The 144,179-nt window shown below is 41.1% G+C and overlaps 1 protein-coding gene across 8 annotated transcripts; it reads left to right on the forward strand.

Moving 5' to 3' along the window:
• Positions 1-2,187: 2,187 nt before the first annotated feature.
• Positions 2,188-99,484, forward strand: TAPT1 (transmembrane anterior posterior transformation 1). Of its 8 annotated transcripts, none has more exons than XM_073342448.1 (16): positions 2,188-2,476; positions 20,844-20,946; positions 22,223-22,353; positions 36,155-36,273; positions 42,929-42,952; positions 48,725-48,887; positions 54,547-54,682; positions 56,387-56,484; positions 56,777-56,846; positions 67,211-67,291; positions 68,261-68,370; positions 77,364-77,423; positions 79,546-79,614; positions 82,465-82,541; positions 89,341-89,501; positions 94,386-99,484. In XM_073342448.1, the coding sequence occupies exons 1-16, from the start codon at positions 2,252-2,254 to the stop codon at positions 94,613-94,615; spliced, it is 1,857 nt and encodes a 618-aa protein (XP_073198549.1). In that variant the 5' UTR covers positions 2,188-2,251; the 3' UTR covers positions 94,616-99,484. The 8 variants fall into 8 exon arrangements, with proteins under 8 accessions (XP_073198549.1, XP_073198550.1, XP_073198551.1 ...); XM_073342453.1 differs by lacking the exons at positions 20,844-20,946; positions 42,929-42,952 and adding exons at positions 19,241-19,291; positions 42,011-42,078 and having other exon boundaries at positions 2,390-2,476; XM_073342455.1 differs by lacking the exons at positions 20,844-20,946; positions 42,929-42,952 and adding exons at positions 19,246-19,291; positions 42,011-42,078 and having other exon boundaries at positions 2,462-2,476.
• The last annotated feature ends 44,695 nt before the right edge of the window (positions 99,485-144,179 follow it).

A 144,179-nucleotide genomic window follows, 5' to 3' on the forward strand; every position in this document is an offset into this window, starting at 1 on the left:
TACAAAAGGTTATGTACCTTTTAATGGGGGGGGGGGGGGAAGAGTACTATGCACTGAATGCAGCGGCCATTTTACTTTGTATAGTCAAATCCAAATGAAACATATCAACCCAAACCAATCAGCATGGACTAACATAGTCAATTAATAAAACATACAAAAGGAGACATCTAAAATAGAGATCAGGATACACAACCGGCTTCCCATTCATTTACTGAACATTTGTCAATCACTACTATCTCTGAACCACAAGAGCTTAGTGATTCCTTGGCTACTTCTTACTCCTATTCGTCATTGCCCTGTCATCCCTTTATAGCAGCTATGTTGCTTATCACACAAAGTAATTGTTTTGCTGTTACATTGTGCTGTCTCCAACTGTTTGTTGCAGTTACTTGTTGTTTCTTGTCTTATACTTAAATTATAAGCACATTGGGGCAGGGACCATTTCTTCATTATGTGTGTGTACAGTGCTTCACACAACTGGGTGCTGATCCCTGATGGGGGACCCTCAGATGCTCCTTTGATACAAATAAATAACAGTATTGCCAACCCCAACATTTTAAGAATTATGAGATTTTAAATAAAATTGAATCATATTCTTTGGTCTGACTTGTGATTTGATTTTCCCATGCCCCAGTATATTTACATGCAACAATGACAGTGTTACCAACTTTCACAAATGTATACCAGATAGGTAGGGCCCTACCATATTAATGGTCCATTTTGGTCAATTTTACAGTCATAGGATTTTAAAAATAGTAAATTTCATGATTTTAGCTATTTAAATCTGAAATTTCATGGTGTTGTAATTGTAGGGGTCCTGACCCCAAAGGAATTGGGGGCGGGGGAGGGATCCGCAAGATTATTGTGGGGGGAGGAGGTTGTGGTACTGCTACTCTTCTGCATTTCTGCTGGTGGTGGCACTGCCTTCAGAGCTGGGCAGCTGGTGACTGGTGGCTGCTGGCCGGGAGGCCAGCTCTGAAGGCAGAGCCACCGTCAGCAGCAGTAAAGAAGGAAGGATGGTAGCACCACCCTTAACTTCTGCGCTGCTGCCTTCAGAGCTGGCAGAGCCTCAGTCAGCAGCCGCCACTCTCCGGTTGCCCATCTCTGAAGGCAGCAGCGCAGAAGTAAGGGTGGTGTGGTATGGGATTGCCACTCTTAGTTCTGCACTGCTGCAGGCAGGGTGCTGCCTTCAGAGCTGAGCGCCCAGTCAACAGCCCCCGCTCTCAGGCCGCCGAGCTCTGAAGGCAGTGCAGAAGTAAGGGTGGCAATAACACAACCCCCTAAAATAACCTTGTGACCCCCTGTAACTCCCTTTTAGGTCAGGACCCCCAATTTGAGAAATGCTAGTCTTCCCCATGAAATCTGTATAGTATAGGGTAAAAGCACAAAAAAGACCAGATTTGATGGGGGGAGACCAGATTTCATGGTCTGTGACACGTTTTTCATGGCCGTGAATTTGGTGGGGCCCTACAGATAGGGAAAATTTAGGTCTCACTGCAGAAGGTCTTGCTACAGGACTCAGCTGAGATTGGCTCCCCATTGTATTAGGCACTGACACAGGACCTGTCCTGAAGAGTTTACAAGCTAGTCCAAAACACACTGCATTTTAGTAGAAACACTGTTGGCTTTATAGTTAATAGTTTACCCTGCCCTTTCTGTCTTATATTTGAACCATTTGTTTCATTGTATTTGTTTGAACCTGTTGTTGTTTAATCATTCAAATTATTTTAAATTGGCTTTATTATTTTACATTGATTTTATATTATGGTACAGCAACCTGAATGCCTTTGTAGTGAGGAGCAGAGTGGTACTTAATGACATTATTTCTTTTATTATAATTAAGGTCGGATGATGATGATTATGCGGGGGCAGAGGATACCAGGCTAGAATGGCCTATTAGGTCTGTTCTGTATTAAATCCTCTCCCCAGACTTAACAGCATCTAAACAGCTGGATCTAGAGTAGACTGAGCCCCAGATCCCCTCACGTCTGGCTGTGCCCCTGGACAGATTTGTGTGAGGCCTGAGAGAGCAGAAACTTTAGCTCTAGTTCAGTAGGAGGCTCGTGGAAAGTAAATGGTTAACAATATCTTTGCCTATAGCAAGATGGCGACCGGAGTTCTCTCCTCCCTCCCTGGGACGTGAGGGGCGGCCGGGATCGTGCGTGTGCGGCGCATGGCGATGACGCACATTGGGGGCGCGGAGTAGTGGAGTTTGTTGCGCTGCTGGAGGCGAACATGGCGGGCGTCGCTGATGCCGCCGCTCCCGGCAGCAGCGGGGACGGGAGGCGAGGCGGCGCCCCGGAGCAGCTGCAGCAGCAGCAGGACGCGGGAAGGGGGGAGCGGAAAAGCAGCTGTTCGAGCGGCGAGTCCCGGCCGCCTGTCGGCGGCTCGGGGCAGCCGCCACCGCCGCAGCGAACCGAAACCCTGGGCTTCTACGAGAGCGACCGGGAGCGGAAGAAGAAGAAAAGCGTCTCAGGTGAGGGGCAGGGGCCCGGCTGGGGCTCGGCGCCGGGAAGGGAGGAGTTGGGGCTGGGGCTGAAGGGCGGAGAGAGAGGCCGGTGGGGTTGAAGTTAGCGAGGGGAGAGGCTGGGGGTGAGGAGCGTGTTGAGTAGGGGGGTCCCCAGGGAGGCCGCGAGTGCATCTGTCCCTTCCAACTGGCTGGACTGGGGGAGCCTTCCCGGCAGCCCGGGACCCCGAGAGCAGCAGGCTCTGACGCGGAGCCTTCAGAGAGGGAGTTTGGTTCCGAGCTGTCAGAACGGTGGTCATGTGAGTGCTGAGCTAGTAAGTGTCTCACTGGTGCACTCAGCAAACACTCTGTGTAAAGTCTGCGGCCAAAAGTGTTCAAACGTGGGTGCCTAAAGTCAGCCTCTTACGTTTGGTTTTAGGCTACTAAATGAACGTGGTCTGGTCAATCCTCAGCTTCTAAATTCTGCATATGGCTTTAAGAGCATTTTAGGCACCCATGGTTGAAAATTTTGGCCAGAGACTTTAAAAACTGTGCAACATAGTTCAAATATGGGTGGTATGTAGCATCTGTGGTAGCTTAAGTGATGTAAGATGACTTTGTGGACTAGTAAACAATGTCGTCTTAGTCATTACATCTGCTTATTTTTTCCTTATACTTTGGTTTGGTAAGTGACGTACCTTTAAAAAAAGACCTAAGTGGTTTAAGTCTTTCATTCAAATTTATAGTAGTGTTCAATAAAGGAGAGTGGAATAGTGGCATTTCTATATAGTTTATTGTAATGGGTACAATGATAAAAAGATCAACTGCAATTGATAAGTATTATAAATCAATGTTAGGAGAAGTCAGGGGATAATTTATTGCTATAACTTCAGCTAAGAAAACTATTCCACAAAATAGTGTACTGTTTTCCAAACTAATCTAACAGAGATTCAGATCTGGACAGGTACTGTGTTTTGTCTATTCTACTGTTCAGGTGTGTTTGTCCAGTGTTCTCTGTCACTTACTGAATAAACAGTTTTTGATAAATGAATTTGCTTAATACAGAATATTGTAAATAGAGAAATCACAGTATTTAGTCTGTAGAACAAAATATAAGTATTGTATATTGTGTAAGCCTCCAAAAATATAATTATGCTTTATTAATACTTGTCTTCTTCAGTTTAGCTACATTTAATGTAAGGAAAATGTAACAATTTTTGCCATTAAGCTACAACTGTATGAAGACTTACTCTGGAATTGCTGATGTTTCCAAGTCCTGTATTGTGTCATGTTTAGAAGAAACAGATAAAGCTTTTATCATAAAAATTTAAAAAATTAATTTAGTGTAGTTTGTGTTGGTGGTTCAGATTTAATTCTTAAGATTCCAAATATTGATATATATATGAACTGTTAACTTAATACCTTGCTAAAAATGGCTTTTGAAAACAGGCTTGAAGAAGAAATCAAACTTTGAGTCTGTTCATCTCCTGCTTTATGGATTTAAGCATAACTTTACATAACAATAAACATTAGAATAATTAAAATCATTACTCTGTTTTCTAAACTGTTTAGTAAAAGCTGAATTATTTCCATTAAGCTTGACTAGTGTTATATCAGCCTCAAATTCTACTGCATTCCTGACAACTGTATTATGTCATAAGATTTATAGCATCATTGTGCCTTTGTGGTATTGATGAAATTGCATTAACATTAAATCACTACAACTCTACTGATTTAGCTTGATTACAATATTACAAACTCTTTTATAGTGAAATGGAAATGGAATGTTATATTTAGGATTTATACTAATGTACCCAAAAGGTTGTTGAGTAAATAGTATGTTTAGGTATCTTTATAAAACATTTTCCTATGCAGAAAAAATACAAAACATATATTTTTAACGTTAGTTTTGATTAACATTTAAATTCAAGTATATAAGAGCCAATAGTTCATAATGGATTTTAAGAATAAAAACACCTTTATTTAGAAAAAATACAATAAACTGTCTTTGCTTAATGTTTACTTATCTTGATATAATAACTAAGAGAACTTCACTTATACCTGTCTCTAGCAGTATGCTCAATATTGTACAAGTTCCCAAAATTAAAAATAGTTCCTTCCGTTATAAGCAAGATAGCTAGACAGGATGTTCTGGGGAGGCCACAAGAGGAAATAACTGATTTTTCTGAAGCTTGTATTGTCATATTGATTCACTTCTGTGGGCATTGTGAAATAAGTGTATGTTTAAGATGGATTCAAGTTAAGAGAAGGTAGCAGCTTGACATTTTGGAAATGACAAAACAATTTATATGTAATGGGAGTGTAGAGTGAGCCATAGATAAGGTAATGTTTACATTTTTATAAATGGGTTTCTCCTTTTATACTTAGTGGTTTATATTATATTTATCATGTGAGTATCTACATGTTGCAGTTTACTTTAGGTAAATCAGTATCTTTGTCCTTTAAAGAAAGTCAGTTTTAACTTCTTACATTTGGAGGGAGCTAATGCTTTGAATATCAAATTCTTCAGTCTAGATTTGTCCATTGAGTCCTTGTTTTCCCTTCTGCTGCTGCCGGTTCTCAGTTCTCGCCTCAGGTTGGGAAATGGCAGTAGGGACGTAACATGTATTTTGGGCAGTCAGGATGAGGATAGAACTGGCATACGGTTGGTAGTTACCATTCGGATCATGAGAAAAGCACATGTGGTCCTGACAACACTGATGAAAGTTCTTTTTGAACCTCCTCTCCATTCCTATGACTTTTGTTTTTTTATACAGAAGGTTATTTTCTGGATGGCAATGCCTCTGGCTCTCAAAATACGTTAGCTTTGGCTCCCAGTCTCTTATCCACAGTATACCGGATTTAACAAAGATAAAGTGGTGGTGTAGACTAGTTTGATTCCTTTCCAAGGTGATGTCAGATTTCCACCTTAAGCCTATTATCCTGCCAACTCCCTGCATCCACATGCCTGTCCATCTTGATGAGGCCCTTCTCGAAATGCTCAATGTTAAAGATCCTTGGAGTCCTATTTGGAGCAGAATAGAGCCCTCATAAAGTCCACCCAAGTACTTTTTTTCAGTTCACACTAGTTCATTGAGGAATACTGTTACAAAGAGAAAAGGAGTACTTGTGGCACCTTAGAGACTAACCAATTTATTTGAGCATAAGCTTTCGTGAGCTACAGCTCACTTTTTGCAAATACAGACTAACACGGCTGTTACTCTGAAACCTGTTACAAAGAGGACCACGTCTACATGACTATCTGATTGCATTTCATGTTGCTTTGACCTATATGGTCTGAACTAGACAGCTATGTCACTCTGCCTGAGCCCAAGGTTATCGCACCAGCCTGCCTTAGTGATGTTTCCATTATCATGGACATCTGAAAAGCAGTTAGAAGTTTTTCTGCCCGTTTACCAAAAGATGTTTTGTTTTGCTTTAGGATGTCCGTTATTTTCAGTTGACTAAATTTTTACATGCCCTCCCCACTCATTCTACAGTCTTGTATGCTGTTCTTGATACTGAGTTTTGAGAAGACTTAGTCCTCCTTGTGATGTATATTTTAAAATATATAAACCTACCTGTTAACTGTGAACCTTGCGCTCATTGCTTATTGTTCTCATTTTCTCTTCCGCTATCCCTGAGGCTTCTTTCTTTCTGGGAGGGAGAATTCTGCATAGATACCTTTTGGAGAAGGAAAATTGCTTGCTTGTATTTTTTGCTTCTCTCAAACTAACCCTTGCAGGATTCCCACTCACCTGCCCATCTTCCCTCAGTTTGGAGGGTATTTGTTGAAGTGGGGTTTTTTGCCTTGCAAAATGCTTTGCAGTTATTTTTGAGGCACATTTCTATCTTATATTTACATTGTTTTGGGAGATTTGCCTCCTGCAAAGAGTGTTATGAGGAGACTCATACTTTGCAGGAGTGATGCACGATAGCTAAGGCTAAGATTTTTGTCATGGAAGTTACGGAATCTGTGGGTATGTCTACACTACGGAATAAGGTCGAATTTATAGAAGTCGGTTTTTTAGAAATCGGTTTTATATATTCGAGTGTGTGTGTCCCCACAGAAAATGCTCTAAGTGCATTAACTCGGCGGAGTGCTTCCACAGTACCGAGGCTAGAGTCGACTTCCGGAGCGTTGCACTGTGGATAGCTATCCCACAGTTCCCGCAGTCTCCGCTGCCCATTGGAATTCTGGGTTGAGATCCCAATGCCTGAAGGGGCTAAAACATTGTCGCGGGTGGTTCTGGGTACATATCATCAGGCCCCCGTTCCCTCCCTCTCTCCGTGAAAGCAAGGGCAGACAATCGTTTTGCGCCTTTTTTCCTGAGTTACCTGTGCAGACGCCATACCACGACAAGCATGGAGCCCGCTCAGGTAACCGTCACCCTATGTCTCCTGGGTGCTGGCAGACGCGGTACGGCTTTCCTACACAGTAGCAGCAACCCCTTGTCTTGTGGCAGCAGACGGTACAGTACGACTGGTAGCCGTCATCGTCATGTCTGAGGTGCTCCTGGCACGTCGGCTGGGAGCGCCTGGACAGACATGGGCGCAGGGACTTAATTTAGAGTGACTTGACCAGGTCATTCTCTTTAGTCCTGCAGTCAGTCCTATTGAACCGTCTTATGGTGAGCAGGCAGGTGATACGGATTGCTAGCAGTCGTATTGTACCATCTTCTGCCAGGCAGGCAAGAGATGAGGATGGCTAGCAGTCGTACTGTACCATCTTCTGCCGAGCAGCCATGAGATGTGGATGGCATGCAGTCCTTCTGCACCGTCTGCTGCCAGCCAAAGATGTAAAAGATAGATGGAGTGGATCAAAACGAGTGCAAAACAAATCTGGTCTATTTCTTATTTGCTTCCCCCCCTCCCCTGTCTAGGGGACTCATTCCTCTAGGTCACACTGCAGTCACTCACAGAGAAGGTGCAGCGAGGTAAATCTAGCCATGTATCAGTCAGAGGCCAGGCTAACCTCCTTGTTCCAATAAGAACAATAACTTAGGTGCACCATTTCTTATTGGAACCCTCCGTGAAGTCCTGCCTGAAATACTCCTTGAAGTAAAGACACCCCCTTTGTTGATTTTAGCTCCCTGAAGCCAACCCTGTAAGCCGTGTCGTCAGTCGCCCCTCCCTCCATCAGAGCAACGGCAGACAATCGTTCCGCGCCTTTTTTCTGTGCGGATGCCATACCAAGGCAAGCATGGAGGCCGCTCAGCTCACTTTGGCAATTAGGAGCACATTCAACACCACACGCATTATCCAGCAGTATATGCAGCACCGGAACCTGGCAAAGCGATAACGGGCGAGGAGGCGACATCAGCGCGGTCACGTGAGTGATCAGGACATGGACACAGATTTCTCTGAAAGCATGGGTCCTGCCAATGCATGCATCATGGTGCTAATGGGGCAGGTTCATGCCGTGGAACGCCGATTCTGGGCTCGGGAAACAAGCACAGACTGGTGGGACCGCATAGTGTTGCAGGTCTTGGACGATTCCCAGTGGCTGCGAAACTTTCGCATGCGTAAGGGCACTTTCATGGAACTTTGTGACTTGCTTTCCCCTGCCCTGAGGCGCATGAATACCAAGATGAGAGCAGCCCTCACAGTTGAGAAGCGAGTGGCGATAGCCCTGTGGAAGCTTGCAACGCCAGACAGCTACCGGTCAGTCGGGAATCAATTTGGAGTGGGCAAATCTACTGTGGGGGCTGCTGTGATGCAAGTAACCCACGCAATCAAAGATCTGCTGATATCAAGGGTAGTGACCCTGGGAAATGTGCAGGTCATAGTGGATGGCTTTGCTGCAATGGGATTCCCTAACTGTGGTGGGGCCATAGACGGAACCCATATCCCTATCTTGGCACCGGAGCACCAAGCCGGCGAGTACATAAACTGCAAGGGGTACTTTTCAATAGTGCTGCAAGCTCTGGTGGATCACAAGGGACGTTTCACCAACATCAACGTGGGATGGCCAGGAAAGGTGCATGACGCTCGCATCTTCAGGAACTCTGGTCTGTTTCAAAAGCTGCAGGAAGGGACTTTATTCCCAGACCAGAAAATAACTGTTGGGGATGTTGAAATGCCTATATGTATCCTTGGGGACCCAGCCTACCCCTTAATGCCATGGCTCATGAAGCCGTACACAGGCAGCCTGGACAGTAGTCAGGAGCTGTTCAACTACAGGCTGAGCAAGAGCAGAATGGTGGTAGAATGTGCATTTGGACGTTTAAAGGCACGCTGGCGCAGTTTACTGACTCGCTTAGACCTCAGCGAAACCAATATTCGCAATGTTATTACTGCTTGCTGTGTGCTCCACAATATCTGTGAGAGTAAGGGGGAGACGTTTATGGCGGGGTGGGAGGTTGAGGCAAATCGCCTGGCTGCTGGTTACGCGCAGCCAGACACCAGGGCGGTTAGAAGAGCACAGGAGGGCGCGGTACACATCATAGAAGCTTTGAAAACCAGTTTCATGACTGGCCAGGCTATGGTGTGAAAGTTCTGTTTGTTTCTCCTTGATGAAACCCCCCGCCCCTTGGTTCACTCTACTTCCCTGTAAGCTAACCACCCGCCCCTCCTCCCTTCAATCACCGCTTGCAGAGGCAATAAAGTCATTGTTGCTTCACATTCATGCATTCTTTATTCATTCATCACACAAATAGGGGGATGACTACCAAGGTAGCCCAGGAGGGGTGGTGGAGGAGGGAAGGAAAATGCCACACAGCACTTTAAGCACAGCACTTTAAAAGTTTACAACTTTAAAATTTATTGAATGACAGCCTTCTTTTTTTTGGGCAATCCTCTGTGGTGGAGTGGCTGGTTGGCCGGAGGCCCCCCCACCGCAGACGCGTTCTTGGGCGTCTGGGTGTGGAGGCTATGGAACTTGGGGAGGAGGGCGGTTGGTTACACAGGGGCTGCAGTGGCAGTCTGTGCTCCAGCTGCCTTTGCTGCAGCTCAACCATACACTGGAGCATACTGGTTTGGTCCTCCAGCAGCCTCAGCATTGAATCCTGCCTCCTCTCATCATGCTGCCGCCACATGTGAGCTTCAGCCCTCTCTTCAGCCCGCCACCTCTCCTCCTGGTCATTTTGTGCTTTCCTGCACTCTGACGTTATTTCCCTCCACGCATTCGTCTGTGCTCTGTCAGTGTGGGAGGACAGCATGAGCTCGGAGAACATTTCATCGCGAGTGCAGTTTTTTTTTCTTTCTAAGCTTCACTAGCCTCTGGGAAGGAGAAGATCCTGTGATCATTGAAACACATGCAGCTGGTGGAGGAAAAAAAAAGGGACAGCGGTATTTAAAAAGACACATTTTATAAAACAGTGGCTACACTCTTTCAGGGTAATCCTTGCTGTTAACATTACATACATAGCACATGTGCTTTTGTTACAAGGTCGCATTTTGCCTCCCCCCACCGCGTGGCTACCCCCTCAACCTTCCCCCCTCCCTGTGGCTAGCAGCGGGGAACATTTCTGTTTAGCCACAGGCAAACAGCCCAGCAGGAATGGGCTCCTCTGAGTGTCCTCTGAAGAAAAGCACTCTATTTCAACCAGGTGACCATGAATTATATCTCACTCTCCTGAGGATAACACAGAGAGATAAAGAACGGATGTTGTTTGAATGCCAGCAAACATACACTGCAATGCTGTGTTCTACAATGATTCCCGAGTACGTGTTACTGGCCTGGAGTGTTAAAGTGTCCTACCATGAAGGACGCAATAAGGCTGCCCTCCCCAGAAACCTTTTGCAAAGGCTTTAGGAGTACATCTAGGAGAACCGCGAATGCCAGGGCAAAGTAATCCTTTCACATGCTTGCTTTTAAACCATGTATAGTATTTTAAAAGGTACACTCACCAGAGGTCCCTTCTCCGCCTGCTGGGTCCAGGAGGCAGCCTTGGGTGGGTTCGGGGGGTACTGGCTCCAGGTCCAGGGTGAGAAACAGTTCCTGGCTGTCGGGAAAACCGGTTTCTGTGCTTGCTTGCTGTGAGCTATCTACAACCTCCTCCTCCTCATCATCTTCTTCGTCCCCAAAACCTGCTTCCGTATTGCCTCCATCTCCATTGAAGAAGTCAAACAACATGGCTGGGGTAGTGGTGGCTGAACCCCCTAAAATGGCATGCAGCTCATCATAGAAGCGGCATGTTTGGGGCTCTGACCCGGAGCGGCCGTTCGCCTCTCTGGTTTTCTGGTAGGCTTGCCTCAGCTCCTTAAGTTTCACGCGGCACTGCTTCGGGTCCCTGTTATGGCCTCTGTCCTTCGTGCCCTGGAAGATTTTGACAAAGGTTTTGGCATTTCAAAAACTGGAACGGAGTTCTGATAGCACGGATTCCTCTCCCCAAACAGTGATCAGATCCCGTACCTCCCGTTCGGTCCATGCTGGAGCTCTTTTGCGATTCTGGGACTCCATCATGGTCACCTGTGCTGATGAGCTCTGCATGATCACCTGCAGCTTGCCACGCTGGCCAAACAGGAAATGAGATTCAAAAGTTCGCGGTTCTTTTCCTGTCTACCTGGCCAGTGCATCTGAGTTGAGAGTGCTGTCCAGAGCGGTCACAATGGAGCACTCTGGGATAGCTCCTGGAGGCCAATACCATCGAATTGTGTCCACAGTACCCCAAATTCGAGCCGGCAAGGTCGATTTAAGCTCTAATCCACTTGTCAGGGGTGGAGTAAGGAAATCGATTTTAAGAGCCCTTTAAGTTGAAATAAAGGGCTTCATTGTGTGGACGGGTGCAGGTTTACATCGATTTAACGCTGCTAAATTCGACCTAAAGTCCTAGTGTAGACCAGGGCTGTGACTTTCAAAGATCTCAGTGACTTCAGCAGCCGGGAGCTGTAGGGTCCTGCTGCTATCTGTGGTGGCTGAGAGCTGTGGGGCACCCCCACCACTTCTGGCAGTGGGCCCCCCAGGCCCTGAGTCGCTGGTACAGGGGGTACCCCACAGCTCCTGGCTGCCACTGGGAGTACCCTCTAGTTCCCAGCTGCCTTGGGTGGAGGGGTACCCCAGCTCTGAGCTGGCTGAGGGGGCCCCAGGACCTCCGAACCCAATACCTGGTGGGGGGTCCTTGGAACTCCCAGCCAGCCCCCACAGCTGCCCAGCGGCTCCTCATTTTGTCAGTGATGTTTTTAGTAAAAAGAAAGATATTTTTCAGGTCACAGGCTTCCGTGAATTTTTCTTTATTGCCCGTGACCTGTCCATGTTGTTTTCTAAAAATATCTGTGACAAAATCTTTGTCTTAATGATAACCAGTAGTTCATGTAACTCATCGTTTACTGCACCCCTCCATGGGTTAAAAAATACAAAAGCTGAGTGTAATAGCCTTTTCATCTTAAAAAGGCTAAGACCCAGGAATGAGAATCCTATTGATGGTATTTTAAGCGAAACAAAATGAAAGGGCAAGTAACGTTCCTTTTTTGCAGTAGGAAGTTTTCAGTTATTTGAGTCCCTATGCAATGATTCCAGTATTATTGGAATTTCAGTTAGACCATAATAGTTATATATTGTTGTTTTTATTCTGAATCTTAATGTTCTCAATTTCATTTTTACCAATCATGGTGAGATTACATTACGGGAGTTCAGGAAGGAATAGCATAGTCTGATGTTTCTGTGGATCAAACTATATATCTTGTTAGGGTGTCTAAAGCATCTGTACGATATTTACCTGACAAAGAAAGGGAAGTCCTCTATGGCCTGTGTTATGCAGAAGGTCAGACTAGATTATTACAGAGTTCTCTTCTAGCCTTAGTATCTGTTGACAGTAACTGGTATAGAATAGGATAAATCAATTCTTGATGGCCTATCAAAGTGCCTCAACCTTGACAGGGTTGTCTCTCTTCTTCTCTTGGGCTGGCTGAGTTTACACATAACATATTCCTGCAGATGGGAGGAGAAGCTCCTAGTCTGAAGAATCCCTGACTTCATCTTTTAGAGACTGAGGAAGTCAACTCTGCAGCTTTTCCAATGTCGTCTTTGCCAAGGTTCAAGCATTCCAACCCAGGTCAACAACTGGTAGCATCAAATATTTTTTACTAGTGACCTTGCTTATTAGCTTCTCTGGATGGTAGCACAGAAAACATAGGCTGTCACATTTAAAAACAGGTCTTTAAATTTGCTTATTTGCCAGGATTGCACATTTTTAATGATGCCTCCATAAATGTTCTTTTCAGTTATGAGATTCCCACTGTGCAATTGGATTTACTGAGCTGGGACTTCATCTCTGACTGTCCTCAGTACTTTGACCGATCAGTGGCTATATAAAGCCCTGAGTGAGAGCACCATTTCTCAAGTTATTCCCTGATCTCGAATCATCAGTTACTGACCTTATTGATAGATGAACTCTTCGGGGATGGAGCTAAATCCCCAGTTTAGTAGGCCAAACTCTGAAGATACTGCTGTCCAATCCAGACTGCAATTGATGCAGATGTGTGGGGCAGAACTGGGGTGGCCATGAAGTGGAACATTCTTAGGCTGGAAGTTACAAAGTGTCTAACCATCAGGGGCTCTGGAATAGCCTTCCAACAGGAGTAGTGGGAACAAACAGTCTAACTAGTTTTAAGATGGAGCTTGATAAATTTATCAGTGTGATTATATGATGGGGGTTGCTGGCAATATAGGACTTGACTCCAGTCCTATATTCTTATTAGGCTCCATAATGGAGCACTAAAGGAAGGTGTGGTCTTATAAAAGCCCATCTTCCTTCAGTGTTCTGCTCAGAAACTTTGTATATGAGGTTGGGATGAGAGCACCAGAAGATGTGGATCCCCCTCTCAGTTCCCAAAAGAATCACAGGTTTGGGGACCCAAAAGCAGATTTTTAGGGATGGTGAGAGTTGTGGAGAGAGAAAATTAAAAGCAAATTGCTGAAAGGGAGAATGTCCGCTTGAAAGTTAGTCAAGTTGAGGAAAAAATGTGATTAATTTCATGTGCTACACTTTCCCCTTAATCTCCCTGATAAATCTTTTTCTCTAATCTTTCAACTTCAGGAATTTAAGGAGTTGCTTGTAGCAATAGTAGGTACAATATTTCCAGAGACAAATGAGATTTTAAAAAAAAATTTTTTTGAGTCTAATGTTCCACTGATCAGTTAACTCACCAAACAAACAACCCAAAAGAACAGGAAACCTTAAATATTTGAATCCCTGCATTGAAAGAATGGGGGCAGATTTTCTTTTTTCTCCATCCTGTAATAAAGATGAAATTGAAGCCACTGAAAAAGTGTTCATTTGGAACAATGGCTTTTGCTGTTCTTTGTTTTTAGATGGTGTTCCATTCCATTACAGGTTTAAGCTAAAGGGAACATTCCATCCTGAGAGTAGTTGTCACATTGATGTTACCACTGCCATGATTTGTAGGTACAAATAGCAAGATAGTGGTTATCACCGTTGAAATATAGAGAATTGGTATTAGTAATATAGAAAATGATCTGATTAGCCTAAGATTTAATTTTGTGGGTTGAATTGTATTGTTTTAATTCCTATCAAACACTTGTTTAAAAACTCTTTCCCAAACTGTGGAAACAAGTACAGTTTGATGTTCGTAGCGGTGTGGCCTAGTTGTCAGAGCACAGAACCTGGAGTTCTTAAACACCCTGCCCTTGACTTGTTTTTGTGATCTTGGACAAGTGATTTAACCTCTGTTTCGCTGTTTAAGTGGTGGTCTTAATTTTCTACCTCCGACATGAGGATTGATTCATGCAATGTTTCCCAACTTGTGGGGCATGTCTCAGGCCATGTATATGCTATAATGACTATAGCAGTATAGCTATGGTGCCATAGCGCTACTGGCATAGTCCCATAATGTAGACACAGCCTACAGCAATGGAAGGGGTTTTTCTGTCGGTGTAGGAATGCCATCTCTTGAAGCGAGAGTAGCTGGGTCAATGGAAATATCCTTCCATTGACCTAGCTGCGTCTACACCAGGGAATAGTTCGGCATAACTACAGCTCTCAGGAGTGTGGATTTTTCACACTCTAGCTGGGTCAGCCTAAATTTTAAGCATATACCAGGCCTCACTTGGCCAGTGTGAAGGACAAGCCATTGGAGGGCATAGACAGACCTCTCTATTCTTCACCAAAGTGTCAGCTTTTGTTTAAAAAAAAGTGTAGCTGTTATTGTTGCAAAGAAAACCTTCAGAGTATGAAGTTTATAACCAGTACCCGAGGCCACGTTTACACTATAAACTTACATCTCTAAAACTATTTCAGAGTAACAGCCGTGTTAGTCTGTATTCGCAAAAAGAAAAGGAGTACTTGTGGCACCTTAGAGACTAACCAATTTATTTGAGCATGAGCGCTCACGAAAGCTCATGCTCAGATAAATTGGTTAGTCTCTAAGGTGCCACAAGTACTCCTTTTCTCTATAACTATGTCACTCGGGTGTAAAAATCCACATCCCTGAGCGACACAGTTATACTGACCTAACCCCCCTGTTATAGATAGATGGAAGGGCTTCTCCCATCAACATAGCTACTGCCTCTATCTGAGATAGGAGAGTTTCTTCTGTCGGTGTAGTTAATCTATCAGATAGTAGAATTTTCACTGAAGCGCTACAGTGGCGCAGCTGCAGTGGTGTAGCGTTTTAAGTGTAGACCTGCCCTGAGTTTGTAGAGAGCCAGAAACAATAGCTCTTTCGTGTGAATTGCCCCTTTTATTTCAGTGGGTGCTAACTCAGGTGCCAGTGGTGATACCTTAAATGTCAGCATTGTTAACTCTTTCACCTCTCTTCAGACCAAATAAGAAAGGAGAAGTATCATTATCTACGCTTTTATTTAGTAAAGTAGAGCAATGAGGTGGACGGTGTACAAATTAAGATGTGTAGGCTGTATGCACACATGGCAGGGTTGCAGGGGCAGGGATGGGGCTTCAATTGGTTTCATTTTCCTGATGCTCAGTGTGAAAAATTTGGGAAATACTGGAATAATGCTTGTAAAGGAAGTGCTCCATTTAATGCTGGGCCTGTATCTACACTACAAATTTTGGTCAATGCAAATTACTGTGGTGCACAGCCAGTGAAGTTTGTATATTGCACAATTGCATGCATACTTGGCTGCATGGGCCAGCACTGTGCATGCTCCCCAGGAGTGCTTGTGTTATGCAAAGTGTGGTACACCACAGGAAGGTATCCCAGTGTGCTACGTGCCACCATCTGGTTAGGCTTAAAATTTGGGAATTTTTTACAATGTTATGAAATAGAAATGACTTACCCAGGTATTTCTGGGAGCCACAAGTCAAGTTCCCAGCATGCGACTGTCTCCATCCATGTCCCATAATTTTCTCACCTTTTTGATGTCTGCTATCTCTGACAGATGTATAAAGCCTGCAAGGCTATGCACTATTCTCATAAATGTTGCAAATGCAGGACACAATTTTCCTGTATTTGCAGATCCTCTGGAAATACTGCAGCAATAGGGGACACGATGATTTCTTAGACAACAATTTTCTAAGGGACATATGAAAAAGAATTCAGGGTTGTTGGTGTTTACAGAGCAATTGCAGATGATGGAGCCTGAGAAATGAGCATTGACTGGTGGGATTGCATCATAATGCAAGTTTGGGATGATGAGCGGTGGCTGCAGAACTTTGGAACATGAAAGCCACATTCCTGGCTCTGTGTGCCAAGCTCAACTTAGTTCTCTAGTGCAGGGACACCAGAATGAGAACTGCACTGATAGTGGAGAAGCGACTGGTGATCACACTCTGGAAGCTTGCAGTGCTGGATTGCTATGCATCAGTTGGAAATCATTTTGGAGTAGAAAAATCCACATTGGGGGGCTGTTGTCATGCAAGCGTATAGCACCATTAATCATCTCCTGCTATGCAGGACTAACTCTGGTGGAGGATTTTTAGCAGTGGGGTTCCCAAAGTGCAGTAGGGAATGCATATCCGTATTTTGGCCCCAACCCACCTTGCCACCAAGTACATCAACAGAAAGGGCTACTTTTCTATGGTTATGCAAGCATTGCTGGATCACCGGGAACACTTCACTGATATCCGTGTGGGTTAGTCAGGGAAGGTGCCTGGCTCTTGCATCTTTAAGAGCATAGGATTCTTCAGAAAGCTGCAAGCAGGGATGTTCTTTCCTGACCAACAGATTACCAGTGATGATATTGAAATGCCAATAGCTATTCTGGGGGCACCTAGTCTACCCCTTGCTGCTGGCTTATGAAGCTGTGCATTTACCTCAAGAACAGACTCAGGGATTCCAGAGTAGCCCTTCTGTTGGTTACTTTCAGGGTCCCCAGATGCTGACTTATTAATCTGTTCCTGCAAGGTGAAAGAAGGGGGCTGCCCTAGTGAAATTGCCAAGATTTACCAAGGATCTCCCTATATCCTTCAGGAAACTCCTCAGAACAGACTAGATCTGTTTACCTGTGGGAGGACACTGATATAGCCCTCCACTCAAAGAATTGACATCCAGGCTGTACACTTTCCAAAACAAAGTATTTTCTTTATTTAACACATTTTCCCTGATCCAATTAATCTAAACATAAATCAAAACAAAAATCCATTAGCACAATCCTTGGGTACAGGTTAAAAGTACCTGAACCATAACATATAGTTAAAGCAATACTAAGTGACTGTATTATGCATGTGGTGATCAGTCGCTGACAGCAATCTTATATTTAAGGCAAGTCTACACTACTGCATTACATCAGCTGTGCCACTGTAGTGCCTGGTGTAGATGCGCTGTGCCGATGGGAGAGCGCTCTCTCGTCAGCATAATTACTCCACCTCATTGAGAGACAGAAGCTGTGTCGACAGGAATGCATCTGGACAGCTCTTTAAGTCGATGTAACTTATGTCTCACATGGGAGTGGGTTTTTCACACCCCTGAGCAACGTAAGTTACATCAACTTAAGCAGTAGTGTAGACAAGCCCTTAAACTTTATACATATAGAACAGTGTAACATTCATAACACAAACACACATCTTTATTAACCGAAACATACACGCATATACTTATTAATACTATTTTTATTCTACATTTACACTATAGCTAGCATGCTTATTCTCTGTAGGTGTCTCTTCCTCTGCTCTGTCAAGGTCCTTCTGCTCTGTCCCAGGTGCTGCTACTCGCTGCTCCTGACCTTTCGACTGACTGAGAACCACACGCTTTGGCTGCTGACTGTCTGCCTTATATACATATTTTGGCCTGTTCTGATTGGTTATTTTTTCACCCCTTCCTTATCTTCCAATCAAATTTAGACCCTTTCTGATTGGTCTGTACTTATAGTCCAATCACAGCTACTAAATCTAACCTTCAATCAAAGCTGTTACGTAACAAGTCTTAGTATTATAGTCTGTTTACTTTTATGGTCTGGTGACCCTCACCTAGTTTTGGGGCAGTATGCCTGACTGACCTCACCCTGCAGTGTTGGAGTGACATTTACTTGGCCCAAGTCTCATTTGTCTGCCTCGGGAAGCCGGGGAACTCGCCGGATAACTCGGAGGCAGAAGTGTATTGCCATGTGTATGGATCAGTACATGAAGGCCTGGAACACAGTCTCACGAGCATACAACTTCCGGCTGCAGAGGGAGAGAGCCAACATGTAACCGGCTTCCAGCAGCCCTGACAACGTGCTTCAGTACTGCCCCCTGCTCGGGAAGAGTGACTTGACTCCTGGGCTAGCCAGAGTGGCCCAGTGAGAATGAAAGGAAAAGTGGTGGGAGTGAAATCCCTGTGATTTGGTAAATTTGGCATTTTCATCATGGTAGAGCAATAAAGCCACGTCTGGAACCTCTCCCCGTTTAAAAAAACAAAACAAAACAACAACAACAATACTAACCATAGGCAAACCCAAAAACTGCTATTTCACTCTTCTTGGCTGTGTGCCAACGTTTTACACACACCAGTTTACCAAAACTATTAAACTATAAACAATTACCTCATCCCTTTTAATCTGTATCCAACTGTTAATTTATGCATCCTAATGCTAAGGTCTGCTCTTGTCACTCTATTTCTTAACAACCTAGTTAATTTTATTTTAGTTCTTCTCTTATTTTTCAATTAATGGTGGCAAGTCAGTGGTTTCAGTGCTGTGCTTAGGAAACAGAATAGAGCAGCTCAAAATCTTTCTTATCTATGTACTTGCCACCTCGATGGCACCAAGGAAAGATTCAACTATCAGCTCAGCAGGTTCAGAACAACTTATTGAACATGCTTTTTGTAGGTTGAAAGGATGCTTGTGGTATTTATTCACTGGATTGGATCTCAGTGAGAAAAATAACTCCATGGTTATAGCTATATGTTGTGCCCTCATAATATTTATGAGGCAAAGGGAGAAAAGCTGTTGCCAAGTTGAGGGCAGAGGTAGAGCGGCTGTCTGTTTAATTTGAACAGCCAGACACAAGAGCCATTACAAGATCTCAGTGTGGAGCTATCCAGGTGAGGGAGACTTTGAAAGAGCATTCTAACGGTCATCCACAGTAGTGTTTTCTGGTCCTGGAGGTTCCAGTGCTGCTAAAAATCGTGTAGTGCTTGCTTTACATTTATAACTGACTGGGTGTTTTCCTGAACCAAGAATTATGTGGTGCTTGTTGTGCGTTTACAAATGCTCTTTGCTTTGGTTACTGTTATGCATTCTGAAATACTAGTTGTGAACTAATAAAGATAACTTCATTCTCCAAAAACAGAACTTTATTGAGTTGGAAAAACTGTGCAAAAAAAAAAAGGCAATATAATACCATTTATTGTAAATATAATTTTATTTTATTTAAATTAACAGAGTGAATCTTTAAAATTAGGATTTAGTCTTTGGCTACAAGTACACAAACTGTTTTTTTTTTTTTTCCATGTCAGGGTAGGTGAAGCTGTGGTTTTCCTTGCTGTCCCCTGGCGTGGAGTGGTAGGGTAAGGATGCGACCTGTGATACAATGTAGTATGTTGTAGGGTATAGGGAGCAGTAAGCATGGAGATCTCAAAGATTTGCAATGGGTGGGAAGTCTGGGATTTTTGGACCTGTAGGTCAACCAGGATCTACAGTTTGTTGCTTGAGAAGACACATTATTTCCTGTTGCATTTCCTTCTGGAATGCTGAGCCTTTCACCAGTCTTCTCGGTCTTTCTCCATGCTGTTGGTCATATTGGGCCTCCAGGCCCTTTGTTTGTGGCACTAGCTTGCAGGATCCCACAGACCGTATCCTCTTTAATCCTCTTCTCTCTCCACATCAGGGTCAGGTGTTCTGCAGGCATGGAGGGGCACCCTTAAGGCTGCCACACCAGAAGCTGCTGATAAAGAAGACGTACCATTGGATTTAGAGTCAGAAAAAAAAGAGAGAGATTAGTTTCAAAACTCCCTTTCCATATTCCTATAAATACTTCAGCTAGCAAATGCTTATTGATGTTTCAGCTTTGGACCACCTCAGTACATTACCACTCTCCAGTCCCAGCCATGGTGGGTATGGCCCACCATCGGAGAATTTTCTGTTGCATGAAACTATAAAATTTCAGTCCCTATTCCATGCATATGAGCGTAGGGTAATGGTACTGAATATTAGCACTGTTTTCTGTAGGTAGTGGTGATTTTAGCTGATATCTCACTCCTGAGGGTCACAGTGGCACAGAGAACACAGCTGCTACTGGTGTCCTGAAACCGCTTGGGCCCATATGCCACTAGCCCATTTACTGCAATGGTGATAGCCTAACTTATCACAGAGCAGCATGGGAAAGTGTCCTACCATGATAGAGGAAATAAAGCAACTGTCCCTGGAAAATTTCAGGAGAGGATTGCAGAGTACCTCCATAAAACTTTCCCCAAGATCTCTCAGGAGGCTAAAAAGGACATACCTGGACACTTAATCGGAATCCTGCACAGGCTTCCTTCTCATCTCCAGCCCGCACTCCCTACAATCCAACAGGGGAATGAAAAACAGATGCCCACTCTACCTCTGCTTGTTGAATCTCTGCCTCTTCTTTTATGAATAAAACAATGAAAAGTCTGTACCTTTCTCTTGATAACTGGCAACATCTTTAAATTTAAACTTTGTAAGGAAAATGCATGCTCATCCATGCTCACCTGATGGGACTGGGTATACTGTGGCAGAGTCTCAAACAGGTCCTGGCTCATGGCATGGCTGGAGTCCTCTGCTGCATCTTCCTCCTCCTCATTGTTCATGGAAGTGGTCTCAGTCTCAAGCTCTTCCGAGGTATCCATAATGGTCTTTGGGGTGCTGGTAGGGTCTCTGCCAAATATGACATACAGTTCCTTGTAGAAGCTGCAGGTCTGCGGTGTAGCACCAGATCTATCCTTGCGCTCCCTGGCAAAGTCCCTTCACTTTCATATGGCAGTGCTGCTGATCCCTGTCATACCCTTTTGCCTGCATCCCTCATACAATATGATCTTAGATGTCTATGCTTGTACGGCTGGTCCTTAGCTGTTGTTGCACAGTCTCTTGTCCCCACAGGCCCAGGAGATCCAATACTTCCTGTCTAGTCCAGGCAGGAGAACTTCTAGCGCGTGGAGCTGGCATGGTTGTTTGGGCAGTTGCACACAACAATGGCAAGCTGGTAGGTATGCTTGCCAATGTGGGCAATTAGGAAAAGTCACTTCAAAAACATGCAGGGAATTTTAAAGGGGGTGGTGGCTTCTGGTCTCTGTAACCCCTGGCAGTGGAGTATAAATTGTGACTAGAGTGGTCACTGCTGCAGGGAATGGGGTATTGTGGGACGACTGCTGGAGGACTGTTAGGATTGACACAGGTCATGCAGTGTATACGCTCGCACTGTGTCAATTTCAATTGTCTGTATGCCATTCAGGGAAGTGATTGTAGTGTGTCACTGCAATAGAGCACTTATGTTGGCCAAAGACAAATTGGAGTGTAGACATGCACAAATAGGTTGATGCAAGGCATCTTAGTTCAGCCTAACTTTGTAATGTAGACCAGTCTAAGTCTTTAGGGAAGTTTTATGCCCTGTGTTATTCAGGAAGTCTGGGTTGATGATCATCATGGTCCCATCTGGACTTGGAATCTATGAATTCACATCATCAGAAGAGGAAACACTTCCAAAAAGTGTTGAGTACTACTCCATGCCATCAAAATGGAAGTTACTGTGAATGTTTGTAACACATTTAAAAAAAAAAAACTCTTATCATTGCCATATCAGATCTATGTGCCATTGAGAGGTCTAGGTTTCTTCAAATGGTCACAAGTGTGTCTGATTTGTGATGATGATTTTTGTGCATTGAATTAGTTGGTCATGTATTTATGAACATTTTAATATGGGTATCAGCCAAGATTTTAATAAAGTATGAAGAACACACTGTCAGTGTCTCTGAGAAGGAAAATATTAAATATTTGAAAGCTTTCAATAACACTAAATTTATTTTAGAAATTTCTTAAAGACTAAGGCCAGGTCTACACTACAAGTGTTTGCAAGCATAGCTGTGCCTGTCAAGGGTGTGATGAGGTGTGATCTCTCACTGACCTAGCTGTGCTGGTAAAAGTACGTAGTGTAGATGCAGTTATACCAACAAAACTGCACTTTTGCAAGTATAGCTTATTTTACTCGGGGGGCTGGAATAAGCCATACAGCTAAAAACAGAGTTGCCTGAATAAACTGTATCCACACTAGGAGTGCTTTGCTGGAGTATACTGACAGAGAGCTCCCCGTGTAGACCTACCCTGAGTTAAAGGTTGTAGGAGGCTTTACAGGTCAAGAAATATTTGCGGGGGGCTTGAAAAAAGGACGCATAATTGGGCTTGTCATTTTTAGAGTTAAGTTAATGTATGATATGTCCTCTGTACAGGTTTTACTTGGTTTTTATCTGTTTTCCTCTGTGCAGACCTTTCATTGCTGAGGTTCATCAGTGCTGAACTAACAAGAGGTTACTTCCTTGAACATAATGAAGCAAAATACACAGAACGGCGAGAGAGAGTATACACATGTATGCGAATACCAAGAGAATTGGAAAAGGTGAAGTATTCTTAAGATGTTTATTTTGGTTTACCTATTCAAACCATAGCTGTCATGTTAAGGTATTTAGAATCATTTAATTCTTCAAAACATATTTTTAAATTAAGAGCTTTGTTTACAAACACCAATTGTGATGGTAGTTAATTTATTATTTTGAGATCAAACTTGCTGCTGCTCCTCCTCACTCTGATTCCAACTTGCAGTGTGTGGGTGGTGGTCACATGCCGATATCATTAGCAGAAGATAGAAGGCAGTTGAACTAATCTAATTGCAAGTCCTGAGCATCAACAAATAAAACAAAATTCACCTGCTACTTGCAGTCAGAAAGTAAAAGCAGGGATTGGAGAAAATGCATTTGATCTCAAAATTCACTTCTGCTTTTACAGTAAAACACCAGTGTTTTTTTTTTTTTTTTTAAAGCCCTTCCTAATCTAAAAGCATATTGGGGTGAAATGATACCAGCTCTTTAAAAGTGTGTCACTATGGCTGTTACTCCATTAATAACAATGCAGTTGAATTTTCATGAGGTGTCGTCCCCCCGTCCCTCCCCATTCCTTTCCCAGAATCTAAATAGAAAAGAATATGATCTTCACAATTGATAGTCTGGGGCCTAGGAAAAAAAATTTTGGGCCAAATTTAAAATAAATTAGGGGAAAGGATTCCTGATCTGACATAATGGTGTGTTCAGAAAGTCTTCAAATTGTTTTGTCACTCTGTAACCACCCCCCTCATCCCCCCCCTCCCCCCAAGGGTAAGGTAAAAAATTTAATTCACTGAAGTCATCTAGTTAGCATCTGCTGCATAGGATCAAATTTTAGTTTATAAGACCCACATTTTAAAAAAATAGTTTTTTAAATAGCAAGATCAGAACCTGCTGAGGTAACAATGGCTTGCATGCAGCCCCAGACACCAAGTTGGGAAGCAGGTGACAACTAAGGGAAGAGGTTGTTTACTCTCCAAATCTCCTGCCCAGAGTGTAGGAAAAAGGAGGGTATGTCTCCCTGCTTTGCTGGGTTCCTGCTTTCTCCACTTCCTTATGACCGTTCGCTCCTGAGCACCTTTCACAGGTAGAAAGGAGAAGCAGAAGAGATTGAGGGACATTCTTTTTCTTCTTGTGCGTCTCCCAAGATCTGCTAGAGTGGAATAATGACATCACAAGAATGAAAATTGAGCAGTTGAAGGGAAATACTTTTTTTGTCCAACTGTTCAAAATTCTGTTTTCATATTTCTGTTGACCCCTATTTACTACCAGTGGCTGACAAATATTTAAGTAGATGAACTTTTGTTAAAGATTCAGCAGTCAAATCTCTTCATCTAACTTGTTGGAGTTTACAATAAATATTCCTGAGATCACCTGGATATCCTCTAGAAAAAACAGGGCATAGCAGACTTGACATAATTTTTAAAAATCTTTTATATATCATAAAAAAAGGGCAGAATTCCAGTTTTTCGAAAGTTCTTTGCAGATCACCTAGAAGATGAAACTAAAATTCAGATTACATATCAGTAACTTAAGTTACATATCAGTAACTTAAAAGTCCTTAGAATATTGGTTAGCAACAACCTTAAAAAGCCAAGAAATACAGTGCTAAGGTTAAACTTAAAAGAAACCCAAACATGCAAAAGTATGACCATAAGTGTGTAAACTGCCTAACTGTTTAACCATACTAGTCTCCCTTATTCCCTTACTGTTTCCTTTTTTAGCTACTTAATAAAGTGATGTTTTTGAACTAATGGCTTCAGCACCTTTTAATGCTGATCTCCCCATTTCCCACTGTATTTCTGTGATCATTTGCCTTAAGCAAAGCTATATCATATATGGAGAGGAAAGCTATCTATTTCTCTCCAAGTCTACGTTAAACTGTGATGTCTCTTAGCAGCTGGCTTTTCTCTCCTGGGATTCCTGTGATGCTGGAACAGTGTGTAGTTCCATTTCACTTTTGACTTAGGTCATAAGCTTGAATTGTACATGAACATAATTACATTTAGAGACATTGCCAGATATTATTCATACAGTCAACAGTGAAGACATAAACAACTCACATCAGGAAAGTGACTGGGGGAGAGAATACTGTTCCCTTCCAACAGCCAGAGGGGGGTGAGGAGGGATTAAAGTTTGATCAGGAAAAAAGAGAAAGCACTGCATATATCTACACTGTCTGTGACAACAGACTTGCTTTTGACAGGGCTTGTGCTAGCCCTCTAAAAATAGCTTTGTAGGTGGCGTTTTGAAGTTGTAGCTTTAGCTTTGAAGCCTAAGGAGAGGTTTGCTTGCTGGTGGTCAGCTCCCCAACTCCACGGACAACACAAGCACTCAATGCTAGGCCTGCACAGGCCCTGCTGCCAATCTACTTGTTAGCAGTAGGCCAGTAGGAGGAACATTTGTGGGGGTGTGGCAGGGCCTGGGTCAGCCTCCATAGAGTCTGTGGAGGGAGCACCACCCAGCCCCGCTTTTCCCCCCGCTCTGCTCCGGTCCAGCCATGGCTCTGCTCCTGCCTGCAGCTGTGGCTCCAGCTTCGGCCCCTGGCGCCCGGCCTGCCGCAGTTCCATACCCAGCTACAGCCTGAGCCTCAGCCCTCAAAAGTGGCCTACTCCTGGCCCTGGCCCCAGCCTCGGCTCTGTTCCAGGCCCCACTCCCAGCCTCAGACCAGGTCCCAGCCTCAACCTCCTTATTTCTATCCGCGTATTCTCCTCCCCGCACCCCCAGAGCTGTGGCCCAGCTCCCACCCGTGGCTCTCTGGGTGGGGGCATAAACAGAGGTAAGGGGGGGCATGATGTGAAAAGTTTGGGGATCACTGCAGTAGGCACACTTCAATCCCCGAGCCTTCTCTGAGAATCTCTCTGGAGTGTGCAGCCCCTGTTCCAGTGGACACTTGTATTCACAGATTCACTGCTTGCAAAGAACAATACACCCCAGCTTACCAGTTACACCTCAGATCACTTTTCCATTTAACACACTTTTCTTAGATACATTTGTAATAAAAACAAGTAAAAGCTTATTTAGCAAAATATAGAGATTCAAGTGGTAGCCAGTAGAAGTATTGGAAACAAATGGCTATGTATAAAATAAAATTATAACATGCATTCTGGAACCTAGATTTACTTAATTAGGTATTTTCATTTCTTACAGACCAATGATCACCCAAAGTCCATCCAACATTTTACAGCCAGGCTTGGCTGTGATCTTCCATTCATGAGACAAGTCATGATGTCAGTTTGCCTCCTTAGTGAAAGACCGTGGGTGTCTGTTTGTACCCCAAGATATAATCAAACAATCCATTGTCATTGATAAGTAGGACACCCCCCTGCTGGTTGTTTTTTCACATCTACTCCTTTTGTGTAGCTTTTGCAATCTCTTAGGCTGTGTCTACGCTATCACTGGCGATGTCCTGTAGGGGACGTGTAGCTACATGCTGAAGTGAAGAGCAAGTTGCGTCCACATTGCCAGGTGTGGCTGTGGCTACTCACGTCAGTGAAGGGCTCTGATTTAGGGAGGCAGTGGGGAAAGCCTTCAGCAACCCCTCACTACTGGAGCACTGCAATGAGGAAAGGCTCTGGTTGAGACAGAGGGGAAAGAGCTTCCTGAGCGTTTCCCCAGTAGCTGAGTCTTTGGCTAGGGGGAAAAGCTCCAGTAATGGGGAGCTGACGGAGGCTTTTTCTGCTGCTGAAGTCCTTCCCTGAGGTGGGGGAATAGCTCCAGCAGTGGAGAGCTGCTGGAGTGGCAGGAAAGGCTCCAGCAGCCCGTAGGCAGCAGAACATTCATAGAATCACAGAATATCAGGGTTGGAAGGGACCTCAGGAGGTCATCTAGTCCAACCCCCTGCTCAAAGCAGGACCAATCCCCAATTAAATCATCCCAGCCAGGGCTTTGTCAAGCCTGACCTTAAAAATATCTAAGGAAGGAGATTCCACCACCTCCCTAGGTAACGCATTCCAGTGTTTCACCACCCTCCTAGTGAAAAAGTTTTTCCTAATACCCAACCTAAACCTCCCCCACTGCAACTTGAGACCATTACTCCTTGTTCTGTCATCAGCTACCACTGAGAACAGTCTAGATCCATCCTCTCAGGTAGTTGAAAGCAGTTATCAAATCCCCCCTCATTCTTCTCTTCCGCAGACTAAACAATCCCAGTTCCCTCAGCCTCTCCTCATAAGTCATGTGTTCCAGTCCCCTAATCATTTTTGTTGCCCTCCGCTGGACGTTTTCCAATTTTTCCACATCCTTCTTGTAGTGTGGGGCCCAAAACTGGACACAGTACTCCAGATGAGGCCTCACCAATGTCGAATAGAGGGGAACGATCACGTCCCTCGATCTGTTGGCAATGCCCCTACCGATGCATCCCAAAATGCCATTGGCCTTCTTGGCAACAAGGGCACACTGTTGACTCATATCCAGCTTCTCGTCCACTGTAACCCCTAAGTCTTTTTCTGCAGAACTGCTGCCTAGCCATTCGGTCCCTAGTCTGTAGCAGTGCATGGGGTTCTTCTGTCCTAAGTGCAGGACTCTGCACTTGTCCTTGTTGAACCTCATCAGATTTCTTTTGGCCCAATCCTCTAATTTGTCTAGGTTCCTCTGTATCCTATCCTTACCCTCCAGCGTATCTACTTCTCCTCCCAGTTCAGTGTCATCTGCAAACTTGCTGAGGGTGCAATCCACACCATCCTCCAGATCATTTATGAAGATATTGAACAAAACCAGCCTGAGAACCGACCTTGGGGCACTCCACTTGATACCGGCTGCCAACTAGACATGGAGCCATGGATCACTACCCGTTGAGCCCGACAATCTAGCCAACTTCCTATCCACCTTATAGTCCATTCATCCAGCCCATACTTCTTTAACTTGCTGGCAAGAATACTGTGGGAGACCGTGTCAAAAGCTTTGCTAAAGTCAAAGAACAACACGTCCACCGCTTTCCCTCCATGCACAGAGCCAATTATCTCCTCATAGAAGGCAATTAGAGTAGTCAGGCATGAATTGCCCTTGGTGAATCCATGCTGACTATTCCTGATCACTTTCCTCTAAGTGCTTCAGAATTGATTCCTTGAGGACCTGCTCCATGATTTTTCCAGGGACTGAGGTGAGGCTGACTGGCCTGTAGTTCCCAGGATCCTCCTCCTTCCCTTTTTTAAAGATGGGCACTACATTAGCCTTTTTCCAGTCGTCCGGGACTTCCCCCGATCGCCATGAGTTTTCAAAGATAATGGCCAATGGCTCTGCAGTCACATCCGCCAACTGCATTGCTAAAACTAGCAGGATAGACAGGAAGGCACGTCTTGGGCAAGTAAAGAGCTGTGTAGGGTATGTACTCAGGTATATACCCACACCCTTCTGTCTCTTGACTTTTCTCGCGTAAGCCGTGTCTTGTCCTATACGCTGCTATTTATACTCGTGCTGGGGTGGGGGTAACCCTTATACATGCTCTACACCCAGCTGAAACCAGCAGTTGGTTTGGCACTATTTTTTTCTTGACGTGACAAATCCATGCTGGCTATTCTGTATAACCCTATTATCCTCTAGGTGCTTACAAATTTATTGTTTAATAATTTGTTCCAGTATCTTTCCAGATATCAATGTTAGGCTGATTGGCCCATAATTCCCTTGTTCTTCTTTGTTCCTCTTTTTAAAGATAGGTACTATGTTTGCCCATCTCTTGTCCTCTGGAACTTCACCCATCCTCCAGGAATTCTTGAAGATAATTGCTAACAGTTCTGAGATCGCTTCAGCTAGTTCCTTAAGTACCCTGGGATGAATTTCATCAGGCCTTGCCAACGTGAATACATCTAACTTATCTAAATATTCTTTAACCCGTTCTTTCCCTATTTTGGCATTTGTTCCTTCTTCCCTGTTGTTTATATTAACTATGTTGAGTATCTGGTCGCCATAACCTTTTTAGCGGAGACTGAAGGAAAACAGGCACTAAACATCTCACCCTTCTTGATGTAATCAGTTGTTAGATCATCTTCCCTGCCAAGTAAAGGACCTATACTTTACTTTGTCTTTCTCTTGCTTTTAGTGTATTAAACATTTTGTTATTGCCTTTAATGTCCCTTGGTGGGTGTAACTCATTTTGTGCCGTAGCTTTTCTGATTTTGTCCCTAAGTGCTTGTGCTAATTTTTCATACTCCTGAGCAATTTGTCCATTTTCCCACTATTTATAGGAGTCCTTTTTGATTTTCAGGTCATTAAAGAGCTACTTACGGAGCCATGTTGGCCTCTTATTATTCTTATCTTTCCTTCGCATCAGAATAGTTTGCAGTTGTGCCTTTAATATTCTTCTTGAGAAACTGCCTGCTCTTCTGGACTCCTTTATGACTCATCATTCCCTAGAACTTTCCCTGTTTAACAGTGACTACAGTTCTAACTTGTCCGTCAGTAAGAGAGAGGGAATGAGAGGGAGGCAGGACAAGAAGTTAGAAGGTATTGGGATAAGCCTTACTCTCATTAATGGGTTATGCCTTGAGTGGACCGTGCAGTCATGTGCCTCCAAAGTCCTGGTTCCATGAGCAAAGGAGTGGTGAGAAATCCCCCTTCTCCTTGTGCCTTACCAGCTGTTTCTGCTCTTTCACAATGGTGCTGAAGTAGTCAGCAATGAATCTGCAAAGGATCACACAATCATGACTGGGTTTTTTCAGCTCCTACTGGCATCTTTTCATGAACACCTTGTTCATTAACATAGGAATGAACATGTGCTAGTCCAGGGAGCATTTTAAGATGACCCAAATTGTTGGGAACTGGAGAAGGGGGCGGGGGTGAAGACTGGGTGGATTGGCTAAAATTAGTGTTACCTCAGCTGTGACCAGACTTTGTCCTTTGTTCCTCAGGCTGTGGGGCTTGCGAGGCTATAGAAGTAACACATGTCTACACTTAAAACACTACAGTGATGTAGATAATCCACCTACCCTAGAGGTAGCTGGGTCAACAGAAGAATGTGGAGCAATGTAGTTATGTTGACCTAATTTTCTAGTGTAGACCATGACGAAGTCTGCAGAGAAGAGGAAGTATCTTTGAGCATCCGAAGAAACTGGTTCTGAAGGGAGCAGTCTCCAGAGCTTAGTTGGAAAGGGAGTAGCTGCAATGCAGTTGTCTGTGGGATGGAAGAAAATACTTGCCAACATTTGAAAGCTTAAAAATAGATACATTTGGGGAGAAATATGGATTCACCTCTCAATTTTATTGAAATACCACTGACCAAGGAAACTAGCAAGCAATTTGCAAAAAAAATGAATTGTCCCTTCTAAATGGAGCTACTTACTATATATGAAAATGGGGAGAAGTGAAGGACTATCCCAAAAGATGCCTGTGTGCCCCCCCCCACAAAAAAAAAGCATTAGAAAGAATTCAGACAGAAAATAGGGAGAGAGACTGATGGAAAGAAGACAATACCAACACAGGAAGTAGATGACACAAAAATTGAGAGACAGAAATGACCAACTTAAATTTAGGGGAAGGCAGAGAGTGGATTTTTATGAATTACCTGAACGTGTTCCCCCCCCCCCCGCTTATTCTTAAAGGGGTGAGGAGAAAGGGACAATTCTCTTCCCCCTCTTTATCATTGAGAGGGAAACTAAATATCGGAATGTTCTCGGACCAATAATATGTCTTCAAAATTTGCTGTAAACCATTCATGCTTGCCATTTCCCCCTATATTTTCTTTTAAAATTTTATTTTAGCAAATAGTTAACTTTCGAAAGTCTTGAAAAAAATCATAATGTACACTAACAACTAAAACTAATTTTAAAAATACATACCTTTATGGACGGGGGTGGGTGTGTGGAAATTTAGCAAAATGGATTTGATTTAAATCACTAGTCGGGAAGACTCGATTTAATCATGGATTTCTACATAAAAGTTTATTTTTGTTGGTTGTTATAACCGTAATACATATTCTTCACAACTCAGAGATAGATGTAGGTTTCGTTTTTAGAAGGTGCACGCTATACATTTTTAAAGTGATTTTTTTTAAAAAAAAATTTCAGATTAGTTTTACAGCTATATCAGAAAATGAATGATTGGTTATTTCATTTACCAAAGGGAATTGAAGCAGATATTTATGAAGTCATTGGGAGATGAATTATCTCCAATTCAACAGGTTAATCATTAATATTTGGAGGATTTTCTTGCCATGTATTAGAAGGAGAACGTCACCAGACAGACGTTTAAATTATTTTATTTAACTAAAACAACAATATTATGTATTCTGGATTTTTTTCTTCAACAGCAAACATATAATATTTTCACAAAAAAAGCACATGAAATTAGTTAAACATTCAAGTTTTTTAAAATCAGGGTTGTTTTTGTTAAAATAGTTAAATGAAATATTTAAAAAAAAAACCAAACTAAAATTAAATAGACTAGGTCAGCCAGGTCAACATGAGAAACTTAAAATATTGGCTTCTGCAGCTAACTCAGTCATCTTCAACTTCATTTTTCTGTTTGTTCATAATCTGGAAAAGAAAAACGAGCTTTCCTGCTTTTTCAGGTCCCAAACGATTTCTCAATTTGGAATGAATTAGTCCAAAGGAAGAAAATATTCTTTCTACACCGGCAGAAGAAGCTATTACTGTTAAAAGTGAGATTATCACTTCAACAGTCTCTGAATCCAAGTGCTTAAGTGACTTCCACCAGTTCACTAGTGTGACTTTCTTTAAAACATCATCAGCAAACATATATTTCTTGAATGGTTCACCCTTAGCTCTGAAGTTTATTATGTTTGGCGTTATGGAGGGATGATTGCTGGATGTCCATGTCTTAGCCAACTCCTCCTCTTCAGCAGTTAAGGTTTGATCCTGGTACCAAGTATTGAGAAAGTGCTTGTCCCATTCGTTTTTTTTAATGCTTGTAATTTAACTGTCATTGCAAATTTCTCTTTTAAAGATCTCACTCAGTTCCTTCCAAATTTCAACAGCATCAGCAGTAAAACAGCTATTTCCCTGCATTTTGTTCAAGGCTACAGAAATAGGCTTCAGGGTACTCTGCATGTGTTCAACATTTCTCTTAGCTGAATGTTGAGAACTTTGGCTGTGACAGTGCCATCTATTTTTTCACGATTTTGTTCACAAACTGTCATGAGATCAGGCCAGTTCTTGACATAGTGCTCAAAACAGTCCACTACGGAGTTCCATCACGTGTCTTGTGGGTGAGTTAGCTTGGTTCCTCCCACTTTTTTCAGAGCAACTGCTGCAAAGGGGTTGTTACAGAAATATTTTGCAATTTCAACATTAGCCTTTATTTCTGGAACACTGAAGTCTTTGGCTAGGAGGTGCATCAAATGAGCACTGCAACTGGATGTTGTTAGGTTGGGGCTCTCTTCTAAATAATTTCTTCTCATCTTGGATATGTTTGCAGCATTGTCTGTGACCAAGCTGTGTGCTAGACATTTGAATTCTTTTTCACAGTTTGTTATAGCTTTTACTGCTACTTTTCGTAAGTATTCTGCTGTGTGTGCATTTCCTGATTGTTTCTGTAAGGAAGACATTCCCTTCTTCTGTTGTCACACAAGCATATACAACAGGATCATTGTGGACATTGCTCCACCCATCAAGAATCAGGTTAACAATTTTACCCTCTAGACTTTTTGCACACTGCTCAATTTCTTTCATACACTTTATCCAGCAGTTTGCCTGAAACATCTGCTCTGTTGGGTGGACTGTATCCTGGTGTTAATGACTGAACCATGTTAATGAAGTGTGGGTTCTCAATCATACGGAATGGAGTGTTTGTTGCATAAACAAACTGGGCAGTTTTTCCATCAACTACCTCTTTTTCTAATCTGCTTCTTATCACAAACTTATCTATGGTTGTTTCTGGATGATGGAGATTTTTTTTCTTTTTGCTACAGGTGATATACTGTGGCTATGTGACATACATGATGTGATTGAAACGCTATCATTGGCAGATAACTCCGAAACTATAGAAAATGATGGTGATCTTGAAGGTCGATAGTCTCTCCCTCCCCCGCCCCCCTTCCCCACACACCTCCTTTTTGGGTCAGGACCCCTACAATTACAATACCATGAAATTTCAGGTTGTAATAGCTGAAATCGTGAAATTTACAATTTTTAAAATCCTATTACTGTGAAATTGACCAAAATGAACCCTGAATTTGGTAGGGCCCTAATTATACCATAAAAACAATTGAAAGGTTTTGATAAGAACTTGATAAGAAAGCTACTGCCTTCTTTGCACTTTAAGAAACTTTAAGAAATATAGCACAAAATAAACAATTTACAGCAATGACTGACGCACGTAACCCTGGATATATTTCTTCAGACAGACTTAAAATTGCAAGTCCACTGCTACATGTTCCACACAAGATAATGAAGGAAAATTTTAAAGAATAATCACTTATATTATTAGATTGGGGAACACACGAAATAGAAATCATGGCTACAAGCACCCATGCAGGGAAAAATGTGTTCCGAGATAATTCTGTTGATTCTATGCCTGAGAACAAAACTGCAGAACGTTATGTTGAGGTTACTGAAGATGCCCTTAAAGAATACAGAGATCAGCATGATCTAAAAAGTCTGCTGTTTGCTCAGGCAAGGGAAATAAAATGGAAAGGGATGAGAACTACTCAGGGCAATCATCAACTTATTGGTATTCAGCACCTTATTTAAATTTTATTGTGAGAAAGAAGTAATCCATTTGAGAGCAAAAGCACACTGGAAATTGAGAAATTCTTCTGTAATCATCATTGTGGCTGGTTGAAAAAAGAGTTGCTGTCCTAATTTCCTTGGGACATTTGGACCTCCTTAGGCACATTGTCTCTACTTTGCATCCAACAGTTGGAATTTACACTAGCAGGGACAGTACTCTTTTTAAACCATAAAATGTCTTTTATACAACATGCTACAGAGGTTCACTGAACATACAAAAACAATTGACAGGTTTAAGAGATCACACGGGCTAACTACTCTTTCAACCAAGATGGAAATCTGGCTTGATCTGATTAGCAGCAAAGAACTGGAACCACATATGGCTAAAATTGAAAAATTACTCAGAAGTTATGGCACAGTTCCATACTGTAGTAAATAAAAGTGGTTCTGAATACAAAGGACATATATTGTGCCTAGAATAGGACAAGGAGGGTGCTGGATTATATTCCTGAGTTACTTCTTCCAGCAAATTAATTTGAATATTCAGATTTCTACTCCAAATCTACCTTTGTGAAGGAGATTGTCAGCATTAAACTGCTGGAAAATTGTGTAAGTCAAATCAAGACAATTGAATTCAGAATGTTGTCAGGGTTTGTTTTGTTTTTTCCTCCACTCCCCACTCCAAGACCTTATGCTTTTGTCCAGTCAGTTCAGCATCTAGTGAGCATGTTCTTAGCACACTCGTGGTTTGATTTGAAAAAATTGTAGTAAGCTGGCTTTTGAAAATAAATTTATAAAGCTGGTAAGTATATTGAGATCTAAGAGCAGATACAAAAGCTGTGGGCCTAACTAGCTGGGAGATTGGAGACTCAGTTATGTTATCTTGTGTAACGTATAGAATTGTAAACTTTTCATTTTGGGTTATGTATCTATTTGAAGCATAAATGGGCTTACAAAATGAGTTGCAGAGTATAAATTTGTTTCATTTAATAAAACCTTGATATGTTTGTTTTTAATTTTCCAGTGGGTATTTTCCGTGGGGGTGGGGGAGAAATCACAATGGCCCTGTTCTCCCAATCCCTCTCTGGAAGTTTGTGTTATGTCGTACCTGTGTAACAGAATTTGATTGTATACAGATTCTATCCGGGATAATTTTTTGAAGCTTAATGCTTGTGATACTCTTGCTCTTTCTGAAAATAATTTGTGTTAGAGGTATTTAGTTTCAATGAATAAAAAAATCAACTACGGGGTTTTGTTACTTAGCAACATTCAAGTGTAATTTTAATTTTCATGTTGGTGTGTATTTAATTTAGTAAAGGGTTAAAGCTTACCTGGGAAGGTGCAGTTCTTTCTAAGCAGAGCTTAAAAAAATAGCCTGATGCTTACTAGCCAATGTGAAAATGCATGTGCTGCTACACATCCTGAAATGTAAAGGAAAAAAAGTATTGCTTGTTGTACATTATACAGTGTATCTTTTTCCTAAATTGCCTTCAGTGACTATTTCCTCCTTTCTCTCTTGCAGTACTGTACTTTATCCCAATCTCTCCCACACACATTTTCCCAGCCTCTACACACATGCAAGCACCCACATCTGCTCTCACATAGGGCTTTGGAGCAATTACCAGTGATATAGTATCCAGAGGATATATATAATTTACTAGACTCATTCCAAGAATAATACAAACACTTTCGGGGATTGGGTAGTGTGCCACTGCCCAGGAACAGTCCCTGGCTGAGAAGCCACCCCTAACCTCATCTGTTGAGACACAGAAAGATGTTTGGGATTCCAACCAGTATGCTGCTGTTTGACCTTTCTCTGGGACTGCATATTTCATATGGTCTCTGGTTAATAGATGTCTGAAGATACTACTTAGCCCCCACTGGCTCCTGAAAGGCATAGGAGTTGTCTGTCTCTCTCCTTACCACCCCAGAACCTCTTGACTGCTGAATGATAAGGGTGTATCTGCAATTCTCCGCCTTCGTTAGCCACAGTTTTTGGCTCCTCTTTCCATTGCTTGTCTCTGCTATTGCTTGTAGTTTCTCCATTCAGCAGCCAGGTGATTCTTCTCAATCTCTGTTCACATGGCTCTGGAATAATAGAGTAAATTGATCATACTTGTTACTTTCAGTGGTCATTGTTGTTTCTACATTGGATATGGGATTATATTGATATTTTCCATACAAAAACTAAAGTTTACCTGAGTTAGTCACAGAATTTCCAGGCTGCCTTACTTACAGAATCTACATTTGCTTAGTTACCACAGAGTACCTGTGAACTTGGCTGTAAGAAGAAGAAAAAAAAAACTGTTTCCAGCCTTAAGTATCTTGTGTGCTAACTTCCCCCAGTTTAAAGTTTTTGTTACCTTTAATTTAAAAGATTAACTTCCTAAATAAGTTCTCTCCCATAAGATTGGACAAGAAAAGTGGGTGATACCCCTCAAAGAAAATTAACATTAGCCCTGGCCTGATATGGTAGAACAATATTTTAAACACTGATCTTTTGTCTAGTTTTATCTAGTCATGATGGGAAATAGATATTTGTGAAAGACAAACACATTAAAAAGAACATCTGTAAAGTAGCCATCCTTTGTATTTTAAAACCTACAAATCATACACATTGTAAGGAGAGTGATCGCTTCAGATAAGCTATTACCAGGAGGAGAGTGGGGTGGGGGGAGGTATATTTTCATGCTTTGTGTGTATAAAAAGATCTTCTACACTTTCCACAGTATTCATCCGATGAAGTGAGGTGTAGCTCACGAAAGCTTATGCTCAAATAAATTGGTTAGTCTCTAAGGTGCCACAAGTATTCCTTTTCTTTTTGCGAATACAGACTAACACGGCTGTTACTCTGAAACTTCAACTGTGTAACCTAAGTAGAAGTCAGAGCTAGTGATCTGCAGTTTCATCCAAGGGCAGTTCACCTGTTGAATAAAAATTGAGACCGGTGAGCTGCGGAAGCCTGCAAAGCTTCTGCTATTTGGACCTCATGGAGCAGAATATTTGCTGAACAGATTTCCAAGTTTACCACATGTTGCGTCCTACAGTTCACTGGCTAATAAATGGAAGTATTGTGCATAACTGGGAGTTTACTATTTTATATTTTTGTTGACTGACTGAGGTCTTATATGTGACATTATTACAATATAGACAGTTGTGTAAAAGGAATGACATGTTTGTCTTTGTTTTTATAATCTAGTTGATGTTTTTTGGAATCTTTTTGTGCCTGGATGCTTTTCTCTATGTGTTCACCCTGCTTCCTTTGCGAGTTTTTCTGGCATTGTTCCAGTTCATCACTCTGCCTTGCTATGGCTTACGGTAAGTTTTTGTTTTGTTTAAAAAAAATATTACCATCTTTAAATATTTTAACTACATGGTTAACTTTTTGTAATTAGCTTATTTAATTTTATGGCCCTTTGGGCTCAGACTCATATTGATAATGGATTCCAGTGTTGTGAATAGAAGGTCTCACTTAAACCTACCAAAACAGGAAAAAAAGTCAAATTAGTCTTAACACTCATCACTAACTCACCCCTTTGGTTGGCCCACATGTTGCCCATAACATCATGCATGCATCATGCATGTTTTTTTAAAGGGTTGAATTAAATAGCTACATATTTTTTAAGTGTTGAATTAAATAGCACTTTTAATTCAGTGGTTGTTGATGGGCACCTTGACGCATTGTGGCTTTGTGTTGAAATAAACACTTAGGAGAAAATTATTTTGCTGTGAAATCAAAGGTAACCCTTTTCTTATATAAAAAGCATGATTTTGCTTCAATAAGGAAGTAAATGCTGGGTGGAGAGGGCACCTTACTTCAACAACCAAGGGTACGCATACCCCTGGGGCTATGTAGAGATCTTCCAGGGGGTACATCAACTCATCTAGAGATTGGCATAGTTTTACAACAGGCTACATAAAAAGCACTAGCCAAGTCATTACAAACTAAAATTTCATCCAGACGCTTGTTTCTCTCTTGCTCTATATACTTTACACTGAAATATAAGTACAATATTTATATTCCATTTGATTTATTTTTTGATTATATGGTAAAAATGAGAAAGTAAACAATTTTTCAGTAATATTGTGCTGTGATACTTTTGTATTTTTGTCTGATTTTTGTAAGCAAGTCTTTTTTAAGTTAGGTGTAACTTGGGGGTATGCAAGGCAAATTAGACTTCTGAAAGTCGTACAGTAGTCTAGAAAGGTTGAGAGCCACTGCTTTACTAAAATTATTTAGGGAACCTGACTGATTTGGGGGATTGGTAATGAGTATAGAGACTTTCACTCCTAGATCAATAGTTCTGATTGTTAATGCATAAAAGTTATTACCAGCTGATAGAATCCCCCCTCCCCGCCAGGGCTGAGAGAACAAAGATTGAATGGATGCAGGCCTGTCCAGAGAAAAGTGAGGACTTGATATATCATGCTTATTAGGGCCCCTCCCTCTCCTTTTTCACTTTGTTTACACAGAAGTTATTGCCGTTTTGGGGTGCCCCCTGATCTCGGGGCCCTGGTACAGTTGTCACCCATTCTGCTCCCCCCGCCAACCCTGAATAGATGCATAGATTAAATTTAGTTTAATCCTGAAAAGAGGGTATCTCCATTTAGACGTTATGCAAACCCTTGAGTGTATTACACTTGAGAGATTGCAGTACTGGTGCCTATGCAGTAATATTTATTTGAATTAATAGAATATTGTGTGGCTGCCGTCTGCACTTTCATAAGCACTACGTTGTCCTAATAATAAAAAGTCAGCTTGCATTTGTATTATATAGACAATGTTTTGTGGGTTTGAAATGTTTTATTTTAGAATATATCTTTTTAACAGAGGGAAAGCTAGTGTGATTACATGAAAAAGACCACCATAGCTTTTAAAAAGAAAAGGAGTACTTGTGGCACCTTAGAGACTAACCAATTTATTTGAGCATGAGCTTTCGTGAGCTACAGCTCACTTCATCGGATGCATACCGTGGAAACTGCAGCAGACTTTATATATACACAGAGAATATGAAACAATACCTCCTCCCACCTCACTGTCCTGCTGGTAATAGCTTTGTAGGGAGAATGGTCACTTTGGATGAGGTATTACCAGCAGGATAGTGAGTTTGTGTGTGTGTGTGTGGTTTTTGGGAGGGGGGTGAGGGGGTGAGAGAACCTGGATTTGTGCAGGAAATGGCCCAACTTGATTATCATGCACATTGTGTAAAGAGTTGTCACTTTGGATGGGCTATCACCAGCAGGAGAGTGAATTTGTGTGTGGGGGGGTGGAGGGTGAGAAAACCTGGATTTGTGCTGGAAATGGCCCAACCTGATGATCACTTTAGATAAGCTATTACCAGCAGGACAGTGGGGTGGGAGGAGGTATTGTTTCATATTCTCTGTGTATATATAAAGTCTGCTGCAGTTTCCACGGCATGCATCCGATGAAGTGAGCTGTAGCTCACGAAAGCTCATGCTCAAATAAATTGGTTAGTCTCTAAGGTGCCACAAGTACTCCTTTTCTTTTTGCGAATACAGACTAACACGGCTGTTACTCTGAAACCTTTCATAGCTTTTAAAGTGTCTTCCTGTTTTGTGTTGTGAAATTTGTGTGCGCAAATTTGGTTAGTGTTTAAAACTATTAAAAATGGACACTAGATGGCAGCCTTCAGTGTATTTTATCTTGCTGTTTCATGAGATTAATCTGGGAGTTTTTCATAATGCAAAACAAAGATTTTCTTACCATGTACATCTGTAGTATAGCACAGTACTACAGTTCATCAATTTTAACTTGTTTCTTCATCACCAATTAAACAACATCCATACAGAGTCTTACAAGAGGAGACGTAATCACCAAAATATTAAAATACAGTTCAACTCTAAAACTGTCATTTAAAAATGGCATTGTGGGGATTTATTCTCTCGATTACTTCCTTTCTTTTTACACAGTTTACAAGTAAAATGTTTTCTTTTCCTTGATGCCAGCCTTGCAGAGCTAGTCTGGGATCAGGAAAAGAAGCCTCTTCTACTGTGCATAATAATCTGTAATAAATATATATAGACTAAACATTGTTTTTTAGATGTACCTTGGCAACCCCATTGTCTTCAGTCAGGTTTTACAGGTGTGGCCAAGAGCCAGTAATTTAACAATTTGGTCCACTAGTTGAACTTTTTTTTAATGTTTGAGCCAAAATCCAACTCATTCTACTATTTTGGCTATACAGGGCTAAAAGAAGTAAGTAGTAGTAAAAACCTTTCATTGGTAATATCAACAGCTATGATTTTCAGTAAACCTAAGGAGCAGATCTTTTCAGTGAGTACGTTCAGTTTTGTTCAATCACTTTTCAAAACAACTTCACTCGAAACACACCTTTGCAAATACATTTAGCGAGGTAGACTCTTCATTAGAGTAGATTATCATACATTGTCTAATTCATGGATGTTTTAAATGTGATGACTTCATATAATGTTCACACTTAATTCATGTTTACAATACACTGTAATTTTGTTTAGCATGACATGATGATGCTGTTCCTAGGCATTCTGAGTTCTCAATTTTACTTTTGTTATTTAATAACCACTGATTTGATTTGGTATAGCAAAAAATAAAATTTGGGCTTTGATTCCCAAAATTATCAGTATACACTTATGTATAGCTAAATACCATGTCAGTAGGTAAAGCATATCTATAATTACTGAAGTTATTGACAAAGCAAATCGCTGATTAACTTTCTCTTCCTCACACAGTTCAAGTAGGTGTTCTGCCCTTTGGTTGGAAAGATTTGACTAGTTCTTCCTTATAGCTGTAACCTGTAACATCATATTCCATTCTGTATAGTAAATAAAAGTGCTCCTCCCTTCACTTGGACTTTTTTCTCTAGATCTCATTAGGGAAGTTGATCAGTGTTCAGTCTCCCTTCTCCTTTTGCTCTTCTTTTATTCTATTTCCTTGTAACTTTACTGTTCTTTATAAAATAGGGATTGTATTTCCCTTCCTTTTTTCTTGGAAAAACTTAAAGCTTTTCCTTTTATGTCAGGCTAATCTGTATTCGTGGTAACATGTATGGTGCTTAAGTGCAAAGAGGGAACTGTACATAAGAAACATATGTGTATATTTTAATATCCCCATGAAACAAATTAGCTGAAACGTTGAACAAGGAGATTCCCATATCTGGGATAAATTTCCTGTCGCCATTCTACTTGAGCATTGTCAGGTTTTGACATACCTACTTTACAGGTTAGAGAATATAAGCTCTTCAACAATTTGACCACTAAGTTATTCTAGGTCACTTTCTTTGGTCTAGCTTTAAATCTGTTGTGCAAATTCTGGTTCATTATATTTGTTAGAACAACATTAATTTTAACATAGATAGCTATATCTTCACAGATGCTCAAAATTACTGAAGCTAGAGCTTATCTACAGTATATTCGTAGTTGGAGCAATTCAAGAGTCTGTCACTAAGTGTAAACTGCCTGTCATTCTTGCTCAGCAAAACTGGCAGGACTTTGGTGCTGTTTCCCTTGGGACTGAGTGATAGTGTGTATTTTTGTAGTTTGGCAGGCCTAATTTCCTTAGGTCTGTATTCCAAACATAGAGTGGGTGTCTCTAAAGATTTGACAGATAGTTTAGGAAGTTAAGTAGAATTAGTAAGGCAATCTTACAAAACTCTTAACTCAGATAATTCCAGTGACTGATGTCTTCCTCCAAGGAAGATAAAATTCTCCTAAATTCAGTAAATCTTTTTTTGCTATTCTTACTGTTAACTAAATTCTGGATACTAACCAAGATATTCTTCAGCCACTCAATCATGCTGTGCTGGAACACCAATTCTAATGTAAAGGATTTCCAAACATTTGTTGGAATAAATCTCTTAAGATACTTCTCAAGAGTGGATTCTTAAACTGTACTTCTGAGAAAAGTACGAGATGTTTCCTTGACAATTGAGCCAGATCTGATTAGTTCAGACAACAGATTTCCTAAGCATCTTAATCTTTTGCTTGTAGAATTTTATAAGGATATTGATCATTTATTTTCAGCCTAGCATAGCTAAAGGCCCATGAAGAAATGATAGGAAGATCTTTGTTCATAATAATATTGGTACAGAGAGTCATAGGATGAAGTCTTAAAATTGCACATTATCCAAGACAGTTTCTTAGATATTAGGACTAAAGAGGATCCTATAATTCTATAATTAAGCCATAGAATGAATAAAGACTAGGTTAAATTACATCTTTGTTCTTTCCTGAAAGTGAGGTTTTTCTATAATCTCAGACTTTTTTTTTTAAAGCAGCATTCTAGAAAATACTGAACTAGATTATAAATTTTCTCATATGGGAAGAAATGTCAGTATCTAAGTATTAAATCCTTGGAGTGTTTCCCTAAAATGTTCAAACTTGTTCTGTGATGTGGAATTCAACAGATCTATCTTTTAAATATACTTGGTATACAGGGTATGTTATTGCTCTGCTCATTTCTTCCTAAAAGGAATAAGTAGAACTAGGTCCAATTATAATTAATTTAGCTCCCTTCTAGGCCTAATTGTAGTGGCTATAACTATAAAATTCCCCATTATCCATTTTGGGCTTCAGTCCTTTCAGTAGGAAATAAACAAATGTTACTGCTTTACTTCAAAGAAAGAACTATAGCAGAGAGAACAGTCTAGAAAAACCAAACATACTTTTCCTCTATGGATCTTGTTTCTTTGTCATATTGTCAGACCTTTTTAAAAAAGTAAATTGGAGTTTCCATTACATACCGACTTAGTCCCCAGCTTTTTGTTTTGTTTTTGGGAAGGTGTTTTTTGTGCTAAGAACTAGTTCCAGCCCTTGTACTCGCATAGATTCTTCACTGTCTGATGAAATCACTGAGAAGGCAAATGTGTGTCTTCTTCCATCAGGATATATTCTAATTTATTCCTTCTAAACAAAAATCCAAAACCCTCCATGTGCATTCTGTGTATGCTACGTTAGAAAAGCTTATCAGTGTCAGGGCAGACGTCCATCTTTCCTTTCCATAACTACGTAGTGTAGCGACATTACAACCTTCTCTCTTTCTTTCTCTCTTGTAAATCAGACTGAAGGGAAGAGCACTTTCACTTCCTTTATAGGATGGAATGTGGTGTCACAGGGAACTTCACCATGGTGAGTAAATCCTGATTTTCCTTTTATGCTATCAGCAAAATTCACATCTACTTGTAGTCAGTAGACTGACTGATCACAATATATAAATGGACAACATAGGTAGATTATTAATTAACTTTCCTGGGTAAAAAGTCTGGCACTTATTATACGTTGCTCACGGACATATGGCTCTTTATAGGAAAGCATAAAGGCTAACCCTTGCTATTAGAAATAGACTTGTATAAGTCACATAAGACTCGCATAATAGTCTTATGTGACTTTTTTTGGCTATGGAAATATGGTTTGATATTAAAAATCAGTTGGTTTTAAAAATTGTGTAGGTAGTGTATGTGTACCACTTCAGCCAACGTATAAAAATTCTTAACATCATAGCCCCTGCTCTGTTTTCATTAATTATCTAGCATAGTACATAGTCTGTTTTTACTTTGTATAGTAAATACATTGTATTCCAAATGCATCTCTGCACCATCATACTTATGTTTTTTGCTTGTACTTCATTTTTTAAGCAAATTTTTAAATTAAAACGACAGGAGATTTGTAAAAACTGTAACCCAGTTAACTGAGTGAAATTACTTTGTATCTCTGGGTGACCACAAGACCAACTTCAGTCTCTGGATTTCTGAAAATATATCTGCATTTCACCAGGTGTAAAAAACTGAGCTAATTGTTTTGTTTTTCAGAAAGAAAGTTATAGATATATTTGCAAAATAAAATAGACACTTAAAATTGTGCTAAGTTCTTCATTTGCTGACTTTTAATATTATTGCTGCTTGTTATTTTAAAAGGAAATTAAGTGAATTTTTTTTATTGTTCTCACATGAAGTCTTATTTTGCATTTATTCTGTGACAGCTCTCATCAGGGCCTAAGAGTCAGGTTGGTTTTATGTTATGTTCTTAGCATGGTCTCGTGCTGTGTTTGCATGTAGTTTTTGTGGTGTTTGAAAAGTGAAGTGCCATTTAATATTGACAAACTTAGCCCCATATTGTCCTATATTTCAAATGGAGGTGTATGAGCAATACCTTAATATTAGAAACCAGTTGAGGAGAACTGCACGCGCACATGCAGACACACACACACCTTGTCCAAAGCAAAAACTGACACTGATTTCAGTCTATATGCAGGCATGCTTATCGCAAACTCATTTTGGTTTTGTTTTCCCTGACATTTTAATTAGTAAAGATATTTTTATGAAAAATAAAAGCATTGTTTTTTAAGCAGTAGCCTGCTCGTTCCTGTTTATGCCTCATTTAAAGTCATAATCCTCTAATTCAATAATATAATTATGATGCTGCAAGTGAAGGATTAAGACTTCAGTTGAGGAAAAATATAAATATATAAATATATAGCTAAAAGTTTAACAATTCAGTTTTCATGTAAATATCAGTAATAGTTATAAAAAAGGAGAAACGAAAACCGATTTAAATCTATTAGCAATAGTTGTGTTTAAATCGAATGTTCTTTGACTTTAAAGAGAGATGTGGTCAATACAGTGAGGCTCAAAATTTAGAAGTGATTTATTTTTAAACGTACAATGCTTAATATTTAATGGAAAAGTTGTAATGAATATTTTTTTAAAATTCAAATGAAAAGATTTTTGTTTGGACTGAAAAATTCACTTAGTTTTGCAACTGAAACTTGAAGTGTTTTTAGTGCATAAACCAGACAGTACAACTAACTAGCCTGTTGCATTATGTAAGTTCAGTGAAATGCAATAAGTACTCTATATAATTAAGTAAATTAATTTTTATAACAAAATCTGGCTCAATCTAAGATAGTATTAATAATGTGTTCATTAATAACTTGATATGTTTTTAAAGGATTTCAATCATAACTATCTTACATTTTTGTATAATCTGTAGTGTGTATTACTGTGTATTTATTTGTATTACAATAGCGCTATGAACTCTGTTTTGCTAGGTGCTATACAAACACAGAACAAAAAGTCAGTCCCTGCCCCAAGGGGCTTAGCATCTAAGTATAGAACAAGAGACAGCAGTTGAATATCAACAGACAGGGAGTACAAGTAAACAACAAGACATTTATTGATTAGCATGAAAGACTGTGGTTGCTGCATACTAGCAGCCTTACCTACAGCAGCTGTGATGTGAGGACAGCAGGAATAACAATAACAAGGTTGTCTAACACTTCCCATTATAACAGCCTGTCTTCAATTGCTTATAACTTTGTCAATTTTTAACTGCTTAGGTTGAAATATTCCATGCTTAGTGTCTGCCTCAGATTGTTTTGTTTCTGAAAGTTTGAGCAAAAACAGTTCAATAACAGGGCTAGTGAAAAATAAATAGTTTTGCTAGTATTTATTAAAAAGAGTCTGAGTCTTTTGGAATGGCTCTAGTGCCTCAGAACTTTGGAACAGTAATTCAAAATTTGGCAGGGGATCAGCTGGTAGGCTGAACAGAGAATAAATTGGGTGCTACTTTTTACGCTCTTTCACATACGCAACAGCGTGATAAAATTATAAACAGTAATGGCATTAAAAGGCAACAAATTTTAAAATTGATAATCAGTTGTTGCATAGTTCAGAACTCGCTGCCAAAGAATATTGAACCAAAAGATAGACTTAGTCTTATATAAATGTAATCTTTTTTGAATCTATTACACTTAAATTAGTTAAGAATTTTAAAAAGGTAATAAATTTTCTGGAATAAAAACCAATCATTTACTGCCTAGTATTGGAAAGAAACGTCTCTTTTGGGCATATTCCTGAATATTTTTCCATCATGAGGATTTATCCTCTGAAGCATTAATCAGTATTTGAGACAACAAGATGTTGGACTAGATGGACAGTTTGACTGGATCAAATGTGGCTGCCTGTGTGTGTGTTATCTTTTTGTATAGTCATACATTTTGAATTTATAATCTAAAAAATTTAGAAAAGTACCTAGATGTTGCAATTTAACACAATACAAGGTAAATATAACGTGATATTAGAATTAGAGAGAGAAGATGGATAATTTTTGTGCTTCTGTTCTTTTTGTTTTGCAATCAGTTGCCACTTCTGCTGTGTAAGAGCAGCTAGGCCAAGGATATTTTATCCAGATGGCCCTTTACTTACAAACAAACCGTACATAAGAAATTTGCTGTCTCTTGTGAGCTGATGCTTAAACCACAACAATAAAAACCCCTCATGTTTGTTCTTAGGTGTCTTTGTTGCCTTTTTGTTTTTAGTTTGGCTTTTGTTTTTTGTGGTGGGCCCATAGAAGAAATGCTATCACTGCTTCTCCTTGGGATAAATTTGGTAAAAATCAGTAGCCTGGCTTCTCTTCAAAAAATTGGCAGCACTGAGTAAAATTGTGAATAAGTTTATTATATCATTATATTATGGAATCCTTTATATGTGGGATAAAGATAGCTAAAAATGCACTAGCCAGATTACAGGTTTTGGATGCCAAACTCTCATCAGCTTTATACATTTAATTGACTTAGTTATTCTGGATACCAGTAAACCAGGGTTTTATTGTGGTTCATTTTACTCATGCTCTACCAATTGTTAAATAACTTCAATGGTACAGCTGTTAGAACAAAGAAGGGTTTGGCAAGGACAGATGGCAATGCAGTATGAGCCTGAAACTATTTTTCTTCTCCTAGAATAATGTACAATACAAATACTGTAAAAACAAATATTCTCTGCAGTTGAAATACTCCTGAAATGTGAGCATTTGTAATTTTTTTCTTCATAATGATATTTGTGTGTTTCTGATCTTTTGCACAAGTTTAGACACTTGGGCTTTGTTTCTCCCAAACAATAGATGGAGACAGAACTCCTTCCTACTGTTTGAGATGCACGTAAGACATTTGTTTAGAATAGCATGGGTATAAAACTTGCACATGGTTAAGTCATTGATTTATGATTGTTTCAAAAATGGAATTTAAAAAAAAGTCTTCTGAAGCAAAGAAATTTCCCCCTATTTGTTCCTTTTCATTGGTCAAACATTGTTCTTTTTCTATAGTTTTGCATTATATTGCAATAGTCAGGGATGTTTAAGGGGCTGGCAGCAGCTACTCATGTAGGTCTTAAACTGGCTTTTCTTATGTCAGAAATATAATAATTTTTAAAAGTAGATAATTTTTCCCCATTAGTTCATATTTAAAGCAAAATAAATTTGAGGTTAAAATAACCTTTTTTACATTCTTGACAACTGGAAAGATCTATTTAATTGATGTGACATTAACATCACAATAACCCTTCCTAGCCTTTGATATATTGCCTCTGTACATCTCCACTATATTCTTTTAAGTACCATAACACAGTGATGAACAATATAGCTTGGTAGGACAAAAAACCCAATTGAAGGTTGGCCTCTTGTGTGTCGTAAGAGGGTAGCCTCACTTACAGCTTCACTGCCTGGCTAGAGCCCTGAGAGAGATTGAGTTCTTTGGTCTGTACCAACATCTATGGATGTTCTATGGAGAGTGAGCTAGTGAATGCCCCAAGATTATCCTCATAAACAATAGTAAAGTAAATTGAAACTTCTGTGCAGTGGATTATGGAGAAAACAAATTGTTCTTTTCTTCACTGAAAGGAATCATGGGGTTTTTTTAGATTGTCTATAATTCAAGATTCTAAATAAATATGTAAATAATCAGTTGGAATCAATAAACAATTGTGTGGAGTGTGTGTAAAACACTGCAGAGAGTAGGTGGGCTTCTGATTTTGTCAGTCCAAGGAGAATGTAGAATTTGCCTACTTCTGTTAAGTAAAGTAATCAGAGACAAGATAGGTGAGGGGTATTATCTTTCACTGGACCAACTGTGAAAGATGCTACCTCACCTACCTTGTGTTTCACATGTCCTGGGACCAATGTGGTTTACAATAGTACTGCAAATAAGTAAAGTAATCTGCTGCAATGGAACTGTATACCTTATGTAATTTATGTACACCTAGCCCGACATGTTCGTTGTATTTTTATACCACAATTCTTGCTTTGGAATTGTACTAAAATGTAGAGGGGTTTGTCAACATTTTATATTCTGATAAGGTACCAGTTAAATCTGATTATGGCTCTTCCTTTAATGTATCACTCATAGCATCTCTGCCATATTTTATAATTTCTGCATAGAGTGATTTCATTATGTATGTGTATCTGTCCAGGCATTTTCTCTCTTGCCCATAATTTTTTAATTTCCTTAGGCTGGTAGAAAATAAGGGCTTGTTTACTCTTGCAAATGTACTGAAATAGCTATTCCAGAGTAATTATTCCAGAGTAGTTATTTTGGTATAAGCCCCCATTTACACACTAATTCTTGTATATGAGTGCCTTTTTAATTCACTTTTTCCAGAATGAGTATTCACACAGGGGCTTAGACTAAAATAACTATTCCTAAAACGTAGACAATCCTGAAGATAAAGAAACATTCTCTGTACCCAGCTTCCAGACAGTTGCACGTCTACTACAGCTGGAGCAAAGTTGCCTTATCGTTCTGGGCTCAGCTACTCCTGAATTAATGATCATGTTTTAACACTTGTGAATGCATCAGAAAGTTCTAGTGTAGACAAGAACACAATCATAATAATAATCATTTTAACTGGTCCAAGTTAACTGTAGTGTCCTTGTTTCTACTAGAGCTTTCATTTGTTAGTAAACGTGTTAAAACAATTTTAAATTCAGATGTAGACATACTTATGTACAGTACCTCACAAGATTATGAGGCTTACTTCACTAATGTTTGCCATGTGCTTTTGATATTTGGACTATGGTGCTTTAACCCTTTGACCCAATCTGTAAGAATTTTAAGCGTCCGGCATCCAATTAGTGCTCAGTAGTTGATTATAAGCATTGACAGGTGAGTATCTTCCTTGGAATTTCATTGTGCTAAATATGAAGTGGGCAAGTTGGGATACTTTGTATGGTTTTTGTTAAAGTACATTGAATGGTTGGTAGCCCATACTACTAAGGCAGAAGAATATGCCTGGAAAGTGTTATGCTGTGTACTCTTACATGGGCTATGTGTTTGGGAGCTAACTTGGGCATTTCAGGTTGTGTGCTTTTGAGAAAGTTGCAGAATCTTAGTACTAAAAAGAGATATTGAATAGTATATTAGGGGTTTGTACTCCAACCCGCAGCATCTCATTCAATCCTTGAGGGAGCCATTTAGGGATCTGGGGCAAAAATTGGGGATTGGTCCTGCTTTGAGCAGGGGGTTGGACTAGATGACCTCCTGAGGTCCCTTCCAACCCTGATATTCTATGATTCTATGATCTCATTCTTTGTACTGCAATCTCAGAAGGAGGCTTCATTTCCTTCTCAAAGAGCGAAGCAAGCATGGCTACTTCTGTAAGGGAGAAGATTGAATTGATATGTAAAATGGCCCAGAATGAAAGGTTCATTAAACGCAAATATACCTATGTGCACAAGGCTCTTGTCAAGGTTGGGGGCAAATGAGATTTTATTTGAATTTCTGGGGCCTTGACAGCTAGTAGAGAAGCAATCCTATTCAGGACTGATCTGTAATTTTGTATAATTGTTCCTAGTGCACTGCTTCTTGGTTTTTTAGCTCAGCAGTAAACTCTGTTTCAAATACTATGTATTCTCAGCCAACAGCCTCTCTCAGTGCATATCAGCTAGTGGCATTTGTATTTTGTGGCTGTATAACATATAAAGAATTATTTTGTGCTTTATATTTCAGTGATAGACGTTTACTACAACCTGCTCAGGTATGTGACATTTTCAAGGGAGTTATATTGGTCATCTGCTACTTCATGATGCACTATGTTGACTACTCTATGATGTACCATCTGATAAGAGGACAGTCTGTCATAAAACTCTACATCATCTACAACATGCTGGAGGTAAGGGCATTGACATCAAAAGGAAATGTCAAAGTGTGCTTTCTTTCAGGATATCTAATATAATACTGTTATGACTTTTGTACTTTATGACTTTGGTACATCTCTCTAATATAGTAGGTAGAAAGATGTTACACCCCAAGGTGGACTTGAACATATAGCAAAATAGACCTGGACATGAAAATATCTAAAAGAGATGCTTCCATAAAAAAGGGTGCAACAACTTTGTTATACATCTTCTTTCATAAATCTGTTTCTTGTAATGCATCAGAGTTAATTAAGTTAAATAAAAAAAGAGGGAGAGAAAGTGAAAAATAGGAAACTGAGAAGAGAGTTTTGGACTGAAATTTGAAATGCAAGAGTCAGAGACTGATAGTTTGAAAAAAATTATTTGAAATAGGAAGAGCTACTGAGAAGGTTTTGCCCAGTAGTGGCAAAATCCTATGGAAGAACAAAGAAAAGGCAAAAGGTAGATGAAATTTATCTGTTAAATTTTTCTTTTTAGAAATGTGCCTTTTAGTATGCTTAGGCTTCCAACCTCTCTCAGTCCATACCATCAGACAAAAGTCTGAGTATATGGATAGAGTTTCTGTCATGAGTTTAGAGGAGTGTTAGAGAAACAGGGAAGGGAAGGAAGAAAGCAGAGAGAGAGCCTGTGAGGTAGGATAAAGGGAAGTCCTGTAAAAACTAAAAGTATATGTGTAATGGGATTCAAGCACCATGGTGGTGTCTCCTGCTGGCTGTCTTGGGAATTAGCTCTGTGCCCGCTTCAGGTGATGTCTTGCCACTGTCACTCCTGCTCTAGGACCCATGTCTCTCCAAGGACCATGGCATCCTCTTCAGCAACACAGCCCACTGGCTGTGCAACACACCTTGCTCCCCACTTCCAGGGGACCTGCAGTCCGCTGTTCAGCCACTTCCCATAGTGGCTACTGCAGCATATTGTCTGGCCACTTCCTCGTGACCCCAGCATCCTCTTTGCCCTTGCCTCAGGGCTTCTGCCTGCAAACCCCAGCAGTCAGCCGGGGGCGCTCCCCTGGTCCCTGCTTGCAGAACTGCTCTTCCTGGATGCTGGCAGTTCTATCAGCCTTCCAGAGGCACAGTCCTTCTTCCCTGGGCTCCCAGCAGAGAACTGCTCTCCTCTGCCCTGCAGCTCCCTTTTTGTATGGGCTTGTTTGGCCCTGATTGGTTGCGCCTTTCAGCCCTTCTCTGATTGGCTGCCTCCTGCACAACTTCCCTAGGGCTCTATTAACCACTTAGAGCCCAGTGTGGGGCAGGCGCCTCATCACAATCTGTTTTTGTATTATTCATTATAAATATAAAGCTTTTGGACAACTGTGCTTTTACAACTGTGCTTTTCTTATCACTAAAATGTAACAGTAAATAACATTTAAGAAAATGTAATTGGATAAGGCTTGAGTCTGACCTAAGATCTGCGTATCTGTAGCATGTAAATGGCATAATGTGTTTAAGAAGCTACTATAGCCCCTGTTGTTCTGCCAGGATACTATAGTGTTCCTAATAGTCCTTGAATAATTAGTATGATACAGATGTCTAACAAAACTCTGAGGATTGAGATTGGGCCATGGTTTGTCCAAATCTGGAGATTTTGGTTCTAGACATGAATTATTCGCTGCTGCTGTTTGAAAATAATGAATAAGAGGAACATTTCATAACCACACTATTAATACACTTCCTGAAATAAGCGATGTGTGTGAACCACCTTGGATGTGTAGTTATTAAAGCTTTCTTGTCTTGTATGTGATTATTTACTTTTAAATAATCTCGAAATCAAAATGCAAAATTCAGCACTCTGAGATCATGTGTACTGTGATATTCTAGGGGACATTCATCCATATATCGTTTCTTAATCTCTGACAGTATGAGTGATCATGACTTAGTAAGTAAATCTAAGTATGGTACAATTTATTAATGCTCAAAATCATTTCAGTTTAACTGTTTCAAAACACTGAACAAATACAGTGATGGCTACTTATTACAAATTGTAAAAGGAGACTTCAGTATTTTGCTCAGCAAAGCAGAAGGCGTGTCATCCCCCTCACTGAGTTAACAGGGAGAGAGTTTGAGAGTGGCATTACCTGAATCCAAGCAGAACCAGTAGTGCACTTCCCTGCTCGAGAGTAAGGAAATAGTTTCTGCTGCTCTGAATTCTGTGTTCTGATACTGCTTATAGCTACTGTAGTTAAACAAAGAAAACTCTACTGTAGTTAACAAAGAAAACTCCCTTTAATTTCAGTGGAGAAGGATCCAACTAGAAAGTGTATTGGATTTCCTTGATCTGCCATGAATAACTTCATGCCTAGCAGAGCAGGAAAAGTGATTTCTGCAGGCTTTTTACAAGCCTGAATCACAGCAGAAAACAGAGGGTCCTAGGTCCCACTCAACATGCTTGCTGGGAACATGTTTCTATTTTACCCAAACACAGATCTGCCACTAGCAGTACACCTTTCAGGTTGCCCATATAGGAATAGAGACTTTTTCATTTTTTTTAAAAAGGCAATAACCAGATTTACATTTGTATCAAAATATACTTACCTCAGATTTCTGATTTTGAAATTTTAATTTGGGGAAATGATTAGGCTGACAAAGATGTTTACAATGATGTTTTCGGCTATCTCTGGGTCAGAGAAAATTGTCCTGCAAATGGATTTGATAGAAATAAAAACTTCCAAATAATGTGCTGAATGCTGCCCCAATAACCAGGCTTAAGGGATGCATTCAGCCCAGTTGGCTTAAAATGACGCTTTTCTTTTTTTAGATTCAGACCCACCGGCTCCTGCTCCTTATGAAGCCCCAGCGTGTGTTATGCTGGTGACACAACATTCACCATGGAACTCTACTGGAGCCTGGAGCCGGCATATAGGGTTTAGGTAAGTCCACTTTAAAAAAATCCCAACAATATTGCGTGGTGGTTCCTTGTTTTATACCCTATGGGATATAAAATATTAAAATGTTAAAAGAAAAAAAAGCCTTTTAAACCCCCCGCAATATTGTGGGTAAAACCAAACTTACCTGACTCCTTAAATATTCTATAGTGGGTGCCACTTCACCAAAGTGCATGATGGGGCATCACACGGAGCTGGAGCTAGGGGTTGTTGACCATCTTCACTGAGAAAAGTAAAAAGCCGAAAACAATGCCATTGTAAATATCCTTTTGAATTAACCTAATTCTTTTCCTAATTTAAAATTTCAAGCTGCTAAATTTGAAATAACTCAGAGCAGGAGATTCTATTGTCATAATGCTGAGAGGGTAGCCAGTTAATACTAAATGCTACTCTTAAGTGTCTTATTTGGGACATTCAGCATTTACTGTACCATTTGCTGTTTTGGTCAAATCTTCACCTTTAAGTTTTTTAGTGGTACTAAATAATGAATGTTGGCTTGAGTTTGTTGAACTTTTCTAATTTCTGTCGAAGTTGCTCTTCAATAACCTCTTAAAATTTGAGTAACAGCTTTGTATAAAAGAAAAAGAAAAAGAAAAAAGCACTGAGCCCTAGCTGACTTTACTTTTGTTCTATGAAAAACCTTTTAGTTAATGTGGAACAGTATAGTACTAGCTTGTATATCTTCTTTTCTACTCTGATAGCTTTTACTTGTCTCAAGTTGTCATTTTTAGTTTACAAAAGAATAGCTGAATGAAGCATTAATCTATCTTATGACAGTGTTTGTTTTTATATCACGATCTTATTACTACAGTTTAATAAGGAATGGTAATATATTAGTGTTGTCATATTTATCTGTTTACTTGGTCAGACTCGTAAGAGATGGAAAATACTTATTAATTCAGCCAGACATGCTGTCTGAATATAGAATTGGTCTCTAAAGTACATCTTCTAGTACTTTGTTCATTTTAATTTTAAATATCCCAGACTTGTATGTACGTACTGGAGGAAGAGGTTCCATCACTTCTTCTCTGAACTGCCTTCAGTTTGGCAGTATCTCCAGTTGCTGAGAACTAAATTTAATCACCTTGACCTTTCTTGCTGCTGTATTGAATAGCAAACTCTTGTAATTTGCTATACACGATTATTCCTACATTCCTTTCAGAAATATTGCTTTCTGGGTTCTTCCTCCCCTGTTGCGTATATATTTTGGATTGCGTTTCCTCAGATGTTTGCAGTTTTCCAAATCAGTTCCGATGTTACGTTCAGCCCATTTTTCTAATCCCTCTAGATCCCTTTGTATCATTTTTCTGTTCTCTTGGGTATTTGTAATTCCTTTAAATATTATCTGAATTTGTGCCATGTATTCTATGCTCCTGGGCATTAGTAAAGATGTTATACGAACAAACCAAATGCCAATCTTTGCAGTACCCCACTAGACATCTCCTCCTCCCTCTTTCCCGAACTTGATACTTCTCTGTTTATCATTACCTTTTCCTTCATTCTTTTTAAATATTTGGAAAAAATGAGAGACAGGCTGGCTTTGAGGCATGATAGTGAACATGTTGCTTTGTGAAAGAAGTTTGAATTGCAACCTGTCACTAACCACCATAGCTGAAGTTGTTGCCAAGGCCTAGGATTTCATGTCATAAGTACATAAGAATGGCCATACTGGGTCAGGTCCATCTAGCCCAGTATCTTATCTTCTAACAGTGGCTAGAGTGAGATGCTTCAGAGGGGATGAACAGAACAGGGCAATGTCCCTGGTCATCCAGTCTCAGCTTCTGGCAGTTGGAGGTTTAGGGACACTCAGAGCATGGGGTTGCATCTCTGACCACCTTGGCTACTAGCCATTGATGGACCTATCCTCCATTAACTATCTAATTATTTTTGCTCCAGTTATATGTTTGGTCTTCACAACATCCATTGCAACGTGTTTCACAAGTGGACTGTGCAGTCTGTGCAGAAGTACTTCCTTTTGTTTTAAACCTGCTGTGTATTAATTTCATTGGGTAACCACTGATTCTTTTGTTTATGTGAAAGGGTAAATAACACTTCCTTATTCTCTGTCTCCACACCATTTATGATTTTACAGACCCCTATCATATCCCCCCTTACTCAGGCCTTTTCTAAGCTGAATGTTCCCAATCTTTTTAATTTCTCCTTGTATGGCAGTTGTTCCATACCACCTAATTATTTTTGTTGCCCTTCTCTGTAACTTTTCCTATTCTGATCTATCTTTTTAGAGATGGGGCAATCGGAACTGCATGCAGTATTCAAGGCATGGGTGTACCATGGATTTATATAGTGGCATTATGATATTTTCTGTTTTATGTTTCCCAATGTTCTGTTAGCTTTTTTGACTGCCGTGATGTCTCCAAGATCTTCCTTGAGTAGTAACAGCTATTTAGACCCCATCATTTTGTATGTATAGTTGGGATTATTTTTTCCATTGTGCATTACTTTGCACTTATCAAGTAGGTGTCCAATGCCTGAGTAAGTCCTGCTGAAAGAGAGGTATGGTGGGGGTTAAGGAAGAGTAGACCATTTAGGAATATGAACAAGGCAACTATAACAGCATTGGGAAAGCTTTGCAGAGGAATGATGTGTCCAAAAAAGGAAAAGAGAAATCATATGAAAAAAATTGAGCCTCTAAGGCCTTTTTTGTGGGTTGAGCTTTAACTATTGCAATGTATTTAAATGAGTTATTTTAATAGGAGAAGCACTGTTTTAAAATATTAAAAGGTCTCTCTCTCTAGGTGGCTGATCGCCTGTTTTCCTCTTTTGGGCAAGATATTTTGGATGCCCTTTATTGGACAGCTACTGAACCTAAGGAGAGAAAAAGAGCTCATATTGGTGTGATTCCTCATTTCTTCATGGCAGTGCTGTATGTGTGTATCCTTCCTTGCTTTTTGTCAATTAATTGCAACAATTTTCTTTAGCTTGTTATACATTAGGTTAAAAAAGTTTCTCAATAAATTAAAATAAGAACGATTTTAAAACAGAATTGTGTAAAATTATTTGAATATGTTTCTGGGCTTGCCTGAAATTACATATTCATGTTCATTTTCAGAATAAGATTTACAGTACTTCATTTTTTTTTAAAAGTGAAACGCTTTTAACCTGCCAAGATGTGAGTTAAGGGTTGTATTTCTCATGCAGCAATTGATGATCTTGCTGACACCAAAGTGGAGCAAATGGAAACAAATCCCTGAATTTTTATGTGGGGACTCTGAATGAATATTGGTTGTGCTTAGACTTAAGTATTTTCTCACAAGAGGTTTTTAAAACAGCAATTTTACTATCTTCGGTACAGCATAATTGCCCTCCTAATTTGAAAAAAATATGATAACTCTTTAACAATTATTTTTGCTTCCTTCCTACAGCTGTAGGTTTTATTTTCTAGTTTGTCACTAGATTAAATACACTCACATACTGTATTTCTCCTGATATTGCTCTGTGCAGCCTTGCAACACAGTGTTGTTCTTTAACTGGGGAGGTTGGCTTGAGGTGCCCTTGAGAGAAGCTTGTCTGTCAATCTTCTTGACTTCCAAATTGGGTTATAGAAGCAAGAAACTTCATATGGCTGAAATTCATATCTTCTTTATGGTATTATTAGATTTAAATTTCTTACTGCTTCGGCTATTTCACCAGCCTGCTTTTGTGACAGCTCTTCTGGTGACCTTGTTTTCTCTGTGGCTGACAAGATGTGGTGTCCCTAACCTAGATCAACAAGAGGTACAGAAACCAGCAGCAGTAGTGATAGGTCCAGAATTAATACATGCCAGTTACAGTGTGCAATGCAGTCGTTACACACTCAGTCTCCATCTTCTCAAGTACTTTCAGGCTATATTGACATTTCTCTTACGTGATGACATTGGGCTCTTTCAAAACAGGAAACCTTGATGCAGCCTGGAACATGATCTGCAAAAGAATGCTGTTTCTATCAGAGTAGAATGAGCTGCCTAGTAGAGGACTTCAGTGCCTTAACTTAATACTATGTGGTTAATGTTGTAAAACAGTGTGGTACATTACAAGCATGCTGTGGAAATATAAGCAGTTCTGAAACTCACAGGTTTGAGTGTAAGAAATTGCAGTAATTTAAAGGAGTACTAGTGGCACCTTAGAGACTAACCAATTTATTTGAGCATAAGCTTTCGTGAGCTACAGCTCACTTGATGATGAAGTGAGCTGTAGCTTACGAAAGCTTATGCTCAAATAAATTGGTTAGTCTCTAAGGTGCCACTAGTACTCCTTTTCTTTTTGCGAATACAGACTAACACGGCTGCTACTCTGAAACCTGCAGTAATTTAGAATCTTGTTACACTGCTCATGTAAAAAAGCATATCAACACAATGATGAAATCCTGGCCCCATTGAAGTCAATGAGAATTTTACCTCCACAAGTACACTATACCTACTAATCTACTCCACTAATTAATTTTTCAGTGATGCATGAGATATTTTTGTATTCTCTATTAATTTTGAGGACAAAATAAGATTTGTGTGAATTTTTTTCAAAGTTTTGGATGATGCTAATATAATACAGTACAAAAATGTGCTTTTCAAATGTCATTTTCTTTAACACTGCTATTTTCAGTCTTGCATGCCATTCTTATAATGGTCCAAGCAACAACACTTAATGTAGCCTTCAACTCCCACAACAAGTCACTGCTTACCATCATGATGTCTAATAATGTAAGTATGAAGTAAATTTGATTTTTACCTCTGAGTAATAAGCAAATGCTCATAAATGAAAGAGATGAACAAGTGACACAGTGCATTTTAGCATCATTGTTCCACAGGACAAATTTTTAATGTTTAGAGAGTAGTATAACTTCATAATTTATTCAGATTCTATGTTTAGGATAGCTGAGGGTATATATAAAATTAAGTGTTTGATCATCTTTGGCTTTCAATTAAAAAAAAAATTAACATTCCATAGTACATGGATAATCTGTAATGAAGCTAACTGTGTTTAAAATTACAGTTCGTTGAAATAAAAGGAAGTGTTTTCAAGAAGTTTGAGAAGAACAATCTTTTTCAAATGTCAAACAGTGGTATGTATATTTGCATGGGTCAGAAAAATATTACTAATTCAAAATGTGTTTTTATTTCAAGTACAGTCTTCCATTATGTTTATGGTATTGACATAACAGGTATTATCTTGAAGTAGACGTTGAGCACTCTGTATTTCTGTTAACGTAGAACTGAGTTCTAGATCTCCTCATTACTGCTTTGTTTAATAAGACTAAACCAAGAATTCAGTTTTAGGAACATTGTATTTGCACAAATAACTGTTTGCATTTTAGTACCTAAATACAGTAACTCCTCACTTAACATTGTAGTTCTGTTCCTGAAAAATGCGACTTCAAGCGAATCCAATTTCCCCATAAGAATTAATTTAAATAGGTGGGGGATTACGTTCCAGGGAAACTTTTTTGGCCAGACAAAAGGCATTATATACATTTTAAACAAGCAATTTAATACAGGTATAAGTTTTAAAGAAACAATTTAATACTACAATCTTCATTGCTTACTATGAAGCTTGGTTGAGGTGGTGGAGTCAGAGAGTGGAAGAGGGTGGATTGTCCCCCTGCACCTCTTGCTGTTCTTGCAAGTACAGGCACCGACTTTGCTGGGGGCGGGGGGGGCTCAACCCTCAGCCTGTCCACTCAATCCCTTACCGCAACCGCCTACCCTTAACCCAGCTCTTCTCCCCCCCCAACTCCTCCCCCTTTACTCCGCACGCTGCATCCTTGCTCCTCCCTCCTGCCTCCTGAATGCCGCAAACCAGTTGATTGCTGGGGGCAGGAGGCGGGGGGAGCGGGGAAGATGCTCATCTGTGGGGTCTGCCAGCGTGCGGGAGGCATTGGGGGAGGGGAGCGTAGGGGAGCTGATGGGGGTAGGGGGGCTGCCAACCATGGACAAAGTACAGCTTTAGACAAGTATGTTGTGTAATGGAGCAGGGACGTAAGATCGAAACAACGTTAAGCAAGAGGACGTTAAGTGGGGAGTTACTGTATGCCAGGAATCTGTCTATGCATTGGCTAATGTCTATTTAAATACACTCTCAAAATTCACACATTTAACCTACTCAAACACCATTTAAGATTATTGCCAAATTCAGAAACCTGTTGTACACTACAACATTATTAAATACCACTTAATATATGTCTTGTTAGCAAGTATCCTGGCATCTTTGCTATGTTAGCGATCATTGGCGCTTATGTGCATATCACTATCATGTTTTATTCTGGTAAGCAAACAATGTAGTGAAATAAATGTACTTAGAGAGTATGTTATGACAGAATCATGGTAGTTTTTAGAGTGTGTCAGTAGATCTGCACATTAGATAAAATTAAGACCACAAGAGGCTTAGGTCTTGTCTGTGGTACATAAGTCCATCCTTGAGGGATGTAAATTGTAGTGCACGCTAGTATGTTGTTCACCAATTGGCCTGTGTGAACCCTGCTAACACACACTAAAAGTTTCCTGCTGGATGTTAATGTAGTCCTGTTTCAAATGCTCACTAGAGAATTTTTAGTGTAAGCCAGTAAGGTCAACTCAGGACAGTTAGTACATGACATGCTAGTGTACACTAATTTACACCCCGCTAGTGCAAACTAACACACTGTATAGACAAGCCTTTAGAGAACACAAACTGTGCGTCTGGTGCTTATGATTACGTTGCTGAATTTATTGAAATTTGGAAACTCTCTAGATTAGAAAGATTGTCCCAGGAAGAGAAGTCTCAACTATCCTTTGACTTAAGTACTTTTGTCATAATATTTCAGGTGGCCAGTAGAAATTTTCGTATTAATTTCAGTACCTAGTTAGGAAAAATATTTTTTTGACGCTTTGAGACATAGTATGATGTTGAAGTGAAGTGGTGTTAAGGGGCTATTTATTCCTGGTATCTCCTCATACAGATGCAGTGCATTAACCTTAGAAAAAAGAATCCTTTGTTTATCAGTTCTTCATTACATGCATATGTGATAGGCAAGAGTTAAAATTAAAAATTACATATGAATGCACACAATCACGCATGAAATAAAAAGCTTTAATTTTCTTTGATACTCTCTCAACTTTTAAATGAAGAAGATACTTTCCTTTAAATCAGGCTTTAGTAAAGAAATGAAACCAATGATTAACTGTAAAACTCTACCTAAAATGGATCATTTGAAGTGTTCCGAGAGTTAGATTTTAGCAAACTGTTTCATCATTTGAATATCTGACTTGTGTATGTGAGACACTAAGATCACAGCTCTGTCACAGTCTTCACTTCTGGAGGGGAATATATCTAGTGCAGTTGATTGGGCTCTTAGGTCTGCCAATTACTTGCTTTTTGACTCTGAACAAGATGATTTGTGTCTGCTTCAGTGAGTTTATCCCTATGGAAAATCAGTGTGATACTACTTCAGTGAATGTTGAGAGAATTATTGTTTTCATGGTGCCTTTAACTTCTTGGATAAGAGGTGATGAGTAAACATAGTAGAATAATAAAACAATAAATTTAAATAATTCTCCTATTACATTAATCTTGTCTTTTTTTATTGGAAGTCTGTGAAAGCCAAAAAATTGATACTCTTCACCCATGTCAGAAAGAACTCTTATCCAGTACTAGTCATGATAATTTCTGGTGACCACGTTTAAATATCAACCTTAAAGAATGAAATGTGTAATTAAAATCTGCTTAGTGCGAGTCTTTGTGCCAGTAAAACTGGATTGCTGGGGAATGTTCGCAAAGTGAACATAAAAACGGGTCTGAGCAAGGCCAAAACAAATTGTCTCTTAAGCTTGAGTGAATACTTTAGAAAATATTTGCAATATTCACCCAGCTCAGTTTTTGTTTGGGACCCTGAAAATCATAAGACCAATCATGGTTCTTAAGTTAGTTGAGTTCTACTTAAAATAGGTAGAGGTTGTGTTTATCAACCGTTTCTCATTTATTTCTTCTATTTTATTGTTGGGCACTGTTAGCAATGATCTGTAATGGCAATGTCAAGTTTTGCTCCTAGCCATGGGACGAAGTGAGGCCATGCATTATGCCAGATGGGTATAGAAACAGATGAGTGCATGCAAGAGTGCACAAAACAAGTGAGTTTATTCTCTTCAAATGGATAGATAACTTTTCCTGAAATGATTCACAGAACACTCATGAATCACCACATATTGTATGCCTAAAAAGAGAAAATAAGTTTTCTAAGCTTTCCATGTGTGTTTAGAATTTCAGATGTAGAGTAATACTTTTCTAACAGTATAGACAGCTCTAAATTAAGCACTGCAATTTGCAATTACTGTCTGGCAAATCAATTTGTAAGATTGTTCGTATATTTGGTATTAGCCCCTTTCCACTTGTGATTTGATAGCTTCAATTGCATGCAGTGACTTTGCAAATGGGTCAAATCCATGTATTTATGGAATTCAGGGGGTAGTAAATGAGAGGAAAGTATATCTATTTAAAAAAAAAATGCTTCAATCTTGGTGAAAGCCCACCATGCTGGCTTCCTTTATACTTTTAAATCTGCCTTATCTTTATTTCAAGCTGTGCTCTATGCAGCTAAACTATTTTTTTCACCAAGAAACCAATTACATCTCTTGTGGTGAAGAGTTTGTGTGAACCATAAAATTCTTTCCTTCAATCTGTTGATTTTCCTTTTTTTTCCGTATTGTTAAATCTCTTCTCTCTGATTTGCCCATAGTTTAGCTCTGCAAACTTCCCCCTTCCCCCCCTCCACTTCCTGCACCCATCGCTCCTCAGCTGCATGGGGAGGGATCCCTGTACAGGGAGCTGCACCCCCCATTTACCCAATCCCCAGGCATCCAGACCCCCTCACACCCAGACCCTTCCGCCAAGTCTCATCCCCCCCACTATCGGAACCCCACCTTGATGAGCACTAGTCCTGCACCCAGATCCCCACCCCATCGAGCCCCAACCAGCTACACCTGGATCTCTGTCCCACTCCCACATCATCTGAGCCCCCCACACCCCAGTGCCAAGCTCTATATCCCCCCATACTCAGCCCCCCTGTTGAGCCCCAGCAACCTTCACCTGCAGAGTCCCATTACCATTACACCCAGAAGCCCCCAACAAGCTTCTGTGCATCCAGATCGCACCCGGATCCCACACTGAGCTGCCTACAGCCAGATTGCCCCACGCTTGGATCCTGCCTTGCTTGGATCCGGCCCACACAGAGGGGCAGGGCCTAGGGTGTTTCTGGGCGAGGCTCACGCCTTGTCCTGTGTCAGAGTTGGGTGCAGCCGCCCTGCTGAATTTGTCGCGTTGGAGGAGCTGCATAGTGATCTCCCACTTCTGCACAGTCAGTGGCCTGTGCTCCCACTGCCATGCTGGATTCTCCACATTTATTTGACAAATAAAATTTGCAGAATTTTGCGATAGTGTGCGCAATATTTCTATTTTTTTCGTGCAGAATGCCCTCAGGAATATATCTTGGACTTTTGAATTTCCATTTCCAAAAGCTAATTCTCCCCTTTGGGTTTTTATTTTTAAAATACCTTTCTTCTGACCCTATCGTCTGTTCCAGTTAGCACCCCATTTCTTTCATTCTTTTAAAATACCTTGGAATAGCTGCTAATTGTCACATGCTTCCTTACCTCACTCTACATTCTGTTCTTGATCTCCTCTCAGCTGAGTTTTTGTTCTCATTCTAATGAGACAGCCTTCACTAGTTTTTAATCACTTGCCTAGCGCAAACTCCAAAGGTCTTGCATCTATTCTTATCCCTGTTGACTTAGCTGCTTTTGATGCTGTGAATACCACTTTCTGTGCCTTCACTTCAACATGCATGTTTTGTTTTGTTTTTCTGATGTAGGATTCCAATGATTTGCCTCCTGCTTGCTTGATACATCTTCGGAGAGTATTCTCTAAAGATACTTATCTGACTAGAATGCCACTCGTGGATCTGTGCTCAAGCCTGATGGGAACTCCCATAGTTCAAACTACCCCTCAAAATATACTCTAGTTTTCCAAAGTTCAGTTAATTTCTAACCACACTGAGCAAATTAATTGCCATGAAACCTCAACCAATTGATCATCAGCATTAGTCCCAGCTTGATGCAAGGCCATCTCACCATCATCCTCTTATCCCCCACCATATCCTTTTTTATAGTATCTGTGTTTTCTTTAAAATATAACTTAAAAAAAAAAGTTGTAAGGTGACTTCCTCCGAGGCACTGACTGCCAGTGGATTTTGGAGCCTTCGGCATTGTCCACGCCATCTGGGCTTCATGTCCCTTTCTTTCCTTAGAACAGTTTCAGCTGGGCCAGAGTGCATTGTTGTGGCTGAAGATTTCAGTCCCATTTTCGTACTGATGTCTGGTTCAAAGATTCTCTTTTCTTTCTTCTGTGGGTGCTTTCACATGTCCATTCGGCTGTGAGTGTGTGCTCGTCTTGGGCACAGTTATTGGAGAACTTTTTCACTCAGCAGTACCAATCAGGGTGGCTTGAGCTCTCTCTGTTGCCATACGCTGTTGTGTGCTGGTATAAGAGGGTGGAGTTGCCCCTCACCTTCCTCAGTTCCTTCTTCCCCCAGTGACAGTTGTCAGAAGGATGTGAGACTAGTTATTGTAAATGCTTCCCTCCTTTGTATATATAGCTTCTTATTGTTAGGAATTAGCTGTTAGCTTGTTTTTACTGATAGTTTTAGTCATAGGTCTTTTGGACTGTGTTTCATTTTTCCATACCAGAGCGATGCTATGCTCACCAGGGTTTAAGTCTTGCTGAAGTTGCACTAACACATGCTGGTCTGTGACCTACACCCAGCCTGTTTAAAGTGTTAGGGAGAGTCCCATATCAGTGATATGTCAAATCTGCAAGGGTTTTGAGCTCTGAAATTAGGCTTGAAGAACAGAGCAGAAGGCTCAAGTGTCTACTCCTGGAGGCAGCATTTTGGCCCCTATCGGACTCAGTGCACACACAGAGCACCTTGAGTACATCGTTCTCGATGCAGAGAGCATCAGAGATGCCTCTGGTCCCACTCACTGGTACTGAAGAAAAGGCTTAGACCTTCCTCAGGCTTGGTACTGGGCTTGGTCATGTCTGTGCCTAAGCCTAGTAAAGGCAGAGGCTAGGAAACATGCTGGGGAGAGTCTCTCTTGCTGGAGCAATTTTCACCTAAAAAGAAGGGATTGCTACCTCCCACGCCTGTGCCACGTCCGTCGAGGGTGTTCCCTAAAAGGTCTGAGTCAGTGCCACTGCCACTCCTATCTACCCTGGAGGCGTATGCAGCCACAAGCGACTTAGCTTCTCGGTGCCGGTATACCTGGTGGTGCAAGAAGGTTCAGAGTTGGTACCAATGCCTGTGGCTCCTAATTCACGGTGCCATTAACTACCAAGCCTCTGTAAAGGCTGGTGCAGTCTAAGGGCAAGCCTCTGCTGGTTACCCCAATACCTCCTTCCCCAGGGCTTAGGGTACCTGTCCCTGATACTGACTGGTTCCGCCCCCCAACCCCAATGTCCGACAGTTCAGATGCTTCATCTTCAGATTCAGAGGTACATTTGTCTGTCTCTCATCCAAGACAGAGGACATACCCTCCATTAGAGACTTGGGAACCATGGGCAGTGCAGCAGTCTCAACACTGGCTTGCCCCTCCTCCTCCTAAGGGGCAATGGCCCAACCAAGGTTGGGTCGCAGCCCAGTATCAGTGGCCATTCTGGACACTGTGGGTCATTCCCCGACTCAATAGGTCTTCCTCTGCATCCTGAGTGACATGACAACATTTATTATGTGGTTCAACACACCAGGCTGCACCTCAGAAGGCTTCTTGCATGGCTAGCATCTGTATACACCTCAAGTTGAAATCATCTGGACAAGGTGATTTGCGTGCCAACGTCCGTTTTATCATTCCTGGATTGGTGGACTCTGTGTGTGTGTGGGGGGGTTCCCCTTGTCATGGGGATCCGCTCATCTTTAGGGCGCCGCCTTCTGGCCGCTCTTGTGATCAGCTCCTTCCAGGTTCTGCGTCCCCTGTGGGGGTCTTTCCACCCATCTCTGCAACTCCAGGTGCTCCTTCTTCACGACTTGGCCCTCAGGCTGGGTCACTGCATGTTTCCCCCTTCTGGGGTATCAAAGTATTTCGGGGCAAACTGTCCCAAGCAGTCCACTCTCAACTACCTGGTCTGTGCCACTTCCCCAGTGGCTGGTAGGTGAACCAGGACACACCCTCTACTCTGGGTTCCAACTCGGGCCTTCTCATTAGCAGCCAAGGTCTGCCCTATCCTGTCCCTTGCTGCTTTTCCCGGAGCCATTCCTACCTTTCTGCATTTGCCAGCCCAAACTCCCTCTTATCAGGGAGTAACTGTAGGGTAATTGCTTCTATAGACCTAAACACACCTCCCTTTTCCCAGGGAGTGACTGCAGACTCCTTCCCTGCAGCCCCCCAGCTGCTCTCAGTTCCTGGGCTTTCTACAGGCCTCTCCTGTTCCCATCTAGCTGAGCCTCATCTGATTAATTGCTGCCCCCAGCTTCTCCTCCAGGTGAAGCCTGGGCATTTAATTGGCCTACCTAGCCACCTTAACCCCTTCAAGTCTTGTGTCAGTTAACTTTACCCCTCCCCTCCCTGCCAGCCCTCATTTTAGTTACAGATGCATCAGACATGGGTTGGGAGGGTCCATGCAGACTCAAGGTCTCTGGGCACCTCAGGATCTAATGACTCTCAGAAATATCTGTGTGTGAAGATCTATTCAGCCTTCCTCCAACATAAAGCAAGAAAGAGCTTGCTGATTCTAACAGACAACTTTGCAGCCATGTTTTACGTAAACACACAGGGAGGGGCACACTCAAGATAGCTCTGACAGGAGGATCTTTTGCATAACCAATTCAGTTCATCATCTCAGAGTTGCTTACCTTCCAGGGAAGCAGAACACATTGGTGGGTTGACAGAGCAGGACCTTCTCCAATCACCATGGGTGGTCTCCATTTCTAGATATTGCCAAGTCCATCTTCCTGCTCTGGGGAACTCCCAAAGTAGACCTATTTGATTGAGGTCTGGTCTGCACTCCAGAGTTAGCTTGATGCAAGGCAGCTTACGTTGACCCAACTAAGGAAGCATCTACAGTTAAAATTTCACTTGACTAACATAACTGCCCCACTATCCCAATTTAATAACTCTGCTTCCATGAGCAGCATAGTGTCAAGGTCAATGCAGTGTCAGTGTAGATACCTCATTGCTCATGTTTGTTTCTGGCCTTCAGGAGCCATCCCACAATGTCCCACACCAACAGTACAATCAATAAAAGCACTCCTGGTGAGGATGCACACTGAAGACACAAGGAGTCCAGTGTAGACACACGCAAGCGATGTGATTACTGTGGCGGCTGTATGCCGACATAAGTCAGCTTAATTTTATACTGTAGACATGGCCTTCGTTTCCCAGATCTGAAGAAGAGCTCTGTGTAAGCTCGAATGCTTGTTTCTCTCTCACCAGCAGAAGCTGGTCCAATAAAAGATATTACCTTACCCATCTTGTCCTTTCAACAGTTGTGGCAGTTAAGAGGGAAAGATAATAAGAGAAGGCACCTTGAACAGAGGAAGAACCCAGGCAGAGAGAGAGAAAGTGGGACAGTTTCCACCTGCAAGAACAACAAAAATAGCAGATCTATAGGATCACCCCCTACCTCTTCTCCTGTGTCCCTATATACTGGGTATGGGGAGCCATCACATATTGAACAGAGTTTGGGACGGGGCAGGGGGGGCATGGCCACTTCAGGTTTCATTGAGGATCCATACTTCAGAATGCTTCCTCAAATTTTGGAATTTTTCCCTTCACAGTTTTCATATATTTTTGTAATATCAATGGTGGAGTCTTGGGTGCAGTTTTTTGCAATGTTTCATTTTTATGAAACATTACATATTGATCTGTTGTTCCTACGCAACATACGAGACAGAGAGTGAAGGATTTCATAATTTTTTTGTTCAGTAGAAGAGAGAGTATTTATTTAATGGTCGCTTGAAAACTGCATGATCATTTTTGTAGTGCTGATAATTGTCATATCAAATGTAAGCCAAAGTACATCAGAATGCACATGAAATCTAATGGTGCCTGGTTATCCCTAAGCTTTCTTGTAGAATTATCCTTGGAAAAACTTACACCATTTAGATTCTGTTCCTGCTATACTACCTGGTATATTGAACTGTACATAAAAAGTATGCTTTTTACCTGGAATGGTATCTTCAGTCAAGCAATTTTGAAATTAGGCGTTTGCACCCTTCATTACTTCTGTGGGTCAAGCTCATTGTACACACCAACAGCATTCCTCCCATTTCCCCACAAGCCCCCTCCCTTCCCTCTCTATTTCAGGGACTCGCTACAACCCCTTCCAACTCTCTCCTGTGAAAGGGAATCTGTGTCCTCCAGTAGCCCCATGCCAGGGGCTCTGTGTAGCTCCACTTCCCTCTGTCCCCAATTCTTCCCCCATAGCAGATGCTCTGTGTGTGTCCCCATGTCCCCCATGCCAGGAGTTCTGTGTGCATTCCCTTCCACTACACCTCTCCATTTCCCCCCTTCTACCTCACCTTCCTGATTTCTCTCTCTCCTTCAGGGCGTGAGTATTTTGAAACGTTATTGGCAGGATAGGGAGAGCTGAAATGAGGGGTATTCAGCTGGAATGTGATAATGGCTGCCATCAACCAGGTGTTCGATCTGCGGACCATGTCAGAGGCAGTTAAAGCTGCTCTCTGCTAACCAGATGTGTGCCAGGGTCTCCATGTCATTCATTTCCCCCTTCTATTTTTCCAATTTTTTTCCCACCAAAATCAGTAGGGTTCTACCCACTGATGCTTAGAAAATTTCACTGAAGTGTTGGAATTGATTGGATGCATTGTTCCAAAGTTATTGTGTTACATCCAAAGCTGAGTAGAAAACCTCTTAAACTTGGCCTTATCATACTATGTTTATAGATGCTGCATATAATGACTATATACTGACTATTAACTGTTGCCATAGGCAGGTTATCAAAGTGAAGGACACAGGATCTGATCCGGCATGGCAAATGATTCTATATCAAGCTTTGACTGCCTTTGTGGCACTATCTTTTACCTTAATGAGACCAGAACTGACAGCTTCCTCCAACTTGCTTTTAATGCTGCTTCAGGATAGACTTCTAGAGATCTTCTAAATATGGTGCAATCAATTCACTTAAGGCAATTCAGTAGCACTGGAGCACCGAGTCCATATCACCCCTTTGATATGTCTGATCTCGGCCTACTAGAGGAAGCAGGAGTTTGAGTTGCAAATTACTTGAAGTGACAAACTGTGTTTTGTCCTTCTGAATATGATTGAGCAATTTCGGGCAAATATTGTGTCTCTTACTGTGTGTTCAATGCCTAGTACAATGGCACTACCATAATACATATAAATAACTATTTTATTTGGAGTTGACAATTGATTTTTTTTCCCCCAGATATAAAGGAGAGATTCACCAACTATGTGCTGTTGTTGATAGTATGTCTAAGAAATATGGAACAGTTCTCATGGAATCCAGGTAATTACGCTTTTGAAAAACATGTAATTTTTAAATTATACACTTGTTAGTATGTAATTACAATACTACAGGTACACATGTAAGACCATCATACATACCCCTTTGCTCAACACAGCAATCTGAAAGTCAAAAAGCAAGCAGTACTCTTAAAATCAAAGACTCCTATGACCTCAGATCACAAGACCTGAATAATCTGTAAACTGTTTCTAGTTTTCTGTGGATTGTGATTCCATTGATTTCAATGGAAGCATATTCCCTTGCACTGTAAATAAACATTGATGTGTTTTGCTAAGTTTTGAGTTATATTTTTTATATTTTTGAATCTACTAGTAAGAAGTCCTATTAGTGTAGTTATTTTCTTATGCTGGCAAGAAAGGAACCGAGTATAAGTCTGAAAACAAGTTTCCATCTTGATTTTAATATGAGTTAAACTGTGTTATTTTTTTAAACACTTAATTCATATAAACATTGGTGTTTGTTCTAATGTAGCAGGTTGGAAATGTATTTAGTGTTATAGGGCCTGATTCTGTGCCTTTTTCTGTAAGACAAAAGGTGTTTTTTAACACACTTTGGCCAATGGATTTACCTTAACCAGATAACATGTTAAACTGTGACTGCTTTGTCTACACTAAGATTTTAACACGATAGCTAGCGCATGTTAAAAAACATACCTTTTGTCCTCATGAAGATAAGGCCTTACAGTGCAGGGTCTAGCACAACAGAGTCTGATCCTCCTTAGGGCCGTTGGATGCTATGCTAATACGAACAATTCTCCAGAGTAGATACTGTGGTGGGAATTCATCTCTGCAAGGCACCCATTCATTTCTGAGATATAAATATAGATATAGATATAATGCTTTGTACCTTTGAAAGTTTGACTGCTATGTTAAGCAATAATTGCAAGTTTTCTTTACTTATGGGATCAACTTGTACAGTATAATTGATTTTTAATTTTTTCCTAACCTTCAGATCACCTTTGGGTGTTGTTTCCAGATGTTTGCATGGTCATTGCATCAGAAATTGCAGTGGATATTGTGAAACATGCATTTATAACAAAATTCAATGACATTACAGCAGATGTAGGTATACTATTGGACTTCTAAGCATGTTCTAGTTGTGATTTACTGTGTTTTTTAAGACCGCTATAAGATGTAGAATAAGATTGAGTCTAATGCAGAAAATGTTGTGGATTTTTTTTCTATTAAAGAGTTAGAAAAGCCATTTCATAAAGCTCCAGTAATTATTTTCTTATTAACAGTGCACTTCTGAGGATGAATTTAATGTGCCTGAAACACCTCTGCTTCTAAATTCATAGTTTCAGATCCATAAATTAAACTTGAGACTGTTGTGTAACAGCCACAATTCACATAATTTGCAGATCATTTTTGAGGCAGTTGCTAGGTCAAGAAAACATAAAGGTAATGTTTATATTTTACTTTAGTCACCCAGAACGTGTACGTTTTTCTAAACAAAATGGATTGTGAAATACAATTCATGTTTTAGAAAAATCTGTTTCTCTGTGAGACGATTGAATTATTCTGTTTCAGTGTATTTTTAAAGATGGAAACTGAGATCAAAAATATTTTTGTTTTCTCTTCTGTCCCTGCAGCACTGAATATAAAGTAGGTTAGTGTTGGTTTCCCATTCCTGTAATTTCTTGGGGCATATATAGTATGTAGGCCTTCTTTAATGTACTAGATTAAATTGTTTTATGTTGTATGCTAACATGACATATAGACACTACACATGCTATATTTGTCTTCGGCCTGGTCTGCACTAGAAAATTGTCTGCTTAAATACGTTGCTCAGCTTTGTGAAAAATCCACACCTCTGCGTGGTGTATTTAAGCCAATCTAACCTGTAGTGTAGACAGTGCTTGGTCGACAAAAGAATTATTCTTTTTCGAGGAGTGACCCTGTGGGTGCTCCACTTTAGGTGTCTTGACGCCCTGCTCTTGTAATCGGAGATCTGTGGTAGCAGTACCCAGTTGGGCCAGACATGCGCCGTAGCCGTCTCACGCCGCTCCCAGAAGTTACGTAGCAGTGCGCAGGCAACCGTGCCCCAGTTTCTTCCCTACTGCCTTTGGCTTGCGTCAGAGTGATCAGCAGCACCATCTCTTACTTCAGAAAAAATTTACGGTAGATAATTCATTGTGGCAGTGTTAGCTTAGTTGTAGTTAGCTTCCCTATCCCCTTGCCCTACTCTGATTTCTTTAATTTTATCAACAATTTTTTTTTCCCCCTCTACCCTCCCTATCTGCCTATCTCTCCAGCAGGCCTCTACAGCCTTAGCCTCAAAAAGAGTTTACCCCTGTTTTTCTCTGAGACCGACTCTCTCAGGCATGCCAGGCTCAGCTGGTTTGAAACGCTGCTTGACTTGCAGACTCTCCATACTGGTCTCTGACGGCCATGCTCAGTGTGTCCGCTGCCTCGGCAAGACACACATTGCTCAAAAGTGCCTACACTGCAGAAAGCTGGTAGCCAAGACAAGAAAAGCCAGAGATCTCCAGCTGAAGCCCCTCATGATGGAGAAATTCCTCAGGCCAGCCTCCAACCCTGAATCCAGGTCACCCCCTGGCCAACAGTCGCCAGCGGCAGCCTCTGACAGGAGCTCTGTTCCAACAGCAGCTGCCAAGGAGCCTGCTCCTAGAAAGGCTACAAAAAAGTGGTTGCAGACCAAGAGTTGCCCAAAAGAAAACGGTCTCCAACTGAAAAATCTGCCCCAGTACCGACAGCACTGAGAGCGCCGGACCACGCAGCACTGGGAATATCTGGCATCGAGAGTTCCCCACAAGCTAAAGACACTACGTGGGCAAGCTCTAATGGAGGTTCACACACTAAAGTGAAACCTTCCAACTCTGCATCCACAGAGATCTCTGCCCAAGCGGTACAGTGGCGCCACCTGCTGTACCTGTGCTGCACAGCTATAAATCCTCGGCACTGGCAGTTTCAAATCATGCTCCTGGGCCGTTCACCATGCCATCTACGGCACCGAACCTCACGGTACCACAGCAATTCCTGAGGCATGCGGACCTGATAGTGGCCTCAATGCCTGAATATCTTATACCATCCAGATCAGTACCAATCCAGCTGACTACTCCCTGCAGATCAGGCCTTCCTATCTCCACTGATGAGGAAGAAGAGGATGATGCAGTATTATACGCTCCTCGCCACTCCTCACCCAAGCCAGGACCATCTCATCCCCCACTACCTGTGGATATATGAGGATGATATAGTCACCCATGGGCACTGCCCCCCATACCATTCCCACCTAACTGGTCATACTGGAATCCATGGGCAACCAAAACTGTAGGCCCCCTAGCCCGCCTAGGTCCAGAATAGCCCGGTCCCCTTCACCAGCTGTCCTGGCACCCTCAGAAACACAGGAGGAAGACCCGAGGAACCTGAGGACATAGCCTCACATGACACTTCACCGCCTGCTTACCTCTCATCATAGTCACCAGATGAAACCAAATGCCACCACTTCCTACTATGGGGGATGATTTCAAATGTTTTCAGGACCTCTTCAAAAGGGTTGCTTAATCCCTACACATTCTGTTGGCACAGCTACCAGAAGCCCAACATAAGCTCATGGACATACTCCAGGCATCCCCATTGGCAAAGAGAGCCTTGCCGATAAATGATGCTATTATGGAGCCTGTGAAAATCATCTGGCAGACTCCCGCTCCTGCACCACCTCATGTAAGAGATCTGACAAAAAATATGTGCCAACAAAAGGAGCTGAATTTTTATTTACACACCCCACTCCAAACTCCTTAGTAGTGAAGGCGGTCAATCAAAAGGGGAAACAACACCAGTCCCGAACGACCCAATACAATCAGGAATGGAAAAGACTAGACCTTTTTGGGTGGAAAGCCTATTCATCAGCTACACTTCGGTTCTGCATAGCTAACTATGTGGCGCTGCTGGCTAAATATACACACAATCTGTTCTCCAAAATGTCAGAATTCAATTGAAAATTTGCCAGATGACAAAAAAAGAAAAATATAAGGTAAACATTTCCAAGGGGTGTCTCATCACCAGGATAGCCCTACAGGACTCCCTTAACCCTGCAGACGCGGCAGCATGATCCATTGCCACATCCGTGATCATGTGCCGTGCATCCTGGCTCCATCTTTCTGGATTCCCAAGGAAGGTCCAGGCACCTTAAGTTGAAGACTTACCCTTCGAGGGTCAAAAACTATTAGCTGACAAAACTGATGTGTCCTTACAGACCTTAAAGGACTCCAGGGCAACCTTAAAAACCCTGGGCACCTACGTACCTGCGAACAAAAATAAGGCAGGTTTTACAACCAGAGATTCCGGGCTACCCCATACACTCAGCCACAAAGACAGCATAGACGTTGGCAGAACCAAGATCAGCCTTCGGCGTCTCAACCATCCACCTCTAGACAATCATTTTGAAGGTGTGGTTGAGGGCTTGAGATCTTCGGACTCCAGAATCAGAAACAGTCCCCCATCCATTCAGAGACCTCCTGTCACCATACTACCCAGTTTGGAACATCATCACAACAAACAAACGGGTTTTAGAGATTATCCAGAAGGGCTACTCCATCCCCTTTACTTCTATCCCACCTACCCACCCCCCCTTCCCTGTCCCTCTTCAGGGACCCCTCTTACGAGCACCTGTTACAACAGGAAATAAACCACCTCATACAACTAGGTGCCATGGAACCCATACCAGTGCAACACAAAGGGAGAGGTTTTTATACACATTATTTTCAAACTCAGAAAAAGACTGGTGGGTGGAGACCCATCCTGGATTTACGAAAACTCAACAAATTTGTGAGAACAGACGTTTCAAAATGTTGGCTCTAACCACAATAATTCCGGCATTAGAAAAGGGAGATTGGCTCTTGGCCCTTAACCTTCACAACACTTATTTTCATATTTCAATCCGCCCGTCACACAGAAGATTCCTGAGATTCACCCAAGGGAAACAGCATTTCCAATACAGAGTACTACCCTTCGGCCTTTCCACTGCCCCAAGGGTTTTTTCCCAATGTTCTTGCTGTCATTGCAGTTCACTTCCGCAGACAAGGAGTGATGATATTTCCATACTTAGACGATTGCCTTATAAGGGCACCAAAGCAGCAAGAAGCAATGAACGCCACACAGAGCATGATAACCCTGTTCATAGACCTAGGGTTGCAAATAAATGTACAAAAGTCCACGCTGGTTCCTGTCCAAAAGTAAGAATTCATAGGAGCCTACCTTGATTGTCTCACAGCAACAGCAATGTTACCCCAACAACGCTTCCTCACTCTAGTCAACCTAATTTCAATGATGATGGACAGCCCACAAACATCTGCCAGAACATGCTTATAATTTGGGGCATATGTCAGCAACAGTGTTGTTGTAAAACATGCCAGACTCCACATGAGATGTTTCCAGGCCTGGCTTCGAACAGTATATATACCATACAGATACGCTCTCAATAGATGCCTCACAATGCTATGCAGAGTAAAAGACTCATTAACATGGCGGATATAACCAAAGAACGTCTGCTCAGGGAGTCCCTTTCCAACAAAGAACTCCAACCATTTCAGTCATGACAGATGCTTTTCTAATAGGTTGCGGGCACATCTACTCAACAATACAATCCAAGGCAGCTGGTCTCCAGCGGCGTCCAACCTGCACATAAACTTACTGGAGCTAAGGGCAGTCTGAAATGCATGCTTTCTTTCTCCCTCTAATCAAGAACAATGCCATCAAGATCCTCATGGACAATATAGCATGCATGTTTGATGTAAACCGCCAAGGGGGAGCACAGTCATATTCCGTGTACAGAAGCAATACACCTTTGGAACTGGTGCATCACCAACAACATAGAGATATTGGCATCCTATCTGCCAGGATGTCAGAATACAACAGTGGATCTACTAAGCAGGGATTTTTCACAAACCCACGAGTGGGAGATGGATCCCCGAATTCTCAAATCCATATTCAAACTATGGGTGTTCCCCACCATATCTCGATTTGCAACAGCTTAGAATGCCAAATTCCCAAAATATTGTTCCAGAGCAGGATTGGGACTCTACTGCCTAGACAACGCTCTCCTCATAAAATGGGAGGTGCCACGGATATATGCATTTCCTCCAACTGTACTTCTAAGCCGAGTCATTCACACGATCAGGCAGGGCGAGTCCAGGGTCATTCTCATTGCACCCACATGGCCCAGACAAACATGGTTGCCATAGCTGCATCAGATGACAGTGAAACCACCTCAAACCTTTCCCTTAGTACCTCACCACCAATCACAAGATGCGGGACACATCTGTCACCCCAACCTCGCAGTACTCCACCCCAAGTGCTGGTTACTCCATGGCTGACTGGGTTCGAGAGAGCCTGTTCTGACGAAGTAAAACATATATTACTGAACAGTCGGAGGCTTCAATACAAGAAAAACATATATCCATAAGTGGAAACGATTCTGCACATGGTGCCAAGACAAACAGCTCTTACCACAGTTGTCCCCCCTACCGAGGATTCTCAACTATATACTAGGACTTAAAAAGTCAGGGCTATTCATAAGCTCTATCAGAGTACACTTAGCTGTTATTACCTCCTTCCATAATAAGATGGATGCGGTCACTATATTTGCTCACCTGATGATTAAATGCTTCCTTAAAGGCATTGAAAACACTTACCGCACACTAAGAAACCCAAACCCATGTGGGACCTCAACCTTGTTCTACGTGGACTCATGGGAAAACCGTTTGTACCCCTTCCAACTTGCTCTTTATTGCACTTATCCATGAAGGTGGCTTTCCTCATTGCCATCACATACACAAGATGGGAAGGAGAAGGAGAATTAGGTGCCTTAATGGTACACCCACCTTATACAACATTCTTTTAATCTAAAGTAATCCTAGGACCACTAAAGTGGAGCACCCACAGGAACACTCCTCGAAGTGGAGGAGGTTACTCACCTTGTGCAATAACTGATGTTCTTCGAGATGGTTGTTCCTGTGGGTGCTCCGCTACCCTTTCTCCTCCCCTCTACTTCGGCGTTTTAGGCTGATTCTCTGAGGTAGAGAAGGAACAGGGGGATGGTTGGCTGCACACCACTGTGTAACCGCTCAGACCAGCGTGAGTCGGCTACGGCAAGTGTGCGGCTCAACCAGGCACTGTTACCTCAAATCTCTGATTACAAGTGCAAGGTGTTAAGACACCTAAAGTGGAGCACCCACAGGGACAACCATCTTGAAGTACCCTAAATCCCCTTTTCAGGAAACGAGGTCAAAACTTGGAAGTTCTATTACTTTCAGCATCTTCCTAAAGTAACTACAGTAGTAGTGTAGAAACAAGTTTAATAGATGCACTTAATAAGCTCCCTTATGCCAGAGGCATTTATGCATGCCCTACTTTCACATAAAGAGTACAGAAAACAGGAATAATGAAATGCTAGCCAGAAATACATGTTTCAGTATGCTGAATCAGTTATAGACTGTCCTGCAAGGTTTATTATTTAATACACTCCTTTACCATATTACATGTAGATTCTAAAGATTTATAGCCATTGCGCCTAATTTTCAGAAGTGCTGAGCACATGCAGTGCTAATTGAAGTTTACTGGAGAAGCAGGCGGTCAGCCCCTTTATCCTTAAAATAGCTACATTTTCCTTAGTATCTGAAAATGTTGTCTAAGTAGCTTTTCTGTTTTCCTTCCCAGCTGCCTAATATAACATTTTATGGGATCACTAAGTCAGCATATGATTACAAGTCAGTTATTTGTTTCACTTGAGTCTAATGCTTTCATGCAGCTTCTAATTTAAACTATTAACTAAATGTAAAAATCATAGTACCTTCAAACTACAGTACATCCTTTTTACTTTGTGCTATTGGTCTTAACTCAAAAAGATCTGCAATTTAAATGAACAATATTAAGACCATAGAGATTGTCTTATATTACTTTGTGATGCTGCTAATCATTTACAAGAATTTATTAGGTAACCAATACCTGACATTTTACATAGTGTCTTTCATAAAGAGACCCCCAAAACTGTGTGCATATTGTGACAGGATCGGGCCAGATGGATATAGGAGAGTAATAGAAGGCAGATATATTGGCCCCAGGCTAAGTAGATCTCTTTTCCCTGGGTAAGGTAACAGGGAAGGTTCCAGAACAATCAGGAACCTTCTGGAGACCATTAAGCTGCTAGAATCAATTAAGGCAGGCTAATCAGGGCACCTGGGTTTTAAAAAAGGAGCTCACTTCAGTTTGTGGTGTGCATGTGAGGAGCTGGGAGCAAGAGGCACTAGGAGCTGAGAGTGAGAACACGGACTGTTGGAGGACTGAGGTGTACAAGCATTATCAGACACCAGGAGGAAGGTCCTATGGTGAGGATAAAGAAGGTGTTGGGAGGAGGCCATGGGGAAGTAGCTCAGGGAGTTGTAGCTGTCGCACAGCTGTTCCAAGAGGCACTCTAGACAGCCGCATTCCACAGGGCCCTGGGCTGGAACCCGGAGTAGAGGGCGGTCCCGGGTTCCCCCCAAATCCTCCCAACTCCTGGTCAGACACAGGAGTCGTCAACCTGGACTGTGGGTTCAGAAAAACGGCCAAGCTGAGGGCTGCCGTGAAGCTCCAAGGCGAGCAAATCCGCCAATAAGTGCAAGACCCACCAAGGTAGAGCAGGAACTTTGTCACAATATCTTTGCACAAAAATAATTCCATCACTGAAATGCAGTCACCACAAGGTGCAAGGCACGATCGTTAAGCAGGATGCAGCAATGCATCACAACACCTAACGCAAGAAAATGAAGTATATCTAATTGACATTGTTGAGGACGTTTGGATAGGCAGAATGGCTGGATGCACAAAAGGAGTTAGATGCATAAGTCCCAGTTTCAGGACCTCTGCAATGTACAAAACTCCCACTGAACCCTGTAGGTGCCTTAAGTTAACTGGCACCTACATTTTTGCTGTAAAAGTTCACTATATACCTATGTTTCTGCCTCTGAACTTGGACACTGCAGCCCCAGTCTGGGTGTCTGGCCATTTTTCTCTCACCTAAGCCCCAGAGTGATTCACAAGCCAGGAGAAGATAAGCATTTGGGGCCCAATCTAGTGGGTGCCTTCTTAGCTCGCCTGCTGGACTAGCCTCTGAGGTGAGTTAACACAAAATAGACCAGGATGGGGAATAGGAAAAGAGGAAAACCTCCCTCATAACTTTTGACCCAGTGGTTAGGGTAGTCACCTGGCATGTGGGGGATCCCTGGTGTAAGTACCCCCCCTCCACCTGGGGAGGGAAGGGATTTAAACAGAGATCTGCCACCTCTCAGGGGAGTACTCTACCATTGGATTATAGGATATTCTGATGTGGGGGGGCTCCCTCAGTCTCTCTTGTTGAAGCTGTTCCACTATGAATATATATATATTTTAAAAATGCATCAGTTCAGGGGGCTAGATTCCAGATCTTCCACATCCTGAGTGAGTGCTCTAAGCCCCAACCTATAGAGTCCTTTTCATGCTTGTTTTCCCTGTCTGTTTCTCTGTGGCCCAAAAGAGACACTAATTATTTATCCAGAATGCAACAGATCTCTGTCCTGCTGAACTTAGCTCCCTTTTTGCATCCAAGCCAATATAACTTCCTATTTGGAATTTGGCGAGAACATGCAGTTCCTCATTCCTAAATCCTCTTCCAGATATCCCACTTAGGTTTTAGTAGCCACATTAATCATCCTCGCAAAATATATGTGGCCAGTTGGCTTAACACAGTTAATACTGTACTGGTGAATCTAAAATCCAAAAGTAAATGTATATACTGTAAGTGTGCATTTTAATTCTGTAATCTGATTGTATCATGAAAAGTTGTATATTTTAGAAAATTGGCTTCTGTTTGCTCATGTATATACGATAGTTGTCCTTAATTATACAGCAGTATGTACCTCCATGAAAGAGCAAGATTGAGTGCTTCAGTTCCTGCACAAGCCTTATAAAACTCTTTTTTTTTCTGATAAATATTTTATCAATGAAATTCTGTTGCTGCTGTAAATTGTGATCTCATGTAAATTAATCACACATCCAATGTGCTGGATTTTTTTTTCCAGGTCTACAGTGAGTACAGAGCCAGCCTGGCATTTGACCTTGTTAGCAGTCGACAGAAAAATGTAAGTGTGAAAATAAAAAGGGCATGTTTTTATTAACTGATGTCATTGTTTTCAGTACAGCAAATGTCAGTGCCAACAGATATTCAGAAAATGTTCTCTTCTATAATACTGAAATTATATCCTGCTATTGTGCATGTACAAAATGAAATTAATTTTGCACCATGATCTAGTCACACAACTTCTGTTCAGTTCTTCAAGTTTCTTGCAGTAAATTGCCTTTGATTTTTAAGAGCAAACTATGCTAGCACAGGTTCGTTGATAAAGTCACAACAAAAGCCTTATTATAGTTACCCTAATTGCAATTTTAATGACTATATATACTCGATCAGAAGCCGGTTCGTTTATCAGCCGAACCCCCCAAGATGGAGAAGTAAAAATGGAAAATTTGTATGACCATTCATAAGCCGATGCTACAATTCAGGGGTCAGCAAACTTTGGCTCCCAGGCCGTCAGGATAAGCTGCTGGCAGGCCGAGACAGTTTGTTTACCTCGAGCGTCCGAGGTAAATCTAAGTAAACTAAGTGTCCCTGCCCGCCAGCTGCTTACCCTGACAGACCGGGACAGCAACTGTTGGGGAAATTTTGGGGAGGGGAGAAGCTGGGGGTCAGGGGAGTAACCCCTGTGACCACCCCCGACATGACCCCACCCCTAGCCTGGGAGCCCCCCAATCTCCCCATCCCATCCCTTTCCACTTTAGCTGGTGTGGGCCAAGGGAAGATCTCTTGCGATGGCCACAGCCTGCTCCGACGGCACGGCCGCAGTGTGATCTGGCAGGCAGGGCCAGGAGGCGTGGCCGCAGCCTGCCAGCTCTGGAGCTGCAGCTGCTTTGGAGGCGTGGCCAGAAGCGGAGTGACTCTGGCCCTGCCTCTTTCCTTCTGGCTCTGCTGACTGTGCTGCCTCTCCTCGCCCCCTCTTTTGGGGGGAGGGGCTGTGTCACATCTCTCCTTCTCTATACCCGTTCATAAGCCGACCCCCTTCTCTGATGCTTCCCGTTTTTACTAAAAAAATTTTGCTTATGAATGAGTATATACGGTGTGTGATATGTTTTGAAGTAAACTGGCTAAACAAGCTTAACAGGGTTTTCCTGAAGTAATTTTGAACTACCTGCAGCCTTTCATAAAATAGATCTACTCTTCCTTCCCATTTAATCTTAGCATAGTTTGGTGATCTAGTATAGTTCTGTACAACATTCATTGTTAATTTTCCTACTACCATATGAATTGTCTATGCAAATCCCTCATGCCATGCTTGTTACTCCTACATCATGGATCTGCAGAGGCAGTACATTCGGAGAACTGAGATTACTGGTAAGCAGTCTTCCTTTATCAAGCTTATGAATGAAGAAACATAAGCTAAAATCTTTCGTACCTTGCCATGGACAAGAGGGGCTAAATTACCTGGAATACTAATGGAATCTTCATATTACTAATTTTAGGAATAAACCAGATGATTCTGAAAAGTCATATATTTTATATTTCTTTTTGTGATGATGGCTTGAGGAATATGAGTGCTTATATGATATAACTGTTCTTCAGCATCGGAGAATTTTCAGTACCACATGAGAATTCTCAGGCAAAGTAGACCACTTTTATAGTACCAATGAGAACAAAGCCTTTAATTGTTTTTTTAAAAAGGGGTAAGGGGAGGTGTTATCTTGAGCCTAATTACAGAGGAAGTTGGAATGACCATTTAAATTGCTACTATGGTGCTTTGGATAATCACTTCTTTTTTTGCAGTGTGGATTTTTGCATATTATATTTAGGGATCAAAACTGAATTGATAACCAAAATATCTCTAAGTGAAGTGGCAGTAGTGCACTTTTGAAATGCTTTGGCATGATTTGTGGTATAATTTCCTAAATGCTCTTGATTTAGAGCTCTGTGGCTAATTTTAACAGTCATGTTAGTGTTAATTGTATTCACACATAAACAGATAACGACATTTGCATATCTATGTAGATCTCTGTGAAAGCAGTCGTTTACCAGATTTAAATAGTTGCTTCTTTATCAATGTAATATATATGCTAGTAGTGATTGCTACCTTCCTAGAATGTGCACCAAGTAAAATAGGGGAGAGATGCCACAAATCCCAATTTATTTATTTATTTATTTATTTATTTCAGGCATACACAGATTACAGCGATTCTGTTTCCAGGAGAATGGGTTTTATTCCTCTCCCATTGGCTGTTTTAGTAAGTCATGTATTTTCATTTTTCAGACCAAAAATCTCTCAGTGGTTAGTAAGAATTCTGCTTAGGGATAAAATTCAAGGTCATAGAAAAATGCTTTATTTCTCTGAAGAAACTCAGTGTGAAATAGATGAGGACCCATGTCTTTGCCACCAGGAGACTGTATTATTTTTGGTGCTCTATTTTAAGGCCACATAGAATCTGATGCTGGAGCAGAATAAAGTGAATAATTATTAGATGTAACTTCATGCCAGGAGCATAAATGCCCCAGGATTTATACAGGCTGCTGCTAAGTTTCCTGGTAGCGTTCATGGTGTTGGGTTTTAACCTGTAAATGGGTTAGGAACCTGATTACCTGAGAAATGCTCTCTGTTTCTCTCTCCATTGCTGCCACAGTTGAGATCAACTTACACATTTTTGATGGAGTTTTCTTCATATAACTGAGAGGGAGCTGTCTATTTTGGTTATATGGCCACAATCACCCTAATATCTGAGTGGGTCACAAACAATTAATTGATCCTCACAACCGTATGTGAGGTAGGGAAACATAATCTTCTTTTTATATATGAGAATGAGGCATGGAGATTAAGTGACTTGCCTAAAGTCACATAGGAAGTCTGTGGCAGAGCCAGGAGTTGAACCTACATCTCTTAAATTCAAGTTCAGTGCCTTAACTACAAGATTGTTCTGCATGAGGGTCCCTCAGCTTCAGAATTCACTCCCCTCCTTGGTCCAAAAAGGGCTTAGTTTCTTTATCTTTTGGACATTCTGGAACTCCCTTCCTCCCCACCCCACCCCCAGTCATGTGGGAAGGAAGTGAGCTAAGGGTTAGAGGGCTTGATTGTTACTTCTGTGGAGAGGTCTAATGTATGTATAGTTGTTAGGCTGCACAGCTCATTTTGTTGTAAAAATTATGTGAATGTGAAATGAGCACTTCTTTATATTTTAACACATCTAAATGACGCTACACGTCTGACTTAACACTCAACATAAGGAAATCTATACCACTTGATATATGTGTTAGTGTTTATCCTCCCAGCATAGAGGGTTAAATGCAGATTACTACTATGGAATTTATAATGACTTGGGCTGCTATAGTGGAACAGGCTACCGCCATAGTGATTGAACATTTATTCCTTTTGGCAAGTATCCTGATTGTTCAGTCAGAATAGCAAAAGCAGCTGGCTGCCAGGAAGCTGACAGTAGTGCAGGTTTTTAAGGCTCTTGGTAGGAAAATTTTTATAAAACACCTTCAGTGTTTTCTTATCATGCCCTTCCCTGCACTGGTATGTTCAGTGGCTTAGGGCTTGTCTGCACAGGGGAGGTGACTATTGTGGTATAAACTGTTCTGGATTAGCTCCCTGTGTCCCCCCCCATGTTGGCATGCTATTCCAGAGTTAGTCACTTTATTTTGGAATAATTAGTGCATTTTGTTGTTTCTGAGCACATAAATTCTTCCGAAATAAAGTGACTTTTATTCTGAACTAGTGTCTACAAAGGGAGCTATTCTGGAATACCATATTCTGCAATCATTGTTATGGTCAATTTCTCTGTGTAGATGAGCCCTTAGTCATAATGGCATTGGACAGAAGCACCAACTCTACCAGCAAAGTCCCATAATGTTACTGGTAGAGTGATTAGTGATGTAAAATTGTTGGTTTTTTTGTTGCAATACTGTCCTGCAGGGATCAAGCAAAAATGTTATTGATAACTTTGTCTAGCTAAGTTCAGCAGGGACCAACATTTACGATGGTCATAGCTACAGTTATCTACTTAGACTTCCATTATGGATTGCATCCCTATTCAAGCTGGGACTTAAGTACATGTCTAAAGTTCAGCATGTGCTGAAATGCTATCCTTAACAAGGATGGTCTTAAGCACAGGCTTAAGTCTTTTCCTGAACTGGGGCCTTAAGTGCTACACTGAAAACAAACTTGTGATTTCTTAATGTTCAAACTTTGCAAGCAGACAGATTCCATAACATGCTGAGTCCACAAAACAGCTCAGTCTCAAGTTTTCTTTAGTGCAGAGTGATGCATTACAATTGTGGTTCACTACATCAATATCTTTAATGTGATTTCCACACATACATATTGGGTAGTTTCCTCAGATGTTTGTATTAATAACTAGTATCCTCTTCCAGCCCATCATTTCTTTCTTGATTCTGCAATGAAGTCATAATGCTGAACTTGATATAAATCATTTATATAGCAACAGACTGTAGAGTTATTACTAGAATTTTGGGCTGTCAGGCGATTAATTACATGATTAATCGCACTGTTTTGTTTTTGAGTGCAGTTATATAACAAAAAATCTACATTTCTAAGTTGCGCTTTCGCGACAAAGATTGCACTAAAGTACTTGTACGAGGTGAATTGAAAAATACTATTTCTTTTGTTTCATTTTTACATTGCAAATATTTGTAATCAAAAATAATATACACTTTGATTTCAATTACAACATAGAATACAATATATGTGAAAATGTAGAAAGACATCCAGCAATATTTAATTGGTATTCTCTTGTTTCAGTGCTATTAAAACTGCGATTAATCACGATTAATTTTTTTTAGTTAATTGCATAAGTTATCTATGGATTAATCGACAGCCGTACTAGAATTACAACTCTATTGCATAGTCAAGTAATAGCAGATACTCATGTAATATTTATTCAGACAATTCTTGAATAATTAACAATATCAAGAGGAATACAGACCATTACAAAGTTAATTCTTCTTAGTATAAATGTTCTCATTTTTGTCACAAACTTGACTCGATGTAAATGCCCTCTTTAAATATTGTATTAATTATTAATCTATGTGCCTGAACTGTTTAACTTTTATTTTTAAAACAGCTCATCAGAGTCGTAACAAGCTCAATAAAAGTACAAGGAGTCTTGGCTTATGCCTGTGTTGTGCTCTTCTATTGTGGGTAAGTGGAACACAAAAGAAGCAAATATTGAACAGTATTTACTGTTTAAATGATTGTAAGAAATAATTTGCTCTGTTGATGTTTTAAGGTACAAACATAATACAGTCACTTCTCCATGGAGCCCAATAGGTGTGAAATTTATATAAAATGCATTGCAGAACAGTCATAGTTGGATCTAAAAATAACAGCCATGCACTCTGAGCATCCACTACTGAGCAATTTGCAGATAAACGTTTGCATCCGTTTCAGAGCCTTCCTTTTCAGTTAGTGAGAAGTTGTTATGATTATGGTCAACAAAATGAGACCAGAGTTTAAAAGGGAGGAGAAGGGTGCCAAGAGTGATTGTAGGGTTTTGTTTTGTTTTTTTTTAAATTGGGTGAGACTGCAAAGGATAATACTTGTATTATCCTTCATGTCTGGGTCAAATAGGGTATAAGGAGTGTTTTATATATTTCTTTTTTGAATTAAACTTGGGTTATTTTACATTTTCAGAAGTTATTCATAATAATAGCTATTTAATACAGTGATTAGCTTATCATAAGACATCACAGAATCTTGTACAATAATTAATAATGATGTGTTTGCTTAAACCAGAGGCATAGAAACTTTTCTCAGCTGGGGGTAACTTTGGCAGTTGGCCAGGAGCTCGAGGACTACATCAAATTTGGATAGAATGGAGCAGATGGTAGTCACCCTGATCTTGAGCACACACATGCTGCCCTTAGAAAACATAGGTCCTCACATACATTTAATCTAAATCCAAGTGGAGGTTGCTGTGATACTTGTAGTTTCTCTATGCTGCACTTCTGCATTCGCGATAAGGTAGTTGCATGCCTCATTTGAGTTTAAGGGGACGTTTTGGTCATTTCCCACCTGAAACAATTTTTAACTAACTAATAAATAAAGCTGCAAGTAAATACAAAATGCTTGTGCATTTAAAAACTAAAATTGAGATAAATTTTTATAGTGTGCAAAATTTATATAAAATTTTATAAAATAAAATTTATAAAATTTTTATAGTGTGCAAAGTAGACATGTAACTGCTAATGACCATGATTGTATTCAGTGACTGAATACCTATACCACTCAACTGCTAAACTGAAGAACTTGGGGAAAAAAAGATTTTAAATTGAAAGATCATATGACAAACAGTGCTGCCTTGCACATTGGGGATTATTGAAGCATATTGATAAACTCCCTCTGGAAAGAGCTAAAGATGTCAAGCAGTAACCACACCCAGAGAGTCATTAAGGGTATTGTATGGGTGAAGCCTTAGGGTTTCTACCTATTGCAGAGCTACTGCACAGAAGGAGGGTAGATTCTCAGACTCTCCTTTCTAGCCCATGTGGTCTCAGTAAGTAGCCTTGGGCTCATAGGTGCTAACTCTGTGGGTGCTCCGCGGTGGAGCACCCATGGGGGAAAATGGTAGGTAATGAACACCCACGAGCTGCTCCTCTATCAGCTCCCCACCCCACCCCCAGCGCCTCCCACCCACTGGCGGACCATGTGCATCAGCACCTCCCACCTGCCATGATCAGCTATTTCATACAGTCAGGAGGGTCTGGGGCAGGGGAGAGGGAGGATGCAGCGCACTCAGGGGAGGGGGCGGACCTGTGTGGGAAAAGACAGGGGCAGTGTGGAGTGGGGGCGGGAAGAGGCGTGGTGGGGTTGGGGCCTTGGGGGAAGGATTGGGGTGGGGTCTGGGGCAGAGCCAGGGGTTGACTCGGAGCCCCCCCTCCACCCTGGCACTTTGGGAAGTTGGCGTCTGTGCGTGGGCTAGTGGTTTCCCAGATATAAAACTCAGGGGCTGGGGCAAGTTTAGAAGAATATCTGGGCATGTTTTCACTGTAACATTAACCCAGATTCTTACTAAGATTCTTACATCCACATATAAAATCCTCTGACCCAAGCTGAGTGGTGCTTTCAGGCCCAGCTAGTTGGCCTGTCTGGTGGTATAGACTAAAGCCTGGGCGCTGCTTTCATATGGGCTGGTTACCAGCCCACTTTGCAGTGAGGATGCAAGATAAACCCTTTGAATGCTGATAGTCCTTCAGTGCCTTCTAAAAATTCTCCAACAGTTAGCATCTCAGTTTACTGCAGCATAAAACTGAGATATGCCCACAGAAGTCCTAGCAACTCTCACTGGTAAGCGCAGCACCATGAGGACATTGTAACTTGAGTGTGTCTTTGCAGTGTGTCTGTTCACACCCAGGCTAGGCAAAGCCAAGTTAATACTGCAGAGAAGACTGACATCCTGCTCAGGACACCCAGAATTGTGAGCCACTGTGTTATCCTTCTGCCTCAGCAAATGAGAGTTTTGCTGTTGCTCAACTGTGTATCAGGTCAGCAAACCTTTCAGGATTCTGCCAGTTGGTTTAGCTGAAGACTCCCAATTTAATATACCAGCCCTGTGATAGTTTTGTAACAAAACAAGAAAAAGTTCGAATACAGAGATTTAAGTGATACTAGGCAAGAATAAGAGAGATTGGACTGGTTACAAACAAAACAAAATGCGCTTTCTAGTGAGTAAAACTTAATTTTAGCAAGTTACAATTTTGACTAAGCAGTTTCTCACTATGTAAAGTTTCCGGCAGCTCTTGCCTTTCAGGCCAAGAGGATCCAGCTTTCCCAGGTGCTGTACCCTGTTGTCCCCTCAGTGATGGATAACTAAAAAATCTTTTTTGTCCCCTTATATGACTCACACGCCATTGTCTCTACCTCAAGAGACAGGAAGGCTTCTTGGGGTGCAGATTCTGTCCCTCAGCATGATTGTTAAACGCTCTTTTCTCCTGCTCATTTAGCTTGATGGCTTTGTTTACCTTATATGTAAATGTACTTCCATTGTCTTCTGCTGGTAACCAAGCCAGTCAGACTGGTGAATACACATTCCTTTGTCTAGGGCAGATTGAGTTTTATGCTCTGTCTTCCAACACATATTTTAAGAACACATTTCCAACACACATCTATAACTTTGTACCCAACCCATACGTACATCATACAATGATTTCCAGGACCTGCATGTCACCAGTTCATATATAATTTGTGACACTTTTTAGATATATATATATTATGACACCAGTTTGTTGAGGCAGTGTGTGTCAGGCCTGATGTGAGTTACAGTTTGGGGTGAAACCCCTCAGCCAGCTGGCTTTGAAGGCTCCCAGGGTCACAAAGGGTATTTCTACACAGCAAAGAGAAACCCATAGCTGGCCTGTACCAGCCAATTAGGGCCATCAGGGCTCAGGCTGTGGAGCTATTTCACTGCTGTGTAGACATCTAGGCTCGGGCTGGAGCCTGAGAGGTGGGAGGGTCCCAGAGCTCAGGCTTCAGCCCAAGTCCGGAAGTCTACACAGCAATGAAACAGCCCCACAGCCCGAGAGCCCAAGTCAGCTGGCACAGGCCAGACGCGGGATAGCTCAGTGGTTTGAGCATTGGCCTGCTAAACCCAGGGTTGTGAGTGGGGCCATTTAGGGATCTGGGGCAAAAATTGGGGATTGGTCCTGCTTTGAGCAAGGGCTTGGACTAGATGACCTCCTGAGGTCCCTTCCAACCCTGATATTCTATGATTCTTTGCTGCGTAGACATACTCAAAAGACATACCCTCTGTGTTCAGCAGTAAAACTTGGGTATGGCCTTAGAGAGAGACAAAGTGCAGGAATCCTGGGTACAGGGCAGAAGTGCCTGGTCTGTGGTTTCTGCAGGAAGGAAGTTATGTCTGTGTTTTGTTACCACCCCAATTCAAGGAAACAGGACCTGTGCACACTTTGTAAATAAACAAATTGCACCAATAAAACACCTGACTTCAACTTGCCAATTCTGCTCCAAATGGGACACTGACCTTCAAAATGGCATGAGACAGAGTCTATAGTGATGTGTTAAGTAAACATGAATAAAGACAGCTGTGACCTGTTTCTTTTTTGGATTTAGTTTATTAGATTAGATTTTGTCATACGATATGAATTTCAAAGTGAGAATGGACTTTATTCTTTTGCTGTGATCTCAGGTTTAGAATTAGTACATCTCCTAAATCCTCTGAGTAATTCCAAGTTCTGCACACTGCTTTCAGTGTCTGTAATTATAATCTACATAAGTGGAATTATTTGCAATACGAGAGACAGAATTTAGGTATAATACAGACATGTGAGAAACACTGCCTAGATAATGCTTTAAGATTTTATCACAAAGGATTTAGACTAAAATAAGGAGGAAATTGTTCTGATGGGGTGAAACAATAATTCTTTATTTAATTACATAGTTAAATGTAATAAAAAATATTAAGTTTTACCCAATATTTGAAATTTGCGTTTTGATTTAATTTTATATGATTTTTCAGCTATTCACAGTAAACTAATCTGACCCACTTCTGCCCTCCCAGTAGTTAAAAACCCAAAGCCCTGTGACAGAAGAAAACTTGGAAGCTGCTATGTAATTCATGATGAAAATCTGGTATTAATACATCAGTTGGGTGGGTTGTAACCCACCAACATCCTGATCCAACTCTCATTGAATTGGATTAGGCCCTGAACCCTTCATTTTTCAAAATAATAGTACATATCTGTGAAAGTATCTTGTTTTTGGAAAGGCGGTATGGGGAGAGAAAGCAAGGGACATGTTTTTGTAGAAAGAAAAACTATCATAGAAGATTAGGGTTGGAAGAGACCTCAGGAGGTCTTCTAGTCCAACCCCCTGCTCAAAGCAGGCCGACCCCAACTAAATCATATTTGCTATTCTTTCTGCACTTAGAGATGGTTTGTTCCTGTGCCCTCAATAAGGCTTCTTTAAAATACAGCCAGCTCTCCTGGACTCCTTTCCCTCTCATATTAGCCTCCTAGGGGATCCATGCCTATCAGTGCCTTGAGGGCATCAGTCTGGTTTTCTGAAGTCCAGGGTCCATATTCTGCTGCTCTCCTTCCTTCCTTTTGGCAGGATCCTGCACTCGACTATCTCATGGTCACTGCTTCCCAGGTTGCCACCCACTTCTACTTCCCCTACCAATTCTTCCCTGTTTGTGAGCAGTAGGTCGAGAGGAGCACGGCCTCTAGTTGGTTCCTCCAACACTTGCACCAGGAAGTTGTCCCCAATACTCTCCAAAAACTTCCTGGATTGTCTGTGCACTGCTGTATTGCTCTCCCTGCAGATGTCAGGGTGATTGAAGTCCCCCTTGAGAACCAGGGCCTTTGATCTGCAAACTTCTATTAGTTGTCCAAAAAAAGCCTTGTCTACCTCATCCTCCTGGTCTGGTGGTTTCTAGCAGATGCCCACCACGACATCACCCTATTCTCTTACCCTAATAGAAGGGACCTTATAGAACCACAGTTACAGACCTGGGGGAATCTAATTTCGTCTAGTTTGTGGTTGCTTGGGTACCAAAGTGAGAGGTTCCTTTTTAAATACTGAAGATTGTCTGCTCTGCATATCCTCCTATCCCTCAAACAGACTTACTTTTACAGGAAAATGTATTACATAAAAATACCTTTGAGAGAGAAAGGTTGTATGCTACATTTTTCTCTTTTTGACATGATTTGTGTTAATGCATTGTGTGATAGTTGCATTGCTACTGAAGTATATTTTGGTCTCTTTATAATGCACAAGTTAGACCTGCTCTAAGGCTTTTAATTTGAAAACGTTCACTTTTTCCAGCAAATTTTCTGAACTTAGATTATCACAATGTCTATTAAGATTTCCATAATCAGTGGGTTCCCACATTCTTCTCTACCTATTTACTATCCTAATGTTGAGTAGGGATATAGGGCTCCATCCAAACCCTATCACAACTGCTGTAGAGCTGTCTAATGAGAGAAATAAAAGGTACTCTTGCAGCTCCTTGAGTGAGAAACAAGTTCCGGAGACTCAAATTCTGAGCCCAGAATAGCATGGAACCATCAAACTAGCCTGTAAATCAAATCTCTAAATCACAGCTGCCTTCATCTTCAATATGGAGGCGTAGTCTAAAATATTAAAGGTCCTAGCATGTGATGTTCTGTCAATAGTAGTATTAATTAGCTTTCATAAAGTGCTTTTCATCTGTAAATCTCAAAGCACTCTACAATGGTAGAAAAGCCTCTTTCCCATTTTACAGATGGGAAAACTGAGGTAGAGATAACTAAGTGATGTGCCAAAGTTCACACAGCAGATCTGTGGCAGAGGCAGGAAAGAATCTAGGTCTCCACTGTCTACTGGGTCATGTTACTCCCAGCCTGGCTACTCAGATAGAAATGGAATATTGCATGATTGGACTTGTAGACTCTGTGGACCACACACCTGAGGGCTACTGCAATTTGGACATTTTATGGAAATTAGGTGTAGTCTTTTAACTCCTTATGTGGCCCATGGTAGTTCAAAATTTGAGAGCTCCACATAGTAGTTGTTGTTGTTAGAGATGCTTCAAAGCCATCACAGACTTGCTATTATTTTTGATACGCTCTTCAAAGTAAATGTTTAGATACTGAGTGTATTGAAAATTTACTGAAATTCCCATAGCTGCTCCATGAAGTAAACACTGATATTAAGTAACTAAAATACTGATATTAGGATCCAAATGACTTCTAGAAACATTTGAAATTTCTACCCTATGAAACCCTTTACATTAAAACATCGAGCCTAAAACCAAATGATTGTGCTGCCTTTTTTTTTTTGGGGGGGGGGGGGGGTTCTCTATAAGACATAAGAAAAAGCCTTACAGTTGGAAGGATTAGCTAACAAATTAAATACCTTCCAAATAGCAGAAACCATACATGAAACTGTTTTTATATGAACATCCACTAATGCAAATATGTAAATATACCCTTTTATCTTTCAGGTTAATTTCACTAAAAGTCCTTAACAGCATTGTGTTATTGGGCAAGTCATGCCAATATGTAAAGGAGGCAAAAATGGAAGAGAAGTTGTTCAGTCCTCCCCCTACTAGCACCCCAGGCAAACCACCTAGCAAACCCCAAAGCAAATTTAAATCTACTCAAGGTAAGTTTAAGTGCTTGTTCAGATGATCAGTGAAAAGGAAACTGTTTCCAGATTAAACTTAATATTCAGTCTGCTGTTCCCCTCTCTGCTGTTCAACAGTACCTTTACCACAAACTGTACCACATAATAACTATGCTTTGGTTCACATGTTAGGACTGTGAGCATACACCTAGCAGCTGGAGCACAATTCTGTAAACAGAAGAATTCATTTTCCATTATTCAGTGCTTCATCCTTCACAGACCTAAATATTCTCCGCTACAATAAAATTCCACCAGGGTATGAGAAAGGAGGTAGGGAAGCAAAAATGAGAACTAGTACTGACTTTGTATGCATGAATGTGCGCATTTAGAGGAACACCTTCTTGTAAATGCTGATATTTCACATTTGGCTTGAGCTCTGACAATACTGACGTTTCATACGGAATATTCCATTGAATTCTTATAGAAAAGTGGGCAAAATATGATATGCAGCAGGTACAATTACTTAAAATTGTAATGAAGATAGGAAGATTTCAGGCAGCTTTTCATTCTCTAAGTGGGATTAATGTTAATTCTCCTGATCTGAGATTTGCCTCCTTGTTTTTTGTTTTGTAGTATATAAGGTGGTTTTCTTAGTCTTCTGCAGTTTATATATAGCACCTTTAACATCGGGTGTTTAAAAAAAACCTCTGTTATTAATAAATAATTGTAATGGTGTATTAGTTGGGTTTTTTTAATATCCCTCTTTGACATAATATGGGGGGGAAACAGAAACTTTCACTGTTCTGATCAACAAAGTTGGATTGTATATTGTCTCTGGGAAGAATCCAGTGGGAGCCCCTGAGAATTTAACAGTGAGGCTTTATTGTGTTCTGCTCTAAGGTTTGCCAAAGACTTGAACAGCATGAAATTTAAGGTGTTTGTTAGACATCATAGTGTCTTGCCAGCAATACTAGAGTTAAGAATCAGCATTTCAGTTATAAAACCCTATATCTCAACTGTGTCAAATCACATTGGACTAAATTTAGTGCATATATTTATTTTAAAATGGCTTACATCCATAATATTGGGCTTTTTGGTTATATGGTGAAAAAACTTATGTACAGTAGATCTGGATGCATTTTCCAAGCTTTCACTAGAAAATGTTACAGTATTACAGTGCTAATTTTTTCTTAAATTATAAAATATTTTATAATTTATTTGGATGTGGGACTTAATAATTCATGTTTTAAGGGTTGACCATTAAAACTTACCAACAGTTCCCAGTAAATACATTCTGAAGACTATTTTTAGCTGAAGCAGCAGTAAGCTTACCAGGTCAGTCCAGAGAGCTTATGCCTCAAATGACACAATTTTATAAGAAGCAGAGACCTATATATTTCTGTGAATGTCATTTAAAAAAATATTCTCAGCTTCTATAAAATCCTCAAAGGTGGAAGAAGCTTAATTCTTCAGTGCCATGACTTCATTTTATAAATACAGTGACTCTTAACAACAATTGTTTCCCTATAAAGCCAGATCATATGTAAGAATTTTTCTAGCTTGCCTTCTCTCCTGTCTATTCATTATTATTGCAGAATTCTGCATTATTGATTAATCCCTGTGCCCCAATTATAGGCTTGAACAGTACAGCCTATATTGCTAGCAATATAATCACCGGTTTCAAGGAATTTATCTAACCTACTTTCCTTCAGCCTACAGTATAAGGATAGTTTATTTTCCTGAGAGTTTGCACCTTTCTCATAGGAATGTACACAGTTGCAATTATCATTGGTAAAGTTTGAAACTACTCTTGAAGAATGAGCTCACTAATTAGACTGGTAATCATTTTTTAAATTGAACAGTGGCTTCCTCTGGAAACTGTTCAATGGGAAGATACCTACCTACATATTGAAGCTCTGCAGTGAACCTTTTATGACTGTTTTTCCCTGGTGTGTGCATTATGTTTTACTTATACAGGACTTTATTAAATTACTCCAAAGATTAGTTATTTTCCTAAAAAATATACAAATGACTGGAAGAGGTGATATGATAAAGAAGCTGCTTTATAAAGTAGTTGTCTGGAACAAGTAATGATATTGTTTTACACATTGCTGCAATATTTCTGTTGCAAACCCCTATTTTGATGTTTATTACTTTTGTCAGATAATGTTCTCTTGGCTGGGTCTTAAAACAGCTTCTCAAACCAAGGCAGATGTTTTTCAAAAACTCCCTTAAAATATGTCAGTTATCAGTTACCTTGTTTCTAAGAGGAGCAAAAAATACCTTTGTTGCTCTTCCTGCCAAGTTCCCTTTGGGGTGGGGCAAATCATGCAGTTTCAGCTGTTTCAAACATTATATTTTAATGCAGCACAGAAATGTATTAAGTGTTCATACACTTTTTAAAAATTGTATTAATAAACCCAGTGTTCAGTTCTATGGAAACAAAAAGAAGGAATCCTAACAAATCAGGGAGTTCATGAAGATATTTTGGGATTAGATGCCATACAAATACATACATTAATTATTTTACCATATCTGAGCTTTCTCTGTGGGATAAAACTTAGGGCATCCAGCTTTCCTGTGCAGATACTTTGGGATACAATCCTGTCACTGGTAACATAAGTAGATTCTTTCACAGAAATCAGATCTGTTACTACTGTTGATTGGGATCATTTCAACTGGCTTCAGATGGGATGGGTGGAGTAAACAATCTTATTACACAAACCATCAAAAACAGGAAAGTAAACCAGAAACCTACCATATGGCTTTCAGTAACATGCCACAATGATCATGACCTTTTATCATCTTGTTTTATTGCATCCCATTGTTCCTCAATATGGATGACATGTGGTATACTCCTGGCTTTCCTGGACTTCATTTTGCTGAATTTGTATCACAACGTTAATGGAATTCATACACAATATTTTATTGCATTAATAAGCATTCTAGGATCCTAATGGCAGTGGTAACAAAAAGTGAAGTGGTTTGGACAGGATATTCAGAAGTATCAAAAGGGAAGGAGCAGGATCCGGGGAACTACAGGCCAGTCAGCCTCACCTCAGTCCCTGGAAAAATCATGGAGCAGGTCCTCAAGGAATCAATTCTGAAGCACTTAGAGGAGAGGAAAGTGATCAGGAACAGTCAGCATGGATTCACCAAGGGCAAATCATGCCTGACTAATCTAATTGCCTTCTGTGATGAGATAACTGGCCCTGTGGATGAGGGGAAAGCAGTGGACATGTTATTCCTTGACTTTAGCAAAGCTTTTGATACGGTCTCCCACAGTATTCTGGCCAGCAAGTTAAAAAAGTATGGGCTGTAAGGTGGATAGAAAGCTGGCTAGATCGTCGGGCTCAACGGGTAGTGATCAATGGCTCCATGTCTAGTTGGCAGCCGGTGTCTAGCGGAGTGCCCCAAGGGTCGGTCCTGGGGCCAGTTTTGTTCAATATCTTCATTAATGATCGGGAGGATGGTGTGGACTGCACCCTCAGCAAGTTTTCAGGTGACACTAAACTGGGAGGAGAGGTAGATGCGCTGGAGGGTAGGGATAGAATATAGAGGGACCTATATGGTGGATATAGAGGGATCTATGTGGTTCGCTGCTCCAGGCCACTGGGGGCTGCTGGAAGCGGCACGGGCTGAGGGACATACTGTCCGCCGCTTCCAGCAGCCCCCAGTGGCCTGGAGCAGCGAACCGCGGCCAGTGGGAGCTGCGATCAGCCGAACCTGCAGACGCGGCAGGTAAACAAACTGGCCCAGCCCGGCAGGGGCTTTCCCTGCACAAGCGGCGGAACAAGTTTGGGAACCACTGAAGTAGACAAATTGGAGGCTTGGGCCAAAAGAAATCTGATGAGGTTCAACAAGGACAAGGGCAGAGTCCTGCACTTAAGATGGAAGAATCGCATACACTGCTACAAACTAGGGACTGAATGGCTAGGCAGCAGTTCTGCAGAAAAGGACCTAGGGGTTACAGTGGACGAGAAGCTGAATATGAGTCAACAGTGTGCCCTTGTTGCCAAGAAGGCTAAAGGCATTTTGGGCTGTATAAGTAGGGGCATTGCCAGCAGATGGAGGGACGTGATCATTCCCCTCTATTCTACATTGGTGAGGCCTCATCTGGAGTATTGTGTCCAGTTTTGGGCCCCACACTACAAGAAGGATGTGAAAAAATTGGAAAGAGTCCAGCAGAGGGCAACAAAAATAATTAGGGGTCTGGAACACATGACTTATGAGGAGAGGCTGAGTGAACTGAAGTGGCAGTTTCCATGGTATGCATCCGATGAAGTGAGCTGTAGCTCATGAAAGCTCATGCTCAAATAAATTGGTTAGTCTCTAAGGTGCCCCAAGTACTCCTTTTCTTTGAGTGAACTGGGATTGTTTAGTCTGCAGAAGAGAAGAATGAGGGGGGTTTTGATAGCTGCTTTCAACTACCTGAAGGGGGGTTCCAAAGAGGATGGATCTAGACTGTTCTCAGTGGTACCACATGACAGAACAAGGAGTAATGGTCTCAAGTTGCAGTGGGGGAGGTTTAGGTTAGATGTTGGGAAAAACTTTTTCACTAGGAGGGTGGTGAAGCACTGGAATGGGTTACCTAAGGAGATGGTGGAATCTCCTTCCTTAGAGCTTTTCAAGGTCAGGCTTGACAAAGCCCTGGCTGGGATGATTTAGTTGGGGATTGGTCCTGCTTTGAGCAGGGGGTTGGACTAGATGACCTCCTGAGGTCCCTTCCAACCCTTATATTCTATGATCTGGTTTCCAAAACTGGTTCATATTGTTTTGTACTACTTTTATTGTTCTCATGGCTAACTTTTTCAGCCCTCAGTGCAGCTTTGATGATGGACAGATCTGTCAATTTCAAATTCATTGATGTGCTTATACAATTAACACACTTTTTTTAATTCTGATTTTCTGCTCTTCCAACAGGTATTTCCACAGACGAAAGTTTCTCTGCATCAGTTACCAATCAGCCCGTACATCAGAAGGAAAATAATACATCTTTACTTGTGACAAGCAACTCTGATCAATTCCTGACGACTCCTGATGGAGAAGATAAAGATATAAGCCAAGACAATTCAGAATTAAAACACAGATCTTCAAAGAAAGATTTGTTGGAGATAGACAGGTTTACTATTTGTGGAAATAGAATTGACTAAGTTTTCTGAATAGATGTGCTTAGGATACTGAGCTATTGGGACAGCGAATGCTACCAGAATGGACAGTTGCCAAAAAAGGCACTTCAATATTTATTTAAAAACTTAAATTATTAATGGCAAATGAATATTAATTTTTACAAGTAAGTAGGCTTGGTAGCTGGTCAGATCAAGTAACAGAAATCTTTAACTTGGCTCTTTGGAAAATATAATGGATTGTGAGCCTCTTGTCTATTTGGCAGAGCTACAGTATCGCTGTTGTGGAAATAGACTGAAAAAATCAAACTCCTGTTTTGATTTTTTTTGAAACCATGCTTCCAGAATATATCATTTTTCATCAAGGTCTCTCCAATATAAGGATATACCTGGGAATATGTGACAACTTTAATAGGAAGCTCATCTTTCCAGTCTCATGTTGTTTTCATAAACAGCTGCAGATTTCAAAACTTGTACTTATCAACGAGTACATAAAAAAGCACTGGTAGATTAAACAGTAAGTCAAGATAATTATTCTTGTCACCAGAAAAATCTTTGAAGATGTATCAGAATTAGAATAAAATACTACAGTATCTTAAATGAAAGACCTACTGCATAGTATTTTATCTAAAATCTAAACCAGCAAGGGAAATGGATCACAAATACAGAGAAATACAGTAAAGGTTCCACAAAACTGGGCAAACACAGCTTCATCATTTTTCTGTTCAATAACAATGTGTTCTGCAAGGCAAACTATATACATTTATAAATGCTATATGAAAGGCTTTTTTAAAAAAAAGCTGAGGCTTGTTTTTTGCAATGGGAAACATTTTGTTACAAAGTGACTCTTCTTTATATTGAGAAAAGGTAGTGTGAACTGCAGCCAGCAACACCAGTGTTGCATTAATTCCAGATAATTCCAATGCAATGGAAGAAATAATTACTCACTACATTTTAGTTTAAACAAGTTGATAAAAATGGCATCCATATATTACCTTAGCTGGAAAAATTGCCCATAGAAATTTAAACAGAAAATCAGAAGTGTCCATTTTAATTGGTGGATTTTAAGCAAACTTAAGTAGATGTGAATAGCTTTGTTATGAAACGCTTGGTTTTATGAAGTATAATGCATCTTAATTTCTGGTGTGTGTGGCAAGGTTGGGGGAATTGATGAAAGGCACTTTGAATCCCTCAAGAATGAATTGCATTTCAGCTCAATAACTAGGCTAGAGAACTGAATCAAAAGACAATCTTTCATCCAGTGATGAATCCTACATTTGTTGTTAAAATATAACCTTAACCTCTATTTTCAAAAACCTTTCAAAAGATTTAAGTTGATGTCTGCTAAATTATTTCCCTTCGAATTTTATTTTGGATTTTTGATGTGATACAGATATTTCAGTGATGAACAGACCACAGGATTTTTTTATTAACTAATTTGTAATCTGTTAGAGTGGAAAAGCCAAAATTTAATATTTGATTTATGAGTACGAACTGTGGAAGAATACATGCTAATTCCTAAAATCTGCAGAGTTGTATTAATATGACAGAACACAGAAATGTACACAAATAATGTTATGAAACTGATCAGAATGTGAAGTTGTCATGAAAAATGGCTTTATCATACAAGTCAACATCATCTGCTCTAAAGGGAGCCTCTTGTTGCCCCTTCTCCTCTCCCACCAACAGCAGCTGCAGTAGTGTCCAGAATCAATTGAAATGGTTGGGGGCGAGGGGAAGAGGAGAGTCTAAAATGCTTTTATTTTGGGTGTATTTTATGCTCATTGAGAAATTTACACATTAAAATTAAATTCAGATCTGTGAATTTTTCAGTTATTTAGCAGTTGCTAAAGGAAACTTGGAATGATTTTCATCTGTTAAATGACATTCTGTACCAATTTTATAAGTGCTTCTTGTGTGAAACTCAATAAAATTCAATTTCGTAATCTTTGTTTAAAAAAAAGGAGAAGAATAGACTGGATTTCTTTGCAACAGTTGTCAATTTTGAATACTGCGATGTAACTTCTGCATATTCTGGTTTCACTATGAAGAACTTATTTTTTGCAAGCACAGGACAAGCGGCCTACTTTAGACCTGGTTTTAATACTGGTTTTGTTCTTCTGTATTCATCACTATGTCAAACCCACAGGATGTACTAATTTCAGCCTACTGTTAATCTGAATGCTAATTGTTTAGAGACAGAATCAAATTGAAATCCAGTCCATTTTTTTTAAAAGTATGGTTTTTTGTTTCAATTGCCCTTATATCATCCTGTTAATTTTTGTGGTTTTACATTCCATGTTTCTGTTCCTAGTGTCTTTCCTCCCTTACTGTAAGAAAGACCTGCACAAACAAACAGAACTGACTATACAAAGTGTTGTCAAACGCAAAAGTTAAAAAAAAAAAAAAAAAAAAATCCCAACTCTTAGTGATAGAAAAGTTAGTTGCAGTAATAGCAGATTTTTTAAAAAACCTTCCTATAGAAATGTGATTTGTAAATATGTGACCATTTAAAATGTAGCTTATTAAATATATTGTATTTCCATTTATTCTGTGCACACGCTTTGCAGCTGACTGGTAGCAACTCCATAGTTAGGATTGTGTTCTAACAGGGGCTTAAAATGGGATATACATCTTTTTTTCTCTCTAAAATATCATGCAGGGTTAGTTTTTATGATGTCTGGATTATTTATGTACTTCATACAAACCATACATACTTGCTTTCTTTTCAGAATGTTTTAATAGAAGTCTTCAAAATAGGGCTCTAGCTGAAATTTTTCCTTGTCATCCTAGTTTGTACTGAACACTGTCTATCCACTTAAAACTTTTTAGAGAGGTGTGCTAACTAGAACTGATGCAAATGCAAATCTGATTGATGGGAACTAGACAATCCAAACCTGACTGACTGGGGTAGGTTGCCAACTCGCTCTCAGTAACTACCCATTTATGTCAGTTTTTATCTTACAACAGGGTTGCTGCATTTCTACTCCCCCACAGGTTTGTCTTTCCCACTCCCTTTCAACCATTAAAAAAACCTAGGGAACTAATAAACAGAAGATTTCATTGCAAAGCACTTAAGGTTGCTACACATAATATACTTGACAAATCTCTCCACAAAAGCAAAGAAATTAGAAGTAAATATTAATGCCTATCTGTAGAGACCCTCTATTCCTCCACCTGCAGGCACATATCACTACTACTGTACACTACAGACCATGTCCTGCAAATTTCACAGCCTTCCAGAACTGCCAGCCTTCCATCACCCCTCTAACTGCCCTTCTACTCACAATCCTTTATTAGATTACCCTCTCCAAACGTGATAGACTATTCCCCAACACTAATAAAGTTTGGTGCAGTATATAATCTGGTAAAGTAGCATGTACAGAAGGATGAAAAGGGGGCAGTTAAATTTGCAATATGTGGTCTGTGGCCCTCACTTGGTTTTAAGGTCACTTTCATTTTGAATGTATGTGTCCACACTGGGGTTTAATGCAGTTCAACTAACTTGATTGAAATTCACAGTTTTCGTTCATTCACGTTAATTTTCCTGAGTGTCTCCAGTTATATAAGCTTGTCTGCTTTGCAGATGGAGCAGGCCTCCCAGCCTGGGTAGACAAACCCCCACTAGTGGGGCTCGAGTTGCATGCTAAAAATAGCAGTGTGGATGTGTAGCTCGGGCTCTGCAAGACCACCTGACACTGTAGGCTCCTCCTACAGTTTCTTGTTCTCTGTTTTTCCCCTCTGCATTGTACCCTCTTCATCCTTTCTCTTCCTAGTGTGTCTGCTCTTGATGATTTTCCTAGACTTGGTGAGGAGGAGCATGTTTCTGATGGACGGACTGAGACAAGCAGGGGAAAGTCAAATGTACGATCAGTTGTAGTTTGGCCAACCTGTTTTACAGGGTAGATATGCAGTTGGGGAGGGAGAAGTTAAGAGTTTTTATAATTAACTTATAGCTAAGTAGCAAATATTTTCCCTGGGTGGTCTTTAATAGAGTGCTGAATCACAGTACAGTATGGGCTTATGTTACTACTGAACGATCAGCCAATCAGGCGTTTAAATGGACACCGCTGACTGCTCCATTTTGCCAGAAGTTGTGTTCTTGTAATTTGTACTGTACCAAGCAGTCTACTGGAGGTAGACTTCTTACCTGGCGCAGTGCAGCATCTGCCATTGTATGACTTGTGAGAAGGAATAAATGAGATTATTTAAATAGAATAATATTTATAAAATATTTACAAAATTATTACAAAGCACTCACAAGTGCCTTATAATATATTTAAATATCTCCCCTACCTAGATTTGTGCGGGTGGAGGTCAAAGTGCTGTTTGTGCATTTCTAAGATGTACTCACTTGCCACTCATGGAACTTCATATAATAACTCAAGTGATGGGCAGGAAACTCTGTAGAGCCAAGGGTAAGTTTATAAAATGAGACTCCTGTATCTCCTTCCTAACTTGCATACAGTTCAACAGTTTCAGCAGATGTATAAAACTTAAGTGCCTAAATGTGACTACCAAAAATGGATGTCATGTTATGGCCATTTCTTTATTCATGCAGGAGCACGTTTGTCAGATACTTAACATAATCTGTCAGTATGTGCAAATCTGATGTATTAAAAAGCACTCCTTAGTTCCTGTGAAGCTTTATTACAAAGGGAAATGAACCAAGAAGTAGATAACCATGTAAAAATAGTAACTGAGACAATATATAGCAAAAATAAAGCTCAGAAATGAGCAAGAACTTGGAAAACAATATACCGGTACTCAAATTATAAATATACCTTATCCATGGCTGATCTGGTAGCAAGTTTTTATTTAGCTAAATGATATCTTTAGATGGGAATTCATATTTAAATTTTAATTAGGCTGGTACCTCTAAATGGGTCTCATCAACTGCCCTAGGAAAAAGAGGAAAGATGTTTTAAAAGGTAGCACACTTTTATGTATTTTATTAGAAATAAGTAAAATGTTATAGGTTTAACTTTTTAGCTCATGTTCTACAAACTAATACCTGTGGATTTTGAGAGAGAAATTAAAAGGTAATAGTTTGGCTTCAGCAATAGTAAAATCTGACTTTTTTGTTGTTTTTTTTGTTACAAAAAGCTACAGTGTGAATGACAGTTACCTGGAGCCAATGACAGTAAAAGGAGCTATTAGAAGATGCTTACCTGGGCTTCAGTCCAGCAAAGCAGTAAGTCATGCATGATTTAAGCATGTGAGAAGTCAGTGACTTCAGTGGGACTACTCACTCACTCAGTTAAAACATGCTTAAGTGCTTTGCTGCATCAGAGTAGTACAAAGGTGTGTTTAAGAAAGGGTTGTTGATCAGAGGGCAATTGTGAGCACACAAACTTTTCGTTGGACTGTTTGAATATCTGGTATTATAGGCACCAAATTGGGATGTAAAGTACATTGGTGTCTGTCGCACCAGGCTCTCTTAAATTGTTGGTTCCCAGGCTGAACACTTAACATTGATTCTTTGAACATTTAGTCTGACCTGCACCTTGAAGGAAAGAGCACTACATCCTTTGTAAACTTAATCTGGTTACATTCTACCATGTTTCCTCTTTATAACCCCAGAACTGATTTGCTGAAGTCAGGGAAAGTACAGTGGCAAATACCAGCCAGACCCAGCTATGCATTGTGTATCCCATTTATTTACATTTTTGTGGATTTCATTCTCTTTGCTTGCAAATTTCAGTCATCCTGTCTTGTTTTATTTCAGATCATTGAGAAATAATGAATAAATGGGCATGTGGCATCCATGTATCTCAAAAAGAATTGAAACCAGATTGCCCCAGCTGTCTTTAAGCTAAAATGAATTGCCAAATGAATTTTAAAACCATACATAGAAAACTGATAGGGCACACGAGATGCATTTTGTTGGTCTTTAACTACCAAACTTTTTCCATAGGAATATTTTATTAAGCTACGAAAGGTTTGCAGCCTTTCAAATGTTCATCAGCCAAGCAGAATTTCCCCTCAAGCCAAAGTAGGTTTTATAATCATGAGTATTCTGTTAACTTATTTAAGTCCATCATAATTTAGGGTTTATGTATTGTGTAAATTTCTCATTTTTAGTGGTTTGATTTTGTTAAGAAGTTTCCTTTACTGTAAATATCTATCTATTTTTTCAATTACAGTTTTAATAAAGCAACTTGTTTTTGTCATGCCAGTAAATCGCATCTTAATGAAGTAAGTGCTCACTTTATTATGGCAAACTTCAAATGCTAATTCACAGCTGTGCTGTCTTATAAATAGGAAATTTGAATTTATTTTGGGGGTGGAGGGGACGGGACACAAGTGAAACAAATAGACTTTATTCATAACTGTCCATGTCCTATATAAAGTTATACAACTGAAATTGTTCTGCCACATGAATGTTACTAAAATGGAGTGCAAAAGAGTGACACATTTGTGCCTTACAAACTAGGACACACTGTAATTTAAGTGAGCAAACTAGTCTCAAGCACACTTTTAATCAGCTGATGAAATCCTAACTTTGTATTGGAATTGATTTCTTCGGCAATATTAAATGGAGGGATCTTTCCTCTTCATAATGTCCTTTTAAATAGCTACTGTTTGCATTTTAGAGGGCTGGACTGTGTTCATTCTATTGACTTCAAGAAACAAATGACCTTCTATGACTTCTGAAATTTATTTTCACTAGAAGGGCCTTAACTGACTTACTAAGTTACGCAACTAGACCATCTCTCATAGTTATGAAACCTAAAAGGTACCTCTGCATATTAGAAGGCGTCACATGAACATGATTCATGGGAGTGTGAAGTTAAGCAGTTTGTCACAGGTGAATGGTGTGGAGATTTCTATGAAGCTAAAGAATTCTTTTCCATTTGTCTCTTATCTCTAGCATAGCAACAAATTTATCCACCTTGTAAATTTGAGCTTGTTAATTCTTTGTGTCTTGGTAGCACGTTGTGTTTTCCCCATCACAAACAACAGGACCTGCAATCAGAGAGGATCTAAAATTGAGCTGTTTGAATATGTAAGAGGAAACTGAAGATCATTAAACTTGTTCCTGATCTAGTGATGGAGCTTTGGGTAAATCTAAAAATAGTAAGAGCAAGCGGGAAGGCGGGGGGGAACCCATTAGTGGGCCCATTTTCATTTTTGTAACTGTGAAAAAAATCAATTTCCAAGTTATTTGGTCTTTCGTTTCACACCTCTAGAACAATCCATCAACCTGATGCCCACTAGATAATCTGTCATTCAGTAATACTTTTGATGGTGGGAGTGTTGCTACTGACTTTGATAGGTATGTCTACACTGCATTTTAAAACCTACCACAGCGAGTTTCAGAGCCAGAGTCTACAGATTCAAGCTCTCAGGGCTTGTACTAAGGCCCTAAAAATATCAGTGTAAACACTGGTTTCAGAGTAACAGCCGTGTAAGTCTGTATTCGCAAAAAGAAAAGGAGTACTTGTGGCACCTTAGAGACTAACCAATTTATTTGAGCATGAGCTTTTGTGAGCTACAGCTCACTTCTGAAGTGAGCTGTAGCTCACAAAAGCTCATGCTCAAATAAATTGGTTAGTCTCTAAGGTGCCACAAGTACTCCTTTTCTTTTAGTGTAAACATTGTGCCTCGGGCTGGAGCTTGTGCTCTGAAGCCCACCTCTCTCCCTTGTCTTCAGAGCCAAATGTCAATGCAACTGTTTTAAGTGCTGTAGCATGAGCCAGAGTCTGTAGACTTGGACTCTGAGACCAGCTGTTGTGGGGTTTTAAAATGCAGAGTAGACGTACCTAATAAGGCCAGGATTCCACCGCTAGTTCATTGTATTCATCTCCATACAAGGAAAAGCACTGTTAAATAATTTGCAATACTCTGCTAACCTGATCACCAAGGGCAGTTTTATCTGTGGTGGTCTGTTCACCTAAGCCCATGAGATACTGAGCACCAAAGGAAGTTGAAGACGCATCTTAGACCCCAGTCCAGCAAGCTATTTTGCATAGGCAGGATTCCATGCAGACACAGAGATTTAGTCTGCAGGACTGATTCCTCAGATGGTGGATTCTGTTAGGGATGATGATGTAAAGCACCAAGCAAACATTGTGAAATAGAAAATTAATCCTCATATGTTTGTACAGGCAAACATGCTTCGTAGTAGTAGCTTATTCAGTATTAATCACAAGCCTTAAATCTGCATATGTTATGATCAGCACATTTTTGTACAACAAATAAGTTATTGTACAAATACCTCAGACCAGCTGTGCTGGGATCTTATGGCAGGACCTGGGATGGGAATGTGTATCTTGGATCAAAGGAAGGTACTAAACAAAGTTCCTTTTTAAAATGGAGCTATTTTGTTGCTCGGGGAAGACAGACTATGCAACTTCATACAACTCAAGCCCTAATCCTGCCCCAGTTCTGCTCTTCTACAGCCATTGGCTCTCCTGTGGTAGGAGCTAAAGTTCCAGTTTGAAAAGTGTCCTCCCTGCAAGTGCTCAAAGTTTATTACATCCAACCACGGTGATGATGAAGTTCCTGCACTCAGATTACACTTGGCCCCACTGAAGCAGGCTGTGAGTGTAATAACTGGATCCTATGAGATGTTGAGTGCCGCCAATGCCCACGGACCTTCAACAGGAATTTGAGGTGGCTCAGCACAACACAGAACTCTATCATAGCTGCAGCTAGGTCGTTTTACTGAACTGTTTGCTCATCCCCAGAAGTGGGACCTTCAGCTCAGTGAGGAGAGGGAAATATTAGGGACTTTATACTGCTTTTCTCTCCCAAACTGCTTACTAAATCTGTAGATTCATATGCAAAAATCAGACCAGGCAGTTTGTTATAGCTGGTTTCCAGGCATAGGGCTAACCAGTACAAATAGGAATCCTGCAGCTGGTTGCAGGACTGGTTGTCCCACATCTCACTGAAGCTGAGACTTCACCAGGGACCCTTATCGTCTGAAGGCAGCAACTCTTGTGACATAGCCAACAGGGAACTTCCCTCTGGCCTGAGCAGCAGGACCTGAGCTAACTTGTTTCTACTGAAAACTGCTCTTTGAATATCACTCTCAGATTTTTTTCACCTCTAAGCAATGGGACCTCATGTCCAGATTAGTTAACATCTTCCACCCTTCTGAACACCCAAAACCAGTAGCTGTAATGAGACAATGAGCCTGGCACTGGGTCTTAATCTTGTATTAGTAGCTTATCTGAAAACATATTATGAAAGCAAAGGACCTGATAGATACAACTAGGCTGATCCAACAACTATCTTCTGAGCTCAGATTCAACAGAATGTTTCATGAGGAAGAATTTGTGTTGACAACACAGCTTAAGACGCTTGGAAATGGCAGAACTAGCATGATGGGCCACCTCAATACAGACATTCTGTGCTTTTCTGGCATGTGTCTGATACTGCAAATCTGTTGTGCCTGCCTACACCAGGGTTGCATTTGGATCTGCTGCCTAGGCTGCACATGGGAGGTGACAGGAAATTCTTAAATAGATGAAACCTTGGATTTCTTAAATAGCTGAAGCCCTAAAGCAAAGACTGAAACCATAGAGTATTTCTAGTAGGCAATTTTGTACAGTAGGTATCTATGTCCAGCTCCACCAGCCCGTGTCTGGCCCTGGTCCAGCAAAGCATTTAAGCATGTGCATAACTGAGTCCAGGAGTGGTCCCATTCCTGTTCCCGCTACATGCAACTGATTGCTTGGGGGGGTTGTGGGTCTGCTGTTGAAAATAGTTAAGTGTGCAACATGAGTTTGACCTTTTGTTCTGTCCCTTTTTATTGTATTTATTGCCATTTGCTTCATTGATCTGACAAACCATCTAATGGTCATAAGCACCTATTACAATTCCAATGCCCTTTTCCTGCAATCAATGAGTGTTTTGTTTCTTCCTTCCAACATTTTTAAACACAGCAGATGAACTGAACCTTTAGTATTCAAACCAAATCAACCAAACCACAACTCCCAGCATGAAGGAGAAAAAATGCTATACTTCCAATGGAGGGAAATACTGACTGGTCACTTTACTTGACATTATGCGCTCTGTGTTCTCGTTTTGAACAGTACAGTTCTCGGATGGCTTGGGTACCATTTGTAGGAGCAGCCACTATGCCATCTTTCTAACTCTAGGTACTGGAGTTGACTCATTCAAATACTCTAAGAAAGGGAGCCAGGTTTCAAGTCTGCCTCCTTCTTGCTGTCACTGGATATGTGAGTTTTTCCATGACTAATATCCTCCTCATTCAGGCCATATTCTCTGGGTCTTCCAATGATATGAAAATGAGCATTCCTTTACACGTCTTGTTTGTAAAGGAGGATTTTCACACAGGAACAAAACTGCATGAGGAAAAGAAAGGAGCACAAAATTGTTCTTAGGCAATCCAGAAAATTGCCGGCTAAGTTACTGGTTTACTTGTGGCACCTTAGAGACTAACATTTATTTGAGCATAAGCTTTCGTGAGCTACAGCTCACTTCATCGGATGCAACCGATGAAGTGAGCTGTAGCTCACAAAAGCTTATGCTCAAATAAATGTGTTAGTCTCTAAGGTACCACAAGTACTCCTTTTCTTTTTGCAGATACAGACTAACACAGCTTCTACTCTGAAACCTAATACTGTTTTGTGTGTTCTAGCTTGGTTTTGTCATAAAGACATATACTCTGTTTCTGGTAACCTGTTGCCTTGAATATTTTTTGGGCTGTCGAATAGTCACCAGTATGGTTTCATTGCTGAATCAGCTAAGAGGAGGCCTGAAAGGCATGTGGAGAATGTTATCTTGTATTTAGGCTCTAAGTACAGTGTTTTAATGTCTTCTCCAATCTCTCAAATATTGTATAGGATAATTTCATCATGTATAAAACCACAAGTAAATTTCAGGGAATAGAGTGCTTCTATAAGCAGTCTGGAGCCTGCAAAAACTGGGCCATTTATCTGGCTCTTAGGAGACAATAATGATTTAATTATGCCCAGGACAGTAATACTAATATAATTAGCTCCCCAAAAAAGTTTGATTTGTAGACAAAAGTAAACTTGATAGCTCCAGAAAAGAAAATATGACTGATTGGAAAATGAGTCCATGCAAATGTACAACTGTTATACCAATAAAATAAAAACCAGCAGGATCTTATTAAAGGGAAAAAGGCAAAATACCACATTTATTGTGAATACAGAAAGAATCATAGTAAGCAGTTAGTTATAGCTATAACATTCCATTCAATCTCATATTTATTCACACATTCATTCATACAAACACACACACACACATACACACCCACACACACAGGTTCTGCAAGGTTGTTATCATAGTTACCAGCCTTAGAGTTGCTCATGCCAAGCCACTGGCCAGGTGGCCTGGACATGAGGAGGGAGCAGGGCCTTGTCAGATGCTCATCTGATGCTCCTGGAAGTTGGTTTGCAGAATCAGACCCCAAAGTTCTCACTTTTTAGAGTCTATTTTTATAGGAATTTCTTCCTATGCCAGTCTATGGGAATTGCTTCATCATGCTGTTGCTGAATCAATCAGCAGATAGCACATTCCTGACGGCTCCAAGATGTTATCTTGTTCTCTGGTTCTCCCATTCTTGAGGCTGTTGGGTGGATTCCAGTCTGCCCTCCGGGGGGGGGGGGCAGGTCCTCTGGTTATTTCCACTTGACGCCTTCTTCAGCCGATGGACACTGGATTCTTAGGCTGGCACCTCCCTGATCATTCAGTTATTATCCACACCAAGCATCCATCCACATACATCCTCTATCTCTATTTTAATCACAATTGTTAATACAACAAAAGGGCGGGGAGTCTCTGGGTGCTGTTTCTGTTGTTAGAGTATTGCTTTGAGTCTCTCTCTCTGTGAATTGCTTTGAGAACAGACTCTGTCTTAGAATGTACTAACACAATTAGCAGCTTGCAAGTTTCACACATAGAGGGAGAGAAACAGAACCAAAAACCAAGAGACCTCTTAATTAGTAATACCCCGGAATTTAAACTCTGGGGAATCAAACTCATTTGTGATTTTAATACAGAATTTCTTTAATATGATCCAACACAACTTTGTACGCAGAACATGGCAATATGTGTAGCCTGAATAAAGACAGGCTTTTCAAGAGAGAGAAAGACACAAAGACGCTGTATTGTTTAATCTGGTGGAAGCACTATGTAATAGGAAACCTGTTTTGTTTTTTCATTCTGGGCGCACACATATGGACTAGATATTGTGTCACTTGTCTCCTTTTAAACAATGGGCTATATTGTCTGTCCACTGAAGTCAATGGAGTTATGCCAGCAGCAAACAGCCCAATATCTGTTACTAAATACCCCCATAAGAGTATCAGACAGCAGTATTGCAGTGCGTGTCACTGATTCTTTACCAACATTGCTTTAGGAAAGATACCCCCTGATTCTCATTTGAAGAGCGAAGGATAGCAAGAGTGTATGCAATACATAATCTGCTAAGTAGAAACTGGTCCTAATATAGTCATGTCCTCTGGACTAGTCAGCATCTCTTTGTTTGCCTTTTTCCCCTCATCCCAAAAGAAGATCTGAAATTAGGGCCATAAAATACACAGGGAACTCCATGCAGTTTTAGTAAAGGAGTTTTCTCATCACTGTTAAGTGAGGAGGTGGGTTTTACTCCCTTTCCCTGGTGGAGTGGGTAGGGTGTTAGGTCCCATTAGCTAGGGGATATCCCAAGATCTGCAGACAGCCAACTGCCTCTACACAGGTGACCCATCACACCCCACTATGGAAGTGCTGCTCCTTCAGGAACCATGATGCAATGGGCTGCCTCACCCCACAGCTGAATAACAGCACCTACACACCAGATCGAATGGAAGTTAGTGCTGCAATTTCCTGTGACTCTGAGGCCCCTTGGTTCTTCACAAGCAACTTCTGTCTGAGACCTGACAAACTCAGAACACCTAACACACTGCTTTCATGGTATTTATTCCATAATGGGTAACATGTGAGGTCTCTACTGACCGCTTGTAACTTATTGATACTCCTAATCATGTGTATTGGTAATATATAAGGAATAAAGTGACTACATTGAAAATTGTGCCCTTATGGTCTTGGAGGGAAAGCAAGTCACTGGGGAAAAATAAGTCTTGGTGATGGCCCATTCAAGTGGGAGGGAACTGTCACCCTTCCCTGGCTAGGGGATTATGTAACATATTGCTCAATTGTCTACCTTTGCACCAACCCAGAAAAGTCCATGGAAAACCAGCAAAGACAAACTATAAACATCAAAACTCCTTGAAAGGAAAAGGAACGCTATGACAGGAAGTGGAACACCCTGGCTGGGAATGAAGACTGATTCAGTGTATCACAGGGTGGGGAAAGACACTCTAGATCCATTAACTAAGGAACCTCAATGAGTGTGGTGGAGCTTCCTGAAAGACAGGATCATAGCTCCTTGGGGGCCAGTGCATGCAGCAAAAGACTGAACTTTGGGGTGAGACTCATCTTTACTGGATAGAAAAGGTAACAAGTGTAGGCCCTAGTTCGTATTTTATGATTTTGTTTTGTATGTGACCATTTGTTTTCATCGCTCACCCTTGTTTCTCTTTGAATCTCTAGTCTGTCTTAAATAAATGTCCTTTTGTTTACTACAGTTGACTCCCAAGTGCTGTGTGTGATACAAGAGCAGTGGGCTAAGGTAAAACTGGTAAACTCACGCTTCCTTTGGGAATGGAAGAGCTGGGATTTCTGAGGGTATCCACTAATCAGGGGCTGAATACCACAGGGGGGTACTTTGAATAGCCTAGTAGGGGGGAGGGATAGCCCAGTGGTTTGAGCATTGGCCTGCTAAACCCAGGGTTGTGAGTTCAATCCTTGAGGGGGCCATTTGGGATCTGGGGCAAAAATTGGGGATTGGTCCTGCTTTGAGCAGGGGGCTGGACTAGATGACCTCCTGAGGTCTCTTCCAATCCTGATATTCTATGATTCTGTGAATGGACTCGGTGAGGGGTGGTACATCTATTGTCTATTGGCAGGGTGTATAGCCCAGATAATAGTGCTTGTGAGGCTGGTTGTTGTGTTGGGGACCTAACACCTAGTTCCCACTGGCAAGACTCCCTCACCCTGAAGCCAGGTGTCAACCAGGTGGCTTCTCCCATCCCTGGATCCATGCAGACCCCTGAGATGGTGTGTACCTGTGAGGAGGCTTTCTTGTGATTGGGTGCATACTGAGCAGCTGAGGATCCTCACTCACCTCCAGGCCCTGTTCTACCTTCTAGCTGATTTTCGCCAGGTTTGGTTTCCCTCAGCTTATGGACATCAAGGTGAGACATGGCCCCAAATAAACTGGGACTAACTAAATGTAGATTGAACATACAGTGGCGAACAGAAAATGGCCTCATTCAAAATTCTTTTTCTAACTGTAAATAATGAACTTTTGTGTCCCAGCACAAAAGTTTCCTATTAACTTGCCCTCATGTTGTAATAAATAAACGGTCCAGTTACATCCAGCAATTCATTTTAGAGAATATTCTATCATGTCTCATGCCAATGACTGAGAGCCCAGCTTGTTTCCTGTGATAATGATGCTGTTTGATGACAGACAAAGAAAGAAGCTAGTCTCAGATATTCCACTGATTCCCTTTTGAATGGGATAGATTTGTGACCTGGAGTGTGGGAAATTTGTATACAAAAATATGAACTACTGAAGAACTGTTCTGCTCCAAATCCCATAGTAAAATCAAACATCTCGGGGTTTTCAAGATTTTCCTACATGTAAGCAAACCTTTAACCCTTGCACCACTGGAGCTTTCTAGACTACCTGGCTAATGATTATATAGAACGTACAGCACATAGGTAACATCCCCAGCTTCCAAAGAGTTTAGATAGAGTAGTCTGGTAGACAACAGCAGCCTTTCTCTTTGGGTAAGTATCGTCAAATCTTGGGTCATTGTTGACTCTCATTTTGTGACAACCACAATGAAGCTTCTAAAGATGCAGGACTGGTCTGCACTGGTATGGCACAGAGGGTCAAGGTCAGATCTCAGTTACCCTGGTGCAATCCTGTTTACATCAGTAGGCTTGCACTAGTGTGACAGCAGAATTTGGCCCTTTGTACCTAAGCTACATCATCCTTGTCCATTTGCTAGTGTGGAATTCTTTCCAGCTCCCATGACTTGTGTTGCTAATGGTGCAGATGTTAACAGGCTTGCCTCAGTTTGCTTCTCTGATTGTGCAAAAGCATGATGGCCGAGGTCAATGGGAATGAAAACACCTTATCTTTGTTTCTTGGCTGCTGACTGAAACGCAACTTGAGGAACGCATTGTCGCAGACGGGCCAGCTCTATGCTTGTGTCCAAAGAAACATTGATTGAAGAAAATCTGGCTCTTAAATATTTGTGTGAGTATTGTTTAAACATGAGATTAAATCCACTTCTAAAATGTACTGATGTAGAAATGAATCACTTTCCCACTTAGCCTGGATTTACATGTGCTAACAGCTGGCTGAACAATGTGGTAATTGGTTTTAGCTTCGCTCAGCCACAGTCCTACCTGTCTGAATTCTTTTACAGCCCAGTCAGTGAGGGAAGACACCGGAATTTGCTCTTCTGTCAGGGTATAGGATGGTTTAATTCCACCCCTGCCAAACAGTGGGTGAGATCTGTTAGTCATGTCATATCACACTGTTGGTAAATACATAGTTTTGGGGTGAGGCAAGGAGGTAAGCGAAAACAGTATTTAAACAAAAATAATTCCCTCGTGGTGATTTTGGGAAATCAAGATTAGGAAATGGACAAAGGTGTCCATTAAGATATGACTGTCTGTAATAGGAAGATAAGGGTTCTGAGGCTTTAAAGGTACATGGGGTATGTGAAATGGAAGCAGCAGGGGTAGGCTACGTTAAAGGTTCCCAACTATTTTGGGCAACGGTGCCAGTTCATAGATTCTCTCTCAGCTGTAGGGTCAGTGTCTGACATCTCCCATTTAGATGCATGTCCTAAGTGGGATGACACAGTTTGTAGTCTGGGCCAGATTTTTAAGTATATTTAGGTGACTAATTCCAAATTATTTCAGTGGGAGGTAGACACATAAAATTCTTCGACAGCCTCTGTAATACAGAGTGCCAGATTTTTAGTTTCCCTTTAAAATCATAACAGACATAAATGTAACTTAATGGTTCTGCACCCTTAAGCCTTATCTGTAGATAAGTCAGACCTTTCACTTTACGGGACCTGGAGCATGCAATTAAAATGCAATACAGGCTGCACTCACAATCTTACCATCTTGATGGGAAATCCTAGACGGTGATGCTGTGAAGGAGAAAAGAAAGCTATAAACTTTGCTTGATGTACTTTTTCCCTTGCTGTTCTACGCATTTCAGTTTCCAGGTAGGGGTCAAATATATGGATGTTGTTTTCTTAACTGGAAATGGAAATGAGATACTTAAGACAAAAACTATGAAACCATGGTGGAGCATTCACGGACAGGCAGGAAATGGAATCATCCCTTCGCTCCAACAGGCTTACTGAACTTAGCCGTTAAAATGAGACACAGAAGAATGTGGATATGAATTGTTCTACTTTGGGTTCCTGTCCCTCTGCTTAATAAGTCTCATTACGAAAAGCAAGACCACACCCTGTTAATATGGCGTAGTAAGAGAGCCATAAGGCTAACTGCTTTTTTACCCTCCTCTCCTGTGTCTTCTTTTAAAGTAAAAACAATACGGATTTCCAGAGTAAAACATTTCACAAGAACGTTTTACTTTTAAATGGCTTAAGACAATTCTTCAAGACTAGCTGATTCCTCCTAAGTAAAACCAATTCAATTACCCATGCTGTAATAAGGTGGGTGAGGTGAAATCTTTTATTGGACCAGCTCCCATTGGTGAGAGACCAGCTTTTGAGCTACACAGAGCTCATCTTCAGATATTTTTCAAGAGCTCTGTGTAAGGCCGGGTCTGCACTACAGACTTCTAGTGGTATAACTACGTCACTTAGGGGTGTGAAAAATCCACACATCTGAGCAATGCATTTATACCAACGTACCCCTGGTGTAGACAGTGCTGTGTGGATGGGAGGGCTTCTCCCATCAGCATAGCTACTGCTTCTCATTGAGGTGATTAACTACACTGACAGAAGAGGCTCTCCTGTTAGTGTAGGAGTGTCTTCACTTAAGCGCTACGGTGGTGTGCTGATGCAGTGTTTTAAGTGTAGACCTGCCCGAAGCTCAAAAGCCACAACAACAACAACAGTGCGATGCCACAGTGTTTGGGATGTAAGTTGAAAGCACCAATATCGTTTGCACTTCAATACAGTAAAGATCCCTTTAATCTGAACTAATTAATTAGGCAATATACCATATTTCCCTCCAGGCAATTCCCTAAGCAAACCATTGGAACTAATTAAAAACCTGTGTGTCTCTTCATAACTGATATTCATAGTATGCAATAACATGTGTGCATCAAAATCTATAATTGCTATCACTTAAGTCACAATCATTTCTGCACTTTGATACATGAAATATAATCTTCTTCTTCCGCAACTATGAAAGCTAGAAACTTACTTTTATTTTTAAATGAAAACAAAGATTCTCATAGAGAAAAGGAGTACTTGTGGCACCTTAGAGAATAACCAATTTATTTGAGCATAATCTTTCGTGAGCTACAGCTCACTTCATCGAATGCATTCAGTGGAAAATACAGTGGGGAGATTTATATACATAGAGAACATGAAACCATGTTACCATACACACTGTAATGAGAGTGATCGCTTGAGGTGAGCTATTACCAGCAGGAGAGCGGGGTGGAGGGGTGGGGACCTTTTGCAGTGATAATCAAGGTGGGCCATTTCCAGCAGTTGACAAGAATGTCTGAGGAACGGTGGGGGTGGGGGGGAATAAACATGGGGAAATAGTTTTACTTTGTGTAATGACCCATCTATTCCCAGTCTCTATTCAAGCCTAAGTTAATTGTATCCAGTTTGCAAATTAATTCCAATTCAGCAGTCTCTCGTTAGAGTCTGTTTTTGAAGGTTTTTTGTTGAAGAATTACAACTTTTAGGTCTGTAATTGAGTGACTAGAGAGATTGAAGTGTTCTCCAACTGGTTTTTGAATGTTATATTTCTTGACATGTGATTTGTGTCCATTTATTCTTTTATGTAGAGACTGTCCAGTTTGACCAATGTACATGGCAGAGGGCAGTGTGTATGGTAACACCCATAGTTTCATGTTCTGTGTATATAAATCTCCTCACTGTATTTTCCACTGAATGCATCCGATGAAGTGAGCTGTAGCTCACGAAAGATTATGCTCAAATAAATTTGTTAGTCTCTAAGGTGCCACAAGTACTCCTTTTCTTTTTGTGAATACAGACTAACACGGCTGCTACTCTGAAACCTCTCGTTATGCAAGGCACTGAATTTAGCCGTATGGAGTGGAAATCTATCAACTTCATGAAAAAACTCATACAGATACAGACATCATCTTCCTTTCCAAATGCAAACAGATGGACATCATACCAAAAGGACTGAAGGTAAAAAATCCATCACAATCTACATACCACACAGACTATGCTGACAGCTTGTGCCACACGCTCTCGAAGAAACTGCGGAATCACCTGATCAACATCCTCTACAGCAAACAGGGAAAGATTAAGAATGAGCTCTCAAAACTGGATACTCTCATAAAAAAACAACCTTCCACACAAACTTCCTCGTGGCTAGACTTTACAAAAACTAGACAAGCCATTTACAACACACACTTTGCTTCTCTACAAAAGAAAAAGGACACTAAACTATCTAAACTACGACATGCCACAAGGGGCCACAACAGTGGTTCCCTTAACCCACCCAGCTATATTGTTAATCTATCCAACTATACTCTCAGCCCAGCAGAAGAATCTGTCCTATCTCGGGGCCCCTCCTTCTGCCCCTCCACCCCCACGAACATGATACAGTTCTGTGGTGACCTAGAATCCTATTTTTGACGTCTCCGACTCAAGGAATATTTCCAACACACCTCTGAATAAAATACTAGGCCACAGAGACCTTCCTACCAACACTACAAAAAGAAGGATTCTGGGTGCACTCCTCCTGAAGGTGGAAACAACAGACTGGACTTCTACATAGAGTGCTTCCGCCAATGTGCACAGGCTGAAATAGTGGAAAAGCAGCATCACTTGCCCCATAACCTCAGCCGTGCAGAACACAATGCCATCCACAGCCTCGGAAACAACTCTCACATCATAATCAAAAAGGCTGACAAAGGAGGTGCTGTCGTCATCATGAATAGGTCAGAATATGAACAAGAGGCTGCATCTACAAGCCATTACCCTCTGATCCCACTGAGGGTTACCAAAAGAAACTGCAGCATTTGCTCAAGAAACTCCCTGAAAAAGCAAAAGAACAAATCCGCACAGACACACCCCTGGAACCCCAACATTCTATCTGCTACCCAAGATCCATAAACCTGGGAATCCTGGATGCCCCATCATCTCATGCATTGGCACCCTGACAGCAGGATTTTCTGGCTATGTAGACTCCCTCCTCGGGCCCTACGCTACCAGCACTCCCAGATATCTTTGAGACACTACTGACTTCCTGAGGAAACTACAATCCATTGGTGATCTTCCTGAAAACACCATCCTGGCCACTATGGACGTAGAAGCCCTCTACACCAACATTCCACACAAAGATGGACTACAAGCTGTCAGGAACAGTATCCCCGATAATGTCACGGCAAACCTGGTGACTGAACTTTGTGACTTTGTCCTCAACCATAACTATTTCACACTTGGGGACAATGTATACCTTCAAATCAGTGGCACTGCTATGGGTACCCGCATGGCCCCACAGTATGCCAACATTTTTATGGCTGACTTAGAACAACGCTTCCTCAGCTCTTGTCCCCTAATGCCCCTACTCTACTTGCACTACATTGATGACATCTTCATCACGTGGACCCATGGAAAAGATGCCCTTGAGGAATTCCACCATGATTTCAACAATTTCCATGCCAACATCAACCTCAGCCTGGACGAGTCCACACAAGAGATCCACTTCTTGGACACTATGGTGCTTATAAGAGATGGTCACATAACCACCACCCTATACTGGAAACCTACTGACCGCTATTCCTACCCACATGCCTCCAGCTTTCATCCAGACCACACCACATGATCCATTGTCTACAGCCAAGCTCTACGATACAACCGTATTTGCTCCAACCCCTCAGACAGAGACAAACACCTACAAGATCTCTATCAAGCATTCTTACAACCACAATACCCACCTGCTGAAGTGAAGAAACAGATTGACAGAGCCAGAAGAGTACCCAGAAGTCACCTACTACAGGACAGGCCCAACAAAGAAAATAACAGAATGCCACTAGCCATCACCTTCAGCCCCCAACTAAAACCTCTCCAACGCATGATCAAGGATCTACAACCTATCCTGAAGGACGACTCATCACTCTCACAGATCTTGGGAGACAGGCCAGTCCTTGCTTATAGACAGCCCCCCAACCTGAAGCAAATACTCACCAGCAACCACACAACAGAACCGCTAACCCAGGAACCTATCCTTGCAACAAAGCCCATTGCCAACTGTGTCCACATATCTATTCAGGGGACACCATCATAGGGCCTAATCACATCAGCCACACTATCAGAGGCTCGTTCACCTGCACATCTACCAATGTGATATATGCCATCATGTGCCAGCAATGCCCCTTTGCCATGTACATTGGTCAAACTGGACAGTCTCTACGTAAAAGAATAAATGGACACAGATCAGACGTCAAGAATAACAACATTCAAAAACCAGTTGGAGAACACTTCAAGCTCTCTGGTCACTCGATTACAGACCTAAAAGTTGTAATTCTTCAACAAAAAACCTTCAAAAACAGACTCCAATGAGAGACTGCTGAATTGGAATTAATTTGCAAACTGGATACAATTAACTTAAGCTTGAATAGAGACTGGGAGTAGATGGGTCATTACACAAAGTAAAACTATTTCCCCATGTTTATTCCCCCCCACCCCCACCATTCCTCAGACATTCTTGTCAACTGCTGGAAATGGCCCACCTTGATTATCACTACAAAAGGTTTTCTTCCCCCCTCCCCCCACTCTCCTGCTGGTAATAGCTCACCTTAAGCGATCACTCTCATTACAGTGTGTATGGTAACACCCATTGTTTCATGTTCTCTATGTATATAAATCTCCCCACTGTATTTTCCACTGAATGCATCCGATGAAGTGAGCTGTAGCTCACGAAAGATTATGCTCAAATACATTTGTTAGTCTCTAAGGTGCCACAAGTACTCCTTTTATTTTTGCAAATACAGACTAACATGGCTGCTACTCTGAAAAAAGATTCTCAAGTAATCAAAGGACTCCAGGAGCTGGGTCCTTAAAAATACAACAGTGTGAGCACTGGTAAAACTGTGTGACCAAAAAAGTCAATTTGCCCCCCAGGTACTGTCTTCTCATGGGGTGAAATTCACTATAGCACAGAGGGCCCAGGTAAGAGTTTATCCATATAAAATACTATATAATTGCAAAAGTTAATTAAGACTAGTCATGATACTATAACTGAAGAGCTCCTGGTTCCCAGCCAGTGGCCAATATACTAGTGCATGTTGCTTCTAGGACAGACGTGCTTTCATTTTGGGTTCACAATTTAATAGTGCAAATGTTTGAGCAAGTGCGTTTTTTCCATTTTAGAAAGAATGTGGATTGTGGAATAGATTTTTTGCATTAAAATTTGTCTAAACTTTTCACATGTGAAAAATATTCCCAAAATGCTGCAGTACTGGGCTTTCTTCAAAAATCTGGCAACTCTTTTGCCCAGTTGTATTATAATGAAATAATTTTACATGTACCCAAGTGACCTGATCTTTTTTCCTTTTTATTTAAAAAAAATCCATTTTTTCCCCCTTTTTTCTAAATTGGTGCTAAGCTCAGAAAGCCTCTGGTCACAGCACTGGCAAGGAATTCAGACAAAAACAAAATGTGACATTCCATTCACAAACACCAGATGTCAGTACAAAAGCTATGAGCAACGCAGCAATTTGAATGCAAAATGGCAGAGAGCAACCAAACAGTGCAAGCATCACATCAGCTTCTTCTGTCCTCTGGCATTTTCAATTATTCTACCCATCCCTATGAACTCAAGAGTTTTATGCCATTCTCTGAGACCCTCCTTGATATTGTCACTGGTAGGCCCTTTTCAAGTCTTAAATCAAACAATGTGTGCTGGATCATCATCTGAGACTGCCATAACATGGAATATATAGCAGAATGAGGGTAAAACCACAGAGCAGGAGATATGCAATTCTCCCCCAAGGAGTTCAGTCACAAATTAGTGCACTTTTTTAATAAGTGTCATCAGCATGGAAGCATGTCCTTTGGAATGGTGGCTGAAGCATGAAGGGGCCTGCAAATGTTTAGCATATCTGTCACGTAAATACCTTGCAACACCGGCTACAAAAGTGCCATGTGAATGCCTATTCTCATATTCAGATTACGTTGTAAATAAGAAGTTGTCAGTATTATCTTCCATAAATGCTAAGACAAACAAGTTTGTTTACAATTGGCTGAAAAAGAAATAGGACTGAGTGGACTTACAGGCTCTAAAGTTTTACATTGTTTTGTTTTAGAGTACAGTTATGTAAAAAAAAATCTATATTTGTAAGTTGCACTTTCATGATGAAGGGATTGCACTACAATACTTAGTATTTTTCATACATTTCATACATTTCCTTTTTCTTTTTAGAGTGCAAATATTTGTAATAAAAATAATATAAAGTGAGCACTGTATACTTTGTATTCTTTGCTGTAATTGAAATCAATATATTTGAAAATGTAGAAAAATATCCAAAAATATTTATAATAAATTTCAATGTATTTGTTGTTGTTTAACAGTGTAATTAAAACTGTGATTAACTGCAATTGTTTTAATCAAGTTAATTTGTTTTGAGTTAATTGAGATTAACTGACAGCCCTAACTAGAAGCAAAAGGAAGACCAAGGACAGGGTAGGCCCATTACTCAATCAGGGGCAAAAACAATAACAGAAAATGTGGAAGTGGCAGAAGTGCTAAATGACTTTTTTGTTGCAGTTTTCACCAAGAAGGTTGGTGGTGGTTGGATGTCAAACATAGCAAATGCCAGTGAAAATGAGGTAGGATCAGAGGCTAAAGTAGTGAAAGAACAAGTTAAAAATTACTTAGACAAGTTAGATGTTTGAAGTCACCAGGGCCTGATGAAATGCATCCTAGAGCACTCAAGGAGCTGACTGAGGAGATATCTGAGCCATTAGCAATTATCTTTGAAAAGTCATGGAAGATGGGAGAGAGTCCAGAGGACTAGAAAAGAGCAAATATAGTGCCCAACTATAAAAAGGTAAATAAGGACAACCCAGGGAATTACAGACCAGTCAGCTTAACTTCTGTACCCAGAACGATAATGGAGCAAATAATTAAGCAATCAATTTGCAAATACCTAAATAAGGTGATACATAACAGTCAGCATGGATTTGTCAAGAACAAATCATGTCAAACCAACCACATAGCTTTCTTTGACAGGGCAACAAGCCTTGTGGATGGGAGGAGGTGGTAGACGTGATATATCTTGACTTCAGTAATGCTTTTGATACTGTCTCGTATGACCTTCTCATAAACAAACTAGGGAAATGCAACCTCGATGGAGCTACTACAAGGTGGGTGCATAATTGGTTGGAAAATTGTTCCCAGAGGGTAGTTATCCTGATTCACAGCCAAGCTGGAAGGGCATAACAAGTGGGGTCCAACAGGGATCAGTTCTGGGTCCGGTTCTGTTCAATATCTTAATTGATGGTTTAAATAATGGCATAAAGAGTACACTTATAAAGTTTGCAGACTATACTACTGTGGGAGGGATTGCAAGTGCTTTGGAGGATAGAATTAAAATTCAAAATGATCTGGACAAACTAGAGAAATGGTGGAAGCAAATAGGATGAAATTCAATAAGGACAAATGCAAAGTACTCCACTTAGCAAGGAGTAATCAGTTGCACACACACAAAATGGGAAATGATTGCCTAGGAAGGAGTACTGCAGAAAGCTTTCTGTGGGTCATAGTGCATCATAAGCTAAAGATGAGCCAACAAAGTAACACTGTTGCAAAAAAAGCAAACATCATTCTGGGATGCATTAGCAGGAGTGTTGTAAGCAAGACACAAGAAGTAATTCTTCCACTCGACTCTGTGCTGATTAAGCCTCAACTGGAACATTGTGTCCAATTCTGGGTGCCACATCAGGAAAGATGTGGACAAATTGGAGAAAATCCAGAGAAGAGCAAAAAAAAAAAAAAAGTATATTAAAGATCTTGAAAACATGAGCTATGAGGGAAGATTGAAGAAAAATGGGTTTGTTTAGTCTGGAGATAAAAAGACTAAAAGGGGACACAATAATTTTCATCAAAGATTGTTACAAGGAGGAGGGAGTGAAAATTGTTGTCTTAACCTCTGAGGACAAGATAAAAAGGCCTTAAATTGCACCCAGGGCAGTTTAGGTTGGACGTTCAAAAAAACTTCCTAATTGTCAGGGTAGTTTAGCACTGGAATAAATTGCCCAGGGAGGTTGTGGATTCTCCATCATTGGAGATTTTTAAGAGCAGGATAGACTAACAGGGATGATCTAGATTGGGCCAAAAGAAATCTGATGAGATTCAACAAGGACAAGTGCAGAGTCCTGCACTTAAGACAGAAGAATCCCATGCACTGCTACAGGCTGGGGACTGACTGGCTAAGCAGCAGTTCTGCAGAAAAGGACCTGGGGATTACAGTGGATGAGAAGCTGGATATGAGTCAATAGTGTGCCCTTGTTGCCAAGAAGGCCAATGGCATATTGGGCTGCATTAGTAGGACTACTGCCAGCAGATCAAGGGAAGTGATTATTCCCTTCTATTCAGCACTGGTGAGGCCACATCTGGAGTACTGCGTCCAGTTTTGGACACCCAACTGTAGAAAGGATGTGGACAAATTGGAGATAGTCCAGCAGAGGGCAAAGAAAATGATTAGGGAGCTGGGGCACATGACTTATGAGGAGAGGCTGAGGGAACTGGGCTTGTTTAGTCTGCAGAAGAGAAGAGTGAGGGGGCATTTGATAGCAGCCTTCAACTACCTAAAAGGGGGTGTTCCAAAGAGGATGGAGCGCGGCTGTTCTCAGGGGTGGCAGATGACAGGACAAGGAGTAATGGTCTCAAGTTGCAGCGGGGAAGGCTTTGGTTGGATATTAGGAAACACTATTTCACTAGGAGGGTGGTGAAGCACTGGAATGGGTTACCTAGGGACAGGGCCGGTGTAACCACTAGGCCAACTAGGCAGCCGCCTAGGGCGCCAAGATTTGGGGGCACCGAAAAGGACTCTGGCAGGATGAGTGGCGATGAGCTCACAGGTGGGAGGCAGCTGGGCGTGGAGGGGGGGGACTTGGGGTCTACCCCCCCGCAAGCTAATCGTTCTCTCCTGCCCCCTGCCTCTCCCCCTGCAGGTGCCAGCCCTATGCCCAGCCCCGGCTCCCCCGGACCTGAGGAGGTGAGGCTGGCAGTGGGGAACCCAGGCTGTGGGGGCGGGGCGAAGGAGAAGGCTCAGGCTGCTGGGGAAAGGACTCCATGTGCTGCCCGGGGGCTCTGCCTGGTGCTGGGCCCTCGGGGCAGGGCACGCTGTGTGCCAGGCTCTGGGGGGAGGCGTGGCGTGGCATGGCTGGCTGGGCTGGGTGGGGGAGAAGTGATGGGGGGAGGCTGTATGCCAAGCTCTGGAGCAGGGGGAAGGGTCACATGGGCCAGTCAGGCTGAGACGCCGGGCAACCTGGGCTGGAGTGGGCTGTATGCCATGCTCTGGAGACAGGAGCAGGACTCAGCCGTGTTCCGGGCAGAGCTGGGCGGGGGGCGGGGGGGATGCTGTGTGATGGGGGGGAGAAGGAGGAGGGGGGGTGCGTGTCTGGTTGGGTGCTGTGTGCCTGGCTGGGGGGGCTCTTTGTGTGCTGGGCTAGGCTTTGGTGGGGGGACCAGCCAGCCGGGGAGGGGGCTGTGGAGCGAGGTGGAGTGCGCTGATCCGGGTTTTGGGGGGAAGTGGGGGAGACGCTGCGTGCCTTGCCAGGCTCCGGGCAGGAGGCAGTGGAGTTGTGTGCTGTGGGGCTCTGGGGAGGGCTGTGTTCCGGGGAGAGTGTCAGGGGGTGGGTGGGACAAGCGTACTGCTTCACTACAGTACAAAGTGGCAATGACATCATTTTTCTCGTCGCGTGCAGCCGTTACCTGTTCTGACAGGCTGTTTATAGTGCTAAGTTTACTAGTTTTCGGAGGTTGTCAACTGAGGCTAACTATTTTTGTTGAGTTGTTTCAGATCTAAGGCTCTGGTAACTGCTGCTGCATCATTTCGCTAATACTTTGTGTCGATTGTGTGTGAGTCTGGGGGAGGAGGGGCGCAAGGTGGAAGTTTCACCTAGGGCGCAAAATATCCTTGCACCGGCCCTGCCTCGGGAGGTGGTAGAATCTCCATCCTCAGGTTTTTAAGGCTCAGCTTGACAAAGCCCTGGCTGGGATGATTTAGGTGGGGTTGGTCCTGATTTTAGCAGGGGGTTGGACTAGATGACCTCCTGAGGTCTCTTCCAACCCTAATCTTCTATGATTCTATGAATACTTAGTCCTGCCACGAGTGCAGGGGACTGGACTAGCTAGCCTCTCGAGGTCCCTTCCAGTCCTACGATTCTATGACATTGATTAATTATATAATAACTTTGTATCTGGACTTACATTTGAGCTCAATCAATATACTTTTTATGTTTCTTTTTCACGAGTGTTTTGTGTTGGGCTTTTATCATAACTGGTGAAAAATAAAGGAGTACTTGTGGCACCTTAGAGACTAACAAACTTATTTGAGCATAAGCATTCCTGAGCTACAGCTCACTTCATCAGATGCATTCAGTGAAAAATAGTATTTTGTTGGGAGTCAGAGTTAAGGTTGTGGTGAAATATATATTTCATTATAACTGATTATAATATTGGGGTTTGTGGGCAGTACAAATTTTGATGTCCTTTACTATCCATTTCTATGCCCCTATTTGCTTGGGTTTTCTAATGATGATGATATGAGCTGAGTGAAGCCTTGTTATAGGTTGAGTGAAAATCCCATTGAGATTGATAGGTGTGAACCCACCCATCAGTTAACATATCTGTATGCATAAGCTCCCACCTAAGACAAAAGGTGTGTGTGTGTGTGTGTGATCCTACTGCCCAGGAGCTTTTGTCTGAGTATGTGTTTTTTGGAGGGGTGGGGCTAGAGAGAACTCAGAAACAGAACAGACAAGAACAGAGAGAGAGACAGAGGCAAAAAACAGAAAGTTAAGCAGTAACCTGTGAACACAGTGTGGCCCTATAAAAAGCCAGCGAGAGCACTTTTGGGTACATTGGCTGAAAAGGCTTGAGGCTGTAAGCTAAGAAACTGCTGGTTTGTTCATGGTTCCTCTTGCATTTGGCGAAGGAGGACTTTGTACAGTCTTCGTAAATAACAAGATTGTGTCAATTTCTGCTTCCAATTTCTGGAACATCCCCAGGGCCTTGAAATTTGACTAGCCGCTGGGGTCAAAAAGGAGCAACAATGTGATAGGTAAGCACAGTATTGTCACATACCAGTGTTAGATGATTTTTGAAATGAAGATTTTTGTGTTTTGGATTAAAAAATCAAAGTATTTTCTAAAGGTGAAGAATAAGATTCAGACACTGGTAATCCTGATACATCAGTGCTTTCTGAATAGAACATCTTACGATGCTTTACATTTTCCTTATAATACATCTTTCTTTCTTTAAAATGTATGCCAAGAACTCTCAAATCTTATTCTTTTTGATGTTGAGTAAAATTGTCTTATTCTTTTCCAGACTCACTATCTTTATGGTATTTGTTATGTTACAGTGAGACGTGAGATGATATTTCTACTCCAAGGTCCCACTTCTGCTTCCCTTGTACCAGATTCAGTGGTACATTTTGGCTGCTTTGCACCTCTCAGTGGTCCAAAGCACCCATAAACCTGGTTTAATCTTCAATCATGTCATGTTTATGGCTGCTATGCATTGGCGGAGCATACCTGTGCATCTGCCCACGTATGTCAGGAGTCTCACTGATGTCAGTGGAAGACCAGCAGTAGTGCTCATGTGAATAAGCATGGCAAAACCAGGTCTGTAATCCTTATTTTCACTGTTATAATCATCTCAACTTATCTGAGCTGAAATTTCTCATGTTCAGTCTTAGCCCAGAAATGATTTGTAGGGAAATGTTTTTTTTTAAATTAAGCTTTAAAAAGCTTGCTGTGAAGCTTCACACACTAGCCCTCAGATGAGCCACTTCCCCCTAATCTACAATCCCCCTTCACACTTCCAGCATTTAATTTCAACATTGTATCCCCTTGCAGTAAGACCATCCTGACTGATGTCAAGGTGAATTATGTGTTTCACTTACTCAATGGCTCACTCTGTGGGCGCTCTGAGACTCTCAATATCATGGCTAGTGCACATGTATAACAGCGGGAACTGCTACAGGGGACTGACACGGAGAAGGATTTGGGGCCTGGGCACTCTAAGCAGTGACTACGTTTCCAAAGAAAACTCCGATATCACTGATAATGGTGAAGAGGTAACCATGGAAGCTGAGCCAGAGCCAGATGCAGACATGAATCAATACCCAGGCAGGATCATTGAATGTCCCCAATCTCCCATCATGTAGAACCCTTTTCCCAGAACACCTGGTCGTGTTGATACAAATAATCCCTCCCTTTTCCGTCTTTCTGGGTTTTATGACTAATTTCCCCTGCACATAGTTAACACTAATGGTGCGTGTCCTTTTATGGCCACCATATGTCAGAAACCTGAGCTCTGCTGGGAGGACAAGTCAGTAGTGCACAAGCTGTTGCAGTGTGATGCAGGCTGCTGGATTTCTGCCAGAGAAACAGCTTTGGATCCAATCCTGTGTGTTTGCCTGCATTTGTTTCCTAGACCAACCTTTAAGCTGATAAGTATCTGCGACACATGGCAGTGCTTTGAGCGCACAGACAAGACGGGGTCACATGGTCCCCACAGACAATCAAGAACTGAGAGAGAGATGGGGGCTGACTACCCATGTGGACTTCCTGAGACAAATCTTCAGTCTGCATGTGCTGCTCTATCCAGCTATTGTTCAGTTCCTCCCCAGTAATAAGGAAGAATAGCTCTTGTCATCACAAGCCCTTTCTGAGATTCTCTGAAAGTTGTTTCTGGCAGGAATGTTATTTTCTCCAAGGTTTGTGCTAACAATAGTTAGGCAAATGCAAACAGCCCAGGAAACATTTAAACGTGTAGTGACTCAAAGCGCACAAGGCTCCAGGTTACCCCTCACAAATTTAAGGCCTTAGTGAATCCACTGTCCTGAGCAATTCTGACTCCGTTTGGCCAGACAATGTGGACAGGGCTAAGTCCCTGCTAGAGCATGTTTAAATCACATTCTGTAGCCTTGGTCTCTAGTACAGTGGTTTTCAAACTTTTTTCTGGGGACGTAGTTGAACAAAATTGTTGATGCCCGTGACCCAGTGGAGCTGGGGATGAGGGGTTTGGGATGTGGGAGGGGCTCAGGGCTGGGGCAGAGGGTGGGGGTAAGGGCTGGGATGGGGCCAGGAATGAGGGGTTCAGGATGTGAGGGGGGGGGACTCTGGACTGAGGCAGGGGGTTGGGGTGCAGGAGGGGGTCAGAGCTCTGAGCTGGGGGTGCAGGCTCTGGGGGGGCAGGGATGAGGGGTTTTGTGTGCAGAAAGTCTGGGTTGAGGGTGCTCAGGGCTGGGGCAGGGGCTCCCGGTCAGCGGTGCAGCCGGGGTGCAGAGGCAAGCTTCCCACTTGTCCTGGCACTGAGGACCACACACTGCATCCCAGAAGTGGCCAGTAGTGGCTCCGACGCGTAGGTGGAGGCGTGCGGCTCTGATCCCGCAGGCAATGCAAGCATGGAGCTGGTGCTCAGGGCGGGGGCAATGCGCAGAGGCCTGTGGCCCCCCTACCTAGAAGTTGGACTCGCTGCTGGCCGCTTCTGGGGTGCAGCACAGTGTCAGAACAAGTAGGCACTAGCCTGCCTTAGCTGGGCAGCACCACCGACGGGACTTTTAACGTCCCAGTTGGCGGTTCTGACCAGAGCCGCTAGGGTCCCTGGGTATTGAGCAAGGCGACCCAATGCCTCACGTGCCGCAACCCGAACTTTTAAAAACACTGGTCTAGCACACTACTGCCAGATGGTCAGGAGAATTCCTTCCTGAATGTCTAATGAAACATTGAATGGTGAAGACCTGAACTACTCCCTCTGTGTAATAGGGCTGTAAAACAATGACCTGGACCCTGGAGAAGTGCTTAATCTTCTTTAGATTAAGTATTTGTTGATTATGAGTGTCTTACCTGTAAGTATTCCTTAGGATCTGCTATATCTTTTAAAGACTTTGTTCTCAAGGGAATACTCCATTTGAGGAATGGCTTCTAGACAAAGTGTGATCAGCTTTAACTCAGTGAATTTGGTCAGCAGACCATCCCACTGTTAAGAGTCCCTCACATTGTGATTTGACAAACATTTATCTGGCTGACACAGAACATCCTGCGTGGCATGATGCAGGAAGCTGGCAGGGTACAAATGTCTTTGTGTCTCAGGCAATGTTCTTTCATCTTTTAGGTAAACTGCATTTCCAATAGTTATGCAGCCTATCTTCAGAGCAGAGAGAGAGAGAGTTAATGTGATGCACAGTGGTCCAAATCCTTGATCCAGGGCACCAGGTATGTACATAAATCTGGGGAGAGTCCTTCCCAAAGAGACAGAGGCCATCTTAGAGCACTATGGAAATGGAAACACACACTGCTGGTTAGTCCCCAGGCTATTTATCTAACTGCAGAAAACTTGACACCTTGAATTTTCTGGAGATTCCTCATGCTGGCTTATCAACCTCCACAGATCAAGCCCTTAAGAATGGACAGAAGTGGCGTTTTGGCAAGCTGTTTAACAGGTATGGGAGGGCCTCTCCCTTACATTTCCTGGCTGTCACTTGGATCAGACTTCAACAAACTTCAGGCAATATACCTATCTTGTTACTAAAGTACAACACTCAATGAGAGAAGGACCTGACACCCTGCAATTAAAGCAAAGTGATGGTCATGGTGTTCTCTGCTGGTGATATACTTTACCAGAGAGAGCCTGTTCCTTCTGCATGCCTCAAAGGTACATCTTGTGCCAGAGGAGGCCCAGAGGGATGAGGAGGGAGGGAGGGATGACAAAGGCCCTGCCCCCTTCTGAACTGGTCCACAGAGTGGGCTTGGTGCACTAAGTAGAGATGACAGCACTACACTAAAGCATGATCTAGCTTGTGCAGTGTGCCAGCCCAGTAGGGAGCTTAAAGAGGGATTAAGCCTCATTTTCTGAGCTCCCCTGTTATGGGGAAGGCTGCATGTTGTCCCCTACTCAGGAAAGTACCTGAATTGCATGATCTAGCCCTATTCTTTCTTTGTAGAGGTTGCTGTCCTCTTTTCCCCTTCAGTTGTTTCACATTATGAATTATATCCATTTGAAACTGAGTCCTATTAAAATTATATTATGTATAAAATATGCAAAATGAATTATATATATTTTCAGGGTGAGCTAGATGTGAATGACTAATTGGAAACAAGAATTTCTGTGTTGGAACCCTCTGCCCAAAGTGTGGATTTGATTCTTAGGAAGATCTGCATAGTAAGTAGGAGGCTAGTTTATTAGAGAGTACCCAAAATTTGGGTGTTTTCTACAAGCTGACTTTGGAAATTAAACAGAATGTATGTGTAAAACTGCACAAACACGTTTAATGACTCTCACCCATTGCTTCTGAAACACAGGAGAACATGACAGCAAGAAGAGTCTAGCATTACCATTTCAAAATAAGTCTCCAAGCTGCACGTATGTAGCTACTTCTTGGCATTCATTAAAAAGAAAGACAGACAAACTGGGATTTTTATTTTGAAAGACAATGATTTTTTCCCCTCAACCTTCATGAATTTTTAGGTGGCTGCCTAGATGGGAGCTTTTGATGCATGAATTTTTTATGTATTGAACCTCAATTGCCAAAGGATAGATACATAAAGTAGTGTGTGTACCATTTTTTGTGTACAAATGAAAATAAGTGTGTACACATTCTAATTTGTGTATAAAATCTCAGAAAAACAGGCATCTCCTGTGGATGAATCTAAAACAGCTGGCTAAAATAAGATCCTGTACATTGGAAGTGCTAATTAACTTTTTTTAAGGCAATATCTCCTATTCTAATTAACCCCAGGACTAGAAAGAGGAAGAAAAATATTCACAGCAAGAGTAGCATAGATAGTATGCTGATGAAGTCCCCCCAAGAAAACACCACAAATTTATACTGATCAGTTCTTCTCTTTCAGTATTTGTAAATGTTACTTTGCAATAGATCAAAATATTTGTATTTTGGGGGAAAATATGTCGAATACAAGTGGAAAAACAAATTGAATTATTTTTTTCTCTGCACAAATCAATCCTGTAGGGTCAAATTCTGCTGCCCTTCTACTCTGAGTACTTCCATTGATTTGCATGGGGTTACCAGTGTAGGAGGCTACTAACTGGAGCTACCAACATGAGGAAGAATCTGGCCTTTACAAAGCACAGAGTCAAATCCTGCAGTCCTTACTCAGGCCCCCACATGTGGGAATGACCAGAACAGGGAAATGAGGAGAACAGAAATTCCCTGAGTGAATCATTTCAGAGAAGCGAGAGGGTTCCTCTGCCTTCCACCTTGATCTCCATCAATGAAGCTGAGGGATTCTACCCCAAGAATGCAGCTTCTCCAAGCAGGAGTAAGCTACCTGGAGGCTCCTTGGTGTGATGGGTCCCCCCAGGGTGCCACCCAGAACTGGGGTACAGCTGAGCCCACTGTCTTAACAATCAGGGTTCCTTCTTGCACTGTGACATTGTGACAAGCTGCAAAGCACTTCAAGCTTGCACTCACACCAACATCCACAGGCAGGGACCACAGCCAGCTGTGTTCATGAATGCTGTGGCTAGCCACTGCATGAACCAACAATAGAGAAGCTTCAGCCAAAATATCCCCCAGCTCTCCAGCCTAGGACCCCAAAGCTGTACCATCCTGCCCTGGTCTAAAGTCCAACCAGTAAAGATTATTACAATTACCCAGTTTGCCCTTCCCTTGATGTGGAGAGGAATATGCACAAAACCTTTAACTGAGCTGAGATTTTTCCCAAATGCTTCACTCAAACCACACTGTTTTAGGTAAAAAAGATAAAATAGATTTTATGAACCATAGAAAGATAGATTTCAAGTGATTATAAGTGATAGTAAACAGATCAAAGATAGTTACCTAAGAAATAAACAAAAATGCAATCTAAGCCTACTATACTATGCAGGATTTATCAGTCTCTCACACTGTTAGATAGTACAAGCAGTTTGTAGCTGTTTCATACACAGGCAAGGTTTCCTTTCCTACCTGGGACCAACACTTCCCCAGTTCAAAGTCTTTGTTCTTCCAGAGGTATTTCCAGGTGTTGAGTTGTGGGGAAAGTGAGACCATTGGTGATGTCACTTCCACCTTTTATAGTTTCTTCCATATAGCGGGAACCCTTTGTTCCAAGCCAAGTTCCCAGCCCAGTTTGTGGAAAAATACAGGTACCAAAATGGAGTTCAGTATCATGTGATCAGGTCACCCGCCCTTGCATGCTTTCATGGCAGCCATTATCCATAGGCTGACTGAAGCGTTCACAGGAAGGCCCATCAGGTCGGGATAAGCTTTTTATATGACCCATTGTTTTAGTTAATGAGCCATTAGCATTGTCTGGCTCCTTCATTGTTGTACTTGAAAGGCCAGTTGTGGGTGTTTCCAACTTCACAACATCTTTCAGTAACACACACACAGCAAAACTTCATAACTTTTCGCATACAATGACAGCACATACAGTCCAACAGGATATTAATGTTCAATAAATCAAGACTTTTAGAATGGTACCTCACAATGCATACTTTGTACAAAACATATAATTACATGACAGTGGTGAATATGGGGGTGCCAGGGTGTTGCTTTGGGGCACAGAGTGTCACACTTGGTCTGCCCCTGGATCCCACTGTCCCCTGCCCAGCAAGACTGCTGCCATGCTGCCAAAGTCTCCCCTAGCTACTGACTACCCCTGAAATCTCTCTTAATGGGACAGTGCATTCCAAACCAGAGGGTTCAGTGACATAAGCAGCTATAACTTACCCTGTTTTGGCCTCAGGATTTTGGAGGTATAGAATGGGGCAAAATTCTGTTCCTGCTTTACCCTCTCCATAGCTTTCAAGCTGACACTCAAGGATCTCCCACAGTTTTTCTTGCCACAAACTACACTATATTGGAGCAATATATGCAGAGGACTTTCCATAGTACTGCATTTGAAGCTCTGCCCCGCTTTGAAGATCTGTATAATGGAATTGGCAAAATGAATTATATCTCCCAGCCATCACTACCAAATGAGTGCTCACATCTTTGTAAGAAGCCATAAGTGTAATGTGTAGGAAATGGAAATCTAACATGCCTCCACTGCATTCAGGATGGATACAGTAGTTGGCAAACACAGCTTTAATGGAGAAAATAACTTTGCATAGGAGACCAAATGAGGACCAATGCATAAATGTGATACATTATTGCACAGCTGTATATAATATATCTGTCATATATGATGTCATAACTGTCAATAACATTTTAAAGATTACGGCCCTAATTCTGCAGAGAGGAAGACTCATGAGCCGGTGGGGAGACTAACCCCGAGCTTGTGTGGACTCTCGCTGAAGTTGGATCTTTATGCAGGATATTGGCATACATTCATTTCTAATGTGTATTCTAATTTCTGAAAAAAAACTTACAGCTGCCGTACTGCCCTTAAATGATACAGATGCCTAGTGACGGTCATAAACAAGCATCCAGGAACTATTCTGTCCTTGCAAGCAGCTCTCTCTAAAGCAATTCCTTTTCTGGGTAGCTCATTGTCAACACTGTAAGTGCAAGAATCGCTGATCTGGATTTAGTCATGCATACCTGAATCACAGTCTGGTTTTGCTTAATTTAGTGCAGGTCATTAAGTATTTTTACCTCTGTATTACGGTCAAGACAGGAGAACTAATCAAGTGATACTTAGGGAGTCTTTATATGTCATAGCAAAGTACCCTGAGCTAATCACCTACAATTAAACTTTCATATAACTATAACGTGTGACTGATGTGGAAATACTTAGGGGTCAAATTTTGCCCTTGGATACCCATGCATAATTCTTACTGACTTCAACTGTGTAACTGTGTGCACAATTGTGGGCACATAGCCAAGGGCAATATTTGGCCTTAAAACTGTGTTCATGCAGATGCAATTCTTCTGAAGGTGAGGATAGAGATCATCCGCATGACAGCCAGAGCAGTTATGCAGAAAACTTTGAATCTAAAGCCCCGTCTGAACTGGGAATATTACTACACCAATGTAGCAAAGCCCTAGATACATTGCACTGACGTAAAACAGAGCTTGCCCCAGTGTGGATACCCTGTATTATACATGTTGAGAGGGTTGTCTGATGTAGCTCTGTCATGTAGCTACCCTGGTACAAATATGATATATCCCTGCTATAGACCCTACAAAACAATACAGCAAAACTATACATTTACAGTTCTCATCTATTTACCTTCCTTAGTATTCAGACTGTTAACCATGTACAGAACTAAATAAATTGATGCCACTTAAATATTTATCAGAAGCCTCCTTGCATCTTTAAATAGAAAACAGGCAGCTAGACACAAACATCAACATTTATCATCATAATTTCTTTTGGCTAGCAGTGGCTTTTCAGGATCCTCTTCATTTTTCCCTTTTCACCAACCTCAAAGGCTCAACAACACCATGACTCTCAGCTAAGTCTAGGGGAGGATGGATGGTATTGTGGCTTCTGCCAGGCTGTCCAGAAGAGATCACTGTGGATTGAACATGCCATCTCAGCAGCAAGTCCTAGTCTTTGTCAGTAAGGGAAGTTGGAAGGGAACCAAGCTCAGGGCCAAAATGCAAATCACCTGGGTAGCAGCATGTTGTGCTTTCATCTGTCCACTGGGCTGACCCTTATAAAAAACATTTCAAACTGTGAGCAGATTATTTTCACAACCCTGTAGCAGATATTTCAGCCACACTTTCTTTTTGAAGAGACTTTAGTTAACCTCTGAAAATCACAATCTAGCTATACCTTGAAATTGTTATACTACTATGTCCCTTTAATGGAAAATATCTTTTAATAAAATTGACTATGCCCTTGCCAGGAAATTTAAAAGAAAACAGACAGCTATTTTGGGATGATTCAAGTAAACATCCCAACAACTATTAGCAAGTACACAACCTATTCCCATAGCATAGAGTAGAATGGATCATGCCAGTGTACAAACATACTGAGAAGCGTAATTTCTATCAGTGCCTGGCACATTGTTGGTACTGTAGAAACACAAAACACACATTCCTTGCCACAAAGAACTATTAAAAGGAAAATAAAACAAAAGACTCTTATAAAACTAGAGACAATAAAACACAGAAGTAGATTCTGATCTCAGATAAATTGCTATAAATCTGCAGTAACTCCATTGAATTCGGTGGAGTTACTTTGCTTTTAAAATAGTGTAAATGATAACTTTGGAACAGCCTCTTCAGTTGGGATCACATATATCCAATCAAGGAGGTTGTTCCAAAGGAACTGGAGGAAGACACGGGCTGGTTCATTCAGCTATGGACTCCCTTAAGTGTGTGAAAACCGTAATATCTCAAAATGTGCACAGGTGCATCTGGTGAAAAGTCTTATTTGTTCCTTAGTGATTTATGGATGAAGAAGAAAATTGAAGATTTTGAGATGTGGTGCTGGTGAAGATCTTGTGTTTCTCCTGGGAAGACAAATGCTTATTTTAGAATGCTTATTGAAGAGAAGCAGACCCTGATATCAGAAATCAGTACTTTGGTCACATTAGGCGTAGCAATGGAAATAACCCTGAGAAAGCTATCACAGAACGAATGGTGAAAGGTCACTGTAGTAAGAAATGACCAGCAAAAAGATGGATGGATGGTGTGTGGCAAATCACTAGGTGGTCAGCTTCTGGATGCTCAAAGTTAGTGATGGATCATGAAGGCTTCTGAAAACTGCTATGATGTCACAAGTATTCAGACATAAACCAATGGGTTTACTTAATTATTTAAGTGATATCAGGATCAGACTCATACAAATTAATAATAATACTTTGCACTTCTTTCCTCTCAGGCTCTCAATACAACCCTGTTTAGTGGGTTAGGATCATTCTCCCTATTTACAGATGAGGAAACTGAGTCACAGTGAAGTTGATTTGCCGAGGTCACACAGGAAATTTGCAGCAGAACCAGGAATAAAATCCAGATCACCTCACACTCTGTGCCTTAATCATAAAACCATTCTTCCTCCCCAGTGAAGTAGAATTATTAAAATTCTGTCCACATCATTATTTATTATTACATTATTCTCAGTTCCCAAATAATATCCTGATGAAATATAATAATATTTGCAGATTGGCATCTCAGCTCCAGTTCAGCTTTCAGGAGTGAAGAGTCTAAGAGTTTTCCTCCACAAGTTAAGCAACTTAGTTGATGAGATATACATTGCTCATGAGAAATTTCTTTTTGGTCACAAATTAGCTCAAAATTACTGCATCACGCCATGATCAAAGCAGAGTTAAATCTGGACTAAACTCTTTTCTGCCCAGTGAGAAGGACTGACATTCTGCAAACCTGAAATACAACAACTGAGGAGCCTGGATATAAAGGTTAACCTAGGCAGATTAGTATGAGCTCCCATAAACCTCTTAATGCTGTTCCAAACGCTAATAGTGACTGACATTACAGGGTTTCCTGAAACTGATTTAGGAAGATGAGACATACTTGCAAGAAAAAGGCTGTTTATCTAATAGGAGAAGCAAAGAGTCCTTGATTTAGCTGCTTATATAATTTCCTTCATTAAACAAATAGTTCCCAAACAGTGCATATACTCATCCAGCTTCCTAATATAGTATTCTGTATTTTATAGCACTTTTCAGATGACAAAATTTTCAGAAATTTTAAATAGTGTTCACAAAAGCACTGCCAGGATGGCATGTATTATTACACCCATTTTATAGAATGGCAAACTGCATCATAGTAAGTAAAGTGATTTTCCCAAGATTGCCCAGAGAGACAGAAGCAGAGCAGGGTTTAGATTTACAAATGCTGACTCCCAGTCCCGTAGTAGCTATCAGAGACGCTACCACTGGCTAAATGGTATGGTGCACTCCAGCACATATGTAGAGCAGACATAACCCCCCTCCTGTTTTTGCTTCATGAAATACCTGTATATGAGACTGACCTATATTTGGCAAAAGGACATAAAAGAATTTTAAGAGCCTTAGGGATTTGATCCATTTCGATGAGAGTAATATTAGCTCACAATGATAACAGCAATCCCTGCTAGTATTTCAAATCCCACCTTGACAGCAGAAATGTTGCAGGAGATTTTTATCTCTTTAATGAGGATATTCATTGGTGAGAAAATACAGATTTAAAACTTGTAAGCACCCAATTATAAAAATGTTACCTGACTCACTCCTCCTGACTCCATCCATCCCAAGAGAGCCCCAATGTGACCAGAGACTGGGTTTCACAGTCCAAAGTTAGTAGGCAACACATTTTTCCCATTTGTGCAGTGTTTCAGGTGCCCAAACTTGAGCAACTGAAAATAAGTATGTATTTGACTAGTTCTAACATGCAGAAACTGAGTGCTGAAAACTTGGCTCATAAAATGTATGTTACTAACTCTGCTATAAACTATGAACTATCAACATTTTCTGTGCATGAGAAGCCAAATTTGGCTCTCAGCTGCATCTGCATCTCCTGTTGGTTTCAATGTGAACTGCATACCATATGAGGGCAGATAACATTCCCTATAGTGTCTGGTGAGTTTTCAAAGATTTCTTTTGGCAATGGAATTTTTGTCACACATTCTTCCCGCTCTTAGTCACTCACATTTGCGTTTCTTTTCTTTATGTTTTGTGGTTTTTTCTGATGTATTGAGATATTCGGCAAGCGATTGAACCTGACCTATAAAACAGACAGCAATATGCACATTTGGTAATGTGAAATAGATGTCAAATACATGTCAAGGTTTTTTAAAAAAAATATGTACTTTATCACTGGATGCTTTCATTTTATCTGCATTCACAAATAATACATAGGAGCACACTAATATGTATCACTACTGTTTACTGTGGTTGAGTTTTTATGGGAAGATTTCTTGTACACTTAAGTCATGACATATGAATTTACATCTTCACTCCTTTCCAAAACAAAATTGCAGGGTGTAAATGCTAAGGTGCAACAGGAACTAATTAGTGCAGTAGAAAGGCATCTGATAGGAGTAACAGGATGAAACTGAGACACTGAGGTCTGTTAGTCTGTAGAACAGTCTCCCAAAAACAGGGTGAAAACCCCATCACTTTGGGCATTTAAAAGTAGACCAGACAAAACACTAGAAGATACATTATCAGAAACAATCCTGATGACCAATAAATGGACTGGATGACCTGATAGAACTTTTCCATCTCTGACTCCTTTGACTGGTTTTACAGATAGCTAAAGTGAGGCAAAGAGAAATTAAGTAACTTGCCCAAGGTCCAACAGTGAGTCAGTGGCAGAATCTGGGATAGATCCCAGCAATCCTGGTTCTCTCCTTTAAACCACATACATGCTCCAAATTTCTATAATTCAACTCACTAATAATTAAGGAGCAGAAGGGTTGCCCAGCTTCAAACTTATGGAACAAAATATTGGAATAAGAAAACAATAGCTTCCAGAAGCTCTGTCAAAGACCTCTTCTACATCAATAAAGAGAGAAAGGCACAGGGCTCACAGATTTCACATGCTGAATAGAGTCCAGTAGCTAATATTTTAGTTAGAATTCTTGTAGCTCATTAATAACAATACTCCCTTTCCACCATCCTTTATCTGTCTTGTCTATTTAGGTTGTAAGCTCTGTAAAGCAGGAGCTGTCTCTGACTATGGTATGTGATTGTACAACGCTTAACACAGAGGCCCCAGTATCAATTGGGCCTCTAGGAGCTACTGTAATCCAATATATAAACAATGGCGATAATGCTATTGGACCCTGATACACATTCCTCCTTACCATTGTTATTTTTAATGTGCTACAGTAATATGCATTTCTTAAAAAAGAAGGGAAGGTGTTGCTGTATTCTGAGCATGAGCTTTCTCTGCAAGAAGAATGTTACACTAAGAGTCTAGCTTCTGTGTGTTAAAGGAAAAGACTTAGGAGTCATCACACATAACCAGTTGAATACTAGCTCCCAGTGTGATGCTGTAGCAAAGAGAACAAACACAATCTTTGGATTCATAAATAAGGGAATACTGAATAGGAGCAGAGTGGTGGTATTACATTTGTAGAAGGCATTAGTGGGACTATTAATGGAATACTGTATCTGATTATGGTGTCCACAGTACAAAAAGGATGTTGACAAATTGGAAAGGTACAAGAAAGACTTGAGGTTTGGAAAACATGTCTTATAATAGGAGATTTAAGATGCTGAATCTATTTAGTTTATCCAAAAGAAGGTTAAGAGGTGGTGATCACAGTCTACCTGTACCTATATGGGGAAGAGATTTCTGAGATTATACGGCTCTTCAGTCTAGGAGAAAAAGACAAATCAAGCTCCTATGGCTGGAAGTGGAAGCTGGACAAATTCAGATTAGAAGTAAGGTGCAAATTTTTTAACAGTGACAGTAGTTAACCACTCAGACAATTTATATAAGGATGTGTTGGCTTCTCCATCACCTGAAGGCTTCATATCAGACTGGATGTCTTTTCTGAAGGATATGCTACAGCTCCAACAAGAGTTATGGGACTGATGCAGAGACTACTGGGAAAGTTCTGCAGAGGGTGAGACGAGATGGTCAGAATGGTCCCTTCAGGGCTTCAAATCTATGAAACTATGGAAGAGCTTGTGTTTGTTTGTCCATTTATTCACCAGTGTCCATATTGCCTGACCCTGCCAGTGACAAGAGCAGCTCCAATGGGCTGCTACTCCACCTGCAATGCAGGTAGGTGAGGAGTAGGTGTGCAGGATAGGATTTTGGCTCTTCGTCACCTGAGCCAGCACAGCTGAACCAGAGTAATGGAGTAAATAAGCTGCACCAGCAAAAGGTACAAGTTGTTACTCCCCTGGAGCAGCAGTGAATCAGGGGGCACACTGTGACTCTCACAATCTGATTCTTATTCTGCTCCTAGGGCAGCACAGCTATGTGCTACCCCTTACTAGACTGTAAATTTACAATCCAGCCAAAGACATTAAACCTAAGTTATGCTCAAAAAGTGTTAAATGTGTTTCTGTATTCAGACTTGTACCACTGCTATGACATAGCTGCCAAGTTAAAAAGCATTCTGAATCTGGACATGTACTTATGCAAAATAGCATAATTATGGACTGAGTTCTGTGTGCTTTGCACTCTAGGACTGTGGAGGCTTTTCCAGTTCTTAATCTCCATACTCTAACTGTGTTGGAGTTAGAATGCAGAAAATAATCAAGAGTCCATTCTTTAAAAATCACTGAAAAATGCCTGGCTAATCCACCGCATGAAACATTGATAATTCACCCGCCCTTTGTCATAAATATAAAGGGAAGGGTAAACCCCTTTGAAATCCCTCCTGGCCAGGGGAAAGCTCCTCTCACCTGTAAAGGATTAAGAAGCTAAAGGTAACCTCACTGGCACCTGATGAAAATGACCAATGAGGAGACAAGATACTTTCAAAAGCTGGGAGGAGGGAGAGAAACAAAGGGTCTGGGTCTGTCTATATGCTGCTCTTGCCAGGGACAGAACAGGAATGGAGTCTTAGAACTTTTAGTAAGTAATCTAGCTAGGTACATGTTAGATTATGATTTCTTTAAATGGCTGAGAAAAGAATTGTGCTGAATAGAATAACTATTTCTGTCTGTGTATCTTTTTTGTAACTTAAGGTTTTGCCTAGAGGGGTTCTCTGTTTTTTAATCTAATTACCCTGTAAGATATCTACCATCCTGATTTTACAGGGGGGATTTCTTTATTTCTATTTACTTCTATTTTTATTAAAAGTCTTCTTGTAAGAAAACTGAATGCTTTTTCATTGTTCTCAGATCCAAGGGTTTGGGTCTGTGGTCACCTATGCAAATTGGTGAGGCTTTTTATCCAACATTTCCCAGGAAAGGGGGGGTGCAAGTGTTGGGAGGATTGTTCATTGTTCTTAAGATCCAAGGGTCTGGGTCTGGGTCTGTAGTCACCTAGGCAAATTGGTGAGGCTTTTTACCAAACCTTGTCCAGGAAGTGGGGTGCAAGGTTTTGGAAAGTATTTTGGGGGGAAGGACGCATCCAAACAGCTCTTCCCCAGTAACCAGTATTAGTTTGGTGGTGGTAGCGGCCAATCCAAGGACAAAGGGTGTAATATTTTGTACCTTGGGGAAGTTTTGACCTAAGCTGGTAAAGATAAGCTTAGGAGGTTTTTCATGCAGGTCCCCACATCTGTACCCTAGAGTTCAGAGTGGGGGAGGAACCTTGACACCCTTCTCAGGAAAAAGTGTTGGCTGTTAAACTGTCTCCAAGAGTACTGAAAGGTGACCGCTGTTTAAAGTCTGAAGCACTTGACCATCCTCTCTGCAACTTTCTCTTGTTTTGTACTCATCATGCACATTCCTGTGCTGAACCTGACAAGAGGAAGGAGAGAGCTCTGAGGCAACCGAGGGGATAAACTGTGCTTCTGCTCTGTACATCTGATAGAAAATACATCAGCAGCTTGCTGCTGCTTTGTAGGTTTCCTTTACAGCAGCGTCTGTGGGGGTGGGGGTGCAGAAATCCATTGCTGGTGGCAGCCTGAGGCAGGGAGGAGGGAACTAAACCACAGTGCATTTTACAATAACAATTACCCTCTACTCATTCCAAGCTATTAGAACTTCAGCAAACAGGGCCCCCAATCAGAGGAGCAAGCTGAATTTAACATATTTTGTGAGGAGCGTTTCAGAACCCTACCCAGCCCTCCTGCTTGCCTAGATTGTAAATGTTCAGTTAGCTGAGTTCTGATCGGTATCAAATGTTGGCATCTCTCTTATAGCTCATTTGGGGAGAATGATGCTGCTCTAAAGTTAATCATAGAAATTGCAGCTGAGGGGCCCTGTCAGGTTAATCTGATGATGTGTCCTGTGGGTGTGCTCCCTACAAGGAATTTCACAGGTGGCATTATCATTCTCCCTGAAAACATAGTGAATGAATTAATTTCATTACTTATTTTGCTGAATATATTCCATATCTATATTAAAAAAAAAACCCTCACCCTTCTCTCCATCTTCTTTTCTCACATCAGGCATAGTTCACTCCAGGGCAGACAGCCAATTGAAGGTCTTTGCAACAGTTAATCCTATAAAGTAGGATTACACTGTGTGTAGGGCATGGGGTGGTCACTCTACAACAGAATGAATTTCACTTACCATAAGCAAGAGAATAGGATTGTAAACAGTGATGGGAGTTGACCCCTTTTTCCAAAGAGATGGTTGCCAATGGGAGTCACTAAATAGCTTTCTGTGCTAGGTTCCTGTTTCTGGCTAGCCATGCATTTGCTTTGAATGGGTCTTCATTATTTTGTGGTTAAGTGTTTTGTCCTTAATTTTTATTATTCAGTGTTTAGGTACCCTGTTAAATGAATGAGGTATTTAAAATGCATGTTACAGTCTCTCCTCTTGAGTTGCATTGTAACTAACTTTGATGTGGTAAATCAATTTGGGGCAGTTAAAAAAATTATCCTCAAGCAATATTTAGTGGTGATGGGTACATCAGCCCTAATCCACAGGAATACAGGGCATGAGCTCAAGGGAGGGTGAGGCCCATTGCTGGACTCCAGTGATCTGTTCAATACTTCCACACTCAAGAGCAATACATTCAGCTAGGAGTGAATCTTGTGACAACATCTAGTGTAATGGGGCCCTGTCACATGGTGACTGGCCCTTTTAACCTGACAGGGCTCCTCAGCTGCAATTTCTATGGTTAACATGGAGATGGGGCCAGTCACACCTGTGCCATAATTAATTAGCCTGAAGGGGCAAGACTAAGGTGGGCCAGGTGATAGCTTAATGGACTGAAAGGACTGAGATCTCAGGCTTGGTGTGGAATTGCAGGGAGCAAAGGGAAGGGAGGGTAGGTGAGTAGAGGTAGGCTGGCCACTCCAAGACTGGAGACCTAGGGCTTGATACCAGAGCAAGAAAGGAGCTGAGAAAGGGGTGGGGGGAAACAAACCTGGGGTTCAATTGTTCCATACGAGAGCAGCAGAAAAACTGACAAAGGGAGCCTAGATGGTAGACTAAAGTAAAGGGCAGAAGGTCCTTTTTGTTTTTTTAGGACTCTTTCGTTGGACTTTTGCCATCCTGGAAGGGGTTAAGTTTATCAATTGGCTGGAGGGCTAAGCCACATCTCCAGTATAAACTGGTGCCTGGAAAGCTGAGGAGACCAACATCTGGAAGGGAGCGCTAGCCGTGCCATGCTCAGCCAGTGGGGATGCTCGAGGACAGCCACGTCCTGTGATAGGGCCCTATCTGGTTAAGGCCTCTAAGTAGTACCACAATATAAATAATGTAAACAAAATTGTTTGGTTTTAGTGCAAACATTTTTCAGACAATGTGAAATTTACTCCTGTGCAGAAACTTTGGCTTAAGGGCTTGATAGGAATTTAAGTATTCTGGATTCATAAATTGTCTGAGGAATTAAAAGAACTGGTGAAAAACATTGAGCACATCAACTTGAAAGAGATGTTGCATCCATCCCTTCTCCACTAGATGGAGGATTGATTCAAGGTAAGGTGAAAGGGGGCAAATGAACAGGAAAAGAGAAGTTGAATTTCAGAGGATCCCACCCCAAAACAACCAAATAATTTTAAAAAAAATCTTCCCCTCAAAATCAATAATGGTGTGTTCCACCACAAAGGGGAAATTTGTCACAATCACAGTAAATAACTCCTATGTTTTGAGGTATAATAGATGCCATAAAATATCTGGCCCATCTATTCACACTTGAATTTAGAATGTCCTGAATAATACAAATAGTTATCTTGTGATAGATACAGTACCAATATTTATTTTTTCCATTAGCAAAGTGCTTTTGAAGGGATGGCAGCCTTCCCTCCATATGCCATGAATAATTTATAGTGTGTTCAGTCCTCAGGTCCAGCCAAGCTGTACATGACACAGGTCCAGAGGAAGGGGGCATGAAAGTGGTCGTATGTCATTTTTATGTCCCCCCAACACTGGGACTGGCTAAGAGCTAGTTTCAGCCACTGGTGCAATTTAGAGAGCTTTAAGGCTGTTCTCAATTATGCTGGCTCGTAATGGTCCCCCAGATACTCTGACAATGCCCTACAGCAACCCCAACATGATCCTACTTCAGGTACCCGATTCTACACCACTGGGGGATTCTCCTGTATCTGGACAATCCCAGACTAGCTTACCAGCCACTTTGTGCTGTCAGAGTGGTACAAAGGGAGCAGGGACTGGGAGCTGGTGTAATATATACTCCTGCCATGCTTCCTGTCTCCCATCAAACACAATCACAACTGATGGAGGAAACTCTCCTTCCATTTTGGTGCCAAAACCTGTATAGTCTCCCTTTTTTAATTTCTCCATTCCTAATATCCTAATTTGTCAAAATCTCATGTCAAAGCTTGGAGGCAGAAATTAAACACAGTGATTATAGAAAATCATGACAGGAAAGCTCGCTAGAAAAACTACTAGCACAGAGTAAATGCATCATGTAATCCCTTGTCATTTTGCATCTTTAGTTAGCTGTGAAATCTGCTATCGGAACTAGTAGTGGCTTTGTCAGATAAAAGGAGACGAATATCATTTTAGATCTCCTTGATGAGTTGTCGTGTAGATTTATCAGACTTGTGAGAGGGGCACAGCACAGTATATTGGCAAGACGTGTAGATGACAAAAAACTGGCTCCCTGAAGAAACTGTGAAGTGATATATAGCTGGGTAAATCCTAAATTCATATGAAGACAATCCTTGCTAAAATTATGCCATAAACTGGAACAAATCAAATGTTTACAACCAAATGTCATGTTAGTTTCTGAGTTTGGGAAATGAGCAGGAATAAGATCATCCCCTCTTTGAGAGCTTGTCTCTTCCCCCCCCCCCCAGGAGTAAGGAAGTAACTGGTTCAAATATATTATACTGTGTAGCATACAGTTACTGAACTTAAAATTCTGTACCATTTTGAAAGGTCCTACCACTTCTATCAGAATTACCCATCGTAGGCATAGGGAATATAGCTGGAAATTGTAGGTTTCCAAATAATGGAATATTTTGAGTGTGCCACTCTTTCTGTTAATAACTAGGTCAGCTCCAGTTAATGGTGAGCACTACTTAAAAATCAATGGCTCAATATGATCATTATCGTTAATCTCTAAATCTCATCTATTGTAGCACTCTCTGATTTTCTTCTGGAGTAACACAGAACATTGATGTGTGGCCATATTTTCAAATGCTGAGCACCAACCACAGGGGACAGATTCTCAAATGTGCTCTGCGTCGAGCAGATACTGTTGTTTTAACACTTACTGACAGATTTCACAAGAGTAGACCACCAGTTGTTCTGAGGTGGGTTTTTTTTTTTTTTTTTTTTTTTTGAAAGTTCAACCACTTGTTCGGGTGCCTAAATGGCAGCTGTTTTGAAAATCTGGTCCCAATTGTGGGTGCTGAGCTCTTTTGAAAATTCTGGCCATGGAGTTTATAAATTTAATATTTATTTTGATTAATCTCATTCAGATTCTACCAAAAACTCCAACTGCAAGGTCCACAAATACAAGATTATGCAACCACTGGAGAACGTTCTCTTGATTTTTTACCATCCTGTTGATGTCCCACTCTCTACAACTGAAGGACTTGTGCATGTTCAGTTTTCTTACGTGATTGCACTTCTCTTTGTGCATGCAAATCACATAATTATGCTTGCAGTACACAACCTATATGTCCAGATGTTGCACGGCAAATGTGTGGTTAATGCACACTCATTTTGGGTGGCCCACCCACTGCACAAAGCTATCATAGTTTGCTTTTAAGACATAATAAGGAAGATATGTGAATTAATCACAAAGAATGCAAGCTTCAGAGCAATCAGTTTGTTCGTCTCTCCTTTATAATATGCATTTTACAAAAAAATCACAAAATTTCTGTCCCCAATATCCGCCTTTATCTTGGGTGTCAAGATATACTTTGTGTAAAGGATTTTATAATAGAGACTTCTGAATGAGCATTTCCCCTTCTGCTATTACCATCACCTTCTTCACCATTGAACACTTTTCAGTACCTCCTACTATGGCTGTTTGAAGATTAACACACAGCCCTGTCCATCCAACTTAGTCAAACACTACCTGCATTCTTCATGTGTGGGTTCTCAATAGACTGTTCGTTTTTTTTTTCCATGACATTCATTAACAACAGGTAAGAAAAGTCGTGGGGCCATAGCAAAGTTCAGTGACTTAAAGTGTGGCTTTATGCTGAAAAGTGACTATCTAAAAATGACACCTCCTTACTCATCACATCTACTCCCTCTCAGTTCTGTCTCTTATCTGCTGACCTTAGTGACAAAAATAAGCATTTAATGTTTTTACTCTTGTTAGCTCTGCGGAGCCAATAAAACAGACCGCAAGTGAGCGGGCATAAGTAACAGGAGCGACTGGAATTTAGCAAACTGTTACATTGGTATAAGCCCCTTGAAGACAATGTGCTTGCACAGGTGTCATTGTGGGCATAATCTGAAGAACATGGAGCTGCACCGCTGTAAAGTGAGGGCCAAATTGACTTTCTGTTGCTGGTGATGATATGCAAGATGGAAATAAGAGCCAATTTGGCTCTCAGAGGCTGGGCTGAGTTCACAAAACTGATAAGAAAAACAAATTTTTACTTGCAAACTAAGCATACTGGAGAATAAAATAAACATGGAGCCTCACAATGCCATTTTCGCAACGTCACTTTTCAGATGAGATCTGCACTTTCATACCTGAACAAATATTTCGATTGAGTGAAGAAATACTATTTATTAAAATATTAGTAGTGTGCTGAGTACTGAAGAGTGGTATTTAAACCACAGGCCTGAAAACACTTTATAAAGATGCATTGGTACCATTATCTTTGTTTTTAATTGGAGAAACAGGAACAGAGAGGTTAAGTGATTTGCCCAAAGCCTGTGGCAAAGACAGGAAAAGAACTCATGTTTCCTGACTTCTCGTGACGTGTCCTATTCAGCTCATCTTGACTATCTGTTATAGGTGGAGCTTGCAGTGACACCTATAGTTAAGGCCGCCTAACACTTTCCATAATAAATCCCTGTTCGTAATTTTGCTGGGTTGGAATTTTTCATGCCAGGTCTCTGCCTCAGGGTGATTTTTTTTTTTTTTTTTTTAACTTTCAACAAAAAATGCTTCATCCATCTCAGGGACCAAGATAGGGGAAAATACATACCTTTTTCAATGTTAAAATAATCTTACATCCATTTAATTGAGCTCTAAGCCCTCCTTGCTTTGAAGGAGAGCTTGACATTGGGCATGAGAGTCACCCTGGAGTCAGAGGCATGCCTTCTTGTTGTCCTTGTGACAATTTCCTCAAATTTGTCTGCTTTATAAGCCTCTGAAAATCACCATTTGCACATACTCTGAGGTTTGCTAGACACTGGCAGTAAAAGTCCGCAAAAATTCCATCTGCCCTGAATGCGCTTCCGCTCAGACCTGATAAGAACCTTCCCTGAGATTGCTCCTTCTGGTTTGCTAGCAGCCAATGTGGAACTGGAAGGGAAAGCAAAAAGGCTGTTTCTCCTGTGCAATCAGTGTTTCCCTGGTTTCAGAGTAGCAGCTGTGTTAGTCTGTATTCACAAAAAGAAAAGGAGTACTTGTGGCACCTTGAAGACTAACCAATTTATTTGAGCATGAGCTTTCGTGAGCTACAGCTCACTTCATTGGATGCATAAAGTGGAATGCATCCGATGAAGTGAGCTGTAGCTCACGAAAGCTTATGCTCAAATAAAGTCTCTAAGGTGCCCCAAGTATTCCTTTTCTTTTTGTTTCTTTGGAAGGCACTCAGGTAGGGTGGAGGATGAGGAAGCCACTTGACTTGAATGCAATAACAAGGTAGAGTCAAACAAGGTCAGGAGCAGAGGAGGCTCGTGCTAGGGGAAAAGGGAACATGCTAGGGGATGGGCAGCAAGGTCTGTAACCAATAAACCACACTCCCCATCAAAACTTGGAATTGACCCTAGGAATTGTGAGCCTGAATATTGCTCTGTGGTCTAGCAAATGGCTGTGAAACCCACTAGCAAAGTGTATGTCTTATCCCTCTCTAGTAGCTTGTCTACTAGCAGATCACCTTCTGCTGCTTCTTAATTAATTAATAAGACTGGGACTTTTACTCTATTAGTTACTCTATTAGCCTAAGAGGCTTTTTAAAATATGTAAGAAATTATATCCTAACAAATGTGTTAGGCCTCTGACAGAATTAAATAGCCAGTTACCAGG

Source organism: Lepidochelys kempii, chromosome 4 (genome assembly GCF_965140265.1).
Source record: "Lepidochelys kempii isolate rLepKem1 chromosome 4, rLepKem1.hap2, whole genome shotgun sequence".
Classification (NCBI taxonomy): Eukaryota; Metazoa; Chordata; order Testudines; family Cheloniidae; genus Lepidochelys; species Lepidochelys kempii.

Bases quoted from the DNA above. Each gene is read 5' to 3' on its own strand.
- TAPT1 (XM_073342448.1), top strand. From the start codon at position 2,252: ATGCCGCCGCTCCCGGCAGCAGCGGGGACGGGAGGCGAGGCGGCGCCC. The intron at 22,354-36,154 runs GTGAAGTATTCT...TTTATAATCTAG, and splicing joins TACCAAGAGAATTGGAAAAG to TTGATGTTTTTTGGAATCTT. The intron at 56,485-56,776 runs GTAAGTATGAAG...TTAAAATTACAG, and splicing joins CCATCATGATGTCTAATAAT to TTCGTTGAAATAAAAGGAAG.